This window comes from Triturus cristatus, chromosome 12 (assembly GCF_964204655.1).
Source record: "Triturus cristatus chromosome 12, aTriCri1.1, whole genome shotgun sequence".
Lineage (NCBI taxonomy): Eukaryota > Metazoa > Chordata > Amphibia > Caudata > Salamandridae > Triturus > Triturus cristatus.
Genome location: NC_140595.1, coordinates 792266850 through 792411028, shown reverse-complemented (window position 1 = coordinate 792411028; position 144179 = coordinate 792266850).

The window sequence follows — 144179 nt, the reverse complement described above, 5'->3', positions numbered from 1 at the left end:
AGTCGGGGTAAGCGTTTTACAAACTATGGTGCCGGGGGCCAAACAACCCATTTGAGGAAGCACCATATGATCCATTGGGAGGCTCACCTTAGCTGTCAAAAAACTGTAAGTGTTGTTGGTGAAGGGGGTGAAAGCCGGCTGAGCAGGGACAGTGGTAGTAATATAGTTAAGGCCATGGCCGATGGTGGATATTTCAGGGTCCTGTGTTTGGCGCACTGCATCAACATCATTGTACAGGACTTTCTAAAAAAAGAAGACCAAACACAATGAATGGCTGAAATGAGTGCAGAAGAATCTGCACTCATTTCAGCCATTCATTAAAAGCCCGAAAATAGCTGAGGGTCATTCAGCATGATAATAGAATGCCTGTTAAAGCACTCATACAGGAGGTGCCAACACGCTGGAACTCCACTTATTACATGCTTGAACGCCTGTTGTGTGAGCAGTACAGACCTATCAATGAATGTGTCATGGAAAGAGGGGATGCAACTGTGAAAGGCATGATCAACGATGATGGACCAATGGGGCCTAGTCAAATGCCTGACAGAGATGCTGCTGCCTTTTGAGGTGTTCACACAGGAAATCAGCAAAGAGGACAGTACTATGGGCCAAGCTATCCCGTTGTTGCACTTTCTACAGAAACAGCTAAAGGAGGTGTCTTCAATGTATACAGATGTGGAGGAAAAAAAGATGCATATGACTTGATGGAGAGCTTAATCCTTTGCTTGTCTGCTACTACAAGGGTGCAAACAGACAATGTATTGTGTTGTACTGTAATTGCATTTATATAGTGCTTACTACCCCTGACTAGGCGTCAAAGCGCTTTTTCGGCGAGTAGCACGCTACTCCGGAACCCTTAAAGGATTAGTGGTAAATTTGTATAGTGAAATAGGAAAGTAATTTGAGTGATGGATATGTTAGTTATTTGGATTGAGAAGGATAGTGGAGGGATAAAAGAGGGAAAAAGGTTTGCATTTATATAGCGCTTGCTACCCTTGAGGAGGTGTTGAATCGCTTTTTCTGCGAGTAGCACGCTACTCCAGAACCCATAAAGGATTAGTGGTGAATTATAGTGAAATATAAAATTAATTTGAGTGGTGGACATGTTAGTCGGTTATTTGGATTAAAAAGGATAGCGAAGGGATGAAAGAGGGAAGGATTTAGAATTTTTGTTTGTTTTGGAGCTCATAGCAGTAGGAAGAGGCTTGGGATGTGTCCTCCAGACATTACATCTGTGTCACATTTCTTGATCCACGGTACACACCTTTGCTGTCCACTTTCATTCCTTTTTCCGACATGGATGTTAAAAAATACAAAACATAGATAGCTGAGCAAGGCAGCGAGCTAGAAAAAGAATGGCAGGTAATTAGAGGCCCACTGCTCCAGGGTACATGTCCTGTGGTGCAGCCTTCAAGTTTAGAGTCTGAGGGCAGTGTTGTTGGCTCACAGCAGCCAAAGCCAACAACAAGAACACCATCAACAACTAGACCAGGAGCATCAGCCCCCAAATCTCCAATTGAGTGGTTTCTACTGGCAGGGCTTAAGTCCAGTCAGAGGCGAAGGCAAAATAGAGTTCGAGCAAAGTGCAGCACCAGCAATAAACATTCTGCGAATGGTCCAGGCCTATCTACTTTGATCAAAACCCATTGGTGTATTGGTATAGGAAGAAGTGCCAATGGCCAGTGCTCAGCAGTCTGGCAATAAACTATCTGGCTTGCCCTGTAGCCAGTGTCTCCGCTGAGTGTGTTTTCGGTGCTGCTAGTGCCATTGTCACAGAGAAAAATAGGTCTCTGCCCTAAAAAGTGGAGAGTTTAACCATGATGAAAATGAATCCGCACTTTATACCCCCGGATTACACCATACTTCAAGTACCACAGGAGAAAGATGAGGGAGACACAAGTTATGTAAGTAGTATGTTAGATGACCTACTTCTGGGTGAACCACCAGAGTTTGAGGACGGGCTTTACTTTCCTGACTACTAGGCTTTCTTTCTTTCTTTGACCCCCCCCAAAAACAAAAACAAAAAAGATATAGCTAGGGAACATTATTTACTTTATTATTAGTGTGTGTCTGGTTGTCCAATTCATCCCCACCATCTTACTCTTAAACACATTTTATTGCCGGATTGGAGTTGCAACTATGTGCAGCGAAGAAGTCATGACTCACCCTCCAAAGCCATTTCCCTCAAGCCAGACATTGGACGGAGAATATCCTACCCTAGAGGGACTGCCCCACAAGTGACATTGTTATAATTTGATTTAAACTGGCAAGTCTCTTCTTCTTGAACAGATGGAGGATCTGCATTCTGCAATTTACCACCAATCAATTACGGTGAGTACACCGGAAGAACAGGTAAATGCTGACATGCATTGCATTCTGTGTGATTGTTGTTTGTTGTGATGTGAACTTGTGATGTGTCATCATCATGTGTGTTGAGATGATTCATGTTGTGGCAGGCAGTGGGAGACTAGGTGTTTGTTTGTTATGCTTAATGTGTTAGTGATGATTGAGATTCACAATGTAGGTGGCCCACCGACGGCTGATCAATACATTTTCCCTGAAGGTTATTTTGTTTTCCTTCTCCTGTGTGAGATAAGATTGCAAGATTCCTTAACCGGGTCCACTCCACGGTCCACACTGCTTTATTTCATTGTTTTATGCTATAAACTCCTCAAAGACTCAGACCCGACAAAGTCCCTTAGATAATGCAAAGTTTGCAAACACAAATCTAGTCTACACAAAAAGTGGCTCTTTCCCTTCTTGTTGTTCAACAGCAAAATTGTACTACTACAAGCCGATCTATTGCATTTTAAGTCGAGACTTGGGACACAGATGGACACCATACTCAGATTCAGACTCAGGAGGATCAGAGATGATGGAATGACTCAGGGCATGGGTGTAAGCGTGACTACTTCAAGAACTGCCACCAGAAGAAGATGGAAGTTTTCAAATTCACTGAAACCAACCGATTTGGATGATGATGACTTTGAAGTGGCCTAAAGGTAAACAACTCCAGACCTACACAAGTCTGTGTAGTGGTGGTCAGTGGTGTGACAGACAGTGGTGCGTTGATTTTTTACTTGATTGGGAAAATGCTATGTTGCTAGGTGTGTGTGTACTCACTGCTGTCTGGCTCAAATTCAAACCTAAGTGGTGGTTAGTTGGGGGGCCTGTTGTGAAGGTAACTGCCAGGAACAGACATTTATCCATACTTCCTCTGAGTCTTCTCGTTGTACTCCTTATGCAGTTTAACTTGTCTCCTAGGTTCTTCAATATCATTTTTGATTTTCAATCTACAGGCCCTTTACCCTGCGACATACTGGAAAAACAATATAACATACTCACACTTATCATACCCAACTGCATCCACCGTGCACCCAAGATTAACGGACAGTCCAAGAGGAACACAGATGCAACTCCCAATTAGGCAAAACAGGATCATTATTTTCTCTTTAATCATTAGAACTGTGTGTGTTTTTTATGTTTGTTTACTTGACTCCTACAGCTATTTTAATTCTATTTGCTAAGTATATTTCACAGCTCAGTACAACAGAACATAATGTAACTTGGGTCTTTCTGGGGACAGACGGACAATTTGATTTGGTTTACCTGTACTAGTACTCATCATCATGCATGCCTTTCCTTTTCCTCACATAGCAGATTTATGATGGTCGGCTGCCAAGATGAATGTTGTCCTTGTTTTTCTTTGTCACACCTCTCCCTTAAATCCCCCTTCTCATCCTTTCATCGAACCACTAACCCTCTTCCCCTGGGCTGCGTGATTTATTGAGGTGACTAAAAATTAAATTTGCACCATTAATTAAACACACTTGGTGGGGCAGATGGGGTGAAAACAACACCAACTCATGGCAGGGCATAGATATTTTTCCTCTCTAAATATTGCCCACCCATGCAAAATATTCAATATTTACATTTTTTAAGCAGAACATAATTCATAATTGTGAGCATCATAATCCTTTCAGCACTAAAGGGTACTCTTTAAGTGTTTAGTCTCTTGTTCTAATTTGATCCTCTATGTACTGTGTACCTGTACTTGTTTTGTATTGCTTTTATGACTTTTGTCGAATAAAGCTGTTTTGGGTTGGGTACTTTTGTCCACTTCATAGCTTGAGTCGACTTTATTTTGTAACTTTTACTAGCTCACCATTCTGATTATTTATTTTATTTTAGCATTGCTTATCATGTTTCCTCGTTTGCCACTCTTCTTTTTGTGTTCTACTAGTCGTACTCTACTGACTGTCTTATTTTCTTTGCAAAGCTTGCATTTAAAATGGCATTAACTCACTTTTAATTTCAATTTAATTAGTTCCCTGCAATGAATATTCCTCATCCTACAGTTTGAGTTTGGCTAGGAGGGAGTGGAACTTAACTTCTGGATCTGGCGCTTTCACTAGTATTCGACTAGTCCGCTAGCATGCTGCTACTGTCTACTACCACCACCATGGCACCTTGGGAAACCATGCAGCCATTCCTTCGCCTAATCACAGGTAAGAGAAGAACTGTGGAAGATTCATTGTTGTACATGCAATAATCTATATACAGTGGAAATTCATATGCCTACAACCGCTCTGAGTTCTTAGGGGTTAATATACTTGCAGACACTAGGAGGAGAGAGTAGTAAGACAAGTAAAAGTAGTACTGCATAACTATCTGTTGGTGTGTTACACCATCGGCAGATTTTTAAAAAAAACTGGCTGTGGGCCTGCAGTAAAGGACACAGTGCAAAGTAAAATAGTAACCCACGAAAAAAGATTTAAATCATATGTACAACTATAAAAATGTATTTCCCTAACAAATATAAACTAGAAAACCCACAACACCTGGCCCACCCCTCTCCCTAACCCTAACCCCAGCCAATGCTCAAAGTAAAGAAAGTCCAAAAATGTAATTGTCCATAAATCAAATGTCCATAAATAAATATGCAAAAAAAACAAGATTTCCCCAACTCCCACAGTCCCACCCTCTCCCCAACAAGTTCCACCCACAAAACAAAATATTAAAAAAGGGGCAAGAGAGGCCTACTGGTGGACTAGGAGCTCCCTCTTCAACCTGTCAAAATGCTCCTCCATCCTGGCTTCCATGTGCACCCTCCTCTTGAGCATGCAGCGCTGAAAGGCTTTATAGAGTCTATAGGGGGGAGCAGCAGTGGTTGAATGGCTGCGGGCGGCTGCCTGACCACGATGCCGTACTACCGGAGGCACTGGGGCCTGGCTGGGACCCGGGGCATTGGAGGCTGCAGCTACTGCCACCGCCTCCTCCTTGACCACCAGCTGCTAGTATTTGGTCCTGATGCCCTCCAGCTTCTTTTGCCAGGTCCTGGCTGCTATCTCCTGCCTGATGGGTTGTGAGGATGATGGTGGATTGGCAGGAGTAGCTATATCAAAAAAAGAAAAAAGACAAATTGTAACCAATACTCTTAGCAAAACAGTAACACATAAAATGATATAGTGGCACAGTAGCACTAGCAGTACATAACATTTGCTGATATCCTCGATTGCTCGCCCCCTTTGATTTGGATGTGATTAGAGTTTCAGTCATTAAGCACTATGGAGCATACAAGTCTTTTTCTTCTCTCTCTTGTTTAGCTAAATTAATGTAGGCATGCCAGCTCAGCTTGTGCCCTAGACAGACATACTCCTGTTGCGTTACTTTGTTACTGTCTGCAGGTGAGGTAGCTGTACTACACAATTATCTCTTTTCCTATCATGGCCATGCTCTGTTAAATGCTCAATTTCACTTTCACCCTGACTACAAAGCAGATAAATAGTTACTAATATATGAATGATATATGGCACGATGTGAGGTACTGCTATTGTAACCATGCAGCCGATAGACCACTCATGGCTGACACTGGCAAAATGCCAAGCGTAGGGAGTGGGACTCGGAGGGAGGCGATTGATGATGATGGGTGGGTACATAATATATGCTGTGCTTGAAAACTATTTGAGTCAAGGGAATAGTCTGAAATACAACCTCAAACCTTTGAATAAAAAACCTTGATTAAAAAAAATTCAATTTTTACTCTTCTTCCCAGGGATTTTTTCATTTATCATTGCATTCTTTTTCCAGTATTATTTATATTCTTCACCCTTGGCTTTGCTACTTAGCCACCATTTAAGTTTTACATTCTCTTCATCCAGTCTTCCTCTATGAATACCATCCATCCATCCAAACATGGCTATCATTCTCAACAAATCTTTCACTAACATACATTTGTCATTTAACCACCCATGCGTCCTTGCTTTGACCCATCAAACCCCCAGAGCATTCATTTCACCCATACACTTTAACCCACCCAGGCAGGCAACCTTTCATCCATCCTTCATCCACTCATGCATCCTATCAGCCACCTATATAATCCTTTCACCCACACATCCTTCTCTGCCAGTCATATTACATTTCAACCGCCCTTCCTCCTTCCATCCTTCTTTCCCTTTTCCATCAACCCATCAAGGGCTGACTCTTTTTCATAAAACTTTCTCTGCTGAGGTGAAGATAGAAGAGGCTATTAGTTATTCGCAGACGCGCGCCGGCAAGACAGAAGCTCTGTTTTCTCTGTACCTTTTAGCAATTGCAACCTCTCCCTTTTTAACTACGACAACAGCGCATGGTTTTAAAGTGTTTTTTACTTTGTTTTTAACCCTGCTGAATTTATATTCAATCTGCTCAGTTTTGCACAGCTATACTTGCACAGAACTACATTGTTTTTACTTGCTCCTTGAATTTTCCACTGCTGTCCCTGACTTGGTTGCCCCTCCCCGGTCCACCACGGGTCTCGTCCCGCTTGAGTGGAGGAAGGAAAAGGTGGCTTCCGGTCTGAGGGAGGTTAGAGCTCTAGTGGTCGCGCTCCCCCTTCATAACACCGGATGCCCTGCTCGACGCGCAGCGGACGTGCTCCAAAGGCAAGCACGTCTGCGACCGTCCGTGCCAGGACGCCGCCAGGAGCCAGGAACCCTGCCAGTTCCTCCCAGGATTCTGCATTGCCCAAGGGTATTTCTTACTCCCGCAAAGCATTACATTATCTAAGGACAGGACCTTTAACCTCCTGTGGGAGTCCCATCAAGGACAACCCGCAGCCCCGGTTAACACCTGAAGACCCTTACTCTTGCATTCACTGCCAATTCCAATGCAGCACCTTTAGTAGCAATGCAGCATCGATAGGTAGCTTTTTGTTACCTCCCCTACCCCTAAGGAAGTTCCTCCTCCTTCCCTGGAATCTGGGAAGGAGCCAAATAAACCCACCAAAGGATGGAAGAGTGTTTTTACGTAATATGAGATCCCTCCCTAAACATGCAACAGAAATATGGGATTTACTCACCTCGGTTAATCCAGACTTAGGGTTTCTGACTGAGACTTGGCTCAAGCCGCACTCAACCCTCGCTGTCACCTTAGCACTCCTTCCTGGTTATAGGCTACTTAGGATGCACAGACTTTCAAAAATGGGTGGCGGAATTGCCTTAATTTAGAAAGAATGCATCTCGGTCTCAATACTTGAGCAACGCAGTAACATCAATATAGAAATCTTGGTCTTCCGCATTGATTTCCACCTGCAACTTAGCTGGAAAGGGGCCTTAGTGTACCGGTCTATTGGCAGACTTCTCAATCCAGCTTGCAGAAATTATTGCTCCCTACGTAATTTCGACAAATAAATTCCTGCTGCTGGGCGACTTCAATGCGCACAGTAAATGTGAAGCACTCCCTGACACATCGCTGCTCCTTGCAGACCTAGCTCTCCTTGGCCCTACTAAGCTCAATGATGGCCCAACCCACTCCGTGGGTCACACACTGGATATTATTTTTTCTGACGCCTCCTGTATCCGGTGTGAACCCCCTCAACCTCTGACGTGGTCAGACCACGCATCCATTGAATTTACTATTCAGGACCAAAGCGTGACTGCTACTTCCATCGCTAACGCCCCCAGCATCCGCAGACAATGGCACAAGATCTCCCCAGATAGCTTCCAGGCAGCTTTCTTACCAACCCGGAAAATCGAGGCCAAACCATCCCACGTTGAGGAGGGACTAGCCAGATTCAATTTGATGGTTACTAGGAACATTGATCTGCTTGCGCCCCTCAAAACATTTTCGAATGCAGCCATGCTCCCTCAGTCAGCATGGTATTCTCCTGAGCTGCATGCTGAAAAACAAAAATGCAAAAACCTGGAGAGACGCTGTCCCAAGAACCTAAGGACAAAGATAATTTTAAGAATGCTCTCTCCTCCTATCACAAAAATATAAAAGGAGCACGAAAAACTTTAATCGCTCATCAGCTAACTAAAGCAGAGAACGCACCGAAAACCCTATTTCAGATACTGAAATCCTTCACAAGTCCAAAGGCCTGTGAAAATTCTGAGACCGCTTCTCAAGCCCTTTGTGACGACATCCCCAGTACATCTCACAAAAAATTGACCTTATCTATGATTAGATCGTTCCCTCTGTGAGCCAACAACTGATTACACCCTCTCCTACCCCACCCGCCCTCACCACTCAACAATTGCTTGATAGCTTTCCTCCAATGTCAAATGAGGTGGCAGCCGCCTTACTCCGTATAGTTAAATCTGGTTCTCCTCTGGATGTCATCCCAGCAAAAGTAGCCTCCTCCCTTTCTAACAAACTCTGTACACCAGTAGGCACTATCCTTAATCTCTCCATGAAAGAGGGTCATCTTCAACAGGTTTGGAAGGCGGCTCAAGTCATCCCTATTCGGAAAAATCCTAAGGCCTCTATAGAAGAACTTTTCAATCTCCGTCCCATCTCCCTATTACCTCATTTAAGCAAAGTCCTGGAAAAATAAATCGATGAACATCTATCGCCCATGTCGAAAAAAAATGGCTGTCTGGACCTCTCGCAGTCTGGTTTTAGGCCCAATTACAGTACGGAGTTGGCCATACTAGAGGTCACGGAAAACATCAGAATGACCTTAGACAGTGGCCACTCCACCATTCTTGTGCTGTTGGACCTCTCTGCAGCATTCGACACGGTGTCACACCAGATTTTGCTTAGGAGACTGAAGGAGATTGGACTTAGTGGAACTGCCTTTCAGTGGATGACTAGCTTCCTGTCCTCCCGCACTCAGACCATCAGTCAATCTTTCCGGTCTAAGACAATGGAACTGACCAAGGGTATTCCTCAGGGCTCTTGTTTGAGCCCTACATTGTTCAACATCTACATTGCCCCCTTGGCCAACCTTCTCAGGTTCCGTGGTTTCCTGCCCATCTCTTATGCTGATGACACCCAGCTTCTTTTCTCCTTCAATAAATCTTCCTCGTCGGCTTTGTCCAACTTTTCTGAAGGAATGACTGCTATTGCAGACTGGATGAAAAGTAATTTTCTACAACTTAACGCAGGAAAAACGGAGATAATGCTTTATGGAGATGCCTCTCTTCTATGGTCCCCGAATTTGTGGCCGGCAGCTCTTGGCCCTTCCCCTAACCCCAAAACCCTAGTCAAGTATTCGCCTTGATCGTGCCTTAACATTAAAGGAGCATGCTGCCCATACTGCCAGCACTTGCTTCTATGTGTTGGGCTTGCTACGACGAGTCTTACCTCTCCTACCAGACTATACTCGAAAACCGCTCATTCAGATCATGGTTATGAGCCGTCTTGATTATTGCAATGCTCTCCTGGTCTCTGCGAATGAGTCATCCCTCAGCAGGTTACAGGTGGTTCAGAATATCGCTGCGCGACTCGTCACAAATTCTCCGTTCAAAACCCCTTCCCTTCCCCTGCTACAAAAACTTCACTGGCTTCCAATTCGCAAATGTGTCAAGTTTAAGGTCTGCTGCACAGTCTATAAAGCATTGCATTAAAAAGGCCCCTCCTACATTTTCAGGAAGCTTAAGCCTTATGCCCCCTCAAGGACTCTTAGGTCAGGCAATAAATTACTTTTCCAAGTCTCCAGGGTTAGGAGAGCAAGACTAGGTGGGAAATCCTTTTCCTACCTCGCTCCCCTGTACTGGAACCAGCTTCCCATACACCTGAGGCAATGCCCTGACTATCTGCACTTCAGGAAACTTCTTTTTTGATAAACAAGTTTTTATTGTTTTTTGCAACAAAAACAGTGAGCCTTTCAGACCAACAATATACAGTAGCCCCACCTGGGAATCATTCCCCCTCTCAGCCCCCCCCCAGCCCACCCCCCCCCCCCCCCCCGCCCCCACCCCGCCCCACCAGGTCACATTACATTTCCTAACCATTTCCCCCACACCCTACGATATTTTTTGTGGCAGCCCCGAGCTTGGTAAAGAGTCCGCTCCTGCGCCGCACACCAGTCCACTCCCGCGCTCCACCTGGACAGGCTGGGCGGCTGCGGCTGTTTCCAGGCTGCCGCAATGTCCCGTTTTGCCACCATTAGCGCTGTCATAAGGAACACTTTTTCAGCACGGGTGCCGTCCAGGCCATCAGTGATACCCAATAGGATGTGTTTGGGGTCGTGCGGCACCTCCCACCCCAGGACATCTGTCAAGTCAGTTTCAATGCTACGCCAGTACCCCTCCAGTTCCGGGCATGACCATACCATATGGATGAAGTCGGCCTGGTCAAAGCTACAACGGGGGCAGGCTGCGTCAGGGGAAAGACCCGCACGGCGCATGCGCGCTGGTGTAAGGTATGCCGTATGCAGATAATAGATTTGAATGAGCCTCAGCTTGGCGGAGGCCGTCACCAGCCTGGGGGCCATAATGGCGTCCCGCCAGTCGATCTCGTCCAAGGGACCTACCCATTCCTCCCATCGCTCCTTCAGACCCTCCTGGGGCACAGGGGTATTGTTAACAAGGGAACGATATATTCTGGATATGCCTCCCTTTCCTAGGTTACCCATCAGAACCTGAGCTTCTGGGGGGCCATGGTCCGGCAGCCGGATGTCCAGCGGGGTGTGTACCCGTATGGCGTGTCGCAATTGGAGGTACCTGTAGAATTGGGATGAGTGGAGAGAAAAGCGCGCCTGCAGTTTAGAGTATGAGCACATGCGCCCCCCTCGCCACACGTCCCCCAGCTGGGAGATACCGAGCAAATCCCACGGTCCGAAGCCCTCCAGCCCCACAACCTCCCGCAACCATGTCCCATGCCAGAGATGGGTGGCGCGCGTCAACGTCCCGGTCCACCCGGTGTGGCGGAGCGCTGCCCGCCAAGCCAGGAAAACCGCCCTAGTGATGTCGGGGCAGGAGGTGGGAACAGGGGCGCCGTACATGCGGTCCTGAACGCTGGAGAGACCCAGGGCTTCCAGCTCTACCCTGTAGGCCGGATCGGACCATCCCCCCCCGAACCAGTCATGGATGACCAGAAGCCGGGTGGCCAGGTAATAAAGGTAGAGGTTGGTCATACCAAGCCCCCCGTCAAAGGTGGGGAGGCGGCAGATCGGCAAGGCCAGCCTTGGCCTTCCACCACCCTAGAGGAACCTGGTGGCCATCCCGTCCAACTCGCGAAACCACGACCTCGGAAAGGACACCGGGGTGTTCTGCAGTACATACAGGAACCGAGGGAGGATCATCATTTTGTAGAGCGCCACGCGCCCCAGCGGGTTCAGCGGGAGCGAGTGCCACCGAGTGAGGTCCGCTTTGGCTTTTTTGACCAAAGGGGCCACGTTGAGTGCCCAGCTCAGTTCCGGGAGGAGGGAGACCCAGATGCCCAAGTATTTGAAAGACAATCGGCGGAGGGGAATCGTGGTCTGCCAATTGAAGCATTCGCGGGAGGGGTGAAGAGGCACGAGGACCGACTTGTGCGAGTTGAGGCAGAGGCCAGAGGCGCGGGCAAAGCGGCCCAAGATGTGGAGAGCCCGAGGACCCGAGCGCGCTGGGTCACCAAGGTACAGCAGGACGTCGTCCGCATAGAGGGCGATCCTGTCCTCCTCGAGGCCCGGCCACTCCCATCCCCGAATGAGAGGATCCGCTCTGATGAGGGCGGCAAGGGGCTCCATTGCGAGCGCGAAGAGGAGGGGTGAGAGCGGGCACCCCTGCCGTGTGCCCCGGCCGATCCGGAACGCTCCTGACAGCGCCCCATTAACCAACACTCTGGCGCGAGGGCGCGCGTACAGAACCCGCACCATCCCAACAAACTTGGGACCGAAACCCATATGAGCCAAGACATCGAACAGGTAGGGCCACCCCACCGAATCGAAGGCTTTCTCGAAGTCCGCCAGCAGGAGAGTGAGGTATGGAGATAGGCAGTGGCGGTGCGCCAGGGCCACATGGAGGCGGCGGAGGCAATGGCGAGTGCCTCGATCCGGCATGAAGCCGCATTGGTCCGGGTGCACCAGACGCGACAGGAAGGGCCGGAGCCGCTGGGCCAGGACCGCGGCATATAGTTTGATATCGGTATTGATCAGAGAGATCGGCCGATAGGCCGAACCTGTCACTGGGCGGCGGAGTGGATTTAGGCAGGACCACAATTGTGGCAATGTCGGCCTCCGGGGGGAAGGAGCCTCTCTCAACCGCCTCCGCGTACAGGGCACCCAGCCGTGGAACCAAATGCTCCTTGTAGGTGGCATAAAACTCCTGTGGGAACCCGTCCGGGCTGGGGGTCTTCCCGGCGGACGTGCGCCCTATCGCGTCTCCGATCTCCTCAGGGGAGATGGGAGCCTCCAGGCTCTCCCAATCACTCGGCCCCAGCCGGGGAAGGCTTAGGGCACCAGCGGCGAGCATGGAAGCCAAAGACAGATCCGATGTCCGTGCCCGGTAGAGTTGGGAGTAGTACTGAGCGAAAGCGTCCGCTATAGCCACGGACGAAGACTGAAGCGCGCCACCCGAGTCGGTCACCGCCGGGATGATGCGCGATGCCCTGGGGTAAGTGGCCAGCCGGTGCAGAAGCGCCCCATTTTTGTCGCCCCAGCCGTATACCCGCGCCACCGAGGATTGCCAAAGAAGCTTAGCGACCGCTGACGAATCTCCTCGCGTAGGAGCCGTAGCTGCCGGGTCTCGGCCGGGTCGCCAGAGTGAGAGACGGATTGTTCCAGGCGTAGCGCCTGAGCCTCGCAGGCCGTGAGCCGCTGCAGCTGCGCCAGGCGGTGTTTCACCACCTGTGCCTTAGCAACCCCCCTAACCGTGGCCTTACAAGCCTCCCAGAGGGTGCCTGCCGAGGAGACCGATCCGTCGTTGTCGCCAAAGTAGAGTGCCAGCGCGGTCCCCACTTCCTTACGGAGCGTCTTGTCCTGCAGGAACCACGCATTGAAACGCCACATTTGGCGTGCACCGTGAGGTGGGGGGCCCAAACCCAGCAAAATCGGAGAATGGTCGGATATCCCCCGGGGAAGGATGCGGACGTCTTGGATACCAAGACAGTCGGCCGAGGGGACAAAGATCGCGTCGATGCGTGCCTGAGTGTGGTGGGCGGCTGAGGTGTGGGTATACTGTCGCGTGCGTGGGTGCCAGAGCCGCCACACGTCACAGAGGCCCTGTGCCTCCGCCCACCCGGCCAGCTGCTTCACCCGCGCCGCGCGGGAGTCCGAGACCGGACCCGAAGAGTCGAGGTGCGGGGCCGAGACGGCGTTAAAGTCTCCCCCGAGACCTAGCCAGGACGCGGTCAGAGATAAGGCCGACGACAGCCCCGTGGATGGCACGTAAAGGGACAAGAGGCTGAGTGGCCGGCCCTCGAGCGTGCCGCTAATCGCAACCCCCCTCCCCTGGGAGTCATGGACCACTCGGGCCAACACAAAAGGGAAGGAACGGCGCAGGAGGACCGCAACCCCCCGCGACCCGCGCGAGAACCCGGAGTGCCACACCCGGTCGAATCCGAAGCGCGCCAAAAAGGGACAGTTCTCACCGAGGAGGTGGGTTTCTTGAAGCAGGAGCACGTCCGCACCCGCGCGCTGGGCGTATTTGAGGACAGCAGTGCGCTTAAGCCGGTCCAGCAGGCCGTTCACATTCCAGGACAGGATGCGCACCTGGGCTTTGGGGGCTAAATCAGCCATGGCAGCAGTGGGAATGGAGCGCGTCGGGAAGGGGGCAGGCGGGGGGCACCGGGGGGACACCCTTGGACCCGGGTGGCAGCAGAGGGGGCACGGAGCGTGCAGGCCCCTGAGGGACCATGGAGCCCCCACCGGGGGAAGCGAGCGGACAGCGGCGGAGGGTGAGCGGCAGTAGAGCGTGCAAATGGAGCTGAGTGAAGGGACCCGACGCCGCGCGCCGCGCAGCGCTGTGTGAAAGGCTCAGTAGGTAACAGTGCAAACCCAAACAAAACAGTCTCGTGAAGAGAAACCCCAAACAAACCCCCAACCCCAACCCCCCACCCCCCACCCTACACTTCAAAACCAGAAGCATCTGTCGCCCGAACAGAACCAACAGTCACAAGACCCCAATCTCAGGTGCTCGGGTATAAAGAGCGTAGTGGACCCCTCCTGAAGTACGGATTACAATGTGCTGACCTGGGCTGGCACTGGGGAGCACAAGAATGTGGAGCCCCCCACCCCCGCCCTCGGGTAAGGCCGTTACCCTCCCCGCAACTGCAAGAGACAAAGAAAAAAGGTCATATAGCGGGACTGCGAGAAAGGTCTGATGAGTCAATGTGCGTGTTGAGGGGGGTCGCAGATCCGGTCGGCCCAGGTGATGCTCGGTGCCGGGATCCCCCGGCCGCCCGGGAAGAGGCTTCCGAAGAGGCGGAGGAGTCTCTCATCGGTCTGCCAGAAGCGCTCACAGACCGGGTGTGAGAAGTTGGCCTGATGTATGATGTCACTAGTTCTAGTGTACACCTTATATCAGTCCAAATACCCTTATGGTGATTGGTTGTAAAGTCAACCTTATAGACCAGCTATCCTAGTGGTAGCATGGACAAGAGCAGTCTTAGGCTAAACTCTGAATGGCATGTGAAGCCAGCTGTGATACCATATATAATCCCTTGAATACCAAATGAAAGGACACCACAACAGATATATATATAAAATAAAGTGTATTTATTCTAGTCAAACCCTCAGCACTCTTTATGAGATTAGAGGTAAGTACAACACAGTCTTATTTAAGCATACATTAAGTCACACAGGTAAGTAATACAGTTAGGCCCTAGGGGCCACGCAAACCATATACTAAGTAAGTGGTATAAGAACCACTGTCACGGAAATAGAATAGGCCTAGGCCTAGGGAATCGCTGGGGCTACACTACACTAGCGTTAGTTAGGAAGTGGGAGGCCCACGGGATTCGTGTGCAGAGTGGAAACACTCACGCGTAATGCGTAAAAGTCAATAGCAATAGTACAGTTTAGAAAACGGTAGATTTAGGACACTTCCGGAGTAGCTAGGAAGTTGAGACTTGAAAACTAGACACTAGGATAGTCACTATCCTGATGAGCACCGGAATACCCAAGTTACCTAGCCCACAGGCTGCGGGTGCATAGGGGTGAAGATGCGTCGTTTTCGTCGTCGACTCCTATGGATGCCTGAAGAAAGATGCTGACAGGCAGTCAGTGAAGAGTGTCCGGTGGATCCCAAGGCTGGGATCAAGAAGAGAAGAAACCTGCAAGCAGAAGGGACAGAGTCAAGGTCACTAGCCAGTGACCACGTGGAACCAGGAAGGAACCAGGCGATGTTGTGAAGATTGCAGGTGAAGGTGAAGCTTGTCGCTGCAGCCAGGAGGACCAGGAAGCGTCGAGGACGACCAGGACCAGGAGGCGAGCTGTCCCACGAAGGCTCTTGCTGTCGGCGGCGTCGAAGTTGGACTAGGACTCACCAAGCCTTGGCAAGCGGAACCCACGAAGAACGGAGGACTTGCTTCTGGTGCAGACCAGGAAGGTCTGGGGTGCTTCTTCTTTGCAGAGAAGCGGGAGCCAGTCTGGAGGAGCCAAACCAGCGCAGAAGATTTCAGGGTGCGTCGTCACAAAGGCCACTAGCCAGCGGGCAAGCACCCGGACAGACGCGGCAAGCAGGAAAATGCTGAAGGGCCCCACGCAGGACTCGTGGAGTGTGGGGGGCTGATCTTCGGTGCAGATGGTGCTTGGGGTTGGGGCTTCTCAATCACCGGTGCACAACTTCGAGGGTACCTCAGAAGCTGCGCTTTAAGTAACTAGCCACTTTTTCCAGGTAGCCGGTCCCACGTCGCTCGTCGCCTCCACGGATCTCAGCTCTGCTGTAGATGTGGATCAGGGTCGGAGAAGTCTGGAAGTCAAGGCTCTGGTCAGGCTCTGCAGTCGGTTCCTCGTAGAACGTGGGCAAAGCAAAGGGTAGTCTCTTGATGGTGCCTGTTTGCACAGGGTAGCCACTCCTTGGCTACAAGGGAGATTCTTCAGTCTTCTTCTTTCGTCGAATGTCGAAGGTCCAGAGTTTCTGTTCAGTTTTGCAGGTTCAGGATAATCTAAAGTCTTGAGGCCCAACTCCCACTCTTATACTAATCTGGGGGGCTGGGATACCTGCTAGGTCACGCCTTATGGGTGGGACCTGGGAGGGGGTGGTTACACCCACTTCCCTTTGTCCAGTTTCGCGCCAGAGCTGGGGCTGGAGTGCCCCAGCGGCGGTTTGAACTGGACTATGCAAGGAACACCTTGTGTGCCCCAGGCATGTCTCATTCCTTTCAGCCCACCCTGCCCCAATACACTAAAGGCTGTCTGGGGAGGTGCTAGCACCTCCCCAAGGAGGAAACCTATTGTCCAGGCCTCCCTGGCTGGGATCACTCCCAGCTGCAGGAGGTCAGACTTGTGTCGTGGCAGCAGCATCCATTTTGTGATGCTGAGGCTTTGGTCAGAGGCTAACAGTTGAAGTATGATTTTAACATGTCTTTCCCTCTAGAAGGGGGGAATAATATTCTCATGTCCAGAAATGGCATGGGGGTATTATTCCACAGTGTTAGACACCTTACACGACATGTTTCGATAAAGCCAAACCATAGTTACCATAACCGTCTAAGATTATAAGGCACTTTAAGAGTATATGGTAGGCTATATCATAGAACAGCTATAAGGACAAGGTTCCGAAAGCTGCAGACAGGCTCAGCTCATGCTAGAGCACCATCTCACATGTTACCAAGCACTCTGCCTCCAGGATTGTCAAGGCCTGCCATAGGAGTGACTGATAGGTACACATTTGTCTATATGTAAGTTAGGTATAGGAATACTACACCTAAGCAAGGGGTGATTACACGACCTTGCCCCAGCTGAGTGATCAACCAGTTGTGTCAAAATGGAAGGCCAGGCCAGGGGTGGCATAATACATGCTGCAGCCCCTGGTAGGCCTAGGGTACACCTATGCCCTGGGTACCTAGGGTACACTGTACAGGGGCCAATAAGGTGATCCTATCCAAATGGGTTATGCACCTAAAGTACATAGTATAATTTAGAGAGAGAACAGCAGGGCTGTGAGTCTGATTAGCAGGCCCACAGCCACATCTAAGTCGAAAACCAGTAAAGCAAAAGCAAAAAGTGGGGGTGAACATAGAAAGCAGACCCTACTCTCCTACACCGGGCCTTGATGACTGCAGCACCTCGCCGCTGCCGGGAGCGTGTGCGCTTCCCGCGCCGCGGCCGCTGGGACCCAGCCACAACGGGGCTCCCGGGCCCTGCAACGGGCGGCCCTCCGCCCGGCTGCCGCAGAGGCCGCTCCTCGGTAAGCCATGTCCAGGCTGCCCTGGGGGTATCAAAGAACATCGTCTTACCCTGAAAGACAAGTCGGAGGCGGGCCGGGAACTGGAGCTGGTATTGAAGGCCCAGGGAGCACAGCTGCTGCTTCACCTCCGTGTATGAACGGCGCTGCTCCTGGACCTCCCGGGTGTAGTCTGGGAAAATCATAATAGTGTGGTTGTCATAGGCCAGTTTGCCGCTCACCCGAGCCTCCCGCAGAATGGCATCTCTGTCCCTGAAGTTAAGGATCCGAAGAATGAAGGGGCGTGGGAGGGCCCCCACCGGAGGTTTGGACGCCAGCGACCGATGCGCCCTCTCCACCACGAACCAGGTTGACAAGCTGCCCGCCGGCATCCAGGATTTAAACCAGGCCTCTAGGAAGTCGTCGGCCCGGCCCGACTCGACCCCCTCCGGAAAGCCCACCAAGCGAAGGTTGTTGCGGCAGGCGCGATTTTCGGCATCCTCCGCCCGCCTGTGTAGTTCCTTGGAGTGGGTCGTGAGCTCCCGGACCTGGTCCTGTAATTGATGGATGTCGTCCTCCGTCGCGGAGATCCGCGATTCGGCCTCCGTGATGCGGGCCGTGGCGTTGCGGAGATCCTGCCTCAGAAGCGCAACATCTATCTTCACCTCCCCAACCATCCCTTCCAGCGAGGTGCGAGAGGCATCGATCGCGTGCAGGATGGTGGCCAAGTCCTTGTTGGGGGCGGGCGCCTCCCCTCCGCCGGCACCCGGGGGATCCGGAGTCGCAAAGCGGTCAATCTTCGTTTGGTGGGATGCTGCCAGCTGCTTAGGGCCTTTGTCCTTGCCCATGGTGGATCAACGCGTCTCGCCCTCCGAGGCCGGGGCCGGGCCAGCACCGCCCCGCGTCCCGCGCCGCGGACAGTCCCAGAAGAAAGCCCCCGGGCAAGCCGCGACACTCGGGCCGCAACAACGCCGTCCACGGCCTCAATCCGCAGGGCCAGTCCAACAGCCCGGAGCACCGCTACTGCCCCCGCTCCCGGGATGCAGAGGTCACAGGGCGCCCCCGTCCAGCCCACCGCAGCCCCGTGGGCCACCTCGCCAGGCAGGGGGGACGAGGGGCAATGGGCAGAGGGGCCCCCTCGGCAGCAGCCCCCCAGCAAGCGGCACCGGGCGGAGCCAGTCCAGCGTCGCCCCCCCGTCAGGTCGCCGGCGCGGGTGCCAGAGCGCGACACCGCCCCATGCACGGGGGCCTTCCACAGGATCCAGGGGGGGGCCGAGCCTCCACAGCCAGCAGCAAAGCCCCACAACACGCTCGGAGCAGGAGGGCCGGGGGGGGGCAGAGGAAGGCAGTCCTCCGGAGGATGCACCAGTCCACAGGCCAGGGCGCGACAATATGGTTGATCCGGGCCCAGCCCCACGAAATCCCACCACTCGGGCCGATCCGCCCGCCGATCAGGGCCCCGGGGCCAGGGAAGGTCCAGGGAGGCGCTTAGGAGCTGTCACCCCCCCCCCCCGACTCACCCGCGATGTGCCACAGGCCGAGGTGCCTCTCCGCGGGCTTCTCCCGCCTCCGCACAGCCACCAGCAAACAGAGGCCTGTGCCCCTCGTGCAGCGCCGCGGGCGCTCGTAGCAGGCGCCGCCGGCCGAGGAACCGGCCGAGTGCGCGCCCCCGTCGCGGTGACTCTTGCAGGCGGTAGAACTCAGTCCCCAGGGCACAGAGGCAGCCCAAAGTTGCAGCGGGGGTAGGGCCACAACTCCGCAGCAGGTGGCGGGAAGCGGATCAGGAAACTTCTTAAGTCCACCCTGTTTCAACATCTTCATCAGCCCGCCAGCAGCTTCGCCCAAAGCGCAGAGATACCCCTTCAGGGGTATTTCAGGCGCTCTACAAAACCAATAAATAAATAAACTCCTGCTGTATAAGCTAATGCTAAGTAAAGAGGGATTTATTCAACTGTTTACAACGTTGTTTCAACAGTACAGTGTACACCCTTGCAGCAGGTACATAAATTGTCAAAAAGCAAGCAATATGACTCACCACCGCCCGCCACTGCCACTGGCTCCCACCTGCAGCTGCCGCATCTGCTCTTTGGATGGCGCTGCCATCCCGGCTAACCCCGGCACTGGTGGTTTGTGTGGCTAGAAAAATAATTACACAATTTTTAGATCCCATATACGCCTCCCCCTATTTTTTTTTTCTGTAGCAAAATTGGAAATACATACACCACAAGCATCGCTACAATTCGGGTACAGACAGTATCCCGCTTTGCATTCCGCTCCTGCTCCTTGCTACCACCGGTCCAGGGAAGACCGCAACACCCAGCCTGCACCTCCTCTCACGGCGCTTCGCGCACTTTCAACAGCGTCAGCGCCAGGAGGCGCTTAAAAACAGACGCGGGCTCCCCAGGCAAAGCCCAGGCCAAGGGCGGGCCCATCCGTGCCCGTCAAAGACCGGAAGAGACCGGACTGGGCCACCCCTCTTTCATTGGAGTTTTTACTGAGGTGAGGCGCCGCCTTCCGCCAGGAATGCAGCTATTCTTTATCACCGTTTTACTGCTATGATACTGGGGGTGGGGGGTGGAAAATAAAATGCAGGAAGTATAAAAAAACAGGGAGAAGAAGGAAGTAGAGTGAAAAACAGCACAAAACTCACTAAAAACACACCAACAGTAGGAAAAAATGTAAAATATACACTTAAGAAGACTGAGGGAAAGATAATAAATAAAAAAGATCCGAAAAAGGTTCTGGGAAAGAAGGATTGAAAAGATTTAGAGAGGATTCAAAAAGTTGGCCCCAGAACTATGACGGAGAAGAAAACAAGATGGCCGGGCCCAGCTTTCAAATTGTCACGTGGGCGAACTAGATCAGAAGCAGGTGAACTACATCTTCAATCAGTAGGGTCGCTGCATGATCGATCTGTCTGCTAATGCGAGCAACAGCAAATGCCCGTACTTCGCAAGTGTGTTTGGCTTTCAGGAATGCTGGGCAATGCTTTTTCGATCAGTTAGTCCAAGATATTTGCCTACCCGATTCCTCCTTTTCCCCTGAATCCAAAGGTGTTGAAGGCAAGGATATACTATTGCAATCTGATCCTCATTGCTCCGTTGAGGCTACACCAATATTGGTGCAGCGACCTGGTGCAGTTATCAGCACATCTCGCTATTCCTTTGAAAGTGCATCCCAGGATTGTTTCCAGACATTCTTCATCATGATCCCAAGTCACTAAACCTGACAGCATGTTATCTGACCACCTAGAGTTTGGCCATTCAGATCTCTTGAAAGAATGTAGAAATGTATTTCGGCTGAGGCTCAAGCACCAACAACCACAAACACCTACAATGCCAAGTCAAAGTGTTTCTGAATATGGTGCAGGAATATTCGTCATCATCCACTGAGAATAAAACCTCATCAAATCCTTCCATATTTATTAAGTTTAGCTAACTGTGGTACTAAATACTCTTCAGTCAGGGTCACTCTGGCTGCAATCTCGAGATATAGGAGAACTGAGCAATCAGCCTCTTCTTTGTTTTCCCAAAGAGTCATAAAACAATACATGAAAGGACTATTTAGAGCATTTCCACTCCTTTGACATCCACCAGTTCCATAGGAATATATACTGTCCTCACTCAATTGATGCTGCCCCCTTTTGAACCTGTACATAAGGCACATTAAAATTTGTCTCATGGAAAACAGCTCTTCTTATGGCTTGGACATCTGGTAGGAGAAATGAAAGCATTCACCATCAAGTAACCTTTCCTTAGGTTCACAAAGGACAAAGTAATATTGAGAACCACTCCCAAGTTTATACTCAAGGTTAATACTGACTTTCACTTAAATTAACAAGTAATTCTTCGATCTTTCTTCCTAAGTCCATCTCATCAACAGACAGAATGCTTCATTCATTAGATTTGTAGAGAGGACTCAGATTCTACATAGAAAAATACTAAAGTTATACGCACATAAGACCAGCTGTTTGTGTCTTTCGGAGAGCAAGGGATAGCTTGTTGGCTCTCTGCTTATATTTATTTCTGTCATGCCACGGCCAATTGCTAACTCCAGGGAATAGTGATATTGCATTCCACCAGAAGCATGGCATCAACTGCGGCACTTAATGCTGGGATATCCTTGAATGACATCTGCTGTGCAACCACCTTAATGAGTCGGCACAAGTTCACGAAACACTGCTGCATAGATGTGAATGCAGAAGCTGGCGCAGCAGTTCTGAGAGACCTGTTTCAATAAAAGTGAACCTACTTCTGACTTTTGTTATGTATTATAATGTATACTGCTTGCTATTCTGATTCCAGCATGTACATTTCTAAAATATCCAATGTTGGAGAAGAAATTAGTTACTTACTTGCTTGTAACTCCAGCTCTCCAACACTGGTATCTTTTATATATTCGCATGTGACCCTCCCTCATCCCCAGTCAGACACTCATCCGTTCTTACTGGGTAGACTGTGAAACGCTGCAACCAAGGCTCGTTTTGGGCTCGTTTTGGGGGCTTAAGACTTTCTTTTTAAATCTGTTGAAATTTTTCTTTAATTTTGAGGCGAAAGAAAACATCTCTGATACTTATGTGCCTCACTGCACTGCACTGCATGCTGTTGTGAACGCATTGTGATCATTTTAAAAACGTTATTCTACGCACTGTAATCATTTTAAAAACGTTATTTTACCCTGGGAACTTGTGTTTTCTGTCTTGATCCTGCGTTTGCTCCCCGGTCCACCACAGCTGGTGCTGGTTGTGTGGAGGGATGCCTACGCTACATTTCTCTTCCTCACTTCCGGTGGGACACTCGACATCCGCCATCTTTAGTGGGTTACGGTCTAGTCCTCAGACCCATTCCCTCGCACACAGTACTTAAACAGGATATGGCGCTGACGCGCACTTGATAACTGGGTAGACTGTGAAACGCTGTGAAACGCTGCAACCAAGGCTCGTTTTGGGCTCGTTTTGGGGGCTTAAGACTTTCTTTTTAAATCTGTTGAAATTTTTCTTTAATTTTGAGGCGAAAGAAAACATCTCTGATACTTATGTGCCTCACTGCACTGCACTGCATGTTGTTGTGAACGCATTGTGATCATTTTAAAAACGTTATTCTACGCACTGTAATCATTTTAAAAACGTTATTTTACCCTGGGAACTTGTGTTTTCTGTCTTGATCCTGCGTTTGCTCCCCGGTCCACCACAGCTGGTGCTGGTTGTGTGGAGGGACGCCTACGCTACATTTCTCTTCCTCACTTCCGGTGGGACACTCGACATCCGCCATCTTTAGAGGGTTACGGTCTAGTCCTCAGACCCATTCCCTCGCACACAGTACTTAAACAGGATATGGCGCTGACGCGCAGCGGACGCGCGCAGCGGGCACGCCGGCGGCGCGCCGAAGGCGCGCCCAAGGCAAGCCCGTCTGCGCCCGTCTGCGTCCGTCTGCGCCCGTCTGCGCCCGTCCGCGACCATGACGCGTCCAGCGCCAGCCACGCTGCCTGTTTACCTCCACACCAAACCATGACAGCCCAGCAATTGGAGGCATTAAATATAGGTAATCAATGCGGTCATGCGCTCGAGGTTGATAGCATTTCGGGGCCGTTAAGTTGTCGCATATGTCGGACCCAATTCAATGTAATTAACCAGGATACAACGTCTGACTCATACACCACCCACTCCCTTCCAGTACCCATCCTGGGAGGCCTAATAAATGCTCGTTCTCTAAGAAAGCATGCCCTGGATATTAAGGAGTTGATTGTGGAGAACAAATTAGATTTCCTATTTGTCACCGAAACGTGGTTGAGGGAGGACTGCAATCCAGACATAGTAACCGCTCTGCCACCTGAGTTTACTATGTGTAGGTTAGACAGAGAGGAGGGCAGGGGAGGGGGTGTAGCCATTATACACAGGGAATCTTTGCAGGTGAAGACTTTTTCCCTCCAAGGCCTTACAGGAGCAGAAAACATGGGATTCTGCTGTGCTATGGATAACTCCTTTTCCTTTGCTGGAGTACTGTTGTATCGGCCACCAGGCAATAGTAATACTTTTTTAGATTCCCTGGGAGAAGCTCTCAGCGAGGCAGTACTCAGATATGCGAACTTCACTCTTTTTGGGGATGTTAATCTTCATTTAGAATGCGAGGATAGCCCGGGAGTTTCTTCCTTTCTAGAAACTATCTCTATGCTGGGGCTCAAACAGTTGGTCCAAGGTCCCTCTCACTGTGGAGGACATACTTTGGACATTGTATGTTCTAACCTAGAGTCCCTACAGACTGGCAAACCAGTGCCACAGGCCTGGACTGATCACAGTTTTATTCCTTTTGACTTTCCTATGCCCCAAAAAGTTAGTGCAGTCATAAACGACAGTGACCACAGCTATTCTAGTAAGCGGAAGTGGCATCTGTTGGCCTCGAATCCCCTCTTGACAGCCACGGCTTTAAATACTGCTCCGGAACTTATAGGGGAACCTGAAGAGGATTCAGACAGACTGAATAACTGGATTATATCCATCTGGAATAAACTGGAACCCCATAGAAGAGCCAGTAGAAATTCTAAAAGGAAGAGCCACAATGACCCTTGGTTCTCCAGGGATCTAGCGGAGCTCCATTTACAGAGCAAGCAGCTGGAACGTAAATGGAGGAGGGGATACGAAGTATCCAGTCTGTTGATCTTCAAAGCCTTTAGGAAGAAATATAAGGCGGCCATTAATTCTGCAAAAAGGGAATACTTTTGCAATAAAATCGCTACAGCCAAGAATAATTCTAAAGAAATATTTAAAATTGTAAAATCTTTTACTGATCCCAAGGTCCTGCACACCACCATACCGCCATCTGTGGAACTCTGCAATGAAATTGCATGTTTTTTCGAGGACAAAATTAAAAACATTCAAAGAAACTTTAGGACTTGGAAAGCGGAAGATTGTAACGATATAAATGAACCAGACCTCAGTTCTAATCTTCCAGTTCTGGCATCATTCCAAGTGGCCACTTTAGCTCAAACTAAAGAGGCTATATTAGCTTGCAAATCTGGTTCACCACTGGACGTCTGCCCCCCGACGTTTCTACACCATATTATTGATGTGGTTAATCCTGTAATCAATGGCATAGTGAACTCCTCTCTTGCCTTGGGTAAAGTGCCCACAGATTGGAAATTCGCGATTGTCAAACCTCTAAAAAAGAAACAGAACGTAGATTCCTCAATATTATCCAACTACAGGCCCATTTCGCTTCTCCCCATCTTGGGTAAGATCACTGAGACACAATTGGCAAGCTTTACTGAATCTGCGTCCATCCTCCATCCTCGACAATCGGGTTTTCGTCCCAGACACTCGACGGAGTCAGCGCTACTCGAGATCACGGACACCCTTAAATTCATCTTGGACAGTGGCAGGAAGGCAGTCTTGATTTTGTTAGACTTGTCTGCCGCGTTCGATACCATTTCCCATGACATCCTGTTAGCCAGATTAAGATCATGCGGCATTACAAACTTGGCCCTGGCATGGATATCATCATTTCTGTCTAACAGGAAACAAGTCATCTCCTTGGGATCTTGCGTATCATCTGAACGCACTGTCTCTACGGGTGTTCCTCAGGGGGCCTCTATCAGTCCCCTGCTGTTTAACATTTACATGGCCCCGCTGATCTCGCTGATCTCTTCCTTTGGAATTGAGACCACATCCTACGCTGACGACACTCAACTCATTTTGTCTTTGGAGGATAAAACAACATCAGCAGAGGAGAATTTTAAAACCTGTTTCTCAGAGATCATTAAATGGATGACTAACAACCACCTCTGTTGTAACACCGATAAAACAGAGATCCTTCCCATTGGCAAAAACAACACATTCCAACCCAAGGATTGGTGGCCAGAGGACACGGCAGCTCCTCCATCTATTGTGGAGGTTGCCAGAAATCTGGGAGTCTTGTTTGACACCTCACTTTCATTTAAGCCGCATATATCAAAATTAACAGGGATTTGTTTTTGCCACATTCGAACTTTGAAAAAGTTCTTCAATGTCATTCCAGCAACAGCTAGAAAAACAGTTACAGTAGCTCTGATTTTGTCACGGTTGGACTACTGCAACAGCCTTCTCGTTGGGACCAATAAATCGTCCTTAAGACGGCTTCAGGTAGTCCAACATGCAGCTGCCAGACTGGCCCTGGGCCTTCCTCGTAAATCATCGGCCTCAGCCGCATTGAAGACTTTACATTGGCTATCAATTCCTAAAAGAATTCTTTTTAAACTCCTCCTGACAACCTTTAGAGCTGTTCGAGGAGTCGGCCCCGAGTCTCTGCCAGGTTTAAACCATATACCACTGCCAGAACTTTACGATCTAGCTCAGCTAATCTTTTGACAGTGGGCAGGTTCAAACTGTCAACTAGGGGAGGAAAATCTGCCTCAATACTGGGAGCTAAAGCATGGAATCAATTACCTAGGGAACTGAGGGCAATACAACAGCAAGATCCATTTAAACGTGCCCTCAAGACCTGGATATTTGGTCTATCTGATGCCTGCTCTCTTGCTCTAATTTAGCCTGCTTTGTATCAGTATGCTTGGTTATCTGCAGCGCCAGGAGGCTCCAGTCGGAGTGACAGTTGCGCTATATAAACATACCCTTCATTTTCATTTTCATTTTTCATTTTCATTTTTTATTCTCACACCTGTGCTTTGAAATCTGAGTTATGGTGGCCTCTCGGGGGGGGGGGGGTAGAAGAGCTTATGCTTCCACCTCCTTGGCTGAAGTTTGGGTGCTTGTAAATGAAGTGGATGTGCTACTAAATATACAATGTTGTTTCAGGCCTATTGCCATTTTACACTGTATACTGCTATTTTAATATTACGGGGATTCCCAGCATGACGACAGAAAACGATTCATGAATATGAATATATAAAATATACCATTGTTGGAGAACTGGAGTTATAGGTAAGTAACTAATGTCTTATTATGCAGAATGTATGAACTACAATTGTTTGCTGACAACTGTGTCTTATGGTATTAGTTTTAGTGTGGCAGGAAGGGGCATGTGTGAATTGACATTACTAGATAAAACCCAGGTTAGCCAAAGGTCAACCCTTTATAACTAACATGGCCTTATAAAGTAGTACTGAGTGGGTTGTTCAATATCTGTGATTTTTTAACAGTAGGTTGTACTTGAGAGTGGGATTATTTTTCCTTGTTCTATCATATGGTTGTGGGATGAATTAGTTATCTTGGAAATAGCCGTGTTTTCAACTGTCTTCTGACTTAATGTTTTGAATCTTGGCTGGCAGTAAGTTCTAAAGCTTGCTGGCATGTGCTGAGAAGGCAGTACCTCCTACACATTTCTTATAGTAAGTTGGTATGATGATCCATGGTGCATGACCGGAGAGCAGTGTCCTTTAACTAATAGATATAGTGGTCCTTTTACTTAGAAGGCTCTGTGAACAATAAAGAGTGCCTACAACATTGCTCTCCTAGCTATAGGTAGCCCGTGGGATGCTTGCAGAACTGGAGTCATGCACTGTGTTGGGTGAACGGAGACAAGGAGTCTTATGGCAGTACTTGGATCATTTGTATTTTGATGAAACTGGTTGTGCCAAGGTATAGGTTGTTGGCATAGTCAAGGCTGGAGATTATGAGTGTGAGGATAGCTTGAAGCTTTTGTTGAAAACCAGCATATGGGAAGTTGCAATGCAGTGTTTTCATTGTGTAGAAGGTGCTCTGTGTTGCCTTATTGACATTTGTTATCAAGGATAGCTCTGAACAAGGACAGCAGGCGTAGCCCATGCTGTGCCATCAGCGCACGTGATTCGCACACCTCCCGCCAGCATTGCAGTTCGAGTTCGGACATGACCACTACAGAAGGTTACCGCTACAATTTCTTCTAAGACTCCACCCGACCCCGTTAGGAAACCTCTGAAGCCTTTGAAAGCAGGTCCACGGTGGGGATAAACTCGGCAAGCTGGAGCAGCATGGACGGCACGACACAGCTACGGAGTTAGCAGTTCTGGCTTTGGGATCTCATTGCTCAAGCTGACAGAGGTGAGTGCTACCGGATGCGAGAAGTCGGGGTGAGTTAACACTGCCCTGGGTCTGGCTCTTACTTTTGGGATCTCTGGTGTTTGGCAGCATCTATTCTTAGTTTGTCTTGCTCTGTCTCTACAAACTCCGTGCCAGAAGCAGGAAACATATGAGTGCGTATATCCCCCCAACTTTGCCGCAAGTTATAAAAGTAACTGAGAAAGACTATGCTGTTGATGGAGTGGTAAGAGGGTTCCTGGATTCTGAGGATATGCTGAAGATACGTCGATAGACAACAGATAGGCTCTGATCAAATTATGGTATAACCTCCTGTAAAGCTCCTGTTAAAATACGAGAAAGCAGCATTTCAAATCTGTACTATACTGCAGTAAATCTGGATTCCTCTTCCTCTCCTGGTCAGAGGTCAAAAGGGCGAGCAAGTAAAGTCGGCTGCCACTCGTACAAACTGTAATTTCCAGTTGAGAATGGACTTAAAGACACCAGTGAGCTGTGCGGGCGTTGAGGACAACCTATTCAGTTTTCAGAAGGGATCCATTGTTGAGGGTGAAAATGGAATTCTCGAGCAGGCTGCAGGAAAGTCAATGGACTTAAGGGACTCTCAGAGTAATGAGAATACGGAGACTTATCCTGAGACAATTTTTGCAGATTTGGATCAAGCTGAGACAGAAGACTACCCCTTGTTCATAAAACTGAAAGTTGGAGTACCTCCTTCCCATAGCTACATCCTAGTTTACAGTGCAGGCTCCCGTATCTTCATCAAACTCAGGCCTTTCTCAGGTGGGCTGTTCTGATTCCTATGTAGCATCGTCCTCCAGTATGGAGTGTGGTAGTAGGGTGCATGATCGATCGCAGTCTACATCAGTGGTGGGCCTCTGCCCCCTTGTGGAGCAGCAGAATCAGCAGCAAGGGCAGCAGTAAGAGCAGAGGGGTGATGCATGCAGTGGGGCATGTGACATCAGCAGCATGCACAGATTATTTTGGCGGAGATAAGGGAGTTCAAGGTTGCGCAGGCAATTGAAACTGCAGCCTTACATGAGAGATTGTCCAAAATTATAGAAAATATGGTCCAACTCCCTAAGACACTGAAAGAGGCTGAGTCTAGAATTTCTGAACTTGACGATCAGGTTTCTAATATGCAGGTAGAAGTCAGCCAGTTTAGTAAACAGGTCTTTTCTGGAGAATAAGATTGAAGAGCTCGAAAATCACTCATTGAGTTCTAATCTGAGTGTAGTAGGCATCCCAGGGGGATGTGAGTGTCATCGGGTTCTACAATGGGCAGATTCCTTTATTAGAACTCAGGCGTTGCCTGAATATTCAGGTGATCTAACTATAACAAGGGCTCATCATGTTCTTCCTAGCTCAAGATTTCATCACACTTTATCTCTGGTTTGCTGCTAAAAGGTATTTTTGCATGGATTGCATGAGGCACTGTGGCACTTTATTCATTTTATCAGTATTTGTTTAAAACTGGAGTATTCATCTGATGTTTACTATTTTTTAACACATGACTGTTAACTACGTCAATTTCATGATCATGTTTTTTTTTAGTTATATATAGCATGAACTCGATCCAAAGGTATCAGAGCACTTTAAATGAGCACCAGTTGTGTTACAGATGGACACATTCATTTTTGTTAGGCATGGGGAGATCTTGGGGCATATGTATCAAGCCCTTTTCCCGTTCGCAAATCGGCCCGTTTGCGAACGGGAAAAGACCTTTTGGGATATATCATCCCAAAAGGGCATCGCAAATTAGAGAATCGCAAAATTTTCGATTCTTTATTTTGCGATTGCATTTAAGGAATCGCAAATTGCGATTCCTTAAATGCAATGTATGAAGCACAGAAAAAGTGCAATTTGGCCTTAAGGAATCGCAAATTACCACCAACTTCAAGTTGGTGGTAATTTGCGATTTCCTAGAAAAATTCACTTTTTTGCATTTTTCAAAGTGCCATGTGGCCTATGTGCTCCACATGCGCAAACATACATATTTCAGGGGTGCAACAGGGTGTCCTTTTGACACCCTGACACCCTTGAAATTGCATTCTCATTTTGCGATTCTATAATTGCGAATCGCAAATTGAGAACGTCTTCCCATTCATTCCTATGGGCCTCCTAGCCCTTAGGAATGAATGGAAAGGTATTCCTTAATCGCGATTCACAATTTGCTAATCGCAATTAAGGAATGCCAAAGAATCGCAAAATATTTGCAAATTTTTTATTACATCCTGTTTTGCGATTCTCAAATAGAGATTCTCTAAAAATCGCTATTTGAGAATCGCAATAACGGTATTTGATACTTATGCCCCCAAGTGATTTGCCCAAAATCACAGAATGTTAGGCGTCCCTGCCTAAACTTGCACCCGGTTCCCCAGCTTTGAGGTGGAGCGCTCTAGCCTTATCACTGCTTGTGTGATTTTCTATCTATTGCTGCTATTCAAGCGCGACTTTATGCACTACAGCACTTCATTTTACACTCTATGTCACCAGAACTGTATTAATATTACTTTGTATACTGCTGTTCGAGCAGGTTTGTGTTGTAGAGATCTTCCATCCATCCATTTTAAAAATGATTTGCATGTCATCTGCCTATTTGTAACAGCTGAGAGGTGAGATTGAATGTTTTTATCAGATGTGGTTAAGGGGGTTAAGTAGATGAAGTATTGTTTGCTGAGTCAGATGGTTCAAATGTTTTTTTTTTTTTTTTGTACCGGGTGGTCTAATATAGGCAGCTTACAGCTTGGGTGGGAATGAACTTTGCTCCTGTAACTTGTTGAGTAAACTTCTAGATACATCTCATCTCCTGCATAAGGGGTGAGATTGATATCGTTAAAGATTTTTGGAGTTGACGGGTCAGAAGATGATCTTGATCTGCTTATGATGAAAATGTCAAGAAAATCTTTATCTCCAAGGGTAGTAAAAGTTTTCACTGGTGGAAAATCGCTTTTGTCTCCTATTGTGGTGAGTCACGTGTTGCGATGGTGTTATCTTTGTTTTCTTTAGGGTAATTTTCTATCTTTTTCATTTTTGATAACAATTCCATGGACATTTTGTCACAAGTGAACCATTTCATTATTGCACTAATTCCCAAACCTCTCAGCAGCACGATAGGAAATTTAGTAACGGCAACAGGGAGATCAGGGGACAAGAGAAAAAGAAGCAGGGTGGGATGTAACCAGGACTAGACTTCTTCACGGTATAATCTTCTTGGCACTCCGAACTTGCCTTCTTTCTCAGGATTCCTTGAGTAGCAAGAGGAATAGGTAAAACAAATATTGGTAACACGAGCGCAATAGTTACGAAGGGTAACAATCGGGAAGCAGAATATATAAAGCAGATATAGAATCAGAAAATCTTTATTTGGATGTAATGAATATCCATGAAAGTTGCAAAGCATCCAAAAGAATTAAAAAAAAACACTTCACATAAACAGCTCAATTCATGTAAAAGAATGTGCATAGCAGCAGTCAGATGGCATCTTTTCAATAGAACAGTCTTAGCAACGTAAGTAAGAAAACACTGTACAACGGGCCTTTACAACAGACCTCAAAAAGGAGCCAACCTTCACAAATAATTTTGTCATCACATAATTGTAATAAGAGAATAAAAGCTGGTCTAAAATGCCTGTTATCACAATATTTCTTTTTTTAAAACAGGACTAAAAAGTGTTTTGCATATTTGCCGTAAAGTTTACAAAAAATGTGCAAAGTGCAGAATAGATTGTCCAGACTTGCCATTACAAGGACAGAGTGCATTATCTAGTTGTTTAGTATATCCCAACGGAAAACACAACAGAAATGTTACTGTTTCTGCCCCGAAGCAAAATAGTAATGAGCATTCCAAGCGCCCCTGCGCAAACCAAGATAATCAGTGGGGTAGTTTCGTGAAAAGAGACTCCGATAAACTATGATATTAGGCTTACTCGCTTCCCTATTAATTCTTTGAGAGAGCTAGTTTAATGTTTTTTTTGTTTAAAGTATCACAGATTCCTGGCTCCGCAGATGAACACTGCAGACACAGTTATGGAGCATTCTGATTTAACATAAGATAACCATGGGATACGTAACCCTACATCACACGAAAAGCAATCCAAGATTAGGTCTCTGGATAAACTGGATTCTTCGATTTTAGGTCGAGCCTAGCGTTGCAGCGCATGCGCTGCCGCTTTGCAAGGCATGCAGTATTCAGTGTAGCGTGGAAGCTTCGTGGAAGCTCCACCCACTCTCTGCCCATCCTTTTCATTGGCTTAGGTCCTAAATGCTGCCTTCCCATTGGTTTTAGGCTTGTTAGTCCCTCCTTATGACGAGCATGTCGTCATTAGTATCCTACCATGGCTACTGGCCCCTTTACTCCGAACACTCTTTTTTTCCCACTTAGAAACAACGTAAATACTTGTGTGATGTGTTTTAAAAAAAACAGTGCTCTGACGCGCACTGTACAGTCATTTAAAATGTTTCATATCAATTTGCCAAATACGAGTCATGTTGCATAAATACATTTTTCCCGCAGTCCCCTGCAGATGGCGTAAATAATCACAATGAAGCTGAAACTTTTTCATTTCAAACGCAGATGTTTATGTTTTCTTTGGAAATCGGTGTCTCGCCGATGGAATTACTGGCGTTTTTGTGGCACTAAAAGTGACGAAACCCACCTTGCCTTCTTCAGAATATTGAATTATATCACGCACACCCCTTCACAGCGCATGCCTATGGCATGACTACAAAGCAAGCTGGTTCTGAGACGCTGCAGGCTCTAAACAACTAAGATGAAATCACCAGCATTCCTTGATTTCTTAAAGTTTGTCGGCGGAGGAGGGGGGGAGCAGTGGGCTTTGCAACAAGTGTCTCTATAAGCTCGCTCGGGCAGCTCTGCGATGCTGCTGCTTTCGTGATCAGATGTGCATTCGGGGGGAGGTATTGTGGCTGCCTCCCCGAAACACGCCTCCGGGATCCGACCTGGCACGAAGGAAGTGTCAGGTCGAATGCAATGCTTGGCAGGTGGAGTTAAACAGGACTTAACAAAAGTCGACATAAATAATTAATAGACACGATGTTTTGGAAATCAAAGCTGCTGCCACACAAGGCACTTTCTTTATGCACTGCTAACTAAAATCAAGCTGTTTATAAAGGTGGCCTCAGGCCCACATGGTAGGTGCTACAGCTTTGACAAACAGACAAGAAGGGGATAATTTGTAGTGAAGCTGCATTTCAAGAACCAACATCAAACTCCCCATTTCCTGAAAAAGAAAAGAAAATCTGCATTCTAAATTTCATAAAGAACCCCCCGCCCCCAATGCCCCAATCAATCCCGAAGGAAGTGCGACTTCTGGCTCGGTGTGAGGCACGGTGGAAAAGAGAAAGCTCGCCACTGAGGAGGAGCGCGGAGGGCCAGGCCGGTCAGCGACAAGGTTAAACTCCCCTGCACTGTAGGACTTTGTTGTAAAGCGGGCAACAATGCTTTGTTTCCACCCTTGCAACAACACGGAGAAGCACCATGCTTGCGCATTTTAGAAAATCTCCAACGCCCTTAAAGCTCAAACATTTGCATCGTAAGGTACTTTTCTTAACTAGGCAACGATTTTAAATGTGTACCCTCGTTTTGCATGATTTAGAGGAGAAAAGGTGGACCTTATTATCGCGTGTATATAATTTATACTTGGAAAAAAGACCAACTCCTTAATCAACCAGCAAGTTCGGCCATAAATGTGATAACATTTGATATGCTATTTAATGTTGCTTGCCACAGTCCCCATTGCAGAATGTTTTCCTATTTTAGAGGGCTAAGTCTCTCTCACACAATTGGCTACGTTTCTCTAATTCAAAATCAAGTTCCCTCGTCTCAATAAAGACTTCAACTCTTCCAGAAAGTGGTAAATTGACTAGCCAACAGCTTCTTCGTACTGATACCAGGTATACGGAAAAGGGGATGAATGTTCGGTTATGAACAAACTTAAATGGCAAAATAACATAGCCCGTGAAGTCATCTTTTAAAAAACGTTCTTCTCTCCTGTCAAAGATGAATGTCAAATATAATGATCCTCACTTAGAGGGCCCGGCCTCACTTTCAGTTTGTTGTCTAAACGTGCCCTTCTATTCTTTTTTCTATGACTCTCTAGTCTAAGACATAGGTGTGCTGCTAAGCATTCCAGGGTGAACTGAGGTTCCAGTGGTAAAAAAAACTAAAAAACGTAACCGTTCAAACTTTTTGAATTTTTTTTGCCTCTGCTCTGAGCATGGCTGCCGTTGTGCAGCAGTTCCAAAATCTTGAAATTATAGTATTTCTTATTCGTTTTTGTAAACAGGAAGTGACATTTACATTCGTTTCTCCAGTTGCAATCCTAATAAAACGGATTATAGAGGACTCAAGGCAGATTATCTTAAATCTTAATATGAAAACAAATATGCATGGCTCAAAATTAATCTTTACAATTTTAGAAAAACTAGTTAAGGCATATTCGCATATTTGCTTCAGTATTAGAATGATTTGGAGAACGCTGTCTCTGACAGGGTTGGGATAGGATCAAAATTAGGTCTAGGCACCAAATAAAGAAGTGGCCCACAATTGTGGATAATTAGTTTTCATAAAACTTTGCTTAATTAGTATCGGGGGAGTTATTTTCCTCTCTCTTAATTTCCATTTCTCTTCCCTTCTTTTTGTTATTCTTCTTCACCTCGCATGTCTCACTTTTCTTTTTGTCTCTCATTTCATTTTGGTACTCCTTTCCCTTTGTCATTTTGTCCTAGGATGAATGTGTTTCACAGTAACATTTTAAAAAAACAATTGTTTTGAGTTGTCAAAAAAGTTTTCTTTTTGCTCAATTTGATTGATGGCCTTTAAAAAAAATATGTTTTCTCTCAATTGAAAACTGGGTCCCCTCGCAGTTTTAAAGATAACAAGGTGGCAGCAAACACCTGAGGCTCATTTGTCTGACATGGAGCAAAAGTAGAGCCTCTTAAATGGCCACCATTTGTAATCTGTCTCCTTGCTCGCACAAACCCCTTTCACTCCCCCCACATAGCATTAGTGCTAGCTGTGATGCTCAAAAACAGCATTGCCATCCCTGAGGCCTCATTGTCCCGCGCATTGACTCAGGATGGGAGACCTCCCCACATGCTGTGCCGACTCAGTTTGGTCCATTGTCTTACTGCACATGACAGTGAACACCCAGGGTCTGTACTTGGTCATACTGAGGTTTAACATCTGCTCTTCGCCTGCCTCAGCCTTTCGGGTTGTGTACCAACAACCAAGACGAATGTTGGGAGTTTATTTGCAGATAAAAATTAAAAACAGTCCACCAGCTGGCATTTGCCACAGACCCCTCGGTCAATGACCGATTGCCCGCTCTGCCAATCCAACCCTGCGTTTTGATGTTGAGGTCTAAGTTGATACAGACATCCGATACAGAACTCAATTATATTTTATCTTGGGGTGCTATAGCTTCTTTCACATACACATCAATCATTATGGAACCTTGGCATGCGTGTTTTACTCTGCTACATCACAAAGACATTTAAAATAATTAGCTCTAGAATCCACCTACTTAAAGCGATCTCGCTTTGATTTTTTGATATCCTTTATTTATGTTTATAGAATTGAGTGTGTGTAATGAACGTGCTGTATTACCACTAGTTATAGTTACTCGCTGCTAAGTAACATCATATATTCCCTAAACCGCTCTCTCAACTTTAATTTACTGGCAACTACACCAGGAGAAGAAGGCGGCCCAGCTCAGGAATGCCCAACCAGTAGCAGACCACAATTTCAAGAAGTACTGGGCTGTCCTCAAATAATTCAGAACCCACCTCTTCCCAGAACTACTTCCACCCTCAGGCAGCTGGGAACGAATATATGATGTTACTTAGCAGGTATTTACTTCGAAGTTTTTACTTCGCAAATACCTTTACTACGCATGATTTTAGTGCACATGCTTTTACTTCGCAAATATATACAAATACATTAAAAATGCTTTTACTTCGCAGTTAATTATTACGCTTACCGTTACATGCGTAATTGGTACTTTAAAGCAAAAAATTCATCGTAATAGTAACCTATCCCCTGGCACGCAACCTGAACCCTAAAAATGCCCCCTACACCCCAAAACCCTATCTCACCCTGACACCTAAAATTACCCCAGCACCCCAAAACCTTAAACGCACCCTGAACCCTCAAAATACCCCATGCACCCCTAAACCCTAACCAACCCTAACCCCTAAAATTTCCCCAGCACCCCAAAACCTAAATGCATCCTGAACCCCCAAAATACCAGGGTAGAGGACGGCAGGCTGCTAGTTACACCCCTATGTTGTCTATTGTGGGTCTGCCACATGGCAACCCCCTAGTCTGTCTTCACAAATGAGCAGCTGGCCCACTGGTCGGATGCAGAGCTGGATACTGTTGGGGACTGTTTCCTAGACAAGTCCCTACTCCCATTTGACAACCTTATGAAGGATTGCGGTCTGCCCCGGGCCAATTCCTGCATTATGAGGCCCTGACTCGTACTTTTGCGCAGTTATGGGGAGCCAGTAAAAACGAGCTGGAGACGCACCCGGTGCTCCATGCCTTGTTCACGCTTGGACAGCGGGACATCTAGTGAAGTGGTTTTATGTGGCCCTTCAAGAGGCATTTGTGCGTCCCTTGGTTAAGCTGCATGCCAAATGGGATGAGACTGGGGACAGGGTTTTAAAGGACGCGGAATGGCGGAGGGTTTTGCACTACCCCAAGAAAATCTCTCGTAACTCACGTCTTAAATATATACAATTTAACCTACACAGATGGCTTACATGACCCCACATCGTCTCAATGTGACATATGGGGGGGGAGGTTCGTTCCTGCCCCCGATGCTCTCACCCGGGCGTGGACTTCGGCCATATGGTCTGGGATTGTGGAGTTCTGCGGCCTTTGTGGGAGGCGGTGCTTGGTAAGCTAGTAGCAGTCCTGGGCAGAGAACTATCTTTCACACTAAAGACGTGTATTTTGGGTCTGTTTTCCAGGCCGCCGAAGTATAAGGTAGGGAATAGGCTCATAGACCTGGTGCTGGGATTAGCGAAATGCCGCATTGCTATGGAATGGAAATCTAATAGAGGGCCACAATTCGAGACCTGGCACAGAGATCTCATTGTGTGGGCTGGGGCAAAAGGTAGAGCACTCATCTGGGAGGAATCTAAAGGTATGAAGAAGCTCCCCATTGCAGGCCAGTGGAGGGAAGTGCTGGCGACCTGGTAGAACCCTGAGGGGCAGGGACTGGTGAGACGGGCTCAGACTCAAACTCAGGCCACAGTCGACAACCAGATGGTTTTTAGACTGCATCACTTATTGCATCTTTGACGAGTTTAGGGAGCCGGCATTTCCTGTTGTCAAAATAATATATGGGGGATTACTCGCTGGCCACCTGCGTCCAGGATTGGGCAGATTTACCTGCAGATGTGGACCCCTTTCCCGTGTTGTACTGCTTGCCTCCTTCTGTGACTCTTCTTTATATTGGTTCTTCATCACACGCTTGTACTGATGTCTAAGATATGTTTCCCACCTCTGCATAAGGTCTTTTTTGCTTTTCCTTTTTTTTTTTTTTTTAAGTTGGCTTAGTTGATTCCTTGTGTTTTCAATTTGTTGGTATTGGTTTCAGACAATTGAAGCAGCAATTTGGAAATTAAAGATGTTATACTCATACCCGGATCTGTTGGTGGGTACTCTCAAGCTGTGTATTATCGAGCTCAAAATATTGTGAAGCATGTACTGAGGACTTCTGTCTAAATCTGGAGGTGACAGGTTTCTGCTGGAATATGGGCTATGCAACACCCCTCTGGGTCCAACGAACTGTATATTGTTAATCGGATTCTTCTTTTGGATCATTTATATGGACGCTGAAAACTTTATTTCAGTTGTGTATTGTTGCTGCTATTGAATTCTTTGAATTTAAGATTGCTTTGTTTCCCTATATGAAATGTATTACAAAACGTGCAAAATGCCAATAAAGATACTTCCAAAAAAAAAGTAAGCACCAAACGGCGCAGGGCTTTAGGCGTACGTGCCATAAGCACTGCGTCACCCGCATATAGGAGTGTGGGTAGCAGCATACCTTTGATTTTAGGTATATCAGGAGTGATGGTGGTTAGAACAGGATAAAGTTTGTTAATATATAAAATAAATAAAAGAGGGGCCAGCACACACCCCTGTCTCACATACCGAAAAACATATATATGGCTCCTTAACCTCTCCTTAAGTGCTGATTCTAATTCTTGTCTTCATGACTTTGTGCAAATAAGCCAAAGAGTGCACTAGTGCTTCATCCAGCTCTAGAGAAATAAGCATTTGCCACAGCTTGGAGCGATTAACACTATAAAAGGCTGAAGTCAAGTCCATAAATTCTAAATAAAGTGGGGTTTGTTTGGCAATAGTATGTTTGCTGAGTGTCAAATTCAACTTTAAACATTGCTTGATTGTCCCCACTTTATTTCTAAACTCGTACTGACAGGAATATAAAACAGACTCAGCTTGAATCTGCTCCTTATTTCTGTTACAAATTCTCCCTAAAATTTTGATCCTAGTATCGATCAATGAAAAAGACCTATAACATATCCAGGTTGGGCCCGGTAACCTTTTTAGGTCTCGCTGAGACAGTGTAAGCTGTCTCTTTGAGACATTTTGTAAGTGGGTTTTCAAAAGTGCTACCCACATGGTTTTGCTGGCCTAGAGCTTGAGTGCACGATGGCGTGCACGTGCACAGCTGCTCCTCTGCTCCTTGCATTCCCCCCTCCCTTCTCACCCAGCCCTTTGATGCTCTGCTCGCATCTCCCTCCTCCCTTCTCCTCCTCTTTTTTCGTCATTTGGATTCAGGCTCCTCGCATTCCCCCCTCCCTTCTCGCCCAGCCCTTCTTGTTTGCATTGCTCTGTGATCAGCCTCTCCATCTGCAGTGCGAGCAATGCTCAAAGCCATTTCACAGCAGAGGGTCTTTTTATTACAAGCTGTAAACATGCTGCTTCACTCCTTTACGAGGCAGGGACTGGCTAACACCTCCTAGTGAGAACGTGTATATTCTGGGATGGAGGCCTACATGGGGCAGTAGGACTCCATCCCAGTCTTTGACCTCTGTACCTTAAAGGGGCCGGGCTACCATGACACAACAAGTGGCACTCTGTGATTCAAACATGCAGCGGCCCATTGGACCACTCTGTGCCCCTCCCATTGCCTCCAGCCTGCGCGAGCAGGACAAATGCTTTCAAATTTGGATAACTTACAGTTGGCGAATGCACCGACTATACTGTGCTCTGTAACCACAAAAGAGGGTCACAAAGCATTTGTGCATATCTTCCTGAATGACGAGGGAGGGCAACGCCCTTTTGTCTCCCCTTCACTTGCAATTTGGAAAGGTTCACAATGTGTGCTTTTCAACTTAAATTATGAATCAAAAAGTACTTTTTTGTGCATTGCACTTCTGACTTTGACCTCCCGGAATCAGTTGGACTGATTTTGCAAAACCAATATTGTTTGCGAATCAAGCATCTAATCTGAATGAGGTGCTAAACATCTAAAGCAACGCTAAAAGAAAATATTCCTTGCCTAACACTTACCATATAAGTGTAGGGCTGGTTCACAAAGATATTTAGGTGATTAGCTGTCTTTTACTACTATTCAAGGTGTAAATTACTTCTAAATATTGAGGCCTGCTTTACAAATCCTTTTCTTACACCAGACCAGGCTCTCCGGCTCTGCTCCTTTCTTCTGTTACCCCCCACCAGCCCCGCCCTCTTTCATCCTCATTAAAAGAAAAGCTGTCTTGGATGACTGAACTAATGAGTGTAAAAGCTACGTTTGTGGCTAGCACATCCTACTGGGCTTGACATTTGAAAGATAACAGATCAAACAGGACACTCAAAATGAAGGCATGATGGCAGGGCTCTCAGTGCTAGAAAAGTCTTTCGAGTTATCGGGTAAAATTACATTGTCCATCTACTCTCTTACAAATGGATGGTCAGCTAGGAAAAAATATGCGTACATTGTAGGAGAGTGCATTTTATTTTCAATTGACGTCAGAACTACAGGACAGAACTATTCATCATGAGTGCGACTGAATATAAAATATGATCTTTGCATCAATTATAGTTTCAGTGTGTTTCTGGGCCACTCACTATTTCAGCAAGTACGTGATGAGGCATTTGAGTACTTGCACTAAGGTTATAACAAGCATTGGCATAGCCAATAGGTCTCGCTTTTGGGACCTTATAAGTGTTTAGCCATGCAACAGTTGATGTTGTTGCACCAAGGATATTGTGCTGCATAACTAAATACTTATAAGGTCCCAAAAACGAGATCTATTGGCTATGCCAATGCTTGTTTAAAAATGGGTTCTATAATGAATGTGGACAGTGAATCAGGGATCGGGTTGTGAGCAAGATTATTAAAAACATTGGTCAGTAAATGTGCCCAAGAATCAGTATTGCATTTTAATAAATCATTTGAAACACCATTAGGGCCCTGGCGCCTTGCCGCTGACACAGTGGTTTATCACTCCCTCTACCTCACATATACTGGTCTGGAAATCACTCAGGCTAGTAAGATCTATTACAAAGTCGGCATCTGAGGTAGGAGCTGCATAAACATTGGCAAAGTGGGCTTCCCAAATTTTACTGGCGATATGGCAGGTAATTGAAGATACAGGCTGATTTGTACGCGTCAAGTCTGAGACAGTGGACCAAAAGGATTTACTATCTTTCTGAGCGATTGACTGCATTAACGAATCCCCCTGCAGTGTCAGCACCTTCCTCCATCGCTTAGAGGTGATCGCTTTATATTGTTTCTGTGCGGTGGCCTCCACTACAGTGTCCCCAGGTCTGTTAGCGAGGGCCTTGCGAAGCATGCGATTTGTCACCTAGCAATCATTGTCAATCCATCTTGGTGTATTAGCTGCGGGACGGTGGGACTTTAGGAGAGCCTTCCTGATGCTTAAGCATACGCCATTGAAAGCTTCGCCAACCAGATGGTCTGCATCGACTTCCGCTAGGCACACTTCCACCACCTCTATGTTCTCCTTAATCACTGCGAGAAAGAATTGGGCTGGGTTACGCAGTCTCCACACCAAGCGGAGATTATCTGTTGAGGTCTGAAGGTTACAAGCTCCTTTCTCTACTCTAAATCTTTCCTTGGGGGGCTGATGAAAAAACTACCTCCAAGGGATTATGGTTACCATAATTAGATGCAATTACCGTTCCATATGAAAGTGTATCTACTAAGTTATGTGTAATAAAGATATAATCTATTGTGGAAGATCTATCACTGCCCCTAAAAGTAGGTAGGGCAGAGTTGTCTATACCGACTACATCCATTACATCTGATAGTTTACAAGAAGCAAGAAATTAAACCAACAGAAGCAAGATAGGACACCATTAAAGCTTTGAATAGTGGAAGAAAAGGATTACCCATTTCTTTGGCTTCCAGATGGTAGATAGTGAGCCTTTGACAGACCGAGTATAAGGCAAAGACACTTGGATTCCAGTTCAAACAAAGATGACTGATAAGAAGGAAGCACAATTATGGCAGAACAAAGGGCAAGAAACATAAAAACCAAGAGCTGAGATGACTTAAGCCCTAAACCAAGCGGAACTGGGAAGCCAGAAAAACAAGCATTGGCATAGCATCCTTGGTGCAACAACATCAACTGTTGCATGGCTAAACACTTATAAATTCGAGACCTATTGGCTATGCCAATGCTTGTTATAGGTCTGGCCTGGAGACAACCCTAGCTGTCTCGTTAAACGAATTTAATACTTATTTTATTAACCAAAAATATGCACATATACTTAAAGAGGAGCTTTGGGTTAGCCTTTTTCGTATATTAGTCTGTTCAGCTTTCATTCACATTTTGATTCTGCCCACCACAGCATACAGCATGGAGCAATGGCTTCAGCCTATTTCAGCCATTGGCTCTCTTGTATTGTGAGTGACATGTTCCTGTTTATGTCCTCATAAAACTCTCCACGACAGCAATGCCATTAGTGAATTAGGTGGCAAGTCATTTGTCATCTGCACCCTGCATGTGGCGTGGTTTTTACATGGAGCAACATTTATATTTTATTCATATCGGGGACAATGGAGGTGCTAGTATAGCACACACCCAGAACACATGTATTTCAAGGTTCTCGCAAAGGCACTAAAAAAAAGGTAACAGGGTGATGTAGACTAACATATTTGCATAGGACCATACAATTTGGTCAAGCCTGAAAAATTCCTAGGTTTTCTGATTTCACATTGTGCCATTCTTCCAATAGACGGATGTCGATTTCACTCTCCTGTTTTATATCAAAATGTAATGTGTTTTTTTTCTTCTTGTCCCCATGGATTAGAGCGTGGGTGGCACGCAGAAGCTACATTAAAGATCAGCTCGTTTTGGACTCTAGTGTCCAAAAGGACACGAGCTGAACCAGAGCCAAACATCTGGCTGGAGCTTGGCTCAAGCTGTCAGTGGGCCAGCTGCCCCCTCTCCTATAAATGATCCTCTTAATGTAGTGATATAATCAGATGTACTAAGTTCAGACATTTTTGCATGTTCGTTATTAGAATTTTTAGGTGTTCTTTATCATATATTTATATGGTGTTTTTTGCAAAGTTTATATGTCAATCATTTTCAGGGCTCGGCTTGTGCACAAGCTCTTCGAGCCTACCCAGACCCCCGGCTCGGGTCTCCCTGTTAATTTGTTTGGTCACCCACCTCTAGGTTAGGTAGGAGGTTACAAATTGCCAGGTCCACAAACTAGTCTACCTTCATTCCATACTGTGGAGCTCAATAATATTCAGGTGATCAAACCAACCAGGGTAAGTGGCTCTCGGGGGTTGACATTTTGGAAGAAGAAACACCCCATATCTGAAGGATGAGGCGGGGGTGGGGAGACCCTGTTGTGCTCTAATGTGAAGCCGAGGCGAGTGCGTAGGAAAGCGGCAAAACAATCAACAGCAGCAGCGCTGCCTTTTTAAAGACTGTACACACTGCGTTACCACCACAGACGTGTGACCGAGGGTGGCAGAGCAGTAATTAGCTTCCTCTTTCTGTTGACAGCAGCGCTAAGGGGGTTGTGTTCCGGAGGCAGGATCGGCGGGTGGTGGGGGGATGCAAATTAAGGCATCAGTGAGATGTGGCGGAACATTCAGACCAAGAAGGGAGCTCTCCACATCCTATAGTCCATTAAACCGCAGACTCGAGGGTGGGTGCGGTGACAGTCAGGGCCCCTCGCTTTGTTTCCTTTGGAAGTCGCGCTCTTGGTCTGAGCGGCTGTCACTCTCCGCAGAGACCGCCGCGCGCTCGAAAGGAAAGGGCTGACGTGCGTCACCCATCAATCACGGCATCTCCGAGAAAATAAGCTGTCGAGAGGGCGGCAAAGGGAGTTAGATATGGCTGGGAGGCACAACAGCAGTCTTGGCGGCACAAAATGCAGTTTTAGAAAGCATTGTAGTACTCTGCATTGATGCCAGGCACATTATGTTTATTTATTTTATTTGCCATTTTTTTGTAGCGTAGACCAGTCCTGTGGGTGTCTGTGAGCTTTGCATACAATTAATAAACATTTCTAAGGTGTTGGAGAACAAAGTACAACAGTGACAGTAACAAGGACAGATGGAACAGATTCAGATTCAGTTATGAATGATACCAAAAAGTACAAGATCATTACATGATTGAGCTCGTTTAGGGGACGTCAAAGATAAATATGGGAGAACCCAGTGGCCGAAAAAAACACACGAAGTGCATTAAAAAAAAGCATTGGCATAGCCAATAGGTCTCGTCCTTTGGGACCTTATAAGTGTTTAGCCATGCAACAGTTGCATAACTAAATACTTATAAGGTCCCAAAAGCGAGACCTATTGGCTATGCCAAGCGGCCACGAAAGTGATCGCGATCAAACATCAAAGCGGCCGTGAAAGTGAAAGTAATTTCGGTCAAGCGCGGCGCGCGCGCCCGTGCACATGCACTGTAGCTCTAGGCTGGCCTGGTAGCACTTTTTGGAGCCCTCTCAAAAAGTCTCGCCAGACCAGCGCATGCGCTGGGTCAGGCGAGACCTAAAAACAAATGAGAGGAAACGGATATGGACGCAAACCCAAGTGAAAGAGGGAGACATTGCCAGGCACCTGCTCTCTGTGGAAAGGGTCTTATATGCTACTAGCACTACCTACCGCCCATACCCCTGAAGGTCTCACTTTAACCACAAAGTGATGAACATACCTTAATCTGCGTATGTGGTCTAGTTGTAATGGACATGCAGTTTTCAACTCCCCCGCCCTTCAAACTTTCCTCTTCCCCACCTGTGGTGCACTCACTGTATGAAGATGATCCTAATCCTGACAAAATGAGACACCTGTAAGACTTTCTCAGCCAAAACATTAAAAGTGATAAAAGGAAGCATAGCTTTGCCAATTATGGTAAGCCTACAAAGGCCTACTCTGAGAAGTCTGTAGCCAAGACTTCAAAGCAATCTTTGCCTCCAAGAGTCACAATTACTTGATCAACCACTGCCCAGTGCTTTTAAGCAGGAAGATGAGGTGCCAAAAAAAGTCTGCAGATGAGTAGCCAGTGAAACGTCTACAGTCACATAAGATGCCTGACACTCAAGTGCCTTCTTGTTGAGGATATGTTCTGTGATAAAAAGCAATTAACAATCAGGCAAGTTTGCCAGTCACCTTGTCAACAGGGTATACACCTTCTAAAAAGCACCCATTGTCTGCAGCATGACCTTTTTTTCCTCAGGCTTGTTGACAAGTATGCCTAGGCAGAGGTCTGCTATGCGGTACTCTGCGCAGTGACCAAAAAACTCTGCCGCACTACGTGGAGTTCCGCAATCGATGGAGTGCATTAGGTTGTGCCGTTCACACAGATTTTTAGTGCCAGGTGTGAGTCCCGCCCTAGAAAATCAGCACAAACAGCACCATGCGCAGCGCAAGAGGGCACTGCTTCTTTCTATCGCTCGAGTAGATGTTGTACCCGAGCGGCAGCTACCGCAACACAAACAGATGGTTTCTCAATGCGAGCGGTCACAACCATCCACGACTGCCCGCGTTGAGAAATTTGCTGGGAGGTGGTCTAGCTTTGGATTTTCCTCATATGCCAACTTAATGTTGGTGAGTGAGAGAGTTGAAAAAACCCTGCTTCATGGAGAGGAGTTTTTCGGAACTCCATGTGCTCCGCAGAGTGCAGAAAACTCAGCGAACAGAGCGGAGTTCACTGCCCAGGCCTATTGACAAGACCATTTTCGGTGACAGCACTTTTGAAATCCCTAATGCTGACACCAAAAAAAAGAGCCTCTTATTGTCAACAACTGTGTCAACAAAGCCACCTTCGACTAGGCAGGCAGATGGCTCACTAGGAGGCACATGATGAGTTTATGACAAGCTTTTTCCTGCAATTTTCTCTAGCTGCTAAAGTATGAATAGTGGGGGGGAATTCATCGCCTTGACAATAAAAGAGACAATGACTTGGACTGTTAAGAGTAGTAGTTATTGTGGTTGAAGTGGTGGAACAATACGTTAAGGTTTCAAATGTTCTGCCGTCATAGTATATCCCATCACGGAGAACAATGTCAGGTGATATTGCATAATGTCCCAAGTGCATAGGTGAAAAATAAATAATAATAATTTCTATTTGTAAAGCACGAACATATCACCCTCTTTAGGGTTTCAAGGTGCTGGAGGCGGTCGGGGAGATTAAGTGAGCTATTGCCTAGAGTCGCATGAATCTGAGCTGAGTTGCCACGGGCACTGGGGCTCCAATCGTGATCCCCGAGCTCCTGAGATAACAAGAGTGGGAATTTCAACAGTGGCTATGAGTACCACAAGCATCCCATCAAATGCTTGTTGCAAGTCACTTGTCAGCAAGCTGCTTATATTTACGGACTGAATGAGAGAATCTTGGATCATTGAAGCAAGGCCCCTCGTTACACCGTCTTAGTGTTGGTGCACCCATAAGTTGTCTATGGTAACTAAGACAATCCTCACACCATTAAGACCATTAAATCAACTTAAGCTCTTTCAGATTTCAATCCTTATTCTCACGACCCCACCCCCCCAGTCTCCCCCACCAAGTAGAAACATGCATTGGGGAGCCTGGTTAGGGCAGTACCTAAGAGGGAGGATCTGGTTGATGGTCTGTATGAGCCTCAGGGGCAAAGTGACAATAGAAAGGCGAGGTGGTACAAAGTTGCCCAGTTCCCACTCCTCTGCCATGCCCACCAGGTGTGTACAGAACTAGATAAGAAAAAAGGGATTAGTACGCAGAGAACTTCCAGCATTTGTACATTCACATTCTCACTTTGGAAGCAGTGCAAGTTTGCTGAGACATGCATCTCATTAGTGACAATTTGTTATGCAAGTAAAATGTGTTTGTGAATATGTAATGTAACGGTTTGTTATATGGCCATTAGGGTCATTGTCGACATTGCTAAGTTAGCATGAGCTCTGCTGCCATTATGCTGCTTTTGCGCACGTTACTACATGACTTTATTTTGCAAGACCTTTTGTGCCTTTCAAATGAGAACTGACTGCTTTCTGCGTTCCCTGCTAGTTCCTGAAATTTAGTCTGAATACGATGTGCAAGGTCAATAAACAATGCCCCTTGTTATTCTGTTCTGGTCAATCCCTAGCACCTAGACAAAATATGCTAACACAGGTGCACTGCTGGAAACTCGTGCTTTGATATTACGGAGATGCATGTTGTTCAGTATAGACATTTGGACAGAGATCTTTCCAAGGAGAAGAGCTATGCTGTTCCTATGATGTAAAACTTCCATCTAGGCACTAAGGTATGGGGTCTGCTGACCAAGCCCAGAGATCTTCCTTTATACAATAAACTTCACTTTACCAAGGGGAGGGTGGTTAGGCCATATAGTCCTTTTTCCACTGTTTGTATATGATGACATCCCCTTATATATTCTATGGAATTGTAACAATGCTAAATGTTTTGGTTTATGCATTTCACTGCTGGAAGTGGCTCGTATACTGCATTATAGAGCACAATAATTAAAATAAACATTTTGAACTATAACGGTGACTCTGATCATTCTTATTGTCAACAAGTACGAATGTGTGAGCGAAAGGGTTGTCTTGCTACCGGGATTCCTGAGAGAGTTGGGAGTGTTGTGTTCTGGGTTGTCTAATCATTTGTAGCTTCTTGATTATGTAGGAAAACGAATGAGACACTATAGCTACTCGGTTTTGGGATTTTGGGTACTAAGGTGGTAGGAAGGTTCAGCCCCTATACACCAAGGTCTTGTTTTCCTGCGCATAGTACTGTGTATGTGCAGAATTCCCGCAACATGGCTCCCAATGTTTGGGCTGGTACTTATCCGCGAGACTCCGGAGTAGTGATTGTTTATATCACCCCTCACATCTGTTTCCGGAGACGGTTGTGACGGTGTAGCCTCCTATATTGTGATATAATATAGGTTTGTCAAGCTTGAATTTTAAAAGGTCTTTCTCTTTCTTTAAACTCAGTGTTGCACTGCTGCAGATAGGTTGTTTCACTTTTTTCTTTCGTCATGGCGGTTGCCATAGCGCCGCCTCAACGGGCACCGGTCACGGCTTATTTGACTCAAAATGGAGTCCCTGCTGCTGGTGTTGCGCTTATTTTCGTAGTTGAAGCAAATGCAGCTTATCGCTTCAAGGTGTTTTATTCTTGGTTCACCTGTCCGGCAGTTGATTGGACAGATAATTTGTTTCACGGATATACTGCCACGGCCCTTCCTCAGAATTATCGACCTTTTAGGTCTCTTGAAGTTCCACTAACGGCTTGGCAACATGCAATATGGTTTAATGGCGCCCTTCCTCACCCAATGACACCGGTCCGTTTAGTCCCCTTATCAATAGATGGGGCCACGTAGCCCGTTTTGGCTGGGTATACCCCTCACTCAAGCTATCTCAATGCTACAGGCACAGAGCTACGCATATTGCATACTTCGTTAATATGCGTTCATAGAGCTGTTATTCAGTTCATGTTGCGCAACTACCAGGTGGGACCACCTGGCGTTGCTGCGCAACCACTGTGACCTGGTGGTGAGATCACCAGTCCCCTCATGATTAATTTTGTAATGGGCAAGCATTCGCAGAATAAGGACAAACTTCCTTATTGGCTTGCTGAAAAGTTTGGACAACTCAAAGCTGTTTTTCCAATACCTCACCTGTGAAGAAACACAGGATCCTGACCATGAACTTACCTAAAGGCATAGCTTCTGAATTAGCTGATTGTAACACTTGGGGTAAAGTGTTTGCAGCGGTATATTCGATGTGTTTAGGGACCCCCTCAATGACCGTTCTCCCTTCTGTGATTAAACGTGTTCAGGAGGAACATGGGGCCGAGGCGGCCCTGGAGTTGGGAATAAGACTGGTGGGGGTGTTTGATATTGTTTCCGATATGATCCTTGATAATGTTAAGGGTGATGCTGTAAGCTTGCAGGTGGCAGAACGCTTGGAGGCTGTTGCTGACGCAGGCAAGCAACGCAAATTGCCAAAGATTATTGAACGCAAACTCAAGCTCAAATTCAACAAAAAGCCTAGACTGAGAAGGATGGGTGCCCGTTCTTTCCCAAAAAGAACTGGAAAAATAAAAAACAGGGGCAGCAGCAACAGAAGCAGCATTTGTGCGCTGGTTCACCGACACCTGAGTCTTCTGAGCGTACTTATGACTTGCGCGACTGCTCGAAAATTAAGACTCCTGATAGATTTCAAGTCTCTGATCAGCGCTCTCCTCGTTCTTTACAGGACACATTGGTCTCTCAAGTCGGTGGTGGGGAGCGCCAGGATCGTGGTAAAGGTCCGACCACACAGCAGGAACGGGATCTCCCTCGACAGTTTGACGTTAAAGCCAAACAGGAGGAGCGGCCTCGTTTTAGGCCCCCGTATCAGAAGAAAAAATTAGATTAGACATGGGCAGTGACTCTGCTCAACAGCGCATCAGAGGTTATCATCGTGTGGGAGGCACTGCCTCCTTGTCTGGAGGCGAGAGCAACCGATATGTTTATTACAGTGAAAACAGCTGATACACGAGTTACCCCCCGGATAGACTTTATGAAATCGTCTTACAAATTGAAGGTGATATACACCGTACAATCACAGCGGTTGTCCGCGAAAATCTCACCTCCTCATACGACATTTTGTTGGCGGAGGCAGATTGGCCTCCACCATTTATGCTAGCCGCTTCTAGAGGGGAGGACGTGATACTTTCTAGTTATTCGCGTTACGTCCCTGTGAAACATGCAAAGGCTTATGCATCTGAGTGGGCTTTGGCCCTTGCCCCAGTGGCATACCGTAATCAGGTGAGCTAGGATAGATATTCATCGGCACATGGGATATCAGCCACAGCCTCAATATCCAATCAAGCGAGAGGCCAAGGCTTCTGTTTGTGACATTCTGGCACAGTTGGAGTATCAAGGAGTGATTGAATCCTGTATGTCACCGACGAATAATCCGCTTTTTCCAGTATCGAAACCTGATGGTTCATTTCGCACTGTATTGGATTATCGAAATCTGAATAATCATTGTCGTACATTTGCGGTACAAAACACACACAGCTCAGCGGTTGTGAACAGCCTTATTCTTAGGAATACAAAACTACAATGGATATATCCAATGGTTTCTACAGACACAACTTGGCTCCCGAGAGCCGTGACTTGTCAGCATTTACCGCCGTTGGAAATCAGAAAAAATGTACATGCTTGCCTATGGGGTTTAAGAATAGCCCCGGGGCTTTTGCCGCATGTGTTGTGTCTTTATTTCACGACATAGATCCGGATGCGTTTTCGTACGTAGATGATATTTATCTGACGGATGACGACCCCATGCTGCATCTTGTCCGATTCAACCGCATCATTTTATCGTTTGCTGACTATGGATACAAATTCAATTTAGCAAAATCACACATCGCTTGTTTTACAGTGCTCTTTTTGGACTACAAGCTCAGTAATGAAGGTAGGGGGTTAGCCACCCACTTTCTGGAGAATCTACTGGGATTTTTCAATTTCTGGAGGAATTACATCCGTGATTATGCCCAGCGTATCAAACCGCTCTAGGCGTTGATACAACCAACATATTCTTCTGCAAGCTGGCTTCCGGAACATACCACTATTCTACAATCTTTGCAATCAGATCTGCTTGCAACTAACTACTTTTTGACGCGTGATAATTCCACGAACTTAGTGATACGTATTAGTGCCTGGGACGGTGGCTTTCACTTACTTGACATTTAATGAGGGAGACACAGTACCTTTTGCATACAAATTACATTTGTACACTGCGGCTGAAATGCGATTTTCCAATGTTTAAAAAATGTTGACGGCAGTCCAAATTGTGATTCTAAAAGAACGCTTGCTGGCGCAGGAAAAACGCATTCTTATGGTCACGCCTTTCCCTGCTTTAGAAGCAGTGACTAAGGCAAGTGTACCAAACTCTAAGGCACCGCGGGCCGGATGTATGACCCTCCAATTAGCGAGTCGTAAATTGCATTTGGAACTCGCAATTTGCGACTCGCTAATTGGAATGCATAACAGTGTCTCAGACACTGTTTGCAATTCCTAATGGGGTCGCAAATTGCATGCCTCATTAATATTAATGAGGCTGGCGCAATTTGCGACCCCTTTAGGAATGGCTAGCATTCACAGGGATGGTGGCCTGCTGGGGTTAGCAGACCACCATGCCTGTGACTGCTTTTTAATAAAGCAGTTTTTTTCTCAAATGCAGCCCTTTTTCCTTAAGGGAAAACCGGATGCATTTAAAAATGAAAAATGAAACTTTTCAGTTTCATGTTTTTTAAGGGCAGGAAGTGGTCTCTGGGACCTCTGCCTGCTCTTAAAAACAAATTTCCCACATACTCCTTTGCAAGTGGTTTACCACCTACTTGAAGTAGGTGGTAAACTGCGAGTGTCGCAAATGCTATTTTGCGAGTCTCCCGTTTGCGGCTGCAAACAAGGTTGTACATCTGGCCCTACATCCCCGTTGGATACAATGGACTACTTCGTTGACATCTTCCGATGTCACGTTTATCTTTGATCCTGCTCTTCAGACACAGGAGTTTTTACAGTATGAACATGTTCATCCTCCGTTGTCTTTGGTTCCTTTGGACAAATACAAATGTATTATTTACACCGACGGCTCGGCTCAGCCGGCCATCAGGTCCAAACACGCTTATTCTGCTGCTTGCGCTATTGTTGCTGGTTCAATTATTAAAAGAGAATTTAAGTCTTCCATAGTGCATACACAGGCACGTGGGGACTGTACCGCACAATTGGCGGAGCTGCGTGCTCTCGAGTTTGCAGTTCCTAATGTGAATACTCTTATTGTATGCGATTCTTACTACTGTGTTCAGTCTTTTAATGACAACTTATTCTTTTGGTCTCAGAATAACTATCGAGACTCTAAAGGCAGTGCAATAAAGCACAAAACGGTTTGGGTGAGAGTGGCGGAACTTAAACAACGTCTGCCCCTCACACAGATTATGCATACTCTTGGCCATCAGCGTGTGGGAGCACATGCTGTTGGTAATTTTTTGGCTGACGAGGCAGCCAAATCTGCAGTAGCCACGTGTTCCGTTGCAGCAATTACAAAGTCCATGACTAAAATAGATAATGACATTTTGGCAGCTGTAGCTGCTACGAAGGATGGAAATGCTTATCCCAAGGGCTTCCCTTTGAAGTACTCTTATCATTTATCTCCCGAACAATTTCCTTATGCCAAAATACCTTCAGTTGGGGATCGGGTGATTACCAATATGGACCGCAGACTTGCTTTGATCATTGCCGCACACGAAGGCATGGCTTCCGCACATCTCGGAGTGTCCGCGACTGTCTCTATTTTACAGCAACGATATTGGTGGCGTGGTTTATATAAACAAACCCGTAATTATGTACTTTCTTGTGACATTTGTCAGTAAATCAAACTGTCTACGGTCACACGTCCACCGCAAACACAGCTCTGTATTTCAAATCAGTCATTTGGCTGTGTATATCTTGATCACTGCGGTCCATTGTCTTCTGATCTTTTTTTTAACATATTTTATTGCCTTTGATAACCAACAATGCATCTGCAATTTCAGCAATACATTTACATATTCCAGTCCTTTTATCTGTGTCTCATATTGCATAATTAGTAACTACAGAATGCACCCATAAACATCTGTGCCATATAACAACTAGTGTCCATTGTCTTCTGATACTGCATATAAGTTTATTTTTGTTGCAGTTGATTTGTGCACTAGATTCCTATGGGTTTGGCCACAACGCAGTGCTGACGTTCGAAATGTCATTAGAGATTTGCGCGGCTTTGTCGGGACGTTTGCCTGTGGCACCTTCCATTCAGACCAAGGTCCAGTGTTCGCCTCTAAGGCGTACAAGGACGCGATGAAGTCGATGGGGGTGCTGGTGCAGTTTTCGTCTCCATACAGGCCTGAGGGCAATTCTATAGTGGAGCGAATGAACCGTGACTTAAAGCAATCTTTGACAGCTAGGGTCTTAGGTACTGGCTGGCCCATTTGTATGGAGTTCAACATGCACTCAATATTCTCCCTCGAAGATCTCTGGGTGGGTGGACCCCATACAAAATGCTCTTTGTCATTAAAATGTTTGTGCCAGACCTTGATGGTCTAGACGTTGTGGCGGCTGCCGCAACGTTTGACGTAGATAATCATTCTAATGTGTTACATGATCTACAGAAGACCTGTGACAGCTACGCAACTGAACATTTGCCCTCTTCCGATGACACGGCGGTGCTGATTCCGGTCACCGGCTGGCTCCCTAAGATTGGAGATCTGGTACGAGAAAAGCTGGAGAACAAGAAAGAATTTGGTCCCTCTTATTGGGAACCGATCCCAGTACTTGGATTGAGGGGTACGTGTACAGTGATACTTCCACCTTTGCCTGGTCAGAAAGAGAACCAATACATTTCAGGGGCCAATGTCAAACTGCACCGTCTGGCCGATTCTGAATAGTGTAACTCCTGCAATTTCTTGCAACGCTATCTCTTTGAATCCGGTGCATTTAGCCTTTTCGATCCCTCTCAGTGTCGTTGAGGGTGAGATGGAAACTACTATTGACCTTTTGTCTATTCTGCCTTCATCCTCTTCCAACGCAGAAGTTGAGTATACATGCACACCGGAGGAGTCCCTTAGTGGAGTGCCAAGTAGTCATCGACAACACCTAACTGATGCTGCCCTACCACCTGAACGTGGGTGCAAACTGTTATTTTGGGGACCGTACGAGCTTCTCTTATGACTCTTCCTCCTCGTCTTCCACATTGGTGCTTCCACCGACAAAAACAAGTATTTTCATCTCTTGGTTCAAAAAGACTCACCTGGTCCCGCCCTGGACCTATATTTGGTTGATACTTATCTTGATTTTCCTCTTCATGTCTATTGGATTTGTGACAGTATTTTTCTTGCTCATTGATGGTCATTATTTTCCAGAACGCTCTGTTGTGAAGTTGGTCGATGGGATTCTGGCCACTCATACATCATCCCATATCATGAAACGTGATCAAACTCTTGTCAACATTTCAGCTTTCCCGGTTGCAGACGGCATCGTTTGGGATAAAGTGGCATTCGAAATCCATGGTCCGACGGAGGTCCTCAACATACCATACGTGTTTCACTTCTCATTAGGAGATTTGGTAACACAGGACATACATTCTGATGATTGGGATGTACAAGCGGTACATTCTTTGTTTTCGGATTTAAAATATTGTGCTGCTTTTGATACTGAAGATTTGTTTTTAAATTCTGCCAATTAGGCTGATTTATTCTGTTATCAACACTATGGCCATCATTTCTTACATAAGAAAAACACATTAAGACCTGTTTTTAATTACACACAAAGGGAACATTGTCCAACCCCCTTACAGGGAAGTTCTAAAACCCTTAGGGATGAGTTCACCTATTTCACAGATTATGACACGTCCAATCCTGAGTTCTATTTCTTTAAATTGCAATTGTCACCTCAATCCAAATTTATTCTGACCCACACAAAATTAATCTACTCCAGTTCCTTTAAGGATGCTTTGACAGTACAGGGATATGAGCACTGGCGAGAGACCATTGATTTAAAATCAATCTGGGGCACTAAGGTGTGGCAGGTTCAAAAGACTGAAGCTTTGCATCGTGCCTGTCTAATTCCGACGTAAATATTATTTTTAAATGATACAGTGCACCAAACTACCTGTTTTGGTGTGGCAACTGCCAAAAATCTCAATGTCTCATCAATTCCGTCTTTAGCGGAATATGACGGTTGGCGTACACACACTAATTACACGACCGGTGTATTGCAAACTTTGTTTCAGAATGGCACTTTCAATTTCTCTGATGTTGACCCGACCAGATGGTTGGTGTGACAAACCAATTCAAATGCATGGCAACTGCGTTTTTTTATAATGCAACGCCTGGCTTCACACATACTAGACCAGATCCTCGCTTCCCACATTCACATTCGGTCACCACAAATTCGGTGGGTAAATTGTGCCAACAATGGTTGGAACAGTCCACTTTGTCGTCAGTAAAACAACACCTGTCACTCTTGTCAAGTGACATTAATTTGGCTCATTTTATTCGAAGCCCTAGGGTTCCTAGAACAAAGAGAATTATTTATGCCGCTTACAATGAAGTATGGAAACTTTCGCAGATTGAGGCAGCGTTTCGCCTACACCAAATTGACAAAGCAAATTTAGAAAAAGTTCTTGCAGTGGTCGACAATAGTATTAATACACTGTCTTCACGCATTTATACCTTGGATAATATTGTTTCATCTGTTATTGATATTGTTCAGAATGATGTATCTGTGTTCTACCATGGTCAAAATCAATTACGATCAGTGATGCAGTTTGCATGGACGTTGCAGACTCTCAAAATGGGAAAAGTCCCACAGGATTATTTAACGGCTTCTGCTTTGTTTTTACCATTTAATCTAACTGATAAACATAGATTTATGTCCATGAAAGATGCTACTTACACGCTATTACACATTAAAAGATTAGAACACTTGTCATTCTCTGTGGCGGAGACAGATTCAGCTGTATGGTTAATTCATGTCACTCTTCCATTTTCGCTGTTTCAATTTAAATCTTGTATGAAACATTTCCCAATTGACCGCTTTGAACCCCTAGGGAGTACGTTTCTCCATGAATTATGGTCCCTACCTTTCACTTACAGATGTCAACGGGAGGATAAGGACGTTTTCCTGACAGGGGAGGACTGTGAATCCACAGTAGGACATTCCCTAGTTTGTAAACACATTAAGTTGCACGGCGCTTGTAATGTATCAGCGCCTAATCTTGCTTGTTTTTTTAAAGGAACTCCCGTCCCAGTAATAATTCCTGCTTTTACACTGCTGTGGTTTACGTTCAGGATTCCCGTAAATAGTAACAGTTTCCCAACGTGTTACTTGTTGTAGCAATGTGCTTTCTCGCCCCTCATGGGAAAGTAGATAGCTCCATTTGACCTTCCATTCCGACTTTGAAAACAGATTTCAACAAATTAAGCAGACTCAAAGCGCTATTGTTTCAACAAAAAGTGGTTCTCACTTCGTCTCGAGAGACCTTCGCTTTTGCAGGTGGCTAGAACATCTCCTCAACACGAACCTCCCACTTCACTTTGGGGAGCTTATACACCAGATATTTAATGCGTCTGATAACAACGGCCTTGCCAATTTTTTTAAGCTTGTCAGATAAACAACCTCTTGTGACCTCTTTTCAGACGATATTTGGAGTAATACCGGCATTTATTCATTCTAGCATCTTCGGAGGGTTCCATGATTACTAGTGCTAGCTGGTATAATCCTGATTCTTCTGTTCCTGCTACGCAGTGGCTGCTCAGCTTGTGGTAATGCACAGAGCAAGCCAATTGCAACTGTACCGTGACCGAATGCTACAACTTTTTGGATGCTTGCCATTAGCAACGCTTAGCGTGAGTTATGGACTAACTTTTCACATTGCCTACTTCACTTGTGTGCAACCTGTGTTCTACTGTCAGTCAGCTTTGCCCCTTCTCTTGGGCTTTGGATTTGTGTCTCTCAAATACGTCTTGTTCAAACCCTGATTATGACCAGTAATGGGTCCCTTAGTGGCCCATGAGCAGGCCTGTTCACGGGATGGACGTATGGCACATGCGGCTGCACTTGGAGTCTTGGCAGAATGGAATATCTGTGTGGCTGCGCAGAATCTCTTGCAGCGGAGTTTCATCGAATATCACGCAAGTTGTCCGGAAATGCTCTTGGAAGCAACGGATTACGAGGAGCACGTCTGTTCCTTCAGTCTACTTGATTGGATGGCATCCTGTTTTTTCTACTAATGATAGGGATGACCTTTCGGAACGAATTGCATTCTTAAGTTCAAGTACTTTGGTGGATTTACCACCTCCATATTAATCACATTTTCCGTGCAACAAATTTATTTTTAATTTTTTAATTTTTCCAATTTGGTGTTTTTCAAAAGCTTCTCAACTCTGCTTACCTTTGAACTCTGTTTTGGACTTTTCTCTTTATACTACGACCTTACCAAGGGAAGGGTGTTTTATGGCCATTAGGGTCATTGTCGACATTGGTAAGTTAGCAGGAGCTCTGCTGCCATGATGCTGCTTTTGTTTACGTTACTACATGACTTTATTTAGCAAGACTCTGTTTGTGCCTTTCACATGAAAACTGACTGTTTTGTGTGTTCTCTGCTAGTTCCTGGAGATTATTCTGAACACGATGTCCAAGGTCGATAAACAATGACCCTTGTTATTCTGTTCTGGTCAGTCCCTAGCACCTAGACAAAACATGCTAAAACAGCTGCACTGCTGGAAACTCGTGCTTTGATATTATGGGGCTGCATGTTGTTCAATATAGACACTTGGAGAGGGATCTTTCCAAGGAGAAGAGCTTTGATGTTCCTATGATGTAAAACGTCCATCTAGGCACTAAAGTATGGGGTCTGCTGACAAAGCCCATAGATCTTCCTTTATTCAATAAACTTCACCTTACCAAGGGGAGGGTGGTTAGGCATTATAAGCCTTTTTCCACCATCTGGATATGATGACATCCCCTTTTCTGAATCTGAATCTGAATCATGGTACTTTATTTGATTCAAAATATAATCATAAGAGTAAAACATACATACAATACATATACAAAACTGAGAGGTTAAGATGACCAAAATGTAATAAGACTACAAATTTTAAAACCACATTGTCTTTCGGCTTGTCAAGACAGATTTTGAAAGGAACTTACAGCAAAACAAACAACATCCCCCTTTAGTAAAGGTAAAAAGCAAAGAACTGTTCGATGCTGAACAAAGTTGTATCTTTTCAATGTAGGAATTAAAAAATATTTTGAGTAAATACAGTACATTTTGCTAAAAGATTCGAAATGTAAAAATGCCTGGACAGAGACCCCATCACAGTGACAAACACACAAAGTGGTAATACCGACCCAGTGGGAAACAGATTTAGAAATGAGTAATACCGGTCCGACAACAAGTAAACAGTGTCCTATTCACACACCTTCGATGAATTGGATTCAGTTCTTAGGCATGACTGCAGCATGATATAAGGTCTAAAGAATGGTTTGAGTAGTTCCACATCTTCATTTTCCAAATATCTATTGTTCAAGAACTGGGCCGTTAAATTATACATATCCTGTTTACAAATATTAAAGAAGTTGGAAGGTGCACTCGTTTCAGAGTCAATGAGATGAAGTGAGTCGCTTATTCCTTGTAAAAGTCCTTTTATTCAACAAATTCGTTCCCATTTCATTGCCAGTGGGAACTTCATCAGGGCTGCAACATTATAGATAAAAGACGACATAAATATCACGTAACAATTAACAACACAAAAATAATAATTACCACAAAACACAAATATCATACATACAGATGACCCAACAACAAAGAGCAGGGGAAACTGTCTTTTGTATATTATGTTTCATACCTATAGGATGAAGTAATATGTATACCATGTGTGACAAAGCATAAATGACAATATTTAAATGACAATTATATTAAAACAGACATATAACAACAAACACATATAAAATAGTTCAAACCGATTACAATCACATTGACACGAAAAAGAAGTCCCGGGGAGAAAATGCAAAAACTGGAAAAACAATCTTTTGTATATGGTGTTCCAAACCCATTGAATAAAATAATATAATATAATATAATCTAAGTACCATGTGGGACAAAGCATAAATGACAAAAATGTTTAGATGACAATTATATTCCAACCGGCATATAACCACAAAACATATAAAAAATATTTAAAACCAATTACAATAAATTGAGATGAAAAAAGAGGGGGGGAGGAAAAACAGGGGGGGGGGGGGGAGAAGGGAAAACAACAGGAAAAGGGAAAGAGAAGGTAAGGGAAAAGGGGAAAGGGGAAAGGGGAAGGGACAAGAGCAATGCATTTGAGACATACAATAACCATATAAATATATGGCAGACCATTTGGGTATAAGGAGACCAACCATAAATTAACCTATACTTGTGTTGTAGTACCTGTCACCTTCTCGAAGATAATACCATAGTGATTAAAAAATGTTACATTTAAGTTCGCCACGCAATCGGGCTTCCGGGCAACATATTCCACAGAATTGGCGCTGCTTCTGTCCACAGAAACCATTCGCAGACAGGTTGATGAAGGACAGACGGTAGCACTGATTTTGTTGGACCTCAGCGCCGTTGCCCATCCCATACTCCTTCAGCGCCTTAAGGATGGAGGACTGACCAATTTTGCTCTGAAATGGTTAAGATCCTTCCTACAGGACAGGAGCTTTCAAGTATCTCAAGGACCACACTACTCCAAGAACATCAGGTTAGATCAGGGGGTTCCCCAGGGCTCTATACTGAGCCCCACGCTTTTTAATCTGTATATGGCCCCTCTACCAAACATCATTGAAAAATACGGCATTAGTGTCCTGTCCTATGCGGATGACACGCAACTAGTAGTATCTCTATCCCAATCTCAGGAAGAAGCAGCCACTAATTTCTCCACATGCCTACAAGAGTTGGCAGTCTGGATGTCCAACAACTGTTTAAAGTTGAACGGCAGCAAGACAGAGGTCCTAATTGTGGGTAAAACTCCCTCGATATGGTCATCAAGGTGGTGGCCACAGACCCTGGGTACCACCCCCACTCCTAATGAACAGGTAAATAACCTGGGGATGTGGCTAGACTCTAAGCTCTCTCTTTGACCATCACACCAGGACTGTGGCTGGGAAGTGCTTTGGAATAATGAAAGGCCTTCGGAAGACTCTAGATGTGCTCCCGATAGCTGCCAGGAAATCTTTAGTCCACGCATTTGTCACCTCTCGCTTGGACTACGGTAATGCACTCTATATAGGCGCCAGTAGCAAGACCATTCAAAGACTGCAATACATTCAAAACGCGGCCGCCCGCCTAGTCCTGATGCTCCCTAGAAGAGTCTCATCCAAAAATGCCCGAGCTTCTTTACATTGGCTCCCGATAAAAGAAAGAATCCTCTTTAAGGCCCTATGTATTAGCCAACGGCTCCTGATAGGGAAGGGTCCGACTTACCTACACAACCTACTGCTCCCCTACACTCCTACCAGGACCTTACGGTTCTGGGGCTGGGGACAGGTTCAAGTCCCAGTAATCAAAAGAATGAGAATGGGGGGTCGATCCTTCCACCACCCTGCCGCTAAACAGTGGAACGCTTTTTCACAGGATCTCCGGATGGAACAATCTGAAAACATTTTCAGGAAAAAATTGAAGACATGGCTCTACCAGATATAAAGCCATGTACTTGGTTTTAGCCCAATCTCTTTTTGGCACCTCTTTAGCATCGTTGGCCGCAGCGCGGGGACACACTAGCTAGTGTAACCATGCGCTTTACAAGCTCTTTATTATTATTAATATTACTACTAATCTGCTCTTAGAGCTACTTCATCAGGATGATAATAATTCTGGAAGGGCAGAAGAACAGGACAATGTGGGTAGGGATGCTCCTGAAAAGGGGGCAGCAGGGTTCCCCAAAGTGACCTCTATTCCTCCTGGGAGGGTTCAGAATAGGCAGAGGAGGTCTAGATCTCCTTCTGTTGAGTCCTGTGTTTCAGACACTTCATTAGGGACCTCCATATCTAGCAAGAGGGAGAACTCCTTGGAAAGGAAGTACCAAATGATCAAACTTGAGAAAGTTAGACTAAAGCGCCGGCGAGATCAGTTAGCTCTTGACAAGGAGAACCTTGAAATGCAGAAAGTTAGAGAGAATGGGACTAGAGCCCATGGTGGCAGCAATGGGGCTCAGGGAAACATCCTTTGACACTAGGAACCTGAGCAGGATAGTCCCTCTTTACCATGAGGAAGACGACATCCATAAATGGATGACTGCTTCGGAGAGGGTCTGTAAAGTTCAGAAGGTCCCTCGAGAGCAGTGGGCAGCTATCCTGTGTGTTAGTGAAGAGGATGCTGACAATTGTTCAGTCCTGAAGAGTACACTCATAGAAGGGTTTGGCTTAACCACTGAGCAATACAGGATTAAGTTCAGAGACACCCAGGACTGGGTAGATTTCATAGACAATGCTAATAAGGTTATGGAAGGCTGGCTTCATAGAAGTAGAAGCAAGCTACAGGACTATGAGGGATTGTACAATTTATTAAGGAGGAAGCACATCCTTAATAACTGTCAGACCCAACTTTTGCACCAGTACCTTGTGAACTCTGATGTGACCTCTCCCCAAGAATTGATTGGGAAAGAAGGCAGACAAATGGGTCCTCACAACGGTTAAGCAGAAAACCCATGGTGTAAGAGGTGTCCAGAAGAAGCAAGACTCTTCTTAACTTCACCAGAAGGGTGGGGAGAAAGGCAATGACAAAAAGGAGTCTTCTCAAGGTCCCCAAAAACCTGCATCGGGGGGGGGGGGGGGGGGTCGCAATACTCCAAGAAAGCCTAAAAGAAACCTTGGCGTTATTAGTGTAAAGTAAAAATCCATTGGACAAGACATGGGTATTGTCCAAAGGCCAAGGAATCTACTATCACTGTCCCTAAGGCAACTGCACCCCCTAACACCAGTGCAAGTGGCAGTACAGCCACCAAAGAATTAGTTGGGTTAACCTTGGGTTCTGAGGTTGGTTCTGACCTAGTTACACCAACTCAGGCTGTTCTAGTCTGTGATGGTGGCATTGATCTTGCCACCTTACTTGTAAGTCCGACTAACTTGGGCAAGTACAAGCAACAGCCTTTGATAAATAGAAAGGAAGCAATAGCTTTCACAGACACAGGGATCAGTGTCACAACGGTGACAGAGAAACTTGTGTCCCCTGAACAAATCATACTTGGAGAAATGTACCAAGTAACTAATGCTAGCAATGCCAGGACTGATCATTCCTTGGCAGTTGTGAATCTCAGCTGGGGAGGGGTAACTGGACCTAAGAGAGTTGTGGAATCTCCCGACCTGCCTGTAGAGTATCTGTTAGGCAATGATTTAGAGACTTCAGCCTAGTCTGAATTAGAGTTCAGGACTCATGCAGAAATGATTGGCATTTCTGCCAGTGTCTTTGCTGTAACTAGGGCCCAGGCCAAACAGCTCATCAATGAGGAAGCACTGGATCCTGAGAAAATGGACCAGCTTGCTCCTAAGAGAAGGAGCAGGAAGGGTAAGGAATTATCCTCCTCCCAAACTCCCAGTGAGGACCAGACTCCTGAGGGAGGTGCTCTCAGTCCATGTGAAGGAACTGTCCCAGAGGAACTTGGGCCTGACCAGGCAGAGTTCTTGGGGGCAGGGGGCTCTTCCACGGCAGCCTTGAGTTTGGAGCAGCAATCCTGCACCTCTCTTGAACAGCCCAGACAGCAAGCTGCTGCTGAGGAAGCAGCGAATGTCAGTGTATCCCATAGGATCTAGTGGGAGGATGGGCTTCCGTATTCTGAAGGTAGAGACCCCAAGCCTGGTGCCACTAGGAGGTTGCTAATACCACAGACGTTTGAAAGGTTTTCTTCTCACCTTAGCACATGACATACCCCTTGCAGGACACCCTGGGCAAAGTAAGACTTGGGACAGGATTGTCCCTCATTTTCGCTGGCCTCATATGTCTGAGGACACCAAGGAGTCTTGTAGCTCCTGTGTCACTTGCCGAGCCAGTGGTAAGTCAGGTGGCAAAACAAAGTCCTCCTAATTCGACTCCCAGTAGTTGGGGTTCCCTTTGAGAGGGTAAGGATTGACATTGTTGGTCCCTTGAACCCCCAACTGCATCTGGACACAGTTATATCCTAGTGGTTGTAGACCATGCCACTAGGTATCCAGAGGCAATTCCCCATACAACCACTACAGCTCCTGTTGTAGGCAGGGCACTCCTAAGAATCTTTTACAGAGTGGTCTTACCTAAGGAGGTCTTAAAATACAGATGTACCAACGTGATGTGTAGTTATATCACTCAAATGTGGAAATAGTGTGGAGTGAACTATAAGTTTAACACACCCTGCCATCCACAGTGCAATGGGCTTGTTGAAAGGTTCAATAAGACCCAAAAGGGTATGATCATGGAACACCCGAAAAGCTCAGGCAAAAATGGGATGTATTACTACCCTGTCTTCTCTTTGCCTACAGAGAGGTTCCTCAAAAGGGGTTTGGCTACAGCCCATTTGAACTTTTGCTTGGACATCCAGTTAGGGGTCCATTGTGTCTGGTTAAGGAGGGTTGGGAGCAACCTCTCAAACCTCCTAAACAGGATATTGTGGACTATGTACGTGGCCTGTAATCACGTATGGCTGTATACATGAAGAAGGCGAGCAAAAACCTTGAGGCCAGCCAAGAATTTCAAAAAGCATGGCATGACCAAAAGGCTGTCCTGACTGTGTACCAGCAAGGCCAGAAAGTGTGGGTGTTGGAGCCTGTGGCCCCAGCAGCTCTCCAAGACAAATGGAATGGCCCCCACACAATCTTTGTAAAGAAAGGTGAGGTCAACTACCTGGTGGACCTAGGCACTCCAAGAATTCTCCACAGTGTACTTCATGTGAACCGGCTTAAACCTTTTGTGGACAGCGTGGACATGAGCTTTCTCGTGGCCACTGTTGAGGGACAGGAGGAAGAGAGTGGCACTTTCCCTGATCTCCTCTCTCAGAACCCTGTTGATGGGTCAGTTAAAGGAGTAGCCTTGGCAGGCAGCCTCACTGACCAGCAGCAAGCTGATTGCAGGAAGGTCCTCAATCAGTACAAGCACATGTTTTCTCTCAAATATACAGTCATACCATCTGATGTACCCATGAAGAGTAAAGAACACAATTTACAGACAGCCTGACCATGTCAGAGACTGCATCAGGACAGATGTCCAAAAGATGCTGGAATTGGGGGTCATTAAGCCTTCAGATAGCCCCTGGGCTAGTCCAGTAGTCCTTGTGCCAAACCCTCACACCAAGGGTGTAAAAAGAGAGATGAGGTTGCGTGTGGACTACAGAGGCCTTAATGCAGTCACTAGGGCTGATGCCCATCCTATTCCTATGGCAGATGAGCTTATAGATACTTTGGCTTCAGCCAAATATTTGAGTACATTTGAGCTTACTGCTGGCAAATCAGACTAGCTGAGGATGCCAAGCCAACAACTGCATTTTCAACCCTCAGTAGGCATTATCAAGTTATTAGGGTGCCCTTTGGTCTGAAAAATACACCTGCCACATTTCAGAGATTGGTGAATAAAGTTCTCAAAGGGCTGGAAGACTATAGTGCAGCATATCTAGATGATATAGCTGTCTTTAGCTTCACCTGGGAGGATCTCCTGGTCCTCCTCTGGAATGTTCTAAAGGCCCTGCAAATGGCAGGCCCTTACTATCAAGGTCGCAAAGTTCCAGATAGGGCAGAGCAAGGTTGTATACTTGGGTCACCTGGTAGGTGGAGGCCAACTTCAGCCATTGGAGAGCAAAATCCAGACCATCATGGACTGCGTTGTTCCCACTACCCAGACTCAGGTCATAGCTTTCTGGGCCCTGACTGGGTACTACAGGATGCTTTATAAGGGATATGGGTCCATTGTGACTCTCCTTAATGATCTCATCTCCAAGAGAATGCCCAAGAAACTTTAGTGAACAGTTAGCTGTCAAAAGGCATTTTATGACCTGAAGCAGGCCATGTGCACTGCTCCCATTCTATAAAGTCCTGACTATTTCAAAACCTTCATTGTTCAGACAGATGCATCTGAGATAAGTCTGGGGGCTGTTTTGTCACAACTAAATGCAGAGTGACAGGACCCACCAGTAGCTTTTATTAGCATAAGGTTGACCCCAGGGAGAAATGTTGGTCAGCTATAAAGAGGGAGGCCTTTGCTGTGGTCTGGGCCTTGAAGAAGTTGAGGCCATACCTGTTTGGCACTCACTTCCTTGTTCAGACGGACCATAAGCCCTCTTATGGCTAAAACAGATGAAGGGTGAAACCCCCAAACTTTTGAGGTGGTCCATTTCCCTACAGAGGATGGACTTTTCAGTGGAACATATGCCTGGAAGTAAACATGCCAATGCAGATGGACTCTCCAGATATTTACACTTAGAAAATGAAGACTCAACTGGGCAAGATTAGTCTCATCGCCTTACATTTGGGGGATTGTGTAGGAAAGTAGGATCTGATTTCATGGTCACTCCAACTTTTTGATGGTGTCATTATGTTTTGATGAGTGGTCTGACTGGGATCCTGCTAATCAGGACCCCAGTCTCTGTGCTTCTTCCCTAAATTGGACATGGTGAGTACACAGGTACACTCCAGATTGGCTACTGGTGTATCCTTGTAAGCCCCTAGTATATGGTACTAAGGTACCCAGAGCATAGGTATACCAGGGGACTCCCATGGGCTGAAGCATGTATTATGCCACCCATGAGAGACCGCTCACATTGTGACTACAGGCTTGCTATTGCAGCCTATGTAAACTGGTGCTAGCATCACTTGCTCGGTGCTCGGTTATAAGTGTGAGGGTGCCCCTGCAGGACACCCCTAAAACCTACAGAGTCCATTCTCCTGGGTTGTCATTGCATCAGCCATTACGATACATAGAGTGCCTTTGCGTCATTACGCGATGACCATCTCTGCTTTAAGGAACCACGTTGTGGTATCAAACATGTTGGAATCATACTCCCACACTGTAAATGGCACTGTAAAGCTCCTTCTGGAGGCCCTCAGTGCTCCGGGTACCAGTCTTCTAGACCCAGACAGCAAACTATGGCTGCTGCCGATGAGAGACATGATTCTATCCTCCTGCTGCTGAGCCAAGCTCGAGCAGGAAAAGGTAAGACAGTAGGTTTCCTGTCACAGGGAGGTGTGACCACCTCCCAGACAGGACTTAGTGTATTGGGACAGGTTGGGGGGCGCTTGCCAGTGCCACTAGACTGCTTTTAAGGGCACATTTGGTGCCCTTCTTGCATACTCCAGTTGAAACTAGTTCAGGGACCGAGACCACTGGCCTAGAAAAACAAGATGGTGTGTTTAAATTTTCAATAGAATCGTGAGTCACTCTGCATTTAACATACACACTGTCTGATATTAAAGCTTACATTATGCCTGAAGAAGGGTCCTTGAGTGCACCATGTTTCCGTCGCTGGTTTATATCTGATTTTAGTATCTGCTAAGTTTCTAGTCTAAGACTGTGGGGCAGCTCAATGAACTGTAGAGATCTGTGTGTACAACGAACTTCACAGAGTCTGATGTTGGTGGGTCCATTCTATCTCTTTGCTTTCCAAGGTTGATAAAATGAAAGCCATTAGGTAGGATTATATTATGAATGATTATCAGCGGCGAGATAAGATTCATCATAGATTGCACCAGAGGCCATATTATCAAAAGTGCCTCAGGTAAGCAGTAGCCGTATGCACCCGCCTTTTGGGCCACCAGGGCACTTGGTATTACGGAATGGGTCGCACACACTTGTGCAGCCCTTTCTATAGTACGGATCCTACTGGTGCAAATGTAGCAAGGGCTTGATCTCATGGGAGCATTCCCTCATTTGTAAGGGGCGTGGCCCCATTCAAATGTGCCCATGCCATATTAGACTTGTGCATAGAGGCAAAGAAGCCCATCAGGCGGTGTACTGAGAGTGGGCCACATAATGCTGGCACACAATAAGTGTGTCCCCCTCCTTCCTCGGAGAGTGTAACCTGCACAGTACAAAGTGGACTGGCTGCTTCAAACATCCGATCTGAAAAATACTGTTGTGCTTCCTGCAGGGTAGGCGTAAGTTTGCTGCTGCACTGGGGCCAGCACATTCATTGTACTAAGACATACTGATCCGGTCTGCATCTGGTACACCTATTAAACTGAGCCCTACCTGTTATATGGGCCCAGATATGTTTACATCCGCCTCATCTGAGAAAATTGTTTTCACAAATATGTCCCACCTTATGGTTAGTCGTCCACATTTAAACATGTTATTAATTCTTTTAATACCAAGTAGTCTGCTTGTTTTTGCCACCAATAATCTAATTTCCATTTTACACTATACTAATGCTGCACAAATTTTTAATTTCAAACAAACAGTGGTCCTCAAAATGGTTTAAGGAATAAAGGGAATAAATATAGTACAGAATCGAAACTATATTAAGAATGTCCAGCCGGACATCCAGTTTAATTCTTCAGTGAAAATACAACCAATAATCAACAGTAAAGCATATGTGGGACACAGTCCTGTATCCGTTGGGAGAAAAAGACATATACAAAACAAACAGACATTACAGGCAAGGCAAAGGAGCTTAATTACAAAATCCAGTGTTTAAGCTTTTTCCATACAGACAATGCACTTTTTTACGTAATAGGTTAATGTGCACGCTGTATAGATTGGGGTCGACGACGTTTCGATCCTATTACAGAGATACAAGGATCATCATCAGGACGGAAGAATGTACATGCCTGGTATTGAAAGAAATTGCCGTAGAGAATAGATCGGGAAATAGACGTTGTCAATGGCGGAATAAAAACTCGCGTCTTGTTGTCCAATAAGGGTCTGGTGGTCTGCTCGTAGGTGCGGGTGTGACCGCAACGGTAGCTGTTAGAGTTCAAAAACGGGCAAAGCGAGTATCTTGCTCCGATCCAGGAACTGGGAGTAAGGTCCGAGCATCCAGAGTTAGCCAGCAATTCCGATAAAATTGCAAGGATGAGTGATCCGTGAGTATGCACGAGATCAAGTGGCGTCCTCAGTTAACGATGAACGAGTGACCCTAAACCCAAATACACTACTCTACACTACATAAACACAACGCTAAAACCTAAAAGACAACCCCTTGCACCACAACACTACCCTAAACTCAAATACACTACTCTACACTACATAAACACAACCCTACAACCTAAAAGACAACTCGCTGCACGACCACTACCCTAAAACCAAATACACTACTCTACATAAACACAACCCTACAACCTAAAAGACAACCTCCTGCACGACCACTACCCTAAACCCAAATACACTACTCTACACTACATAAACACAACCCTAAAACCTAAAAGACAACCCCCTGCACGACCACTACCCTAAACCCAAATACACTACTCTACACTACATAACCACAACCCTAAAACCTAAAATACAACCCCAAAAACTACACTGCCTACTTACCTCTCTCTCCTCGTGGTCCCTCGCTTCACCGTGCTTCCTCTCTTCTCCTGCTTCAGGCGTTGTCAGAGCTGCACGTCGTTGTTTGGAAACGGAAGCGTCTCCTTTTCCAAACAACGATGTGAATAGTCAGCAAAGTAATTGACTTTGCTAAGTAGCGGTATATGCGAAGTAAAATCATGCAAACTTAAAGTATGCGAAGTAAAAGATTCTGCTAAGTAAAAAATGCGTAGTAATGGTAAGTCGTAGTAGTGGCCGCAAAGTAATGGTAGATTACCGGTGCATCACCTACCCTGTGCTCGGTTCCCTGTCCTTGGCACCATTAGCTAAGAATGAAATAGGGGTCAAGTGGCATATGTTTGTACCATTTCCTGATTGGGCATAGGTGCAAGCCCTCCGTCTACCTTCTGTGGGTCCAAAGCAAGGTAAAACCACTCTGATAGAAAACATTTATTTAACTTTGCAATTTTCCAGGAAAGTTTAACTTCCAATTCTGAGCTCCGCTTGTGGAAATGGGCAGGAAAATGGAGACTCCGTTTTACTGCATGTTTTCCCCATTCATTCTGCAAAACTCAGACTGGGTGGGAAGCTCATTTCCCCATTAAAATGATTTCTGGTGAAACCTGGAGAAATTGTTTGGGAAAAACTGCTGATTTGGATTGAAGTTGATCACCTAACTCAGAATGTCAAACAGGTGTATATCCAGAGACCCAGGCAAGGTGGTTAAATTGTAATTGCATTTATATAGCGCTTACTACCTGACGAGGCGTTGAAGTGCTTTTCGGCGAGTAGCACCCTACTCCGGAACGCAAAAAGGATCAGTGGTGAATTCATATAGTGAAATTTGAGTTAATTTGCACAGTGGACATGCAAATCTGTTAGTTGGATTGAAAAGGATAAGAGGTATAGAAGAGGGAAGAGTCTAGAAAGTGTTTACTTGGAGATCATAGTAGTAAGATGAGGTTTGGGATGAGTCAAAGGAGGGATAGGTGAGGAAAGAATTTAGAAGGTTTTTTGGGAGATCATAATTTTAAAATGATGATTCGGGTGAGCCAAGGAAGGATAGAAGAGAAACAGTCTAGAAAGGGATATTTTGGAGCTCATAGTAGTAGAATAAAGTTTGGGATGAGTCAGGGAGTGTAGGTAGAGAATATATTGAGAGAGGGATAGGGTGAAATACAGGGTAGTGCCTTGGAGAGAGTCAAAGTTTTTTTTACAATAGGAGTAAAGTAATAAATATTTAGATACCTAAGTACATATTAATTTACATATTTATATCAAGAAATACACCCACCTTCTTCTGCCTCTTTCAGTCCTCCACAGATCTTAAGGGAGGTGAGAGAATGCAGGTGACTGCTGCCTGAACCACCTTTCCATTCCTGTCAGCCATCACTCTCACCGCTGACCACCAATGTTAGACTTGGGGGTCTCTAGTTGGCATAGTTAGGTACTTGTGACAAATAGGGACCCTCGCCTCTAGTCAGAGTAAAGGAGTACACTCCTAAAATAACCACTGCTCACCCCCTTGGTAGCTTGGCACGAGCAGACAGGCTTATCTCAGAGGCAGTGTGTAAGGCATTTGTGAACACATACAGTAACCAAGTGACAACACTACAGATGGACACCACACAAGTTTTATATCAAAAATAAGTATTCTTCATATAGATTTACCACAAGACCATAAACGACAAAAATCCACAATACTGTTACTTTAAGATGGTAGTATTTAGCTTAGTTCTCTTTAGATCTTAAATGCAACACTTTACGTCAATGTACCTTTAGATGCGACACCCAGGGCAACGAAAGTGTTTCAACGATGGTGATGCGATGAAAGTTTGGTGCAAAGAATTAAAAATGTGAAGATCTTCCTGATGCGGCTCGCTTCTCAGATGTTGCGAGAGATCTCGGCTTGATGCGTCAGCTACAGCGGCGGCACCCTTGTCCAGTGATGGGACGACAGCGGCTTTGCCGGTGACACTCTTCTCTGGCGATGCGATAGTTACAGCGGCGACACCCTTGTTCAGAGATGCGACGCAGCAGCTCTGACGGCGACACACTTCTCTGTGGATGCGAGGCGCTTTTCTTGATGCGGTGCAATGCGACAGCTACAGCGGTGTCATCCAAGATGCGAGCGGCTGCGACGGCGACATGCTTCTTCCTCGATGTGGGACTCTTCCCTTGATGCCGTGCAATGCGTCAGCTACGATGGCTGCGACGGCGACACGCTTCTTCGGTGTTGCGGGGCGCTTCTCGTGATGCGGTGCAAAGCGACAGCTACAGCGGCGACACCCTTGTTCAGTGATGCGACGGCAGCGGCTGCGATGGCGACACGCTTTTTCTCCGTGAGTCGCGCTTCCAGCTCCTTGCGACACGCAGTCCCTCAAAAGGCCCAAAACAGCAGCAGGCACTTCCAAAGAACTCTGGGGAGCTGGTGGTTGAAGTCTGTTGTCCCTGAGACTACAGCTCTTTTCCAAGCCCTTGGAGATCCTTCACAAGTTGAGCAAAAGTACACACAAAGTTCCTTTCTCCTCTCTTTGGCAGCAGGGAACCCCTGCAGGCCAATCCTCCAGGTTCAGGGATAGACTCTCCTCATTTTCTTCTTGGTTCCTCTCCTCAGCAGAGGTTTCTTCTTGTTTTCCAAAGTGATCTAAATTCTTGGGATCAGCGTCCCAATACTTATACCCCAAAATCCTTTGTCCTCTGAGGGCAGAGGGGCCTTTGCCTCGTTCAAACCAGTTCTGGTCAGTCCTGGAGCACTTTGTTTGCATGACTCCTTGTAGGAAGATGGAATCTGACTGCATAGTTGCCCCCACTTTTTTCCTGGTGTTTGAAAGGTTTTTGACTAGTCTGGCTGGGATCCTGCTATCCAGGACCCCAGCCTATCTGCTTACTCCCTTAAATGACTGGTGTGCATATTAGATGCACTAGTGATTGGATACTGTGGTGCCTTATGAGCCCCTAGAATATGTTATCTTAGGTACCAAGGGCATAGGTACTTCACAGGCCTACCAGGGGCTGAAGCATGTATTATGCCACCCCTGGGAAGCAGACTAAATCTGACACCACAGGCCTGCTACTGCAGCCTGGGTGAGGTAGTGTTAGCACTCCTCACTGAGGTATAGGTTCCTATATCTCACCATACACACAGATATAAACCTATCAGTCACCCCTAAGGCAGGCTCTATCAATCCTGAGGGCAGGGTGCTTGGTTTCCAATGTGAGGGGGTGCCTCTGCATGAGCCCCTACTATATGGTACATTCGGAACCAAGGGCATATGTACTTCACAGGCCTACCAGGGGCTGAAGCATGTATTATGCCACCCCTGGGAAGCAGACTAAATCTGACACCACAGGCCTGCTACTGCAGCCTGGGTGAGGTAGTGTTAGCACTCCTCACTGAGGTATAGGTTCCTATATCTCACCATACACACACATATAAACCTATCAGTCACCCCTAAGGCAGGCCCTATCAATCCTGAGGGCAGGGTGCTTGGTTTACAATGTGAAGGGGTGCCTCTGCCTGAGCAGGGCCCCTCTGCAGCTGGCAGAGTCTATTCTCTGTGGCTGTTTGTGGATGCGTTTAAATCATATACTCTTTAAGTGCATTATAACCTCCCGGTAAATGCTAACTTTGGAATGACTGCATCAAAACATGTTGTGTTTGGTGTCAAACAACTTGAAATCATACCCCCATACCAGTAACTGGTGTGGGAGTATGATCCCACCCTTCTAGAGGGGACGACATGTACCCACTGTGGAAACACAGTAGAAATCTGAAAGAGCCCTGGCATCACAAAATGGATGCCACCAGCACAGACACTGGGCTGCCCTCCTGCTGCTGACTGAAACTCGCAAGGGAGGAGGCCCAAAAATAGGCATCCTGTCACAGGCAGGTGTCACCACCTTCCAGACAGGATTTAGTGTATTGGAGCTGGGTGGCTGCACTCTTAGAGTGCTTTGAAGTCCTGCACTGGGGGAGCAGTAGGCTCCTCTGTGCATATGCCAGCTCAAACCGGTTCAGGGGCTACCAGCCCCTGCTCTGGCGCGAAACTAACCACCCACCCCCCTGACCCTCCTAGAGGAGTGGTCATTAGAGCTAGTCCCTCCCTTGCTTTTACTATAAGATAGGTAAACCTTGCCATTGCAAATCAGATATCCCTGGACGACGCTCTACGAGAAGAATCCTGACCCTTCGACGTTCCACTACCTTTGGAAGATGGAAGACTCTCCCTTGGAGTCAAGGAGTGACTCCCCTGCTTGGCAGGCACCAAAAACTTCAATCAATGGTCACAAACTTTCCCGCTCCCGCCGGAGTCCGAAGTCCCTGCAGCCCCGGAAGTGGTTTTCCTCACTTCTCGACGGCCATTGTGAGTCCCCAGCAGAGCTGAGGCGAGTGGACCCCACGAGTGACGAGGAACTGCAATACCTGGGAACCGTGCACTATTGTCGAGTGCAACCCCTTCACGACATTCTACGAACTTGTGCTTTGGACCACGTGTGGCCCAAGCCTCCAGCAGGATTCCCCTCGAAAATAAGAGGCCTACCTCGTCCCCAGTGACCGTGGGCTCCTGTGAAGCTGTCCCTTCTGCTTTCAGGTCATCTTCATCTTGAATCCAGCCTTGGATTCCAACGGACACTTCTTCAGTCTTCGCAAGCAGCAAATCTTCTTTGGCTTCCATAGAAAACAGCGACGCGACCCGACACCAAAAGACAGTGAGGTAACTCATGCACTCCGGTGCCCTAGTGTGTGTTGGACCTCGAATTACTTACCTTGTAAGTGGCTTGCTTGTAGACTTCCTCGAAGTACCCTAAAACTCTAAAATTCCAACCGCGACTCGCTCCATTGAAACCAATAGGGAACCCGCGGCTGTGTTCTCACCCTGCATGCGTCTCTCGTGGGTCTTTTACTTACCTGCCTTGGGTGGATTAGTGAAGTCCCAGCGATTCTACAGGCCCTAGGCCTTGTCCCTTTGCAAGTCGACTTTCCTAAACCTCTTATTTAGTATATGGTCTGGTAAGCCCCTAGGGCCCGAGCCATATTTGTGCTTAACTTATTGTAAAACGTTGATATTTGAATGTGTTCCTGACTTCTAATCTCATTAAGAGATTAGTAGAGTGTGTCTAGAAATAAATACATATATATTTGATATATATACCTGTGTGGTGTCCTTTCATTTGGTAATTCAAGAGATTATAAGGTAAAACAAGCTGCTTTACATTCCTCTGAGACTTAGCCTGAAGGCTGCTCTCCACAGCTACCATGAGGATAGTTTTCTTTAAAGGGTTGTCTTAAACCTATCTACCATAAGAGTCGAATTGGACTGGTGCAAGGTGGCCACTATAACTAGTGACCAGCATATGCCAGGCCAACTTCTCACACTCCTTCTTTCCTTTCAGAGTGCAGGGCAGAGACATCAGACGCACCACAGGAGGTGGAGCCAGCATTGTGGAGGGAAGGCACAGCTCTATTCAGGTCCCAGGTGCAACTCCTCCCTCCCATCTAGATGCAGATCTCTCTATTCACCACTGGGCTGCCTCACCCTGTCTCCTGGAATTCCCCAGCCCTGTCACTCAAACTCCAGACAAGGAATACACAGCCTAGCAGATGCAGGTTTGAATGGTTAGACAAGAAAAGACCTACTTTCTAAAAGTGGTATTTTCAAACACAGAATGTTAAAACCAACTTCACTAAAAGATGTATTGTATCATCCTGAGTTCAGGCATACTAAATTCGAATTTCTACCATGTTCCCTGAGTCAGTTAGGATTATAAGATGTAATAATCAAACTGCCCATTCTGGCCTATGGAGAACAGGTAGCCTTGCAACAGTGAAAAGCGAAAATGGCTATAAAACAGCCAACAACAGGTCAGAAACAATATAGGAGGAAGGCAAAAAGTTCAGGGAAGACCCTGCAAAAAGGGCCAAGTCCAACAACCCCTAACAGGAAAAAACATACATCACTCACCATTGGCTTTTCACAGAGATGATGTCTGTGTGACGCAGCTCTCCTGTCTTAACTTAAGAGTGTAGAGTGTGGATTTGGTCGGGGGTGTGAGGGAAGTTGTAGAGGTTGGCACGGGAGAGTGGCAGGACAACCAGAACAGCTTTTTAGGTCTCGCTGAGTCAGCGCGCATGCGCTGCTCGGAGAGACTTTAGTAAGGGCTTTAAAAAATGCTACCGCCAGCTACAGCTTGCAGTGCAGGTGCGCGGGCGCGCTTAAGCAGAGGCGCCATATGGCGTGATTACTGCTGCGCGCGCACCACTCGCGCACATGCACTGCAAGCTGTGGCCGGCTGTAGCATTTTTAGCTTGCTAATCGCGACACCGGTATTTTACTTTTAACATTAAAAGTAAAGCGCCTTTGTTTCTATTTCTTTACTTTTGCTATAATCACGGCACCCGCGCTTACTTTTAACGTTAAAAGTAAAGCGCCGGTGCCGCGATTATAGCAAAAGTAAAGAAATAGAAACAAACATCTATTTCTTTACTTTTGCTATAATCGCGGCACCGGCGCTTTACTTTTAATGTTAAAAGTAAAGCACTGGTGCCGCGATTAACCATTCCTTCTATTCTTGTCACTCAGTTCAGCGATGCACACTACACGGGCGCCCAGTTCCATGCCACTCATGTTCTCTTACATTTAGACTTACTATCAAAAGTTAAAGTGCTTTGGAACAAAGGCACGTTATATGCAAATATGTTGATGCTAGGCTTACAAAGATTAACTTGCTGTCCCTTCAAGAAAAATAACTTGCTGCTGCTCAAAGTCTTCTCCTCGTATATCTCTAAACACTTGTATCTGTTTAGTGGTGCAGAATGTTATACAAATATTCTACGAACAAAATTAATTTATAAGTTTAAGTTTTTGTGGAAAAACTAGACCCACCATTTACCATGAAGCTGTTACAAGCACAGGAACACTGGAATTATTTAAGGCCTAAGTTATCTCCTTCATGCCTGCCAAATTTTGAAAGTATTTTAGGAGATAAATATTGAGTGTAAATGTGAACAGTTCACCCAGTCAGCGATATTGTTGCGGCGCGGTTGTCTAGAGACGGAAGCCACTTTACTACAGCCCATAACAGGTCACTAATACGTGCACTACATGTCGTTTATGGAGAGACGTTTCCTACACTCAAAGTTCCGTTTGGGACATTTCACTGATTTTTTTTCTTTTTGAACACTTGCTTCCGTTTTCACCGATGCAAGGTTTTTCTCGTGTTCCTTTCTATTGATTATGCACAAAAAGAATCAAAGCCCCAGCGTCACTGCTAGTGTCGGGCAGCTTTAGCATCAAGGTGAAAGTCAACATGTCTTGAAAGGCCCCACCCACACTAGAAGAAGTCTAGTTAAACTAGCATCCCTAGACTTCCTCGGATTAATTGTATCCACTTTTCCTTTAAACCCTATCCTTAATCCCCCTGGCAGCATTTCGTTACTTGTGTCTAAAGGCGGTTTCCCTCTAAATACCCGGAGCTTCATTTCCTTTCGGAAACGGCATGCTTTATAATTGAGAAATGTCAGCTTTATTAAGAACTCTTGCTTGCAGCTGAAACCGTCCACACTGCGCGATTTCCCAGGTCACCACACCACAAAAAATAAACAAGAAAAACACCTTGGCATACATGTTCGATCCACCCGTTGCTCGCCACTCACAATGTAAAAAATCCAATTTCTTTCGAGTACGTTTGAAAAAGAAGTCGCTGTTTCAACCAACCCCCACCCCCCCCGCCCCATGTTGAACTTTGGCCAGATAACTCAAGTGACATTTTGGAGTGGCTTGTGCGGGGCGCCTGCAAGCAGCAAAGCCCCCGTTTAGCCTCTTTGATCGTCTCGTTTCTATTAAACGTCGAGTATTCGATTTAAAACTGTTTAAAACTCCCCCGTCCCTGCAGAGTGTAAACAAACGGGGAGAAAGAAGCACAAAGTACAACCCTTTCAGTTTCGTGTTGTGTCAGCACAGAACTATACTAACCTTCGGCAGGCTCCGTGCAGCCCCGGGCTCTCTGCCAACCCCTGCATCTGAGAACTGCACAGGAAACTTGCGCATAGCGCTCTGCACTGCACACAAGCCCGAAGGCTCGGCTTCGAAGCGGTGTGTTTTTTTAACTTCCATTCACAGAAGCGCGATGGTGCCTCGCTGCACACTTGCAACTAAAAGCGTGCATCATCGTTGTGTCCTGCACGGGGACCCGTGCCTCGCTTATGTAACATTCGCTACTACTGTAAAGTGCACTCGAGTCACAAAGGTCCTGGCAGATGAATAGCCGGCAGGGAGGTGGAGCCATGGCAGCACTCGCTGGCTTGTTGGAAAAGAAGCCCTCAGTTTTTCGGTGGCAGGCTACCAACGTTTTCAAATGCTCAACTTCAACAATTTACGGAGTTGATGTATTAATCAGCTAGTGACCCACTTTTGGCAGTTTCGTGCAGCACACACACAGCGCAAAACAACGACCCGGCTCCCATGCCCATTTAAAAGGAAAACGTGTGAATATATAGGATGTTCGAGCTCTTCTTTCAGTGTCTTCGGTCGTTTAGAGGTGTGGATGCTGTGTGACCAGTGCACCCATTTTTCCTCTAGTCAGAGCTGGGTGTGTGATGCAAGGTAAGAATGTCAGCCGAGAGAAGGCCTCGCCTCTTTCTGCCACCTTTTTCAACCACGAGGACCGAGATATGACCAGCACACAAGTGGCATTAGGGGAGTGACCACGCAAAGGGCCACCCAAGATGCACAGCTCTCCCTCAGGGGTCCAGGGACCAACAATATGCCTTGGCAGGCCTCCCCTCACGATAGAGGGCTCTGTGCCTTCCCACCAACAAAGGCAGGGATGCTGTTAAGGTCACTGTCTGTTAAATAGTACAGCAGCCACTCCATCAATCACCTCTGAAACAAGGGGCCATTTTAGTTTCGAGTGACACTTACCAAGCGTATTTGATTTGTTTTGCTTCGTATTCTCCATGCTGGTTTACTCCAAATTCTCGTGTGTGAATGAGTACGTACAATATATGTAATTATATGAATACCTATTTCTTACTACCTACGACATGCAACATGGGGACCAAGCAGACCTCCAAATGAGAAAAGCATGGTGGAGAGTTACCCATCACTCAGCCAACACACAAAACAACAATATACAAAACACGAAAGCAATAATTAAAAACAGAACACTAGTGCTACACTGAAAAAATAAGGCCAAAAAATAGCCCTACCATTTTGCATGAAACTGATAATCTCGGTAGCCTGTTGACTGTTCTAAGCACATTGACGTTGCTGTTTGGGCAAGTTACTCACTAAATAGAGACCACAAATTTCCATTCTCCTGCCAACCAGTCTGAACAGGCGGTATTCTGTTGGTACAAGCTCACGGTACCAGCACGATCTGAGGGAGAACTGCAATGACACAACTACTGAAAATCATTAAGTAATGGAACCTGGACCAGCCTTAGACCTGGCACTGCAGTCAAACTATATGAAAGAACTGCTCGGCTGAACCATCCTGTTCAGGGTTTGCAGGACTGAGATGCACAGGTTACAGTAGTGCAGCCATGATGAGACTATCTGTTTGCACCATGTAGATCTTGCAATCAAAATGGACACCGCATTTTCACATACCATAACTTCCACAAAAGATGGAAAGAAATGTCTTCGGATTGGCTTGAGATTCTGGAAAGACCTGAGGTTCGATGTTTCCAAAGGTTACTATCTCACTACCAGTGAAGCAGATATCACATCGGCCTGTTCCAAGTTTCGAGTTGGCAGCGGAATGCATCATTTGTGATCACATGAGCGTGAAGATGAACACATCAGTGCTCAGCAGCTAGCTAATTTCCCCTCAATAAAGCTTCACCCCCCTTATGCTAGAAAGTTGAAGATCAAGACAAACTATTCTACTTTTGCAGGCCACAGATTTTATGTCATTAAAATACATAATTCTGGTTCATCTCATCAATACTTGGACAAATCAGAAAAGGTTCATCAGAGGAGAAAAATTCCTTATCCAGCATCAATATGCGTTATGGAAATGCACAATCACATTGTCTCTGACACTACAGGCGCAATAACCCACCTGGCAACAAGCCAAGAGATATTAATCCTTTATCTACTCGAGCAACAGAAGGCTCGCCACACCCTCACAAGCCTTGAATGGAGAGCAGGAGAAGGGTCCATATTTGGAGTTCTTAATAACTTACACTGTTTTTAGAGAGCAATTTTAAAGCTTGCCATTTTAACCATGATTGAGTGATTCTAAAACTTTTTTTCCTTTAATAATAAACATTTCAAGTGAAATTATCAAATTTAACATCCAGCATAATGTGAGATCCGTCTGCGAGGAGAAAGCTTCTGGTGCCCTCAACGGCTACACTTGAAATTTAAAATTCTTTAGAGTTGAAGGTACCAAGCCTAATGAATGGACACGCCCTGCATCTGACAGCCTTTCTGATAATTTAAATAAATGCAAACAAAATTAAGTTCATGTAGTACTTAAGTCCCATAAAAAATTTATATTTTTGGACTACTAAAGCAGCTGTTTGAAAAAAAGACAAAATTATTTAGATACAACCGTTTCCCTCAGGTGGTCTGCACCCTACAGAAAATACATGGGAAGAGATCAAGTGATGTCAGCATCTAAGATGCTCAAAAGTGAATGTAGATAGTATATTAAATCCTTCTATATCGGCACATGTAATTCATTATCTTTTTGCACCATCCAAGATCGAACATTGCCAAGTTCTGAGTGACAATATTTGGGAAATGTTGCACCATACAAGTATAGGTAAACTCTAAAATGTGCCCCTAGTCATGTCTAAACTCTGCTGATTCAGTGCAATGTAAACTATACAGGTTCTGTTTAACACATTAAGCAAGCACACTCAACCCTATTAATACATTTCAACCTTACAACGAGTTTAAAACTATTTTATATTGATCATAATGTGATCCCGAGTAAGGGCCCTTTGGATCTGCAAGATCTTTTTCTTAGTATTAGGAGTCCAAAATAAACAGTCGGAGAACGAATCAATTTTGCTGTAAAATAACACCTGATTAGACACATAATAATTGACTTTGCGCACTGTTCTACCACACCACAGAATTGGAGGTAGAATGAGAGATGAGAATGTACCTCTCCGTGTATCCTCTTAGAACATATTAGTTGAAAGCATAGGCTTTTCTCAGGAAGCTGCTGCCTTTTACTCATCCAGGTACGGGAAGGGTCTTTGAGCATGCACTTTAACCACGTGTTGCAGTGGATCCATGCTGCAGCCGACTGGGGAGCATGGGAGGATTACAAGAGTGGGAGCCATGCAGAACACCAAGAGGCCTTTTTATCTCCCTGCGCTGCTTCTGTTCGGTTGTTATACAGACCATCGCCACATGAAGTTTGAAATCCCCTAGAGTCAAAGCAAATTAGTCTGGTAAGGAGTATGATGAGTGATCAAACCAACCTGACTAGGCCCGGTCTACTTGTTAGGTCTCGCCTGACCCAGCGCTTGCGCTGGTCTGGCGAGACTTAAAGTAAGGGCTTCAAAAAATGCTACCGCCGGCCACAGCTTGCAGTGCATGTGCGCGGGCGCGGGCTTGAGCAGAGGCGACATATGGCGTGATTACTGCTGCATGCGCACCACTCGTGCACATGCACTGCAAGCTGTGGCCGGCGGTAGCATTTTAACTTACTTGTTGTATGGGTTAGTAGCTGCCAATATTGGTCAAAATCGCATTGCACTTCTTTGGAGGTTGGTAATCCGGCTCATATGATCTAAGTGCAAACTTCTGCCTTTCTAATGGTTCTTGCTCACTCTCTCTTGGCCTTCATCCTGGACCACTTTTAATGTTTAAATGAAGCATGTTTTTTTTAAACTAATATGATCGATTTTTGAGAAATAAAAAGGTTGTAATTTATATACAGAATGTAGTACCTTATTTGGGATTTTACGGACGGTGTACAACGTCACACAGCATTGCCTGCACATCTAATACGGTGGACGGCTTATCAGTCACGCTTTGACGTAATATCCTATGTGCCAAATCTAAACCGCACCTTAAATATTTATTCTGACGATAATTTGGCTCCTGAGAGGTTTCAAAAACACAGTTTCCCGTGATGCACAAGACTAGCACACTGAAGGGTGTGTGTGTGTGTGTTGGGGGGGGGGGGTGTTGTGAGAAGTTGGCCTGATGTATGTTGTCACTAGTTCTAGTGTACACCTTATATCAGTCCAAACAACCCTTATGGTGATTGGTTGTAAAGTCAACCTTATAGACCAGCTATCCTAGTGGTAGCATGGACAAGAGCAGTCTTAGGCTAAACTCTGAATGGCATGTGAAGCCAGCTGTGATACCATATATAATCCCTTGAATACCAAATGAAAGGACACCACAACAGATATATGTATAAAATAAAGTGTATTTTTTCTAGTCAAACCCTCAGCACTCTTTATGAGATTCGAGGTAAGTACAACACAGTCTTATTTAAGCATACATTAAGTCACACAGGTAAATAATACAGTTAGGCCCTAGGGGCCACGCAAACCATATACTAAAGAAGTGGTATAAGGACCACTGTCACGGAAATAGAATAGGCCTAGGCCTAGGGAATCGCTGGGGCTACACTACACTACCAACAGTTAGGAAGTGGGAGGCCCATGGGATTCAGGTGCAGAGTGGAAACACTCACGCGTAATGCGTAAAAGTCGATAGAATCACTAGCAGTTAGAAATAAGCAGTTTTAGGACACTTCTGGAGTAGCTAGAAAGTCGAGACTCGGAAACTAGACCCTAGAATAGTCACTACCCTTGTGAGCACCGAAGTACCCAAGTTACCTAGCCCATAGGCTGCGGGTGCATAGGTGTGAACTTGCGTCGGGTTTCGTCGTGGACTTCTATGGATGCCTGAAGGAAAGTTGCTGACAGGCAGTCAGTGCAGAGTGTCCGGTGGATCCCAAGGCCGGGATCAAGAAGGAAGGGTACCTGCAAGCAGAAGGGTCACTAGCCAGTGACCACGTGGAACCAGGAAGGAACCAGGCGATGTCGTGAAGATTGCAGGTGAAGAGGTGAAGCTTGTCGCAGCAGCCACGGGTACCAGGAGACGTCGAGGACGACCAGGAGGCGAGCTGTCCCACGAAGGCTCTTGCTGTCGGCGTCGAAGTCGAACTAGGACTCACCAAGCCTTGGCAAACGGAACCCACGAAGAATGGAGGACTTGCTTCTGGTGCAGACCAGGAAGGTCTGGGGTGCTTCTCTTTTGCAAAGAAGCGGGAGCCAGTCTGGAGGAGCCAAACCAGCAGTGAAGATTCAAAGGTGTGTCGTCGAAAAGGCCGCTAGCCAACGGGCAAGCAACTGGACAGACGCGGCAAGCAGGAAAATGCAGAAGGGCCCCACGCAGGACTCGTGGATTGTGGGGGGCTGATCTTCGGTGCAGATGGTGCTTGGGGTTGGGGCTTCTCAATCCCCGGTGGACAACTTCGAGGGTGCCTCAGAAGCTGCGCTGGAAGATACTCGCCACTTTTCCCAGGTAGCCGGTCCCACGTCTCTCGTCGCCTCCACGGATCTCAGCTCGGCTGTGGATGTGGATCAGGGTCGGAGAAGTCTGGAAGTCAAGGCTCTGGTCGGGCTCTGCAGTCGGTCCCTCGTAGAACTTCAGCAAAGCAAAGGGTAAGTCTCTTGATGGTGCCTGTTTGCACAGGGTAGCCACTCCTTGGCCACAAGGGAGATTCTTCAGTCTTCTTCTTTCGTCGAATGTCGAAGGTCCAGAGTTTCTGTTCAAGTTGCAGGTTCAGGATAATCTAATCTCCTGGGGCCCAGCTACCACACTTATACTAATCTGGGGGGCTGGGTTGCCTGCTAGGTCACGCCTTATGGGTGGGACCTGGGAGGGGGGTGGTTACACCCCCTTCCCTTTGTCCAGTTTCGCGCCAGGACTGGGGCTGGAGTGCCCCAGCACCGGTTTGAACTGGACTATGCATGGGACACCTTGTGTGCCCCAGGCATGTCTCATTCCTTTCAGCCCTCCCTGCCCCAATACACTAAAGTCTGTCTGGGGAGGTGCTAGCACCTCCCCAAGCAGGAAACCTATTGTCCAAGCCTCCCTTGCCGGGATCACTCCCAGCAGCAGGAGGTCAGACTCGTGTCTGTGGCAGCAGCATCCATTTTGTGATGCTGAGGCTTTGGTTAGAGTTAAACAGCAAAGTAGGATTTTAACATGTCTCTCCCTCTAGAAGGGAGGAATAATATCCTCATCACCAGAAATGGGATGGGGGTATTATTCCAAAGTGTTAGACACCTTACACGACATGTTTTGATAAAGCCAAACCATAGTTACCATAACCGTTTAAGATTATAAGGTACTTTAAGAGTATATGGTAGGCTATATCATAGAACAGCTATAAGGACATGGTTCCGAAAGCTACAGACAGGCTCAGCTCATGCTAGAGCACCATCTCACATGTTACCAAGCACTCTGCCTCCAGGATTGTTAAGGCCTGCCATAGGAGTGGCTGATAGGTACACATGTGTCTATATATATGGGTAGATATAGGTATACTATATCTAAGCAAGGGGTGCTTACACGACCTTGCCCCAGCTGAGTGATCAGCCAGTTGTGTCTGATTGGAAGGCCAGACCAGGGGTGGCATAATACATGCTGCAGCCCCTGGGAGGCCTAGGGTACACCTATGCCCTGGGTACCTAAGGTACACCGTACAGGGTCCAATAAGGTGATCCTTACCAATTGGGTATGTACCTAGAGTACATGGAGTCCATTTAAAGAGAGAGCAGACAGCCTGAGAACCTGAATGGCAGGATCTCAGGCCAACTAAGTCGAAAAACCAGCTAGACACTAGGCAAAAAGTTGGGGGTAACCATAGTCAGATATCCACCTTCCTACAGGGGTCTCTTTGGAAATACCTCAACCTTGGTCTGTTGTACTTTGACTTAAGGTATACAGCAGATGAGTGAAGACAGTTCTGGAAGAAAGTTTCTGTGGTGCACAATCCAAAGTGATGCACGTCTGAATGTGTGTGAAAGTTGAATGAGTGAGATACGTTTCAGTGCAGTGCCTGCAAACATGCATCAGAACCTGCCCAATATCCCAAACAAACCCGGCTTCATACCGATTCGTTAATTGGCCTTTCGGCTGTCACAGTCAGCAATGTTGCAAACTTTTGACATAGGGGCTGAATGTTTTGTTCGCAGTTTGCACATGCCCACTGGCAACTAGAATGAGGCCACCAACTCGTTTTACTTAGAAGGTAGAACTGAAAATTAAAACAAGCACTGGCAAATACAATAGGTCTGGCCTTCTCAGTGTGAAATTATATTTATTTTTTTGCAAGCACATGCAAAAACAATTTAAAACAAGCATTGGCATAGCCAATAGGTCTTGCTTTTGGGACCTTAGAAGTATTTAGTTATGCAGCACAATATCCTTGGTGCAACAACATCAACTGTTGCATGGCTAAACACTTATAAGGTCCCAAAGGCGAGACCTATTGGCTATGCCAATGCTTGTTTCTATTGGGGTGTGTGTGAAGGTTTTGCAGAGGGTAGATGGAGGGATGAAGACAGGTGGGAAGTTGTTTTTTTATTGGAGAAGGGTGACGGAACAGAAAACCCAGATGGTGGGGTGAAAGGGAGACAAGATGGGAGACAAATGGCAGATAGGAATATTTTTTTGTCTTCGGGAGGGAAGGTACTGCAGAAGATGAATGGGGAGAGTGACAGGCCAAGGCCATCAGCTAGGGGTTTATTTATGTATGGGTTAAGGAAGAGGGAAAAGATGCTCGGAGGGTGGCATGGGAGGGTGACTGGATGCCAGACAGAAATTGTTTGTCTGAGGGAAAGGGGAGAGGAACCTACTGCCAAGAGTAGTTGGGATATGTATGGCTCTTTCATTAGTCCTACACACTTTCACTGCTCTTATGGTTAGGGGACGTAGGGATGGGGGGGCATGCAAAATCTAACATTTTATATGTAGTGACTGCATAATGGGATTGGTTTTCATGTCTGTGTTACTTGAGCTTCGTACTTGCGGTCTATTTGATATCACTCAGAATCCCTCAGTGAAAATTATCCCTGTTATTCACAGTTAACGTGATTTGGAGTTTGGCTAACAGGGGACTCTGTTGAAAACGCAAATGGACTCTTGGTCTAGCGGCCTCATTTAGAGAAGTGCAGACCGTAAGGTTTCCATCAGTGGAGCATCCTTTGGCTCTGTGGAAGGAAAGCTTCCTCCGACAACCTGACGGAGTAGGGGCCATCTGAGGAAGGGCATTGTATGCTCCTTTTTTAGGTCTCGCTGAGCCAGCACATGCGCTACTCTGCGAAAAATTTAGTAAGTGGCTTTTGAAAGTGCTACCAGAGGCTTTTCCTGGCCTCAAGCTTGTGTTCACGCGCGCAGCCACCATGTGGGTTTCTGTAAAGGCTCATTAAGCCTTGCGTGCCTCTCTCCGCCTTGCTTGCTTGTGCTTAACTTCCCTCCCCCTCCCCTACCACAGATCGCGTCACCACTCGGGTGTTTTTTATTTTTATTTCGGTTTAGCACGCGTACACAACTCCCGGGCTTGTCTTATTCAGCATCCCGTCACCACTTGCGTGTTATTTCTACTCACACTCCGTCTGATTCTCGACCGTGCCCACGCAGCTGTAACTGCCTCAGTGAAGTAAAAGTGATGACAATGCTGTGCCCCTGAGCGTCCGCAGCAACATAACAATGGACCTGGAGTCAGTTTGCGACTAAATTGCTCCTCTTCGCCCTGTGAGGATGTCTCATTGAAGCACTACAAATTCCATTTCTTTTCAAGAAGTTATGTTACATGCGTGTGAAAATACACTGCCCAGGCCACGTGTGAAATAAGATGCACGCACATTCCAACGATAAGCCAAGCTGCGAGCCACCACTATGTTTATAACTGAGACATATTTAAATGAATTGCTGGATTAAGATTTTGTGTAATATTAGTAGATTTCCTGTTTGTTTACTTCACCTCGCTGCTCACTAGTACTCTCAGACTTCAACATTAGACAGAGCCGACTTTTATGGGTTTTCCACTCTTCGTTTATTTGCAATGCGATTTATACTTGGTCGCAGCTCTGCGTCTCACACACCGCTGTGGCCTACACTGAACTCAACATAATTGAGTTTTCATTCAAGTCAAACATTGAGATACGACTGGGCAGTTTTTAAGAGCATTAGCTTAGACGCGGAGGAAACAAGCATTGGCATAGCCAATAGGTCTCGCCTTTGGGACCTTATAAGTGTTTAACCATGCAACAGTTAATGTTGTTGCACCAAGGATATTGTGCTGCATAACTAAATACTTATAAGGTCCCGAAAGTGAGACCTATTGGCTATGCCAATGCTTGTTTCTGTTCCTCCTCGTCAAAGTATACCTGAGATTGAGGGACAGAAAAAACAATAATGGCCACCAGACCCACTGAGAAAACTGTCAGTGAGCGGGGTGGTTATTAGTATTTTTTGTTTTCCAAAAAAAACTCGCACTTTGAAAACATAAAGTTGTTAAAAGTTTCCCACTGTTGCTAGTTGTGGCAGTGATTAACCAGATTTAGAGTTGTTGGGAGCAACAGGGCTGCAATAAATACTGAGTACCTACTCTTACCCACGAGTGGAGTCTTTACAAACACGTAAAGATAAGACACAGTCTCTACCACAGTTTTGGGCTCACTAATGTCTTCCAGTGGTAAATCATTGGTTGTTCCCGGAAATTTCAAAGGATGTGCTGCTTTTGGCTAGCTAATTAGCAGGGTTTGTTAACACATCTCAAGTAAACAAGTGAACATAACCCAGTAACATACACAAAGCAACATGACAACACACCTAAAACATAAAACGGCGCATCACAACAAAGCAATCAAAACAGAACACAGCAACCCCAGCGCAACCCTATAAGATCCCACTTCAACAAGCATTTGCAATGCAATAGGTCTCGCATTTATACGAGTTTGAGCTATTGGCATTGTAAATGACAGTGCCTTTTATTTATGTTTTAAAAAACCAAACTTAAATAAAAAGCATTGTCATTTACAATGCCAATATCTCAAACTCGTATAAATGCGAGACCTATTGCATTGCAAATGCTTGTTTTTATACCTTGCGCAATAATTTTACTTTAAGTTTCGGTTTCAATTCTCCGTTGCCGATCTGGGTAATAAAGCTTTCTAGTTTGGGATGTTTCAAACGTGCTGGGTCCATACGCACAACGTGTTCATGCAGATGCATAACTCAGCCTCCAATTTAACGTGTGTTGTTAATAAAAACGTTGTGGCGCTGTGTGGTGTCCTGTGGCATGTTCACTAATGTGATACAACAGTGCGCCCTGAGCGTCACATTAACAATGGGATAATCTGACGCGTGACACAAAAAGTAGCTGAAAGCGGGCACACATTGTTCATGCTTCATTAGGCATGCCCTGTGCCTGAGAGTGCTGCGTTACAGGAAGCATTTTTTTACCTCCTCCATCTCATGCTAACGTCGCCGATAGAAGTACAGACAGCAGCAGAATGTTCTCTGGGTCGTCTCTCAGGTGAGCATTGAGAACTCCACGTCCTTAAGCGCGGAGCGCTTTTGAGGATAGCGCAATTTAAGAACTTTAATTTAACAAGGAGCTTTCGATTCTTAGTGTAGACAAAGTTCCCGTTTGAGAGTTCTGGACACAAAACTGGCGTGAAGTTCTGAGGCATTGGGTGTGGGCGGCCTGATGAGATGTTCGAGGGCGCCACATGTGGTAGCAGGGCTCTGTGTTTTGTTAATTGTAATGGCGGATTTAAGGGGGAAGAAAAGTGAGTTTTCTCTGCATGCATAATAAACAGGCCAATGAGCGTCTGTTGGCTGCTGACGGGGGTGTGTGTGGGGGGGGTGGAGGGGTGGTGTTTTGTAGCTGAGAGGAAGGGGTCACATCAAAGCGGCCGTGCGGCCCGCGAAAGTGAAAGCAAACCAGTGCTTTCAGGCCTCCAAATGGTGCGCGCGCCCGGCCGACGCACATGCACTGTATTTGGAGGCCTGAAAAGCCACTGTTTGCACTTCCAAAACTCGCTTACTATAAGTCTCGCCAGAGCAGCGCTAAAGCGCTGTCTCAGGCGAGACCTAAAAATGCAGAAGAAAAACACAGCAAATAACAGAGCACGTCACCGAACAAAGAAATGCCACAAAACAAACGTCACATTACCACCTCCAGAATCCTGCTTTCATAATATGGTTGTAACAGGAGCAAGCACTGCCGTATCTATAGCTGACAGCATGAAATTACGCCACACAATAGTGTTTGTGATCAGGTCCTCAGAATCTGGTAATCAGTGATGGTGGCTGTCCGATAAGAGGCACGGAGAGCACCGTCATTTGCTCACAATCTGCCTCGCCTTCAGACTCACAACGATAGCTAGTCCTACATCCCCATCTAGAGGTCAAACGAGGTATACAACGGTTGCTCTTGTATACCAGTGGCCTTGACAGGGTCGGTGGGCGATTTGTGAAGCTGTTATGGTATTATTTTAATTAAGACTGTTCCCTTTTCCTTGTGCATTAGTGATGTGCGCAGGGCTTTAAGTGGGCCGGGTCTCACTGGTGCTGAGCACCTGCAGTTTTTTAACGGGGTCCTTGAAACAGGTCTCTATCGGGCTCTGACTGTCATCCTTGCAGTAGCATGCACTGATCTGGGCTAGACTCGCATCATCAGGCAGGTGAGTTCAGCAGCGGGGAGACCCTCGCCTCCTCCCTTGTCAGTGCAGCCCGCGCTGGCGCGGGCAGACCGGAAGAGGGATGTGTGTGTGTGGGGGGGGGGGAGGGGGTAGGCTCCCGCCCAGGATAAAGCCAGATGAAATTTGCTGAACCAATGCTTCGAGAGGCGAGTTAGACAACTAATTTCTGTAAAGTACCCGTTACATTTTTTTTCTTCTTTATTTTTATTTATTTAATAACTTGTTTCTACTTCGAAGGAGGTAACAGTCATTAATTGTTAAAATATTTAAACTAAAAATGTGAACGTTAACATACAAAGGTCTTGGTTTTTATAACGTACGAAACTCCAATCATACTGAATTATTAATATTATTTTTTAACGTATGAGTTTTATCATTGTCCATTGTCTAACTTCAATAAATAACATACGTACATCCGGGGCTTTATTTGGGATGAAAAAACTGTGGGGTCTCTCAAAGGGGCGTGGCAACTGTAATTAAGGACGTGGCTTAAAAACACTAAACTAAAAATCTGTGCTGAGCGTACTGTGCCGGCCGACTTGTATTTTGCTGTTTGTGTCATTGCATCCAGATGTATGATACAAGTAACATCATACCTACAAGAAGTCAGGACCATTGGATTTTCCAATGGTTGTTAGTTGCATAAGATAAATAAGAAGCAACTATGGCTTGTAGTAACATGTAATGTTGAAAAACCTTCCACTTCAAGCTCTGGTGACACCACGACAATGCTGCTACTCCTGAGACTTTAAAAGAGAAGGGAAATCCAGAGAGAAAATGACTTCCTTTGAATGATTTCCCTTCCCCTACCACACTCCCCTGGCATGACGTCATGCCGTAACTTCTCCACTAGTGGATGTGCCGGCTGGCACTGCAGTCCGGGGAAAAACTGACCGCCTGTGATAATAAGTCAATCTGAAATATTGTTTTTAAGTGACTCCCTTGTTTGCATCCTTACCTACCTGATTATAGTTACCCAAGCCCAGTCGCGGTCCTTGCAGGTAACAGCGGTGGGGCCAGGTAAGGGGGGATTTCGAGGGAGGATGCTGAGGGGAAACTAAATAGATAATTTTGCCTCAGCATTGACCCTCGAAATCCCCCTTACCTGGCCCCACTGCCCCTCGCTGTTACCTACACGGACCGTGGCTGCCCAAGCCCACAAGGATATGTTAGGTTGCCCTTTTGTGTTTAATTAGATCTGAATGATGAGCGCAGACTGAGCAAACAAGTTCAATTTAGATTACCTGCATATTAATGGATCTTACGTGCACATCTGGAAAGTCTGCCAATGATTTGGACATCCTGTTCCCCAGTTTTGAAGGGAAGTACTTTTCAAATATAGAACAGAGAAAGATTTGGTCATAATGTCCCACTAAACCTAGCTGAATATTTGTGTTGAGGCTTTGAGGGCAGGGAGGCAGCCTCTTCATGTTCATGTGGATGAATGCAGCTGCTTGCAAACCTAGACATGTGTAGCTCCTGTATCATACCTACACCACAGCCCTTTCCTCACCTGTGTCAACACATACATTATTTCACTGCTACCAAGCACATCTACTCCCTTTTCATCTGAAAATGGTGTTACTACTAGGAGACCCATCACATCAGGTCCGTTCCTTAGTCTTACTTCATACACTTGTTTTTAAAAAGTAGAAACTAATTAGTAATTACTTCATCTTATTTCGGTGTCCTCTTTTTTCTAACAATTGTTGCACAAATACTCAATTTTCCCAATGGAAATAACTCAATTTAAACAACAGTTAATAAATTTGGACCCAACAAATGACTTTGCATCTTTTATGGTTTTTTAACCGAATAAAGAATATAATCTACCTACCTTGAACCCAAAGAATTGTCCCAGTACCCGTCAGGACATCAGTAGACCACCGTAGAACATTTGCAGGGGAGCGAAAGGATCCCTCTGGGTGCAAAAGATCTGGTTCTAGAGGACCACCAGGTTTTTATTTCTATGAATCTCAGAGGTCCCAGGCAGATTATAGATCTTTGTGACCGGAAGCAGTTTCTGAATCTGGAATCTCTCCTGTTATGTTATGTTATGTTATGTTAATTACACTTTTAGAGCGCACGGTTACCCTGCGGTGTCCTGGCGCTAAGCACTGCCTGCTGGAGAGCGTGATGGAATATACTACTGAGTAAAAAGCCATGTTTTCAACCCCTTCCTAAATGAGAGGAGGGCTGTGTAATTCCTTAGGTCGAAAGGGAGATCATTCCAAGCCTTTGACGCGCAGGTGATAAAGCTCCTGCCTCCCCAGTTGACTTTTTTGAATGAACGGACAAGGACTTGTTTTGCTCCTGCTGACTGAAGAGTCCTTCTAGGGACATAACACTGGAATTTTTGCCTCAGAAAGTCAGGTCCAACTCCACTGAGGGCCTTAAAGACAGTGCAAAGTGCTTTAAAGCGTACTCTTTGTTTGACAGGGAGCCAGTGGAGTTGTTTTAGTTCTTCCTTTACGGAAACAAATTTCGGAGTCCCTGACAGCAGTCTAGCCGCTGCATTCTGTGCAATTTGCAGCCTATTGATGTGTGGTTTTTGGGCATTCAAATATAGGCCATTACAGTAGTCGAGACGTACCATAATGAGGGCTGTGACCATTGTCTTGAGACTATTTTCGGTGAGAAGAAACTTAATTTTCCTTATGATTCTGAAAGCCAAAAAGCAGGTCGAGATCACCATGCTTATTTGGTCACCCAGAGAAAGCTTGTTAACCACCATCACCCCTGGATTCTTTGTTTTCCTAGTTGGTGCAGGACTGGTTCCCAAACCTTCAGACCACCACTCAGGTGTCTACACATGTGGATTGTTCCCAAACTTTATGACCTCGGTTTTACTCGAGTTTAATTTTAAACATTCGGAGGTCATCCATCCAGAGATGGCTACCATGCAATCGTGGAAATGTGCCCCCGTTTCCTTTTCAGCCCCATCTCTCAGTGTCAACACTATTTGAGTGTCGTCCGCATAGGAGGTGAGTTGGAAACCAAAGGATCTTATCACAGCTGCCAAGGGTGCCACATACACATTGAAGAGCGTCGGGCTGAGGGACGAGCCCTGTGGAACACCACATGGGAGGGAAAATGGCTTTGACCTGTTACTATCCAGATCCACAGTTTGCGTTCTGTCGGTAAGAAATGAGTGCAGGAGTTTCCAGGCTAGTCCTTTTATCCCTACTTCATACAAGCGGTCCATCAAAACTTCATGATGGACCGTGTTGAAGGCCGTGGACAGATCCAGCAGAATTAGTATTGCATTGCCTCCACTGTCCAAGGCCTCCATGATTTCTTCTGTGGATTTAATTAGGGCCAGCTCCGTGCTATGTTCTGCTCTAAACCCGTATTGGGACGGGTCGAGTATCTTGTTAGATTGGAGGAATGCACTGAGTTGGATGTTCATGGCTTTTTCCGCGGCTTTACCAGGGAGCGGGAGCCGCAATATTGGCCTGTAATTATTTGGTTCTTTGGGTCAGGGGTCTGTTTCTTCAGTAGGGGGAGAATAGAGGCCTTCTTCCACCTTCTGGGAAAATGCCTGAGCTAAAAATGGCATTCAACAGGGGTGTAAGTACTATCCCTATGACTTCTGAAATTTGTTTCAGCACGGACGCTGGACAGGGATCTTTGGGGGCCCCAGATCAAATTGAACTCACAAGTTTAATCGTGTCTGGTATCTCAAGAGGTAGAAATTGTTCTAGGGCCGGTATAGAGCTGAGACTATCTGGTTCTGCCATAAGTGGCAGCACTCTTTCCCTTTTATCAGCTAGGGTAAAAGAAGAAAAAATGGATTCTACCTTTTGTTTAAAAAAGTCGGCCAGTTTATTACAGAGTTCAGGGCTACTTGAGCTCTTGGGGACATTTGGAGTGGAAAGTTTTTTAATAGTTTTGGCTTGTGAGATTTGCACCGCAAAAAACTTTAGTTTAGTTTCCAACAATAACTCCTTGTAAATAGTGATGCTTTGCCTATGTGTTTCCATATCTGAACTTTTATAGCCTCTCTGCCAGGCCTGTTCCAATTGCTTACAAGCCAGTTTTTGATTTCTTAGTTCATCTGAATTGCAGGGGGCAGAGGATTGGGCCCGTTTAAGGGTCCACTATTTTACCGGGGCTGATATGTTACATGTTACGTCTAGCCATTGTGTGTAGGCCAACGTGGCCTCTTCCACTCCAGAGGGGAGGGGGCGCATAGATCTCCTTAGTGCTTCTTCTAATTCAGCGCATGTTCACATCTTTCCATGCTCTAATTACAATCTCCTGTGTGGGTTTTGAGCTAATTCGATGGCCCGCGGGAGTCTTCAATTTAAATATAATGGCACTGTGATCCGACCACAGCAAAGGGAGAACTACAGTGCAGGCCAGGTCTGGGTTATTGGAATACATTTCATCTAGAGTGTGCCCTTTATCATGTGTTGGGACCTCCACCAACTGTTTAAGATCTCCGGCTCCCATAATTTGCTTCAGTAAGATGGTGTCTGGATCGGAGGAGACCTCCAGATGAAAATTGAAATCACCCAACACCGTAAAGGAGTCTAAGCATAGTCCTTCCTCGAGCAGAGTGCCTAACAGCTCCAAGAAGCCACCTCTGGGGCCAGGCAGACGATAGAGCAGTATACCCTTAAAGGTGCTATGATGAGCGGTGTGGAGACTGAATGATAGGGCCTCACAGAAAGTATTAGAGGCATTGTGGCAGGTGGGCTCCTGCGAGTCATGATAAATGACTGCCAGCCCCCCACCCCCGGCTTCTGTGCAGTCTATCCAGTGTATAGCAATGAAAACCTGGAAGGGTTGCTTTCACTAGGTCTGGTCCTGAGGCCTTATCTGCCCAGGACTTGTTATGAAAGCCAGCTTGATCTTATGTTCCTCCAACAGTAATGCACATTCTGTACATTCTCCTGATGGCACCACTAGCACAGATTTTGGCAGGAATGGAAACAGAATTGGGAGTGCTTGCAAGAGCTTCGGGACATAAGCATCCACATTCATTTGAAAGAAGACTCAAGAAAATGTGCAAACTTCTCCTGCAGCCTAAACTTATCTTCATGAAGTTTCCGTCTGAAGAGTTCATCTTTATCCTATTTTGGCTCCCAGGAGCCTTCAGCTGGTCAAAAACAATCCCCAATCTGTGACTCCTTGCCCATGATGAACTGGCAGCTTCTTACGCCAGTGATATGATCTTCATATATATCGTATTTAGGAGCTCCCCATTGCATGTCATGTATTCATTTATTCAAATGCATGTTCTTTTTATTTCAAATGCACAACAGAATTGTTTAAGGATTGTTTCATTGCAGTGTGGTAATTGCTCAAATATATGTGTTTAATGTTTGTTTATGTATTATCTAATATGTCGGTTTTTCAGTTACTTTTTTATTAACAACAAACACAATTTCACAAGAACATAAGTAGGTAAAAGGACATTGTGGCTTTCATATTGATTGTTCCAATAACATCCAACAAAGCTTATGTAGAGTATGTATGTAAGCCGCATTAGAATGCTGTTAGAGGAGCGAGGAATCTTTGCTTCGAGGGGACAACAATCTGAGGGTCTTGTAGCCAAAAGCCGTCAACGGCTTTTCGATCCTGTTATCTCAAGGAGGGCACATACAGCTGAAGACACCATAACTGCTGAGAATGGAGTTAGAAGTCACAGCTGTCTTCTTTTGCAAGCATTACTTTTGTTATTCCATTAAGGTATGCTGGTGAAAGCAAGGCCATCTAAGAAGCTCACACAGGCTCCTTTTCAGTGCTAAGTTTGTTTAAGTTAAGAGAGAGTAAGGTAACGGAGGGCTTGGAGAACTGATACAAAGAAACTCTGAATTATTGGTATAATTTTGCAATTGTTTTTATTTTTCTGTCTATTAGCCAATAATATTGTCACTATCTGGTTTGTTTTCATACTAACCGGTGTACATATTGTGGGCGCTAGTATAGGTTTTTGATTTTAATTAAATCCTAAAGTATTCCTAATGTGTATTCTTGAGTGTCTCTATTCATAGTAAAAGGCGGTTTGGCGTCAACCAACAATAAATTGTTCTGTGAGTTTTATAGGAGTGATTGTTGCCTGTTACACACCTTCTTCTTACAATGGTCAGTGGTTGCATGGTTTACAGTGGGTATAAGAATTCCCTATCTCTTGATGGTATGTCGAATAAGTCTGCTCTGCCAGAAGGTCTTGAGAATCCTAATCTTGGGCGTAGATTCCAGCATACATCTCACCAGCCTCCAATGCATCATAGCACTCCTCTTCATTACTGAAGCAGGGAGGCTCCTAGGATTCCACCATCGGTCTTCGCCCTTTATCTCCTTATTCCATTAGTCTGTCGAAGAGAGAAACCGAATAGAGGCCCTCAGTACCCGAGTACACCGTATTGTCTTTGCTGCTGTACAGAAGACACACACAAGCTTTATACTGCCTTGGTGACACTTTGCTACCAGAGGGTTCCAAGAAGATGTTGATGTGGTAAACTAAATCTCTTGATTCCCCTCTCATTTATCTTTGGAAAGCAAATGTACAAGTATGAGCTGGCAAAGCATGAAATATAGCTGCGTGAGCTAGTCGTGCCTGACATGGAGCAACCTGAGTGAACGAATGAATGAGTACGCTTTTAACATACATACCATTAGCATCGGCCACTTGATGGACCCATAATGTTACCTCAAATAGATGGAGTTTCAAGTACCTTGATCTTTCCCTCATTAATCTCAACATGTCCCAGTCTCAGTAACCCTCATAGCCCAACATTAAGGTCCTCAACTCCAGTTTACCTCCCAATGCAGAGGCCACTGCCGAGGGGTAAGCCAATGAATGTGCAGGTTAGAAATTGCAGTACTCCAGGCTGTGGAAAAGACCTATTGAAGGAAAATACTGCATTTTCAAATGTAGTAGGTCAAACTCTGTATGCGTTTATGACTAATTAGGATATTTTATTGAAAAGCACCCCAGTGTGGCATGTCCTTCAGAACCATGCACTTTGTGTGCATAATTCAGATTAGGATCACTTCCTGCAAACACTGCCACTACCAGTGGGTGATCTTCTACAAACTCAAAGAGGGGGACACAACTGTTGATATGCTTTGTCACATTGTTAAGATCCCTTAGTTATTTTGTTTTGTATCAGCAGCGTGAAAGCCAAGACAAAGTATCACCAGCACTGGCAAAACCATTAGGCCGGGCTAGCATTTTGAGTTCTGACTATAGCAGTCAAAAAGCCTGCTGCATTAAAGAAAACAAACTGAGTAAAAATTATTGCTTTCTGTATAGAATGCATCTAGGACATAATGAGTTAAAGAATTTAGTGTGCTATGATTAAGTTTACATCTAGAACGTGAAATAGTCCCTTATGTATTACAAAGCAAGAACTTGATAGCAGGCGGAATGATACACTAAACAGCCAAGAGGCCTCTCTTGGTGAAGCCAATGCCCTTTCTATTTTAAAGAATAGCAGATAGTTGCACAGCCAGGACTGAAAATTTGTGATTTATATTTGTAAAGTGCTTCTGCTACCCTGAGCATAGTGTGCCATGGCAGTAAAGATTCACTGCAAGCAGTGATGAGGAAATTACGTACGAAGTAGTAAAGTTTAAAGGACTTACAGAAAAGCAAAAGGTAGGGAGTAAGTCATAGTTTCGAATGGAGCAAATTCCAGTGTTTATCTGCCAGAAAGGCAAAATATTTTACTCTAGTTTTCCTGACCATAGGTACTTGAAGGCGATTTGACGATGAGTAGTGAAGCGATCTAACAGGGGAGAAGTGAGAAAAGAGATGCTAGAGAGAGATGAAAAGCTCTGCTGCCTCAGAGAGCTTGAGATGGAAATGCTGTAAGATGTGTAATAACTGTACACATAGTTCAAAGATAGAAAAACAAGGATGTGCATTTCAGTGATTTGTTTCAGAAAGAAGTGAGTATCATCAAAAATGATTCTTAAATTGCAGGATTCAAAAACTGGTAAAGGCACAGGACCAAGCTCTCTAGGGTCCAGGGAAGGCATGGCTTCTCAGTTCGGGCTGGACTGTTCCCATGAGGCACAGGGTCAGACTGATTTGCATATGGCCATGTCTGAACTGAGGTGGCAGAGTGGGCTAAAGAACGGTGATGGATCAAACCCAGATCTGTTGACTGGGTGTGAGTGTTTGATTGGTTCTGATGCTCCGTCCATCACCACCCCCTTTTGTACCGCTTTGTTCGCCATAAGTTGGCAGGGTATGCTCAGACGTTGAGTCCCTTGCTCACTTTGCCACTGGATTCAAGCAAGCCTGGCTGAAGACGGCTGAAATGCCAGAAACCGGTCCTAGGATGCTTGTTTCCGGTCCAGGGTAGGCATGGCTTGGCAGTTCGGGCTGGACTGTTCCCATGAGGCACAGGGTCAGACTGATTTGCATATGGCCATGTCTGAACTGGGGTGGCAGAGTGGGCTACAGAACGGTGATGGATCAAACCCAGATCTGTTGACTGGGTGTGAGTGTTTGATTGGTTCTGATGCTCCTTCCATCACCAACCCCTTTTGTACCGCTTTGTTCCCCATAAGTTGGCAGGGTATGCTCAGACGTTGAGTCCCTTGCTCACTTTGCCACTGGATTCAAGCAAGCCTGGCTGAAGACGGCTGAAATGCCAGAAACCAGTCCTAGGAAGCTTGTTTCCGGTCCAGGGAAGGCATGGCTTGGCAGTTCGGGCTGGACTGTTCCCATGAGGCACAGGGTCAGACTGATTTGCATATGGCCATGGCTGAACTGGGGTGGCAGAGTGGGCTAAAGAACGGTGATGGATCAAACCCAGATCTGTTGACTGGGTGTGAGTGTTTGATTGGTTCTGATGCTCCGTCCATCACCACCCCCTTTTGTACCGCTTTGTTTGCCATAAGTTGGCAGGGTATGCTCAGACGTTGAGTTCCTTGCTCACTTTGCCACTGGATTCAAGCAAGCCTGGCTGAAGATGGCTGAAATGCCAGAAACCGGTCCTAGGAAGCTTGTTTCCGGTCCAGGGAAGGCATGGCTTGGCTTGGCAGTTCGGGTTGGACTGTTCCCATGAGGCACAGGGTCAGACTGATTTGCATATGGCCATGTCTGAACTGGGGTGGCAGAGTGGGCTAAAGAACGGTGATGGATCAAACCCAGATCTGTTGACTGGGTGTGAGTGTTTGATTGGTTCTGATGCTCCGTCCATCACCACCCCCTTTTGTACAAGCTCTCTAGGGCACCAGGAGTGGACCTGAGAGAGGGGAATCCACCAACAGTAAGAAGAACCTCTGTTTTGTTACAGTTAATCTTGAAAGTGTGCAGCTGCGACCATTTGGTAACAGCCGACATACAGAGTTTGAAGTTAAGCTGGGAGCGGGCAAGATTGTTTTGACTCCTGAAACTATTAAATGTCATCTGCATAGCAGATGAGAGTTATACCAAAAGACTTGATGAGCATTGTGTAGTACATGCTGAGTTTTGTCAATGCTAGTAGAATGTTCCTTTCCCTATGTTCTCTGTTGCCTTATGATTCTAGGTTCTCTTCCACGGCAGTTGCGGTTGGCTTCTGCTGTGGAGAGTCCGCTCTTGTGTCCTCTCTGTACTTGAATAAACTACCTTACAAGAAGATAGCTGTGGATGACCTATTATTTACAACAATTTTGGCGACGATTCTTCCTTCAACCCACGCTAACTATTCAAGTCACACGACGCTTCTATCACAAGAGCGGAACATCTTCACTCCTCCACCTCCACATCTGTCTTCATCGTTGCTGTTTTCTGGCTTTCGGTCTCGTCACTGGGGACGTTGACGAACACCGGCGCAAAGGAATCTAGCTCCACCTTGGTATCGAGCTTTCCTGATATGCACGTTTAGCCACTGAATGTTTCTGGATGTAATGTGAGGTGCGAGGCTAAGCCAAACTGGAGGACTCAATTTCTAGCCCAAACTCTTTCGCCCTACTCACCGTGGTTTCAGGATCTGCTTTCTGTGGTGACCGGCGTTGGAGTGACAGTTGCTGCAGGAGGAGCTCCGTTGCTGTCGGTGTCTTCCCCTCCTCTGATGACATCATAGAATCTTCTTTACGGAATCCTTCGTGGCGAGAATCCTGCGGCATTGCGACACTGTGAGAACTCTCTGAGTGTGTTTTATGTCGAGCGTCTCAAATACGCTCCTACGTCTGCACGTCATCTACGTGGCGGCCATCTTTGGTTTATGTGGTTACCAAGACAACGCCTGCTCAGCTACGGCGCTCTGTGATCTTTCGGACCGGCGCAGCATATTTCTTTTCAGCGGCGATGCACACGCCTTCGTGTGTTACTTCGTAAGGTATTCGACTCTTCAGCGGCGATGCACACGCCTCCGTGTGTTATTTCGTAAGGTATTCGACTCTACTGGTTTCTTCAGGGTGTGTTGGTGTCATACAGGTACTGTCGTTCTTTGCCCATGCTGTACTGCTGGTTCGTTTTCTTACTGGTGGGGAGAAGATAAGAACACTTTCAGTGCTTAGTGGACTCCGGAAATTATTTGTTTCTTTGTGCATTCCTTTTGTGCTTTACTTTGTTTTTTTCTTGTTTTACTTGCATCTCGGGCCACTATGACGAATGAAAATCCATCCATAGTTCTTCCTCCAAGTTTTCTGGCCATTCCTGGACAACCAAGAATCTCTTGGGATGACTGGTTTCCGATGTTCGAGAACTACCTAGACGCTTTGGATGCACAAGATTATTCCGCTAAGAGGAAAAAAGCTCTTTTATTAGGTTCCTTGGGCAAAGAAGGTCAACGCATTTTTCGCTATCTACCACAAGCTTTACAGGCAAATGGGCAACCTGTTCCAGATGAGTACAAAGAAGCTATTTGTCGCTTAGAAGTCAGGTATGCGAAAGAGGAAAACTTAGTTATGAATAGATACAGGTTCTACACCAAAAGTCAAAAAGTGGGGGAATCTATTGATGACTTTGTGTCAAGACTGAGAGAAATGTCCGTGAAATGCAAATTTGGTGGTATGACGGATGAACTCATAAGGGACCAACTTATTGTGCAGTGCAATAACAAGAAAATTCAAGAGCGTCTTTGGGCAGCGAAAAATCCCAATTTACCAACGGCCATAGAATTAGCTAAAATTGTAGAAGAATCACAAGGGTGCATGAAAGAACTAGAAAAGAAGAGTTCCAGCGATGTCAATGAAATCTCTGGTCAAGAGTGTTCGGAGCAAACCAATACCTTTGGTGAATAGGTCGACGTAGCTGCAGTAAAAAACAAGAGGTTTACAAAAAAAGTTCCTTCTCCCAAATCCCTCACTACACAAAAGTTGCCTTTATCTCGCTTGTGTAACAGATGTGGCAGCACTGTTCATTCTTCTGACTCAAAATTTTGCTTTGCAGCCAAACAAGAATGCTTAAAATGTGGTCGCATGGGCCATTATGCGAGAGTTTGCCGTAGCAAATCTCGTCCTTCTGTTGCTACTGTGGAAGATTATGCATTGTTTGATGAGGATGGTGACAAGATCTTAGTCAAAGATGGTGATTCTACTTTGGAGTCAGTTGAGAAGCGCAAGGTTAGGCCTAAGGCGCTTTTCATCATAGACGGTAAAGAAATGTACTTAATGGTCGATACAGGCTCAAGGTACACTATTATCCCACATGAGCTCTTGGTGAACAAGTGGGGTACCAAAAATCTGTTACCTAAAGACATCTCTCCGGGGGGTTATCAAGGGGAGACCATTGATATCTTAGGGTACTTTCCTGCGAACATTGTCTTCTCACATAGGAGCATACAGGGCAAAGTTTATGTTTCCAAGTCGGGCCCAGCGATACTGGGTTGGGTTCATCAGTACGATTTGGGAATTATTGTTAATCCTCGTGCTTCCCCACAAGTGATGATAATCGAGGATAGTGGGTTAGAAATTTTTTTGTGAGATGCTAGCTCTGTATTTAGAGAGGGTTTAGGCCAACTCAGAGGATATTCTCATCGAATTGTCCTCAAGGAAAATTCTGTTCCAATACAGCACAAGGTCAGGCGCATTCCAATAGTGGTCAGGCAAGAAGTTAAGAATATGATTGATGACATGCTTGCTTCTGGAGTTATTGAACCCGTAGAAGCTTCACCATGGGTTTCTCCCATTGTCGTCACGAAAAAATCGGACGGCAAACTCCGTTTCTGTGTAGATTTAAGGTCCTTGAATGATTGTGTGGTTGCGGACACTTTTCCCCTTCCTAACATATCCGAGTTGGTCACTACACTGCATGGCTCTAAAGTGTTTTCGAAGCTGGATCTCAGAAGTGCCTACCACCAAATTAACCTTCATAAAGAATCAAAGCACTTAACTGCTTTTATCACGCCTTTCGGCACTTTCCAGTTTACTAGCTTGCCATTTGGGCTCAATTCGGCGGCCAGTGTGTTTCAAAGGATGGTGTCTGATCTTTTTGAGGGGGTTGGCAATACTGTCTATTTTCAGGATGACATATTGGTCTATGGGCAATCGGTGGAGCAACATAATGTCACTCTTAAAGGTGTGTTAGACAGACTTTTAGCGGCTGGACTGACATTACGCAAGGATAAATGTAAGTTCTTGTCGGAACAAATAGACTACTTAGGTTACACTATCAGTGCAGGTGGGGTAAGTCCGAAAGAAGACTTGTGTTGTGCTATTCATTCTGCTCCCCAACCTCGAGACAAGGACCAGTTGCGGTCCTTTATGGGGCTCATTGAATATTACTCGTAATTCGTGAGGATTTTTTCTGACAAGACTTCCTGCATGAGGTCACTTTTGAAGAGGGGTGTTAGCTTTGTATGGTCTACTCAGCTGCAGGAGTCTTTTGAGGCTATTAAAAAAGAGATCTGTGAGGCGAAGGTTCTTACCCCGTTTGATATAAAAAAGAGTTCGGTGGTAACAGTGGATGCCAGTGCCACTGGTCTAGGGGGCTATGCTTTCACAAATCTCTGGTCAGTCTGAGCGTACTGTCGCTTTTGCCTCGAGGACCTTAACCGAAGCTGAGAAGAACTATTCGGTTATTGAAAGGGAGGCTCTGGCCGCTTCTTGGGCTGTGGAGCATTTTAGGACTTACCTGTGGGGCATGAAATTTGTGCTTAAAACCGACCATAAACCTCTCATTAAAGTTCTCTCTCCGGGGCGGACGGGCAAAGGCTCTGCTAGACTAGCTAGGCTTGCTTCAAAGCTCCAAGAATTCCAGTACACGGTCCAGTACATTCAGGGCTGGAGAAACACTCAAGCTGATTGCCTTTCAAGGTTGTCCTTGGATTGGCGGATGGTGGCAGGTCCGTCTTCGTCTGGGGATGACATTGCTGTTGCTTCTGTTGAGGATGCTGTGTTTGTGGGGGAGGGTGTTTTTCAAGCAAGTGATTGGGAGCGTGAAATGTCTGCTGATGCTACGTTACAAGAGGTTATTAAGTTTATCTCACTAGGCTCCAGAAGAGAGAGTGCAGTTTCAGTTTCTGTGCGTCCTTTTCTTAAAGTTTTGGAGGACCTTTCCCTTATTAATGATTATCTTATTGTTAAAGGGGAAAGGTTTATACCTCCTTGTGGTTTGAGGAGAAAACTTTTGGCTCTGGCACATGAGGGCCATTTGGGTCAAACTCTCACTCAACGTCGGTTGAAAGACCATTTTTGGTGGCCGGGTATGGACTCCCAAGTGGTGGACTGGGTGGAGAACTGTTCTATCTGTAGAGAGGGAGAAAAGAGGCTTAATGTGGGTCCCAGCACCTCAAAGAGTCATATACAAAACCCTGGTTCACCATGGCACAGTATTTGTTTGGATTTTATTGGGCCCATGGGGGAACTACATGAGAAGGATAGGTTTGCTATAGTGGTTGTTGACATTTACTCAAAATGGCTTGTTGTGGATTTCACCAACAACATTACTACTGTAAGAACTATTAGATTTTTGGGTAACTTGTTTAACCCCTTCAGTGCCCATGACGAGCTGGACTCGTCATGGGCTGCGGTGGCGCTGTGCCCATGACGAGTCCAGCTCGTCATGAACTCCGCCCGCTAATGGAAGGCGCGGCACTGGGCGGGGAAAGGGGCGGGCATGCAAGGGGTTAAGGATGAGGGTCTTCCTTCGGTCATCATCACGGACAATGGTACTCAACTCACCTCTTCTGAGATGCAGTCCTTTCTTAAGAGTTGTGGAGTTACTCATCATCGCACTTCCTTGTACAACCCACAAGGTAATGGGATCTGTGAAAGGGCCAATAGGGTGGTGAAAAGCATTATACAAATGGCTTCTTCTGATGGTTCTATTGTAAGGAAGATGGTTGATGAAATGTTGTGGGCATATCGTACTACGCCCTTAGTGGAGAGGCAGCTGTCACCTTTCCAGATTATGAGAGGGCGAGTCCCCGGTTCTAAACTAGTACCATCTTGGATGAAGCGTGCGGTGTCCTTGCAAAAGAATCCTTCAACCTTGCCTCCTACTCCTCCTCTTCGTCCTTTCCTTGTGGGAGATTTGGTCAAGGTCAAGAGTGGTAGAATTGCCAAAGGGCTAGTTTAAGAGGCCTTTTACTGTCAAAAAAGTTCTGGATCATTGTGTTATCCTCAATAATGGGGAGTGTTGGAATTTCAGACGAGTGGCTCTTTATAAAAGAGGTGTACCAACGCCCAGCTGTAGTGAATCTTCTCCCTTGGAAGAGAACAGTGGTTATCTCTTGGCGTCATTGCCACCTGAGCCTAACTCTGGGGTTTCTGCCTCTCATGTGGTTGGTGGGTGGGGGGATTCGTGCACTTCTGGTGTTCAATCCGTTCCTGACTCCATTCCACTACCATTGCCTTTGGCCCCAAATCGTGTTCCACGGTTTCGAAGGGCTCCAGCTTATTTGCAAGATTTTGTACGTTAATTTGTGTTGTTTTTTTTTATTAGAAAGAAAGAAGATGTGTAGTACATGCTGAGTTTTGTCAATGCTAGTAGAATGTTCCTTTCCCTATGTTCTCTGTTGCCTTATGATTCTAGGTTCTCTTCCACGGCAGTTGCGGTTGGCTTCTGCTGTGGAGAGTCCGCTCTTGTGTCCTCTCTGTACTTGAATAAACTACCTTACAAGAAGATAGCTGTGGATGACCTATTATTTACAACACATTGCTAAAGGGGTCATGCATATTTTGAAAAGAGTAAGGCTGAGTTCCGAATCCTGAGGAACACCACATATGAAAGATCTAAACAAAGATCAGAATGGGGGACGATGTATAAATTGGTGTAAATCTGGCAAGAACGAGTGGAAACAGGCAAGAGCTGTCCCACAAAAGTCGATGTTGGTGATTAAGTAAAGTAAGATGGGACACAGTTTCAATGCTGCACTGAGATCCAAAAGGATAAGGGTGGCTTAGCCTCCTTGAATTGTAATTGCATTTATATAGCACTTACTACCCATGATGAGGCATCAAATCGCTTGTCAGTGGGTAGCACGCTACTCCGGAACCCAAACAAGATTAGTGGCGAATTAGTATGGAGAGATATGAAATTAATTTGAGCGATGGATATGTGAGTTTGTTATTTGGATTGAAAAATTAAAGTGGAGAGATAGAAGAGGGAATGGTCTAGAAAGTGCTTTTTTTAGATCATAGTAGTAGGAGGAGGATTGAGATGAGTAAAGGGGAGGTGGAGGGAGGAAGAGTCAGCGGGAAGGGTTTAGAAAGGCTTTTTGGGAGATCTGAATAGTAAAGGAGGTTTGAGATGATGCGAGGAGGGAAGAGTCTAGAAAGTGGTATTTTGGGATCATAGTAGTAGAGTATGGTTTGGGATGAGTCAGAGAGTGGAGGTAGAGGATATATTGAGAGAGGTATAGGGTGAGACAGAGTAGTGCATTGGAGAGAGTCAAAGATAATTTTTTTTAAAGTAGGAGTAAAGTAATAAATATATAGATACGTAGGTACATAGTATATTATTATACATATTTATATCAAGTAATACACCCACCTTCTTCTGCTTCTTTCAGTCCTCCACAGACCTGAATGGGTTTGGGTGAGTCAGAGAGTGTAGGTAGAGGATATATTGAGAGAGTTATAGGGTAGGAAATAAGGTAGTGCATTGGAGAGAGTAGTAGAATGTTATGTTAAATACATTTGTAAAGCACTCAGATACCCGGAGGTGTCCTGGTGCTTGCTCCAATTCACAGTGAAACAGTCTGAGAACAGGCCTTAGATGTTAAATAGCCAGGTTTTCAATTCCTTTCTAAAAGTGAGCAGATCGGGAGAAGATCTGATTTGGAAAGGCCGTGACTTCCATGCCTCAGCCGTACTACCTATAGTGAAGCTTCTGTCTCCCCTGTTATTACTCTTGAATTTGAGAACCACTGAGGTTTTAGCTCCCATAGAGCAAAGTGTCCTATTTGGTTCGTACCATTTAAGAGTCTGCCTAAGTTGGTAAGGACCTGTGTTGTGGAGGGCTTTATTGGCTCTAGACAATGCCTTAGATTTAATGCAATACCTCACCAGGAGCTAGTGCATTTTATGAATTTCAACGGAGACTTACTTAAAGTTCGGTAAGCCAAGTAGAAGTCTGGCCGCAGTGTTTTGCAACATTTGTAATTTATTAAGGTGTTGTTGCTGTATGTTTAGATAAAGTCCATTAAAAGAATCCAGTTTTGACAAAATCAGTGAAGTCACAAATGTTATTTGCACCTCAAATGAAATGAATCGAAGAATCTTTTTGATCAACCTTAGACAGGGTCAGATCGGTAAGGTAGGCACTCGGGCAATGTGGGCTGCTTTTTTGGGTGACATATAATTCTACATTCTGTCCATCAATTGTTCTTTTTGCATTTGTCACCCGCAGTGGGACGAGTATGCCCAGGCGTGGGTCCCGTGCTCTCTATGCCACTAGAGTCAAGCTATCCTGGCTGATGAGGGGTGAAACCCTGAAACTGGCCCTAGGATGCTTGTTTCCAGTTCAAGGACGACCTGGCCTGGCAGTTCGGACTGGACTGTTCCCATTGGTAGCAGGGTCAAGACTCATTTGCATATGGCTGGGTTCAAACAGGAATGGCATGGCGAGCAAAAAAACGATGGATTTAGGCCCAGATCTCTGTACTGGGGTGAATGTATGACATTGTTCTACATTCTGTCCACTTTTTCTTTTTGCTTTTTTGGGCAGCCTGGGGGGGGGAGGGGCGGCAATTTGGGCAGTGTCTTTGATGTTGGGATGCGGCCAGCGGCCCAGTGGGTGACTGAGTGGTCTTTCTTGAGGCAGATAGGCGTCCATTACCTCCCTTTTATCAACTGGCAGAGGTGTCACTCCCTTTCTCCCGCTGGGCCGGCCAATTAATGTATGCAGTGTTTTGCGGAAAGGCAATATGCAAATGGGGGCCACTTTTTTTTGCGTGCCCGAGCCGATTGTTAATCCCATTCCAACCCTGACCTTAGAGTAAAAAATGTAGAAGCAGTGACTGCATTTACCTGGTCTCTAAAGGAGAGTTTGTTGTCCATTTGGACACCCAGGTTTTTGGCTTTCCTCACCGGCATGGGCAGAGGGCCTAATTCATCTGGCCACCACAAAGGCGATCAGAAAGAAGTTTTATTTCCAAAAAGACTAACTTCTGTTTTTCCTAAATTCAATTTTAGGCAGTTACTGCTCATCCAGGTGCTGGTGGCCCGCATACAGTTACAAAATCTATCGTCTGTATCTGTGTCTTGGTTAGAGAGAGACACCACAATTTGTGTGTCGTCAGCATATGAGGTGAGAGAAAATCCAAATGATCTTATCAGGGAGGGAAGGGAAGACACATACACATTAAAAACCTGAGCGCTAAGCGCCGATCCTTGCGGGACCCCGTATGGGAGTGGAAAAGGCTTTGAAACAAATGGATCCAAGGCAACCACTTGTTTTCTATCTGCGAGGTAAGATCGCAGCAGGTTTGGGATGAGTCCCAGAGTGGAGGTAGAGGATATATTGAAAGAATTATAGGGTGAGATATAGGATGGTGCATTGGAGATGCTGAATTAGTAGTAAAGTAATGAATATAAAGGTACAGACGTACATGGAAGGTATATTTGTTAAGGGAGGTAATATGTAGATTTAAGTTGTATTTAATAAACTAAACCTTCAAATGTTGCTGTACTTTAAGCTAATGTATTTGGTATTATAATATATATATTTATATTGTAATTCAATTGAGAAGCAATTGTAGATAAATAGTTATAAAGATTTACTTATTTATGCACTGACCTTTATTCATGTTAAACATAGAATATTATAACCATAAGTAAGACGTACATTTGTTAAACAGAACATTATTATACACGTTTATACAAAGAAATACACATATGTTGGTACACATATACAGGCTAAATAAATGCTTATATACACAGGGATCTGCATGTATATTTATGTGTGAGTATGGCGGTTATGTGGGGGAGAGCCAACTCTTGTGTAGTCTTCTGAAGATAAGGTAGTTATCTGTGGATATTACGTTAGGGAGTAGTGAGTTCCATAGGTTGGCTGCTTGAACAGAGAAGGATGTGCCACCTATGTTTTCTTTCTTGTATGGTGGTATTTTGAGGTGTGGTGTCAATCTAGAGCTGAGGTTTCTTTGTTGAATGTATTTGGTGATTTTATTCCTGATGAAGAGCAGTCCAGTTCCATGTACCGCTTTGTAGGTGATACAAAGCAGCTTGAATGTGGATCTTTTGGCAACCGGTAACCAATATAGGATCTTCAAGGCAGGGGAGATGTGGGCTTGTGGCTTAATATGTAAGAGTAGTCTGGCAGCAGAGTTCTGAATCTGTTGTCATCTTTTCATAGTTGTTAAAGGTGATTCGATGTAGAGGATATTGGCGTAATCAAGCCTGTAGCACATTGCTCCGTACGGGTCTGGGTTGATGGAGGCTTCGCCCCTCTGTCTTTCCCGATGTCTGCACAGTATTAAAGGGAGGACGGTATGGATTTGCTACGTGTGTTGGAGACCGAGCTCCCTGACCCCCTATTGACCCCCTATTGCCCTCAGTGTTTTAAACATCCGTACAACTTGTGGCCACGCCATGCCCCTGGACAGCGGCCCGGTCACCTCCCTGTGCAGTGACCGCCTAGTCAGGTCACTGAACCTGTGTGCTGGCCACCATATGTCTAAGGAATCGGAAGTCTCAGAAGTGGAGAGTCCAGCCCAGGGGGTGACAAGTGGATGTCCTAGAGATGAGTCTCAGCACTTCATGTGTTCGGAGGGGGCAGAGAAGGGGCAGCGTGTTGCTGCATTCGCCAGTCAGACTCGTGCTTTTTCAAGCCAGATCTGTCCATCTACTCTTCGGTTCATACCTTGATTCAGTCCAAGATTGTGAGGGCCTCACCAAATCTCCTCAGGGCACCGCCATACCAATATCATCCGCATCTTGTCAGGCCTGTAGAGAATGAGGGGAAGAGCGCCCTCCCACACCATAGAGGAGCTCGAGGCCCCTGGAATCCGTTAGCGTTGGAGGAATGCTAGCTCCAGCTAGCCTTAAGCCCCGGCCCGGGGCAACGCGATGTCGGTGCCAGTCAGTCCAACATGCCAGGCCCACACAGATGCGCCCTCCTGCTGAGCACAGGCCGAATGGCGTCGCCGCCTCTCTTTATTAGAACAAAAGGGAGCTGGGTCCGCCTCCTTGTGGGCGATTCTTTCAGCCAGTCTCAGACCAAGGGCTCATGATCCGCCCATACCAATTTGTCCCTCTCCAGCGGCCTTTATCTCTAGGAAGGTGGTGTGGAGGACCAGACGCAGATGTGTGCAACCGCCGATCGGGGGCCGATCAATTGGCCTGCCGCCCTTCGCCAGGACAGGAGCAAGCAGGGTCTGCCGGCGGGCGACCTCCAGCAGGCAACTGGTTCCCTGGGAACGCCACCCTCGACCAAGCTAAGTGCCTCTCGTCCACCTACTGCCTTGCCAAGACGTCCTCTGACTGCAGACCGATTGTCTCCGAGACCCCCTCAACAACAAGGGCGGCTGAAAGCGAGGGGGCCGCCTCCGCACCACAGGGTGGTTCGGCAGCCCAGCAATCCTCCGCCGGTGTCTCACCTCGGGACCAGCTCCAGCCTGGCCCATCACCTCTCACTCGTCGATCACAATTTTGCCCGACCGCGATGCAGGTTCACGGCCCTTCGTGTCGCTCACAGAGCCCTTATCATCAACGGAGGACCATCGGGTCTTGGGGGTCCCCGCGACTCCCGGCGGAGGCCGACTGTGCCCCACAGTCCAAAACCAGCAAGCCCATCAGTCTCGGGCAAGGAAGATCATCCTGGAGCCATTCTGAAGTCATCAGATGACTACAGCTGAGCTATCATCCCAAACCATCCTGAAGTATGCCTATAGGGCAGAATATATAAATGAGATGATTCTTACTGTAATCACAAAAACTACTCTAGGATGGTGTCCTGATGACTTCCACTGGCAGGGAGTGATGCCCTTTTACAACTCTGTGAATGCTAATTGACAACTTAAGGATGAGTGTGAATTACTATGTGATGATTCTACAACAATTTCAGGATGATTGTCGATTATTCCTGGATGATCCTATTACAGCTTCAGGATGGCTGTTGATTATTCTGGAATGATCCCATGACAATTTCAGGATGAGTGTGGATTACTCTAGGATGATTTAATGGCAACTCAAAAATAAGCATGGATTACTCAGGAATATTTTAGGACAACTACAGAATGAGTGTGAATTACTAAACAATGACTACATAAGGACTTTCATATGATCATGAAATACTCTTGGATGCGTTTATGCCTACTGTAGATAACTCCCAGATGATTTAATGAATAAATTGGAATAACTGTGGATCACTAATAAGTCATTATGGGTTGGATTACACCTTGACAATTCAATGTAACAAGCACATTAGCCGACTGACCGTATTCCCTTGCTGGGTCCCACTATTCGTTTAGGAATATGGATTTGCAGGTACGAAAATATTTAGAGGACCACCTCCTCAATGTACCTTCTATAGAAAAAAAAGCCACTTGGATGTAATATGCCTTCTTTACACAACACAATGAATTATTTGCAATGCCATGAGTTCTAAAGTAAGACCCAGATTTCCAAAACTGTGTGTGAATGCAGCGTAGGACCCAAATATTCTGTGTTGCGTAACAGGGAAACAGCAGGAAAGTGCCATTATCAACCCCTCTCCCTTGCACCACTAGGCAGCCAAGCACCATGCACACACATTTGCACTATAGTGGAAAGGTGTCTGCGAGTATCTAGCTTAGGTTTTGTCCCGGAAGGATCTCTTTCCAGTACAAAGAAATACTATGCCTAGACAAACTTAACATTTTTTCCCATTTCGGATGAGTGTTGTACCAAATACCAATTTCCTTTGGTGTGCAAATCCTGAAAAGGATTTAGCTTCAAGTCTGCATTATAAAACTTAAGCAAACCAAACACAAAACGTCCATAAATCTGGTCCTAATAATCCGATCAATATTCTCCTGCTTTGGAAAGATTGCTTTTTAAACTCTACCATGAGAGGCGGGCACCTGCATAAAATAAACCTGAGAAACGTTCTTTTTGGCTAGGTTTGTGCTGTTGAAACCTCTACATACAAAAGTAGTGGTCCTCAGCAATGTAATACTTTGAGGTACAGAGCATTAATTGAAGCTGTTTGAAATGGTGACCAGAGGCAAAAGACTGAACAAAACAGTAGTTAATGGAAAAAGCATCAAAAGGGATGTGTCAACATGTAATTTTATTGATCTAAAGCACACATTTGTCCCCATAAGGAGCTAGGCTACTGAAAAAGGGAACAAAAAGAAAGTCCAGGACACTGTACAGGGGGGGGGGGGGGGGGGGGGGGTGGAAAAGGCCAGAATACTACAAAAAGGCATAACGAAAACCAGCAACTTTAAAGATGACTCTGAATCTAGAAACAAACAATGGTCCTCCTCTACCATTGCAACTATTTATAGCCAGCTTTCTTCTCATAGCTCTGCTGTCCAGTGATGGCCTACAGTTGGCGCTGCACACAGACTTCATAAACTCTGCGGGGAAAAAAAACATACATTAGTATCATGTTACCACCACTATTTTAGGTTTTTAGTAGGGCTGGGCTGCCTTTAAAATGTTCCAATCCCACTATTTTATAGAGTTTGCCCGATAAGATATGGTTAAAAGGGTTCATAAGTATAACATTATGGGCACTTGGTTAAAGAGGCACAGCTGAGAGCAAGGCATTGATGAAGAGAGAGGGGGAAGGAGGTGAAGAAAGAAAATGTTAATTTATTAACTTAAGAGTGAAGCAGCAAGTTGAGGATTCAGGAAATATGTCGGAGTTTCAGGAAGAGGACAGAAAAGGTCCATTTACAAAAAAAATCTTTTTACTTTTGTGCAGTGAGCCCTCAGATGTAAAATGTTTTGACGTTGGGCCCCCTCCAAAACTTTGTACAAGACTTGAGGCAGCAGGAGTGGGAAGGGCTAAGAGTAGGGGTACCTTTCTGTAGTATAAAATCTGCAATAAATGGGAAAATTATGAAAGAGCAAACATAACTGACAACAGATATTGAACACAGAACACTTCCACATATAACTGGGGTGTATAGGCCCTCATGCTCCTGGTCCCTAATGCAAATGCACCTGCTGCACTAATGATCGTTCGAGCCCCAAGTAGCAGGCTGTCTGCTCTGCCTCTTTCACCCTTTTGAAATGCTGGGGTACTTGAAAGAAAGATTAATTCAAGTACCGATGTAGGGGTGTCAAAACAAACATGTGTGCCCTAGACATGTTCTCCAGACACTGTCACGCTTCCTCTGCAAACAGAAAGTAATCAATACCAGATTTAATTTGCAAAACCATTGTGGAGGCAGCCATGTTGAGCCTGAGCTCTACTTGCAATATTCATATTTGGAAAACAGTCAAGAAACTATCATACTGACCAGAAATCCAAATAGGAGCTTACAAACAAGTGCTAGGAACAGGGCAACTGATCTATTAATTGGGAGAGTTGATCAGGTCTAATAAAAGCTGTGAGCACAGTGTTTTATAAGTGCAGTTTGCTATCACCCTCACCTGGACATACACAGTCAGAAATGAAATCCCAACTCACGGCTTTGTGCCAGATTTGCATAACTGTATAGAGCAAACTCAGAACAAACATAATAAATTACAACCTCCATTGTTCTTTTGCAGACAGCTGTTAGTTAAGCATGATGGAGTCCTTGTGCAATAATATGATACAGGACCACACACGAAAACATATTTTAATACTGTATGTATACTTGTATATTTTCATAATCATAGATTGACCAAAATTAATGTGAACATTTGTAATATCTTACCAAATAATGCATCAACCTGCTCTTCATCAAAGACAGCTGCTCCAACACGAGCCTTCGTTACACCTTTTGCAGATGCAAGTTCTTTATGTGAAAAAAAGTATTTCACTGACACCTTTCAGTACTGTCCCGAGCTGCCTTGGCTTCCTCCAAGAGTTTGTGCAGTTCTCTTTGGCACAAGAACATTTCTGAACTGTGAAGGATCATTTGAATCCTTCACCAACTGCTGCATATCAATCTGCAAAATAACACAACTATTACCTATTTGGCATCATGTTAGGTTACATACTAAAAATATATATATTACAAGTCATGGTTTTTGGATATTGATTTGGCATTTGTACATGGCTAACAATCTAAGATTTGCTTGGTTGGCTCCCTAAATATAAAGCAGCCATATTTAAAACACACAGCAAGCAGAAAGATTAGAAAGTTTCCTCATGCAGAACATCTACAAGGTTTGTCCTATATAAACTTTAATTGTGCTGAAAGGTTTACAAATTACAATACAAATAGTGTGCCGAAAGAGTCGCAAAGAAAACAAGTACCTCTTTTAGTGTGAATGATCAACTGCATGTTTTTAAGGCCGCTGTATAATTTAAGGTCCTTGAACTTGTCAAAGCAGACAGCGCAGCTTGCAAATGCTGTATAGCCAATTCACTGTTGCAAGTGCCTTGCAACTGTGCTATAATGAAAGAGCTGTTAACGCAGCAGATCATAAATACAATATACACATAACACAAGCATTTGTTCCGGTGGAAAAAAGGATTGTTATTGGAAATTTGTTGCAATTTACGTGGCTAGCTAGAATATCGATCATGTAATTTTTAAGTGTCCTTTTCTTCCAACATCTTGAGGATTCTAAAGGTGGCAGTGTTTGTGTATTCCCTTGGAGGGGACCCAGAAATTAGCCAAAATACAGCTACGTTTTTTAATGTTATTTTTTAATGGGAAAAAAGTGCTGCAGAGTCACTTGCAAACTTCAAACTTTGTCCAAAAAAAACAACAGCAAGATGTTCCTCACTATGCAATGCACTGCCCCCACTTAAGCTTTTGACAAACAAGTTCTTTTGGGAAACCTTTACGGTTAGAGTGGATTGTGCCTCAACGAACAGTGCCCACTTTGGTTAATTCCCTGAACAACTGCACACCAGTGTAGAAGTTATCTACATAAAAATGGTGACCTTTGTTAAAAGGTCTTCTACCAAGTTCAAACACAATTCTCACTCACTCGGAAAGAGGACAGACAACCAGGAAGGGGGGGGGATTAGCAATCCTGAAATCCCTACCGATGTACACCCTCAAACTAGAGACATACCAAGTCCTAGTGTCACACAGCATATACATCTTAATTCCATAGCGTGCCCTCTTGCTGGGAATGTATTGCCTAAAAACCAAGCAGCCCTTGAACAAGACCAAAGACTCATCCACAGCTATTTCTTTCCCTGGAGCATAGATCTCAGAAAATCGATGGACAAAGTGATCAATGACAGGCCAAATCTTAAAAAGACGGTCACATTCAGGGTGATGGGGAATCAGTCTCTGAAACATGGTCAGAGGAAGACCCAAAAAGCATATCAACAACCTGCTGAGCAGTAATCCTGTGGCTAGCCATAATCCTGACTAAGAAAGTAGACTTCACAAATAAGTTAACAACAACTAACACTGTGCAAAATAAGTAACAAACAAAGTGTGGCTTTATCACAAAGATCTATATACTCCTAAACCATACGACTCACTTGCCAGAGACAGCTAGACTCACCAGCACCTACTCTGCAGAGACACAGCAAAAATCAACGATATCCCACTAGAAAGAAAAACAACAATTACTCACATGACAACAAAATACACATCGAGCACAAATGCAAAAAAGATTTTCACTCAATAAAACAGAAGCTAAACATACTGCTATTAATGCACCATTTACAAAAACACATTCATGCAGGTAAATGAAACTCATTTAGAGTAAATAATAAAAAATAAAACATGTTCTTACCAAACACAAGCAACTACACAAACTGCAGAACCACCAGTGACAAAACTGCAACCTGGAACATCAGTCAAAAGAGCAAAAGCCTTGAACTAGAATAAAAAGGAGAAGTAAAACATCACAATCAAAATTCACAATAAATAAAACAATTAACATTATAAAATGCTATTTCACTACTCAAATGGCCAATCTGCCACAAAGGGGGACAGAAAAACAGCCATGGCCAATCTGCCACAAAGGGGGACAGAAAAACAGCCAAAAGTAAATAGTAACTGATGCTCCATCCCATTGGGGCAACTCTTACCCAAGGTGCCACCACCAAACTTAAATATATACATATCCCTGGTGCTAGTGGGGTTTCTACCCCTCCCCCGGGGGCACATGGGCCTTCAAATGTGGCCGAACCTCCCCTGGGGGGAGGTCAGAGACTGGCTGCAAGTATAAATAAAAAATTAGCGGGCGATCCTTGCTTCAGGGGGACTTCCCCCATACACTATAAAAACGAATTAATGGCTCTAGTGAAGCACCCCCAGGGACAGAAAGGCCACAAAAACGGGTTGATCTGTCCCGGGAAGGGAGAGAAAACAGCCAGGAGTACCAAGAAAAAATAGGGGGCAATCCTTGCCTAAGGGATTGCCCCATGCCCAATAAAAACAAATCCCTGGCTCTAGGGGTGGGGGAGAAAATAGGTACAAATACATTCCCCCCATAGGAAGTGACCATTACCCAATGAGTCACTTCCATTTTAACATAAGAATCCCTGGTACCTAGTGGGAGCATTCCTGCTGCACGATTGCGATGCCATGCACGATTGTGCAGCAGGAATGCCCTGAAAAGAGACATCATTGGAGAGGAAAAACTATTTCCTCTATCCAGATGCACAGCCCCCTCCAGAGCAGGAAACACCTACCCGCTCTCTCCGATGCCTGGAAGCAAATGGCTTACAGCGCGTCCGGGGCCTCCTGAAGACATAGGCGCACGCTGTGCATGCTGGCGTCATGGGATTGCTGAGGGGGGGGGGGGTGTCAGCAAAAACTCTTCCGCTGCCATCCCTGTTTGTGGGGGGTAAATGGGCTGCCCATGGGGGCAGCTCTAGTGCTTCCCCCCATAGGTGGGTGCCATGATGAAATGCTTCTGTCATGAGCACACGCCCACCATGGCTCATGATGGAATGCTTATACACAGGGGTGTGGAATTTATGAAAATATCTACTTGTCCATGGGACAGGTTGCTTCATAAATCTACTTGTCTTGTAACAAAATCCACTTGTCCTGTTGTGCCATGTAATGCGGCGACAAATTATGGCAGCAATCTCATTATATAAGCGCTCTGATATAGCCTCTCTGATTATGCCAGGGCTCATACCATAGTAGTGTTTCAATACTTGTAATCCTCTTATGCTGCCATGTTTCCGCAGATCTACATACTGGGGCTGAAGGTAGTAGTAAGCAATAGTTTCAGGGTTGGAATGCCCTTTTGAGTCTGTGCAAATCTCCTAACTTGCATGTTTTAAGAGTTTTCACAAACTCTTCTCTAATCTTTTCCCATACCGAGAAAGGTTGGAATTTTGCTCCTGATAATGGCACATGTAAATCTTCTTCCATGGTTGGGGGGGAAAAGTGGTTGGAGGAAAAGTGAACTTGCAAACACTCAGATTTTCGCATGAGCAAATCTACACATGCATATTTGCTCATGCTAAAATGCAGTTTACAGATATTTTCTAGGAGTACTATTTCTTGGGCTACTTCTGTAAATGCTTTTGAATTCACAAAAGACGTATATCTGTACTGCATATATCATGGGTGCACTTTTGACACTTTCTTTAATATTTGGGCCACTAATTAGGTCTGGTGGTAACCATGACCTTTTGTGTTTATTACAATTCTGTCTCTCTCTCTCTGTCAATCAGCTGGCTTCATTGTATCAGCATTCTGCAATTTCACAAGGAGCATATAAGACTGTAGACAGTATGGCAAATGCATTGTAATGCATGGATAAGTTGGGCTTAGTGGTACCACACACAAACCACTATATGCCGACCCTATGTAACATCAACATAACATGTATTTGTGAAGCGCACGTTGACCCAAGGGTATCTTGGTGCTGAATAACAGATGTTTATTGTTACCCAACTCAATGGTACTCATTTTATATACCTCAGTAGGGTGAATGGTAGAGTAGGCCTGCGCTCCTATGTGTTGCCTTAGCTACACAACAGCCTACTACAGTAGCAGCTGCTCAGTAGTAGCTGGCAAATATGGAAATTACTGGAACTTAAACACCCGCTGGGAACCTGGCCATACGAAGTGAAAATCCCCTTCAATTGAAGTAAAACCACTACAAACCAACGTTCATGCAACATTGATGGAGGCACCATGACTCGCTGTCTCCTCTAACCCCCCTCTCCCACATATGCCTTCTCTATGCTCTTGTGGCTACTTTTCTCTCTTACTGTCTTGCAATACTTTATCGTCCCCTCACTCTTACTCTCCCTATATTTCTGTTAGCCCCCCTCATTGTTATTTACTTTCCTGTTACTAGCCGGTCGGCTCTGTCGCTTGCTTTACCTATCTACTTTAGTCTCTCCTGTTCTCCCCTTCTATCTCTGAGTCTACTCCTATCTCCATCTGCCTCTCCATGGGGGGCTCACCTTCCTTCGTGCCCTCTCCCCACTCTCAGCATTCGCCCAGCCCCTCTCATGCCTTTGTAAGTGGCTGGCCATTTATTTTCTCCATCACTAGCCTCTCCTTTCATCCTGAGGTAATACGTAGAGAGGTCTGTATTACTTACTTTCATCAATCGTCTTTTTATTTATTTAAGAGCCAGAGCAGGGGAAATACCCGAAAGGCGGCTACAGAGCTCATTACACTGTAGGGCAGAGCTTTCCAAACTATGTGTCGCAACACATTACTGTGTCGCCTGCCATGTGTGGGTGTGTCGCACGACGACGCATAGACACGGTCTACTCATCATGCAGGACGGTACTGTTCATGTCAGTGACGCAGTACTTGTTCCTGCAGAAGGCGAAAAGAAGGAGCATCGCACCGCCGTTCTACTGCGGGCCGGGCAGTGAGTATAATATTGTGGCGTGAATGTCCGGGGATGGGGCCGCTAGATAGAAGAATTAGAAAAGGCTTTCAGTGACGCTCATTACCCTGATGCGTATGCCAGGGAAATGCTGGCCATGAAAACACCTTCCGGAAGACAGGATACAGGTGAGTTCAGGGAATTTTGTTAGACACTCTTGTTACATGCACACAGATACTAGGGGTGGGCGGAATTTGCGAAATTCACTTTAGCAAATTATCGCGAAAATGTTAAAAATCTCCGCAAACACGCGGAAATATCACGAAGATGCGGAAGATTTTTTCCCGCCCGTTCGCGGTATTTTCTGCGTGGTCGCGGCTCGCCAACTTACCCATGCGGTTGCTCGCGGGCGCGGCCATCTTGTTTTCACTTGTCTCGCGGTGCATGATCGCAAGAAGAAAGACGTGATCGCGCGACGCATGACGTTACTGCGGGCGCGTACTGTCGCGAGACAGCGCAAATGGCTACCAACAATCCAACATCTCATGAAGAACGCGACCGGATCGGGAAAACTTGTCGGAGAACGCGGGGATTCAGGTAAGGCGATCGCGCGCACACGAGAATGTATTATTTTAAAGCGCGAGCAAGAAACAAATTATCGCTAAGCTGCGGAATGCGGAAATTTTGACATTTTCGCGCTTTCCGCGGAACACGAAAATGCCAAATTATCGCAATTTCCGCGAACGGAACGGACTTTTGGCCCAGGCCTAACAGATACACAAATGCGTTCCCACACGCGTTCTTGCAGCGCGTAATTAATTTGTCAAGACAAACAAAACTGGAGCACAAAAACACGGATCTTGCTAGGCTCAAAGCAAAACACACTACTATCCACAAAACTGCTCAAGGGAATCAGTTCTAACAATGGACATCCAATCCTTGTGGCATTTTAGCAAATTAGAAATAGGAGCCCGAAGACCAAAAAATCCTGTGGTCACTCGTTCGGAAAAAGAATTCAACCATGTTGCAATATGAATAATACAGGGAGTGTGATCTGGTTCTCCTGCAAACACCGCCATGAAGTTTACAATCCCAGTGGAATCCGCAGAGACGCGGGCTCGATAACCAGTTGGCGTTCACAGCCACACGGTTTGGGGATCAAAACACTGCTTTAGCGAAGTTGCCTGCAAATTGTACTCCTAGGAGACTTGTCAAATCTCTCTTCACATGAGCAAATATCCATGATAACTTGTCTGAATCCTGGCAGGTTCAAGAAGTCTTTCGTCCTTTTGAGTACATAACAAACATCTTACTTAAGTGCCAACAGACTGTAGGGCAGAGGTGTTCAAACTGTGGGGCGTGCCCCCCTGGTGGTCCGTGGCTACATTCTCGTCTGAGGATTGCTTTCCATCAAGAGATTAGATTTCATTCCATAGTTCAGACTGTAAAGGAGTATGTGCCAAAAAACTATATTTCCACTGTTTGGCCATATGGATTCCCACTAGCAAACTTCACCTTTGGGAAAGAGGAGGAAGAGGCATTTGTAGTTGTTCCATAGAAGAAGGTGCTCTTAGACATCACAATCCATGACAAAACCACAAAGGGTGGCTTCACACTTTGAGAAGCCACTGCTGTCGAGGAAGGAACTCTTGTGCATCTACTGCAGGGATGTCCTTAATAGTAAACTTTCAGAGTACTGTGGTCATGAGTGGCATTCATGCTGAATATATAAAAATCCAGAGTTCAGAGCAGTGTATCTTACAAATATTTAAAGATGCAACAGCTAAGTTTTGCAACAGTTGTAAATGTGACCAAGATCCTCTTTATTGTACACCACAGTAATGAATTGAATATTATGTAATTATTTGCCCAGTTCATTCACATATCACATCGTGTAGGTTCCTTAGGGTTGTTTTAAACGTATTAACAGAAAGCCATTGAGTGTATCTTCAGACCTTTCTGATTTTTTGGGGGAGTTGCCAAAAAAAGGATTCTTCGCAGTTGTCATTAGTGCTGAAACTGACTTTTAGTTGCTGCGTTCTTGTAAAAAAACACACAAACTTTCAAAAACGCAGTCACACACACATACTGACACGTGCCGGCATTCACAACTGAACACAAAGTCACACAATTGGAGATGCGTTCACATATCACACAATGACACAAATTTCACTTGCACATACAAAACGTTCATATTTACAAAAACACACATCAGAAGGCACACTCATTTGCATTCACACAATCCGACCCATACTCTGATATACAAACACCAGCAGCTGAGAGCGCACAGTCAATGATGTTTGAGACATCCAGTGTTATTATGAACGGCAATCTGCTCTCCTCCAGTGCTTAATTTGTATAAAAAAAAAAATAAAAAAAAGAAGAAAAAATGCGTGCCAGGCCCTCGTCAGAAGGCTATTGCAGCCTGATCCACCATTGCCCCTGCCAAGTCAGGTCTGGTGGCTTAGTGGACTAGTGCATCCACTGCAGGGCCCTGTGTTCGACTTTATGGTCACAGGTTCAAATCCCCGGCTGGTCCACTCAGCCATTCATCCATCTGAGGTCGATAAAATGAGTACGGTTGGTTAACATTAAACATCTGTTATTAAGCGCCTTGAGACACACGGGTAAAAAGTGCGCTTTACAAATACATGTGTTATGTTTCATCTTATGTCGGAGCTGCCAATGATACTACCTTCACAACTACAAACCATCACATGCCTATAGGTGTGACAATTCAAACTATTCAAGGCCCCAAAGCTATAAGAATTGCTTGTATGGGAGGTATTGTTTGTGGAAAACCCAGGGCATGAAAATAAAGTGCTGGATGTAATATCTGACGGTCTAGTGTTTGTCCTACGACCGCTCCACGTCATCCACGGGCCAGGCGTGGCCTGCGGGGTACAATAAAGGAAGCCGCCCGCTCGGGGGCACAGTCTTCGATCCGAGTACTGGTGTGGTCTCATTTATGTACCTGGTCCCCGCGCCGCAGCGCAACCCTACCGTCCTGCCTCTAAGGTCCTCGGCAGGGCCACATTACACTGGCGACGAGGGTGGGGCGGACAACGACACGCGCACCAGCAGCGGAGCGCCGCTGCACAGGGTGATCGGAGTGCCGGAGACCAATGCACGCGCACGTGCGCCCAGCCAGTGAAGGCCTAAAACCACGCGGCACCGCGGTGAAGCAGACCCAGCCACAGGGTGAGTGCTGCCCCAAAGACACACCCTGTGCAACTGCCGGTTAAATCATAAGAGGGCGGATAAGGACCCGGAAGCTCTGCATAACATCCCAAGGGGAAGCAAGGGAAGCTCGAAGTGGGCCCCAAGGACAGCATAGAAGAGAAAAAAAAACTTTGACAATTCAAGGTAAAAAAAAAAAAAAGGTACACAGGCCCACGGCACACCCCTGATTGAGGCTCACTGTCACTGCTCTGATACAAGCACTCAAGACCTCAGAGAGGAGGAGGAGAAGACATAGAACAGCCAGCCAACAGGGGAGAGACACACCACCTGCCCCACAAAGCCAAGGCAGCCACCTGTAGCGCGCACGATGGGCGACAATGACCAAGGGGCCGCACCAGGCCCGGGAGCTGCACCTGGCCAAGCGGCAGCGCCAGCCCACATTCCGTTCCAACACGTGGCATTGGGGGTCCTACCCCCGTTCAGCGAACTAGAAGACCCGGCAACAGTGTTGCCCATATGGAAAATCTGGATAGAACGCCTTAACAACTATTTCATCGCGACCAGGGAGACGGATGACGCAATAAAAAGGTCCCTGCTCCTGCACTACGCAGGAGATGAAATATTCAAGCTATTCAAGCATCTACCCAACACGGGAGCAGTCGCCGATTACAACGCGGTGGTAGCCGCCCTCGACGCCCATTTCGACCCACAATTAAACCCAGATTTCGAATGGTTTAAGTTGCGCCAGGCCCGGCAACGGGAAGGTGAATCAATGGACGTATTCTACGCCCGGCTGCGTGCGCTCGCCAGCACGTGCACGGAAGACGACCAACCAAAAGAGATACGCGCACAACTAATACAGGGATGCCGAGATAAGACGCTACGGGGGCTCATCCTTCGCCAACCGAAAATCGCGCTTGAGGACATGCTGGTACTGGCAAGGTCACATGACCTGTCCGCAGCCAGAGCGAATGAAATGGACCAAGCGCTTATCAAACCCCCAGGGCGGGCCGAGACCATCAAAACAGACGCCGTCCGAGCCAAACCACGAGGAGAATCATCAAGGAGTGCGAAACCGCAATGGACAAGACAAAGGTGTGGGTATTGTAGACACGAGCCACATGCCGCGAAAGACTGCCCTGCGCAGGGGAAAACGTGCACCAACTGCGGAATACCCAACCATTTTGCATCCGTATGCCGGAGGCGCACCAGAGGCCATGAGTTTCGAAATGGAAGACCCCCAACAAAGGCAGTACGGCAACTGTCGGTGACAGAGGGGAGGCCCACGGAAGATCCGAAGAGAAAAGGGAGGAGGTACCAGGAAACGAGTGTAGAGTCATCGGACGATGACGAAGAGGAGGTGTACCTGATCTCGTTTGCGCGGGAACTCAAGCTACGCCACAGGCCGCAACCAACGTGCGTGGTACACGGGGCAAGGACAGAAGTGCAAGCGGTCATCGATACGGGCGCCACAGTGAACGTGATGGGCCTTCAACAATACCGACGCCTAAGACCATGCCCGCCAGTGAAGCCATCCAAAACGAAGATATATCCATATGGAGCAGACACCCCTCTTCCGCTAAAAGGGAAGATCACAGTTCCCGTCAAGGCAGACGACCTGGAAGTAATGACAACGATCCACGTCAATGACAGAGAAGCAGACACTCTAATAAGCAGCCACACCACAGAAGACCTGGGGCTAATCTCCTTCGCGAGAAGGGTACAGACTCACCAAGTAGAGGAGCTGCTCAACCAGTTCCCTGAGCTATTTCAAGGCCTCGGACGAATCAAATGTGACCCGGTCAAGCTACACATTGACAAGACGGTCGTCCCAGTCTCGCTGAGACACAGAAGGGTCCCATTCCATCTGCGGCCGCTGGTGGAAAAGGAATTAGACAACCTGGAAAAGCTAGGTGTCATTGAAAAGGTGTCAGGACCAACACCCTGGGTGTCTCCAATGGTCATCACAGAAAAGCCGAAGCAACCAGGAGCGATACGACTCTGTATCGACATGAGACTACCCAACAAAGCCATACGAAGGGAGCGTCATATTACACCAACAATGGACGATATCATCGCAGACGTAAATGGGCCAAAGTGGTTCTCGAAGATCGACCTAAATGCCGGGTATCACCAACTCCTGCTGGCCAAAGAAAGCCGATACATCACCACCTTCAGCACCCATCTGGGACTCCGGAGGTGCAAAATACTCAACTTTGGAATATCATCGGCGGCGGAGGTGTTCCAAAATACGATACGGGAAATGCTGTCAGGTTTACCCGGTGTGCTAAACGTAAGGGATGATATCCTCATCCACTCGGCAACGGCTGCGGACCACTACAAACACCTCCGCAACACACTGACACGCCTCCAAGAGCACGGGGCCACCCTACATAGAGACAAGTGCCAGTTCTTCCAACCGTCCCTGGAGTTCTTTGGGTACGTGTTTAACCAGGAAGGCATCCATGTAGACCCCAAGAAGTCACAATCAATCAGAGACGCACCCGCGCCAACGACGCCGACAGAGGGGCGCAGCTTCCTCGGCATGGCAACGTACTGTGGGAGATTCATCCCTGGACTGGCCACGCGAGCGGAACCCCTCCGAGCCCTCACAAAGTCGGACGCCAAGTGGCAGTGGGGACAGAAGGAGGAAGAAGCATTCCAAGGCATAAAAGACGCCCTCCTCGGAGAAGCCACGCTCGCGTACTTTGACCCCACGAAGCAGACGGATGTCCTGGTGGATGCCAGCCCCGTGGGGCTCGGTGCTGCGCTGGCTCAGGAACGGGAACCGGGTCGATGGGCGGCCCTATCGTTCGCCAGTAAATCCCTCACACCCACCGAAACACGATATGCCCAAATCGAACGAGAAACGCTGGCTATCAAATGGGCCTGCAACCATTTCCACCTATACCTCAAAGGACAACCATTCACGATGGTCACAGACCACCAGCCGCTCGTAACGCTCTTCAAGGGGACGGCACCTCACCCACCGCCGTGCATCGAGAGATGGGCAGTTCAGCTGCAACCCTATGAGATGGAAGTCGTATACCGGCCCGGAGCCAAGAACCCAGCAGATTTTCTGTCCAGACATCCGGATCCGACGGAGACCCAGGAGGACACGGAAGAGGTCGAACAGTATGTACACTTGGTGTCCACAGCGGCCTGCCCACTGAACATGACCCTGGAGGACATCAAGGAAGCGGCCACCACAGACGTAGTCTACAGCAAAACGCTGAAAGCCGTACAGGAGGGGTCATGGACACACTATCTGCGGCAAGCTAACTCCTGGGGCCCGGAAGAGCGAGAGCACACAGCAAAAACGTGGCAAATCAGACATGAACTCAGCGCCACCAACGATGGGATCCTGCTCGGAGGGCCCCGGCTGGTGATACCACAGGCGTTGAGACACAAGGCGACACAATTGGCCCATGGATGGCACCAGGGAGTCACCAAAATGAAGGCCAGAATGAGGGAGAAAGTCTGGTTCCCAGAGCTGGAGAGCATGGTGGAAGAGTATGTGAGACGATGCCCGCTGTGCCAACTGACCGGCAGCCTGGAACGACCTGCGCCAGTGATCACGGAAGACGCGTGCACTGTCCCGTGGTCACGGGTAAGCATAGACTTTGGGAGCTTCCCTGGAGGAAAACACACCCTAGTGCTGGTGGATGCATTCTCAAAATATCCCATAGTAGAACTAGTAGCGTCCACGGCGTTCATCCACATAGAACCCGTACTAGAGAGAGTATTTGCCATGTTCGGGCTCCCACAGGAAATCCGTAGCGACAACGGACCGCCCTTCCAAGGAGCTGAGTTCGCCCCCTTCCTAAGGCAAAGAGGAATACACCACCGGCGGATAACCCCCCCCCAGTGGCCACAGGCCAATGGAGATGTAGAACGCTTTATGCGCACACTAAACAAGGTATTCCGCATCGCGGGAGTAGAACACGCAGACCCGGAGAAACGGCTCCACGAATTCCTGCGGGAGTACCGAAGCTTACCACACTGCACCACCCAGATGAGCCTGTGGGCCCTGATGCTTCATGGCCCACGGAGAGATCTACTCCCGACCTGCCCAGGTTGGGCACCGCCCCCGTTGGAGGCCGAGGACATACAAGACCGAAGAGCCCGCCGAAACCAACGAGCAAGCCGCCATCGCCGGGCCACGGAAAGGACACTCCGCGCAGGGGCTACAGTCCTCCTAAAGGACAGCCGCCCCGGAGGAAAGTTTAGAACGAACTATGAACCTGGGCCCTGGACAGTCACCGCGAATCACGGGACAATGGTCACCGCACAAAGGGGAGGAGAAGAGGTGTCCCGCAACGTATCGTGGTTCAAAGAAGTGCCCCTAAGCCACCCCATGTGGCCCATGGAAGGACCGACTGGAGGCACACCTACACCTGTACCCGGGGCCACCGAGACTACCCCCGCACCGGCAGCCAGCCTGGCTTCAGAGGGCGGACTCCCCACCAGTCCGCGACTGCGGAGCCCGCCGCAAAGGTATAGCCTGAGGCCTAACCCTCGCCCCAGCCAAAGACTTTGCCTGCTGAGAACATCCAGAGGCTGCGGACGGAGAGCACGCAAGTACCACCACCTGTGTGTGTTTATTTTTAACTGTTTACAATTGTGTTTAATTTGGGTGTTTGTTTTTGACCGAGTTGGATAGGGATGTAATATCTGACGGTCTAGTGTTTGTCCTATGACCGCTCCACGTCATCCGCGGGCCTGGAGTGGCCTGCGGGGTACAATAAAGGAAGCCGCCCGCTCGGGGCGCGGTCTTCGATCCCAGTACTGGTGTGGTCTCATTTATGTACCTGGTCCCCGCGTCGCAGCGCGACCCTACCGTCCTGCTTCTAAGGCCCTCGGCTGGGCCACATTACACTGAACACATTTTTTTCTGAGGTCGACAGTTACTACGGAGGCACTCCCTGCATCATGTCAACGGAAGAGACCTTTTCATTCAGATAAAAAAGTGTGAGGTACTGTCAACTCGGCCTCAGGGTAAGAAAGCGGCATTTTCAGGACAATGCTTTCATGGGGCATTAATGAGGGGCTCCTCAATACAGGCTTGGCGGCGGGGGAAGGGGTGGGGCGCTTGTGCTCCTCATCAAAAGAAGACACGGGCTTACAGCAGTGAATGCTGATGTGGCACTACGGGCACAGCATCGGAACTCCTTTCCAGACTGGTGTACTCATTTAAAGAGCAACAAGAGAGAGATGCAGAGGGAGAGAATGTGAGTGTGTGTATCATGTCTGTGTCCAAGTATGTGTTTTGTCGGTACAGCTCAGGCTCTAAGGAATGTCCCTGCTCTAGGTGGATGTGGTTTCGTAGGGACCCAGGCCTTTGATGTGCATAGCTGTATACTACAGCTGTTTGTGCAGAAACATTATTAAGAGCGGCTCCAAGGACTGTTTGTGTCACGGTGGGGCTGGAAATGAAATATGTTTCCAGCTTTGGAAAAATAGCGTGTCAGCTGGCCCCAGCGAGGTTTTTCCTGGATCAAAACACCTGTCAGGAGCTTGCGGCCTATTTCCCCTGCAAAGAACAGCATGCTGCCCAGGCTCAGGGCATAGTATCACCATTGGCACCCCTCAGTCCCCCCTCCAACAAAATACATTACCAAATAATAACATACACACAGACTGTTAGATTGGGTACAAAATGCTGCAGGTTTATTACATACACCGTTATGTAATAGGTGGGTTATCTTACGGGCGATCCAAGGGCAGGCAACCAACTGGGCCGACTGCCCGCCTGATGAGCCAGGCAGCACTTGGGCGAACCCCGCCTTTGCTGCCGTCCAAGTGATTCTCTTACAGGATCCCGTGACCGTTGGTAACTTCTACTCACGCCCCTTCCCGGGGCGGAGCGTAGCATAGCAAACCCCCGGTTGTTCAGGCCCACAACCGCCCGAAGGACTAGCGGGGCGCCGACACGGCTTCCGGGACCCTCCCATGAGGCTCCTCGGATTTGGCTCAGGCACCCCCTATGGTGCCGCGCAGAGGTACCCTTGGTACCGGCCTGCTTCCAGATTGCCCTGTAACTCCGCCACAGCTCTGGAGGCGGCCCCCGTCTCCGCCAGAGCCCCCCACCAAAACAGCTATAGTCTTACCTGCAACCTCTCCTGTCTGGAGCTTCCTGCAATCCAGATGAAAGAGAAACATCCCTGCTGGTTGTAGATGGCCCCATCTATATCCCAAGCCCTTGGCGCTATCCTGGGTCAGATAATGTCTGCTGAACAAAAGGCCCGTCAGGCCTGGGGAGTTGTGCCTAGAGCAATTCACCCCCCAGCTGGAAAGTTCCACAGCTTCACTTGCCTCAGCCCCGAGCCAGCTCTGGGCGGGGTGGATGCCGACACCCAGGCTCGCAAGGCCCCATCTATGTGCTGATCTCACCTAGCTGCCGTTCTCCTAGCACCGAGTGTGCCCGAAAACCTCCGTGCCCATCTATGGGACAGCAGCCCACTAGCTAGGTGACCACTCCCCCACCCGCCTGCCTGCTCTGGCTATTCTGGTGAGAGGGATTTTATTCAACCTTTGAACAGTCCCTTTGTTTGCTAAATCCTGACGCGCGGGAGTGTTCATAACTTTAAGTGTGTAGCAATGGGCAAGGGACCCCCTTGCCCTTGCCATGTATCCCTTATTCCTTATGGGATTTATGCCCGTTCAGCTCCCTCTGTGGTGAAACCCCCCCCCCCAGGCATACTAGCTTAGAGAATCTGTCTGATTTAGGCAGTGCGCACTGTCTGCGGCATGGTCCAAGCATTACGAATTGGCTAAGTCCTACTTTAACCTATCCTAGAATGCTCCCAGATGAGAGGGTGGCGGGGGGGGGGGGGGTACCCACCACCAGCCTGGAGCATCCCCCAGCGGTGACAAATTGCCTGCTCCGTTGAAGTTTAGTTTTAGTTACACACTGGGCGTGCCAAATGTTCTATTGACATAGTTTCCCATTGTGTTTGACACGCTGCTACCCCAGTTATTGGGACGGCAGCACACTGTTGGCTGACCGCATCCCCACCAGGTGAGGTACAAGTGTCGGTATCCCAGGTTCCCAGTTTCCTGCTAGTTCCAGTACACTACCAGTGGTTCCGCTGGGAGACACCACAAACCACAATGGTCATCTGCACCTTAAGAAGCGCCCCATTCTCACCTGGGCGTACCTCTAAATGATAGTGGTTTCACACAGCTGTAAGGCTAGAGACACACCTCTTAAACCTATTTACTTGTTTTGCTACTCGGCAGTGCACGCGGCCATAGAGCAGCCACTGAACCAGGGATGCGAGCAGCTCGCTCACGTCCTCTGAGATGAGCCATCTCCTTGCGTCAGCAGGGGGATGCTGTTAATTCTCAAGTGTATACATTTATTGAAGTTTGGGGGATGTATGCAGTTTATATAAAAACACAAACAAATCGGGCGAGTATAAGCACACGGGAGGAACCCGACCCAGGTTACCCCAAACCAGTCTTACATGCCGAAGCTTACCTGAGATGACAAAATCAATGACGTTTTCCTGGTTGCATGTGCGCAAAACCCTGGTAAATAATAAAAATCGAGCAAGGCCGCGCCATTACATCTTCACAGTATTCCATTACTGCTTCAGTGCAATGACGCCACTTCCGTCTCTACCAGATGTGCGTAGGGCTTTTGCGAATCAACCTGTGATTTATCCCAGTACCTGAATAAAGGTGAGCGGTAAGGAGTGAGTGGGAATTTGGAAAATAAAGCATTAGACCATTACAAATAGTGTATGTGACGGGTGCAGTATATGAAAACTACAAGATTGGCAAAAATCAAATGCAATATATACGGAGTCTATTTTGCCGAACTGCAGGAGCATTGCACTTTCAATTGCATGGACCCGGGTTCGAGTCCCAGCGCCACACCGGTACCTGCTTTGTTAAAAATCAGATCGGAATGTTAAAAATGTGTTCAATGCCTGCGTCTGCACTTATATGTTCTCTTCCTCTGTAAGACCCAATGAAAGCTAGAGACTTGTGTTCCTAGCCTGTTAGCACTACCAATTTGGGCCTCGATATAGCTTTGTTCGGTTTTAAGCGGATATTTAAGTGAAATCTTGTGGCATTGGGAGAGACTTTTTAGGTTTCGCCTGCACAGCGCTTGTGAAATCTCTTGTATTTAATATATCTTAAATGGGGGCTTTTATCAGTTCCCTTTTGTTTTGATGTGCTCTTTTTGCTTAGCAGCCGTTTGTTTCCTTTACTAAAATGAAAATAGTTGGGTGTAAATAGACCAGTGTCTAAGCATTGCTTAAAAGCCTCCATAATTCAGTGTACAAAATCGAAACCTATATTGCATTCCCACAGCAAACACAGAAATTAAAATAAAACCCAGATGTGAACATTTATCTTAATTCTTAGAGGTCAGGAGTTTATCGTGTCTAGGAAAAAAATACGATGTTAAATTTTCTCATGGTTATAACAAAAATACGTTATTCCTGTGTTGTCGGTAGATATAATATTATATTTAGTTGCGGAAAAATGTGATCCATCAGGGTTTGGAGATGGGGGTATTATTATGACCAATCAAATCCGAACTCATCAGTTAAATGATATTTGCTGAGAACACTTGAATGCTACCATGGGTTAACTAGGTATCTCTTGCCAGAACTAAAGCACAAATAAAACACAGTATTAGTGTTCACTCGCTATGCAAGCATACTGTTGTATAATAGGGTCGAGTTTATATAATCTTACATTACAAATAAGCAACGCTCGAGTCTGTGCTTTTGGATTCCATGTTCAGGTTCCTGATTCTCAAAGGAGGATCTGCAAGCTGTGCACGCCTGTAATAGAAGTTAAGAACTTGGAGCTGCAGCACTTTAATATGGCCAGGTACTCCCTAAACCCCCTCCTCCCCATAAAAGACCCGTGACAGGGGAGAAGTTTTTGGAAGGCAGTGGGCGTGACACCCCCCGGCCGTATTTAATATACGAAATTAATAAACATTATAATTTCACTTTTACAAAACACAGCAGAAAATATACTTGACACAGATTACAATTGATAAGTACAGATATCAAATGGCTAACCTTAACATAACTCTAATACAAAGGTTTCCTGTCCATATCTAAACATATCTTTAACAATCTTTACAAACTTTATTTTCTGCGTACCTAAAGGGGCCTACGGCAAGGTCACTAACTGGTGTCAGATCCTTATCAAATTATAACCACGCCCTCCAGCCAGAGTGCGCATGCGCAGAGGGCCCGTTCACCGTGAGGGTACTTCCCCCCCCCCCGTTACCCCCGTACGCTCTATACCTGATCTCCATAAAGGGGCCCTTGCAGCCGTTGTGCACGTGCGGGACGGCCAATCAGCCTAGAGAAAGCGTGACTCCCTCCTCCCCCGCACCCAACTGCCCCTGGAGTTCTAGGAGAGACCACTTGTCCCTCCCAATTGGGCGACACCATTCGGGAATGGCGCTGCCCTCTAAGGCCCTTAAATTTACTGCTCACCAATCATGACCCTACCGCCACAGGCTAGCATAGTTGACCGACTATCTAGCTCCCCCCTGTGCTCCCTAGAAAGGTCATCCCCTGCGACTAAGGCCCCTCAACCATGCCAACATATTCTCCAGGAACACCTCGTTGCCTATCTGGGATAAGTGAACGCCATCTTTTAAGAAGCACGGCTCACCCCTAATGCATCCATGGGCGATGGTCTGTAAGTGGGGAGCCCTGAAAAGTCTCTCAAGCTTGTTATTGATTCTCCTTGCAGAGTGATTCAAAGCCTTTACAGATTCACCCCCTCTCCATTCGAATCGGAGTATCATCTGAGACCACCCAATAGTGCAGCCTTGACAAGTCTTAGCTAACCAGCCTATTTCAGTGACTATCGTTTCCACCAACCCTCTTCTTCAAAGTCTTGCTAAATCATTCCCCCAGTGCCGAATGACTATATCAGGGGGTGGACCCCCTTTCCTTAACAGGTCCATTATGATACCCCTGAACCGATCAAAACATAGCCCCCCTTTTCCATGACATACTACTTCAAAACCTGCCTGCCGCGCTCTTTCCCTGTAATCACCTGTAGAAAAAAGGTTAGACAGATGCCTTACATATGAATGGCCTATGATCCACACAATCTGAAGCGTTTCCTTTCGTGGTGATAATATCCGTGTTGCCGATTGTTGCTGGTGCAGTGTCCTGAGTTTCTCCCCTGCGTGACAGGCTTGAGAAACTGTAATGGAAGCAGAAAACAATGCGTCAGTGCTGTGTGCCTCTCACACTCACAGCATGTGTAGGCGCACATAACGTTTGTAACAATTGGACACCCATCTCCCTATCCTCTGTACGTCGTCGCTTGATAGACCCCTGGCCGTTGCTTCGGTGGCAGCCCCTATCCTAAAGGAGTGGGTACCAAAACTCTCTGGATTCTGACCTGCCTTCAGAATTGCCATTTAGCAATTGCTCCAGAAAATAAAATAATAAGTAAGCATGCAAAATATCAGATGCACAAGGTGAAGAACAAAAAAGGTGAGAGAAAAGAACTTGATAAGGATAATCAGCATCCCATCATTACACTCTCAAAGTGCCCAGTGTCATCATCTGGGGTACCAAACAACTCTTCTCAACAACCTCTTATAACATAGAGGAGATATGAACAAGTTGAGTCCTCTTACCAAGTATGAATCAAAGAAAAGAGGAAAGGACTGTTAAAGTGCAGTGCAAATTTCTGGGAAAGAATTTTTTGTGTATGGACATCAGAAGCTCCACCCCAATTGGCTTCCTTGTGTCTGGGGCCGACCCCTGGAGGCGTTGCCACCCTTTCAGAGCCTTCCTTACTGTGAAACTGTTAGTGGGGTCACCCCTGACACTGATCTGAGCGAAGAAGGAAATCGTTGCCACCTGTCTCCTAGCTGCGGCCGCCGAACGCCTGTTGGTCCTTAAACAACCTAAGTATGCAATGAGTGCCCCCGTGTCGAGCCACCACTCAGCCCACCCCTCACCCAAGAAAGGACAATATTGCCAGAACGCCCCTTCATAGGCTTTCCTGGTCCTGGGTGCTAGACTCGCTGCCACGAGGTCTGGTAAGCGGGAGCACCAATCTGCCAAAGTCGTTCTGGGAAGGGGGTGGCACACTCTGCCGCTGCTGGGAGGAGAGCCCTGAACACCTGCATCTTAAAGCGAGAAAGTGCTTCAGCCGCATGATTAAGTACACCAGGCACGTGTTTCGCTCTAAATTGTACATTCAATTTCATATATGTGAGAACGATCTCCTTCAAGAGGCGGAGAATCATCTTACACCGGGCTGCCTGCTGGTTGATGCATTCAACCACGGTCATGTTATCTGACCATAAAATCACTGATTGATTACAAAATTGTTCCAGCCATACAATCAATGCCACCCAGATGGGGAATAGCTCCAGGAAGCCAATGTTCCCTGTTAGGCCGCTCTCCACCCACCACGCCGGCCAACGTTGAGCCACCCACTCGGTTCCGAGTATGGCGCCAAATCCCTCACTGCCCGCGGCGTCAGTCATTAAACCCAACTCCGCGGACGCAATGGGTGGACCGGGCCACACTACCCTGCCATTGAAATCCTGCAGGAATGCCATCCAAATCCGCATGTCCTGCCAAACCTCAGCTGACAGAGTCGTGTGGTGATGTTTTTCTGTGAGGCCAGTCATGGCTTGGGAGATGGATCTGGAGAAGGGTCTAGCCATTGGAATGATCCGTAGTGCAAAATTGAGTTGCCCTACTGTCTGCTGCAACTGATGTAGTGTGACCTTCTGCTTACCCAAGCATAGTTGTAAAGATTCCCTGAATTTGTTGACCTTGTCCAAGGGTAACCTAAAACACTTCTGAATAGAATCCAGCTCAATGCCCAGGAACTCTATTGTAGATGCTGGGCCAACCGTCTTCCCCGGAGCCAAAGGAACTCCCAAAGCCTGCATGAGCGCGCAAAATTCCTGCAGCGCCCACCCACATTCCGGGGAGCCCCGTGACCCCAGGATAAGAAAGTCATCCAGGTAATGCATGACCCACTGGTGCCCTGTCTTCTGTCTGAAAACCCATTCCAAGAATGAACTGAATTTTTAAAAATATGCGCATGAAACAGAGCAGCCCATAGGCATACACATATCCATATAAAAATTTCCTTGAAATCTAAAACCAAGCAGATGATAATCGTCCGGATGCACCGGAAGTAACCGAAAGGCTGATTCTATGTCGGATTTAGCCATCAGTGCTCCCGGGCCCAAACCCCTGAGGATCTCCACTGCTTGGTCAAATGATGCATATTTAACACTGCAGAACTCATCGTTAATAGCATCATTCAGAGAGTTACCCTTGGGAGCGGACAAGTTGTGTATGAGTCTGAATTCCCCTTCTACCTTCTTGGGGACTACGCCCAAAGGGGAGCATACAAAGTTCTCAACAGGCACAGACTTAAAAGGGCCGGCCACCCTACCCAGGCGCAACTCCTTGGCAATCTTTGTGGAGACTATGTCCGGATTGGTCCGGGCGGAGAGTTGATTCTGGCACTCAGATGCCCCCACATAATTAGGAGCTGGTATCCTAAAACCGTCCCTGAAACCCTCCAACAGAATTCTTGCTGTCAAGTGACATGGGTATTTGTTGAGCCATGGAGTCAGTGCCGTCACATCAATGGGGGAGCACGCTTTGAGCGGGGACCCCACCTCACTCCTGTTTCTTCCTGCCCTTATCCTTTGATCTTTTAAGACATTTAGATTCAGGGTGGGATGGGTTGGCGCAAATGGAACACGCGTGCTTGAACCTGCACTGACCCTGTGGTCTGGTGCAAGTCCGCCTGTTGAAGTCCCAGCACGTCCCTTTCCTTCCACTATTATTGCTTGAACTCGTGGTGTAGCTTGTGTTACCCTGTGACCGAAAGGGCTGAAAAGGCTGAGCTGGCTGAGGGGACTGACTCTTTATGTTTCCATGCCCCTCGCCACCAAAGAGATCCAACCAAGATACTGTGTAAATTTGGTCCCATGACAGGGTTGGGTCCGCTGCCTTAGCCACCCTGAAATTTTTGTCATACACTAACCACCCCCCGCCCGCGAATTTATCATGAGCCAACACTATCCTGTTCTGGTAACAAGCCATCTGCACCTGCAAGTTTGGGAAACGCTCAGCTGTGACTGCCATAAATATGGAAAAGGCTCTAATCCAATTAAGTAAGTTCTCTTCCACCCTATATTTCTGCATCTCACTAGCCCATTCCCTTGGGAGCATGTAATCTTTGTTCTTCCTTGACTCCTCCCTTTCCCTCTCGCAGATCAGTAGCGAAAACATATTAATATATTCACCAGCCCAAATTCTGTTTTTCAACTCCTGCGACACATGCCTGCCCAAGAACTCGCGCACGGAGCTGATCTCGCCCACACCCAACATTGGCAATGTAGGCAGTTTACCTGTTACCGTTGTCCCTGGTGCCTCCGGTGGAATCACAGTTGTCGCACTGGGGACTGACACCCCTTTGTTCTCCAGAGTGGCGGTACCCCCCCCCCCGCTGAAATGATAGGTAACGAAGCAACAGGCCCAGTAATGATCTGCTCCTTGCGCCCTGCATTGAACTCACACACAATTCGCGTTGCTTCTGCTAATGCATCGGTACCCAACTCCTTTACTCCCACCGCCGGGGCCAAAATGCTTGCCTTCCCCAACCAAGGCAGAATTGCCGCCAGATGTGACACTACATCTTGAGGGACATCCCCCTCACCGGTGATGCCCCCCCCCAAAGGTATTGGTAATGGGACGGGGCCCGGGGTCGCTGGGACTGGCACCCCTAGGGGGGTGGGTTGGGGCACTGGGACCACAGGAATCGCCGGCGGCCCTGGATGCAGAGGTTGGGCCAGCGGCGCTACTGGTGATGCAGGTACCGGTGGTGCTGTTGCTGGTACTGGTACCAAGGGGCTCCCTGGGCCTGGTACTGGGACAGGGACAGGGGTAGGTGGCACCTGATCGTTGCCCCCTGGGGTCTGGGGGGGTGGGTGAAGGTATTCCCTTTGTCGCACGCTTCTTGGTTCTCACCCTTTTGGGGATTGCTGGAAAAGCAGTCTTGGGGGGCACATGTGGGCGCCTAGGCCTCTCACCCTCCTGTCCTTCCACCTTCTCCCTGAGGTTAGCAAGATCCTGCCCCATCTCTGTCACCTTCCGCATCATCTCTTCCATCAGCCTCTCCATACGTGAGCCCTGCTCCCCCCTCTTAGCTTTCCCTGCCATAGGGCAAATATATCGCAATAAACCACCAACCACCCAATACTTAACTTAACTTGAGCCTACTGTAGTCGCCCAAATGCGTACGGAGGGTAGCCCACGCAGATTGCTTAAGATCAAATCTTGCACCAATATGCTTAGAAAATTCACACACCCTCAAACCCAGCCAACAGTTATAGAACCAAACGTCAGCATTGAGCAATATCTGTTCACAAAACAATTGTCTGGCAAAATTGGCATACAAAATAATGATATGTCATTGAACGTGTACAATGGACATCAGGGAGTGATTGGCAACAACTCGAGCAACTCCATCAACTCTAGCTCTCTACTATGATGTGCCGCTTTGACGCTACTTAAATGAGGGTGCGAGGAAGAAAAATGGGGATCTTAAGAACCCCGGGCCGCTGACCCTGCAATTGCGCGTTCAGTAAACAAATTAACGCACTATTTCTCTACCTTGGCGAAGGCAAACCAATGCCTACACTTTAGACTGAGGAGATAATGGCATTGAAAGACCAGGGCTTGCAACACCTAACCTTCCGAGTAAGAATCTAAGGCCTTAACCATTAGGCCAGAGCGACTCTGTCCGTGCGCATGTAATCTTTACAGAGCGCGCGATGTGGAACGCCTAAACAAAACCACGATGCACTTTCGTTGATCGAAACCGGAGGGGTGAGCGCCGTTACCGGCCTTGCACAACCCCAACCGGGTACCTCAATCTGGACGCTCCTGCTTCGACCCCCGTGCGCAGAAAGCGGCTTCGCCGATTCGGCCGATCTCCTGGCAGCAAGCAACGGCTCCTTCTCCCGGCCTCTGACGCCGCCCGGAGTCACCCTGAACTCGACGGTTTCCCCTCTTCCGGCCTTCAACGATCCAAGGCTTCGCTCGAAGTCCGACGCCCGTCCTCGCCGCAGGAAACCGACCTGTAAATAAAAACAAAACAAAGGTTAACGCCTCCTAGCGAGGCGTGGGGGGGGGGGCAAGCTGGGAAGCCAGGAACCAAGAGGCGGCTTCCTGGGCTCCCCAGCCCTTTATACCCCTGGACGGACGAGATCCTATCGGCGCGACCCGGAAGTGATTCCAATCACTTCCGGGTCACGCCCACGCCCGGGACCTATGCGGTTAGAGGGGGAGGCGAGGCCGCCGCGTCACTAGGGTGCGCGAAAGGCACGCCCTCGCCGCACCCCCCCCCCCCCCCCCCCGACACCGTCGCGGAGGGGGCCGGCTCGACCCCCATACCTTTGGCGTGGCCGATGCCGGCCCCGCCGTTCTATTATTCAGCTTCAGTGTCGGCTCTGTGGCGTGGGCCGAGACATTCCGAATTTGTACCTTTTATATCAATTCAATTCAATGACTTTATTTTGATCTCTGCGGATCATAAAAGTACACCATAAAAAAGACAAACACACAATACAAATAAAATATGTCACCCTAAATAAACAATCACAATCTGTCTACAATCTTAATGTTATCAATTAATCAAAGTGCGCTAATATTTGTGCAAGAGGGAACTTGGTCCACATAGTAGCAACCTAATTATACAATTTACATTATTGGTTATAAAAACAAACTTCATAAATATTCCTTAAAACAGGAAATCAATTACATATGTTGCAACTTCTTTTAAAAAGGTATTCAAAATGTTAATTTTTTTAAAAGTATGTGTTACATCATTTGTACCATTTCATTGTCACTTTCAGAAGAAGAATACTTGGCACGTCTTATCCATAGGGCCATTAAAAACTTTGCTACACAAAAAACAAGCATTGGCATAGCCAATAGGTCTCGCCTTTGGGACCTTATAAGTGTTTAGCCATCTGCAACAGTTGCATAACTAAAAACTTATAAGGTCCCAAAAGCGAGACCTATTGGCTATGCAAAGCGGCCATGCGGCCGCGAAAGTAAAAGTGAATGTCATCGCGGTAAAGGGCGGTGCGCGCGCCCGCGCACATGCACTGTAGCTCTAGGCTGGCCTGGTAGCACTTTTTAGAGCCCTCTCAATAAGTCTCGCCAGACCAGCGCATGCGCTGGGTCAGGCGAGACCTAACAATCATGCGTGTCGTGTCAGTCTTCATTATTCTGCGTGCCTCCTTGTATCTCCTTACTCCCAAATTTCTACAAAAGGGAGCTATCGATTTATGTCGAGATCGGGAGTAAAGGGAGCAAAAAAATAAAACATGATCAAGAGTCTCAGCAGTCCCTAAACAACAGGGGCAACACTCTTCTTCACCACGCTCCCCTTCTCTACTCCAATTTCTTCTAAAGTGGTACCTTTTATATATCACTTACTACACTTATATGGGGCGCTGAAGCGCCTGTTTACTTGGGTACAATGCTACACCGTGCGGGGTGGGTGGTTAGTGTATTTTGTTTCTTTTCAACCTATGTGGGAAACTTTTTTGTCTAGTGCCTGAGAGGTCTTATTAACATGTGAGATTAGGAACCTAAGGTCACAGGTGGACTTGCACAAGCCCTACGCACATCCGGTAGTCATTGTATACTGTGCACGCTTTATCGCTCACACTTTTTTCCACCATCACGTGCAGGACTTGTTAATAGGACCTCCTGCATAAAGGTGAGTGGGAAGCAGAGAGTGAAAAATTGGAAAATGAAACAATTAGGCCATTTCTAATTGTGTAAAAATTGAAAGCCATGTATACGGAGGTTATGCCAAAGATGGGCACACTCTACCAACAAAGGTTTCCTATCTGTTGAACCCCGAAACACCACATGCATGGATATCTTAGGTTCTCCTCCGTATCTTGCTGTAAGGGCTCCTTTCTGATCTGGGGACGCCCCGTCAGTAACAGGCGTCACTGGCAGGTCCTCTTGCACCCGAGGTCACTTGTTGTGTTTAGTTCTAGTTCTTAAACTCGTGACGTCACTATTTAGAGGGATGGGATCATTGTCATACTGAGACGGTGGGGGAGAGGCAGAATATTACATACGGAGGAGGGGGAGATGAATGGGACGTCACCTCGCTGCACACATTTTCTAACCTCCAGGAAGAGGAAGTAGCACGGACAGGCATGATGTCGGTAAGCTAGCTTAGTGGACTTAGCTTTAGCTGTGGAGATCTGTTTAGTGCCGGTCAGAGGTGCAGATCCCAACAAAGCAAACTCAGACTTTTTATTCTGCCGAAGATGAACAAACAGTACCACTTACTTAACTGCATAATAATTTACATTTTTTAACATTAATTTCGTTGGCAGTCACAGTTTAGGTGACAACATAAAGAGTAAATGAAAACACGTTACAGCTAAGTGTTGGGCTTGTGCAAGGCTGCCCGGGGGGGTTGCGCAGTAACCCCCCTAAAAGGGCGGCCGCCTTAGTGCCGCATGAAGGCACTGTGGGCAGCCGGTCTAGTTCCTGGCTTGGGCCAGGAAAGACGTCTGGCAAGGGATCTTCCGGCGGAAGGGGGAGAGGGCAGGGGTATATAGGCTGTCCCCGCCCCCTCCTCGCCCTCTTGTCCCTCTCGTCTCGCCTTGGAGCAGGTCGCTGCTCGATCGTCTCGTCGTTACTGGTTATCGTCGTGCGCCCTCCTCCAGTGCCTCTACTTGGTGAGTTTGCCGGTGACCTTCCTCTCGCCCCGGCCCTGTCCCTGGGCAGTACCAGGTGATGGGGCCCTGTGGTCGGAGCACCACGGGCGGGGGGGGGGCCGGAGCGGAGCGGGTTGTAGGTCGGTTGTCGGGCGAGTGTGGTAAGGGGGGGTAAGAGCATGCCCTGCTATCGGGGTCTCAATAGTCTCGGGCGGCGCGGTGGCTCGCTAGGGCGCTGGGGGCATTTAGTCCCGCGCGCGGCCCGTGTTATTCCAGCTTCAGAGTCGATGTAGACTCTCAACTCTCCGTGCTAGCTTGGGAGTCGGGCATTGTTACGTGGAAACCGGAGTTTGAGCCTCGAGGTTGCGTCCACATCCTGTGATTCTGGGCAAATCACTTAATCTCCCCGTCCTTATATGTGTAATGTAATTACGGTGTTGGCTTAGTTTCGTTGGCTCATGTTGCTATCTCCTCATGTCTCTTCACCTCCTGGAGAGCGAGCAGTAATTCAAATTTGTTGTGGCTTGACTGCGGGGACGTTCGGGCAGAGGCTATGCGCCGCCTGCGGGGTGTGTACCGAGTCGATTGTGAGTGCGTGGACTGTAATTTTGTTCGTTATTTGTATTTGTTAAGAGGCGCCCCTTTTTTGTCGTCATGGGCTATCCAGCACTGGCCTAAACATTGCTTGAGGTACAGCGTTCTGGTCGCGAGGGGTCAGGGACTCTGTGTCACGCCCACTTTGCCTTACCCTGGCGGGCCCTAATTAGGATACGTTGGGGGGAAGGCGCTTCACACGCTTTGCCGGTGGACTGCTCCCTTGCACTCGAGGTGCCCGGGTCTTGGGGGGACTCGGGGCCTTGGGACCGGTTTTAGACTATACGCCCGGAATGTCGATGTTAGCTACACGGCATGGGCGAAGCGCTGTGCGCTGAGTGCGGCAACCGGGAATCGGGGTTGAGGCCTGCGGATGGGCAATTCTCCGATGTGTACTGGCATTTACATATGGCTGCAAGGGGTGAGGGGATGTGGTCCGTCGGATAGACTGCCGACTCGGGTGCTTTTACCAGGGTTCGAGCCTCGGGGTTGCGTTTACATTCTGTGATTCTGGGAACCACGTATCGGTGCTGGCAATTTTTATGCGGACTATTTGCAGCAGCCAACTCCTTGTGTCCCCCCCCTCGTGCATCCCTGCCCCACCACGATCGCGACGTATGTGGTGCGTTTTTAACCTAGTTGCTGATATTGTGCAGTATATTGGGGATACCGTGTTGAGAACAGGCCTGCTACTGGCGCGGAATTGTGTGCTTTGAACAAGGTGGTTGCTTTGAGCGGTAGACTAGCGATCTGTTGAAGGCACTTGCTGCTCTTGGCGCCGTTCGCGCACTGTTAAAACCGCAAGTATTCTGGGCGCTACACTACGCTTGCCAGCAGACTCAATACTCTAGGAACACGAAATACAATGAGGTCTCCTGGGAATCTGGGAGGAGTTGCGCGGCTCAACAGACGATGAATTCATGGGGCGGCGTTGCGCCGACCGAGGACCGGGAGCTACACAGGCTGGAGGGGTCCTGCCCAGTTCGGGTAGGGGCTAGCTGGAGACGTCATGCTAGGGCTGGCTGGCCTGGTTTATCATCGTGGTTGGTCCGACTGAGGTGCATCTATTTTGTCACTGGGCATATTCACTCAGATCTTTAATTCTTCCCATCAAAAGATTCAAATACTGGGGATATGAGCGGTAGAATTGACCTATTGATACTGTGTTCATTGTTTTTACATGGGTTCATGAAGCCAGGTTGGTGTTTGAGGTGCTTCTCAAAGGGAAGCTCGCAATGTTCTGGGGCACTGGCGGGCATTTTGGCGGCGGCGCTAGTGCAGTGTGCACGGGTTTTATGTATGTAGATTCATACGATGCATGCAGGCGCACTGTCCGATGTCACACCACGCACGAGGCATGCCATTGCATTAATGCACGCGACCTAGGTACCCCTATGTAAAAGGCGTGCGGCCAGGGCGGCCTCTCTGTATTATGTGTATATATATGTAGATGTGTGCCAGGGGCACAGTATTCGGAGGTCTCCTGGGGGAAATTGCGACAGGTGGGTGTTGGAATGAGGGCAGGATGGGGTTGCCCCCACCCAGTCACTGTGTGACTTGCCCATGCACTGGTGAGTGCGCGGCGGATGCTGCGGGGAGCAAGTGAGGTCTCTGTTGTCAGTGCCCAGTATGGGAGGGGCTTTGGCAGTCACACTCGGTGCAGGGGCAGTCCATCCGCTGTGGGAGGTGCGGGGTTCTGGTCACCTTTCACTCACAGGGTCGGGCTTTGACTCGCTTGCGAGTCCATGGGGATCGCTGGCGCAGGCATTAAGGCGGGGTGCCTGTGCCGCGGAGCGGGCTGTGCACGTTTATTAGGCGCTGCCAGGTTCAGTAGTTGAGGGTGGTACTCCGGTTCCCACGGCAATCTGGCGGTAGGGTCCCTACGTGGATAGCTTGTTGGGGTATCAATGGGCGTTGCTGGAGCCGGGTGGCATGCAGGTCTGGTGTTTCCGACACACAATTTAGGGGCGACTCGGCCGTTAAGCGGAGGAGCTGGGTTTGAGCCCTGGTGGAGCGTGCATTATGCGAGTCATCAAAAGAAGTTATGGGTTGTTTTGAAATTTCAGGATAGTCCCCCCGTTATACTGCCGCGGTACACAACCAGTATCCCATTGACAGAGGTATTTAGGGCTACCCCAGGGGTTCGTCAGTTATGGCATAAAACGAATCCGCTTAATTTCCTTGGTTTAGTTATCAGAGTTTTTTCCGTAGTCTTATTTTCTCAGAGAAAGATGTCCCCGCACACTTGAAATAGTTCTTTCATCTACCTTTCCTGGTTAGGCGGCTCCCCTGCGGTGCTTATAGCGGAGCTAGTATTATTGATAGTGCTTATTTAGCCTTCTTTGGGTTCAAGAGAGCTGGTGGCCTCGCAGCCAGAGCTGCGGAATTTTGGGCTGGGGAACCATGCTGGGCCTGTCCTGGCGCACGTTGGTGTGTTCATCGGGCCTGTCGTCCCTACAGACTCTGATGTTATGCTGCCCCCCGTATCTGGTGCATCCTGTTCGACTTTCCTGCGTCACATCATTTACATTGATATAATTGAGATGTTCCTCAATGCGCGTGAGTTTAACGCCATGAATGGTGTTCAGTCAGGTTTTTTCGGTGAGCGGAACACCTGGTAAAGGCGCGGTGTGCTGGTGGCCGGGCTGCTTGCCATAGTACTCGCCGGAGCAAGCTGTGTAGCCCTGCAGATTAGTTAACTTAAACGACCCGTAAGCCTGCGCTGGGCTCCCTCCGCTCCGTTGGTGTCTTTATATTAGCCGTTCACTTTGGGTGCCCGGTAATTTCATAAGTGAGGCAGTGGAACCGAGACCGCAGTGTTTTGTTCATTGGTAACTGAGGCTGAGTGGCCTTGGCTTATCCTTATTTGGTGGTCTGGGGCTCTGGGTGGAGCGCAAGAGCAAGGAGTGGGGGCGGCTAGCTCTCGGTTGTCTGCAACTGAGCTATAATGTGGCTTATCTCACCTTATGCAAATAGAAGCACTGATCAGCAATAGATGGGCTTGTTGTAGGTAGTGCCTTTTGTAGTAAATATAGGGATGCAATGACACATGCTCTGTATGTCATGTAACTGGAGCTCATGTTTTACGTTTCAACTCCTATACGTTCACATACATTTACATTTGTATAAATTGAGATGTATTTCTCAATGCGCGTTGGATTAACGCTAGGATTGTTGATCAGCTAGGCTTCTCAGTGAGCTGAACACCTAGTAGCTGCGCGGCGTGCTAGTGGCCGGTCTGAACCCTTAGTCATTGCCTGAGCAAAGCTGGGTAGTTGTGATGTTCTATGTTTACAGCACAGCAGGAGCTAAGTGGGGCCGCTTTGGTGAGTCCTGGTTATAGTTATACAACTGTCCTGCTGTAGGGTGCAGTGAGTAGGCAGGGGGGCCTATATGGGGCTTGGGAAGTTCACGGGACGGTGTCTGTCATTGAAGGCCAAGGTGATGCACCAAGTAGGTGACAGAATATTATTTGCAGTAATATCAGTGAGCCGCGGCTGTCTTTTTATGTTGAAAACACTATCCCAGAATATTGAGGAAACTCAATTCGCACTTGGCCAGAGTGCTCGTGCAATACCAGCAACCTGGCAGGTGCGGGTACTTTGGATAACGGTGCAAGATAATTACTACTTAAGGTACCTGCCAGTCTTTGGTCAATTAACCAGCAGGAAATTTCGAGGGAGGCGGCTGAGTGGCCCTAGCATTGTTTGCCTCGTCTCTGGGCCAGTGGTGTTCTTTTCAGGGTAAGGTTCGAATTCTCAATTGCGTTTGGATACATTGACAAGCTACCCTTACTCATGCTAAATGGCGATATAGTTGTAACTTGGTATAGTGTCGAACTAGGTTGTAGCTTTCATGGAACTCATTAGTTCTTGCAGTTCCTTCTTTGCAGAACAAGAATTTTCACAATTTTCTAAAAAGAAAGCCATTATTAGCAGGTAGCTATCTAACCATGGAGAGCAGTGGTTGTGGGTTCCAGCACAACAGTCGTATTGGATTTACATTTTCTTTAGACAGGCCCGAGCACATACACTTGTAATGAAGTTTAGCTGCGACTTCAGACAGCAAGGTGTTCAGAAAGTATGAGCTGCCCCTCCCCAAGCCGGAGACACTAACACGGCGCTCTTAGAGAATGAGGACTTGGGGGTACATGTTTATGCCTATGAAAATCAATTTTGCCCTAGTACTTTGCTTTGCATATGAGGAGAATTTTCATGTAACGGCACTTTGGTAAATTAGGAACAGAGTAGAGCGTGCTTTTGCTCTACCTGACATAGACTCTTCCCCATACTTGGTCCCAGGGCGAGGTGCACGGGTAACTTCTTGTTCCCTTGGACAGCTTTATTTAGTGGTTGAACAGGATTAAGGGGGATACCTGTGGCAGTATGGCCATGCCAGAACATACATAGGGTTGAAGTAACAGTGTCCCATGTTGGGCAACATGATATACTTTTGGTTAGGAAGCTTGTTTATAGGTCCATTTGGTCTAACAGTGCCAGGTTAACAGGGGACGACTTGCACTAGAATCAACTTAGTGGTTTCCAACACTGTTGGTTAGAAGGGATGATGTCAAGAGCAGAAGCCAAACCATTTAGCATTAAACACATACCTTTTAAGCGGCATGTTTAAGGCTGTAAATGTGGTGCTAAAGGGATGGCATGCCAAGGGAGATATCTTCCTTTTCACTGGATCCAGTTGTGGTCACTGTTATGGGTAAGGTTAGACTGCTTGGTTGCATTGGATACTTTGACAAGTTGCTCCTGCCCAGGCAACACGGCGATAAGTGGTAATTTTGGGGGCGTGAACCAGGTGTTCTTCTAGAAACTGAGTAGAGCTGGCACTCCCGCTATGGCAGACCATGGTTGTCAACATTCTCCTAGGACCCCATTATTAGCAGGAAGGTATTGCACCTTGAAGAGCCAATGCCTGTGGGTTCGTACACAGCAGTAGTAAGGGCATCTCCTTCTGTGTCTGCAGGCCAAGTGTACCATCGATAGCTCCAGCAGCTGCAAAGCTTCTTTTTGCGCCCGGGACTGGGGCTGGCAATGTAGCGAACTTTGCAGCCAGACACGGCACAGGCAGAGACATACCTGTGATGGTGCAACGTGCACTCAGCAGTAGAGTCAGCTGAGTGTCATCGTACCCTGGTATACCGTCAGTGACATACGTATGGTTGGGGCTACATACGATCAGGCACCCTCTGTCTGCCGGGGCGGTAGGGTGCCAGTGAGCATAATACGGACAATGATATGAGCTCTCTTGCAGTCTTAGAAGGTTAAGTTGATATTTTGTTGGCATGGTGCCAGTTGCTTCATCGCGCGCATGATTAGCATGAAGGTATTGTACCATGGAGAGCCAATGGTTGTGGGTTCGTGCACAACAGTAGCAAGGGAATTACAGTCTGCTTCATCAGGCCACGTGTTTCATCATGCGCACCAGCAGCTGTAAAGCTCCTATTTTCACCCGGGACTAGGACTGGCAATGTCTAACTCTTACAGCCAGACACGGAATAGGCAAAGGACATACCTTGTTGAGGCAGTAGCATTGTCTGTCTCGCTTCCAGGCCAGTTGGGGGTTACCGTTCTGGGTACGGTTCGACTTTCTGGTTGCGTTTGGATGCTTGGACAGGTGCCCGTGCACCTGTCCAAGAGGACATGTAGCACGGCAATAAGTGGTTCAGTTGCTTCAGTTATTCGTGTTAACAGGCAGGTGAAGCAGCAGAACTTAGAGGGGCTTGGGTCTGACCTCTGGTTCAAGGGCGGAGCCTGGTAAGCTCACTTAGTAGCCCGTCCTTGAGTTCGACGAAACAGGTACCATTGATGTGAGTAACGGTAACGGGCAACTTCTCCCGCCCTCCAGCACTGGCTGGCAGCTATGCAGGTTGTGGAAGTGGCCTTCCAACAGGGGCGATTTGGTCCAGAAGATTGGGGGAAACTCCTGAGAAACATATTTGGGCTACAAAGTAGCAGGAGAACTATTGGCATTCCCAGTATTCAACATAGAGAGGTATTTATGCTTTGGTTACCCACTGGGTCACGCTGTCCTGTCTGCTCCCTGGAATGCTAGCAGAAGTTTGGGAGGGCAAGGCTGCACATAGGGTGGTGACTGTCGGAAGGTGATGGTCATACTCCGACTAGTGCTAGACTCGGATAACTGGGGAAAGAGGAGGTAGAGCGGGCTTGTCAACTCTTAACTACAATCGCATTGGCACCTCCTGGCAGGAGTGGCTTGGCATAGGTTTTGTTCTTCAGCCAGGCAAAGGTATCATTGGACCATCGCCTATTTTTAGGCAGGTTAATTCAGTCATAAATCCATGGGGAGTTTAGAATGGATGGGGGCACCTGTCCTGATGGGGCATGCTGGCCTCCGGTCCTGTATTGGTTAAGACTTGTTTTGGCTGGACCTGGGAGAAGCCCGGCAATAAGAGGTTTTGGCTTCATCAGGCATGGTCTTATACACGCCGAGTCCACAGGGTGCCTGGAGGGAGATGGGGTGCACCTCTCTAGTTTAGGCATGGATCCTTCCCTACTGGACCTAGGGGAAGCTTTGGCTGCAGCAGGTTGTAAGGAAATAAGGCTACCTTGGTGGTGGGCCCTGGTAGTGACGGTGGCCACTCCCAAGGCTGTGGAGGAGTTACAGGGCGATCCAGAGTCTGCAGATACCAAGGGGTACTTCAAGCAGCAGCACAGCGTGGTGCTAAGCCAGGATACCCAGGGATGTCTAGCGTTGTTCCCTGGAAGAACTACGGCGTCCGGCAAGGGATCTTCCGGCGGAAGGGGGAGGGGCAGGGGTATATCGGCTGTCCCCGCCCCCTCCTCGCCCTCTTGTCCCTCACGTCTCGCCTTGCCCGCCCCTCCGCTTACCCAGCAGACGGAGGTACAAAGGAGGGGGGGTTACGCTTCTAACATGTTACTTTGTGTTGCAGGAGGAGTTACAGGGCGATTCAGAGTCTGCAGATAACCAAGGGGTACTTCAAGCAGCAGCACAGCGTGGTGCTAAGCCAGGATACCCAGGGATGTCTAGCGGTGTCCCCTGGAAGAACTACGGCGCCCCGTTAGTCCTACGGGCGGTTGTGGGTCTGAGCAACCGGGGGCTGCCATAATACGCTCCGCCCACCTCTTACGGGGGGGCATGAGTAAACAAGTGGACTGGTGGTCCACTGATGGGAGGGGGTGGCCCCTCCCAAGGTTTGGTATGCACCAATTGGCGACTGCCACGGTGTCATTCAGGCTTATCAGACGGGCAGGCGGCATAAGGGTTTGCCTGCCCTGGGATCGGATCGCCTGTAAGATAACCCACCATGTTTGCATAATTGGTTATGCTAATAAACCTGCAGCAATATTTCTCCACCTACATATGTGTTGTGTGGTTTATTTATGTACATATGTGTGTTGTGACAACAGTTGCCGATATTGGCACTATGGACTGCGCACACCTCTTGTCATATCCCCAGCAGTGAGAGAGATCAGCTGGGCGCTGCTCGAGCAAAGCATGCTTTGGAAACGGGATACTACGAGGTGGGCCATTAAAGACCTCTGGACCCTGTAATGAATACGTACACATTTCTGCACACTTCTTCATGAGAATTGGAGGCGGGGTGGACTGTGCACATATTTCCCACTTTCTATCAATCCTGCTCAGCTGGCCTCTCTGAGAACTCTTCTTTAGCATCATTGAAAAAGTGA